Genomic DNA, 140,142 nt, shown 5'->3' with positions numbered 1-140,142 from the left:
GACTGAGAGAACGAGGTGGGAGTGAGTGATGAAGGATTACACGCAGCAGGAGGGAAGCAGTTTGGTCCCTTCATTGCTCATTCCCAATGTTTGGGTGGTATTTCAGTGGCAGGGTTTTTCTAAGGGAAGTGTGATGTTGTTTTATGGGGTGCCAGCCAGATCCCACTGAGCCACACTCACAATCCTCAGCCTTCTTAGTCACAGCTTTTTCAACAGAGCACTCATCTGTTCAGAAAGTTGCCAGTGTTTCAACACTATCATTTGCTAAGGACTGGCCTGCAATAACATTTTTTTGGCCAAAATAACTGTCTCAGTCAGAAATGTTGGGGGTTTATGGTTGGGTATTGTTGTAACAAAGGTGTGGTCAACACTAGGAGTCCAGTTAGACCAGGACAAAACCCACGAGTTGTGGTGGAAGTGTCTGAGAAGGACAAGAGCAAGCAGCCTCAGGTTGTGCCAGGGGAGGTTTAGATTGGATATTATGAAAAATTTCTCCATGGAAAGGGCTGCCCAGGGCAGTGGTGGAGTCCCCATCCCTGGAGGGATTTAAAAGATGTGTAGATGTGGCACTTGGGGACACGGGTTAGTGGTAGGTGGGTTGGTTGAACTGGGTCTTAAAGGTTTTTTCCAACCTAAATGCATCTGTGGTTCTATGAACAGCTCTTCCCATGGTTGTGAAGATGGTGAATTAACAGGGAGGTGAATGGTATTTGAATGATAACACACTACAGAGCTGTAATATGGGAAAAAACCCTGGAAAACAACATTGGAAAGGTGCTGCTGAGCCTCCAGGGGGGTTTTTCTGGGGTCTGAGTTTGAAGGATCTTTCTGATGCCCCAGAGCTTTTGTCTTTCCAAGAAGACACAGATTTTCCAAACAGCCCCCGTGATTCACCTACACTCACTCCCGAGCTCTTCATGACACACCAACGAGGCATTTAGAAAAATTCTCGTGTTCTTTCCTTCAGCTGCACAGAAACAACAGTGCAAAGAGCTGAGTTTGAAAGCAATGCATTGTTTTCCCCTCTCCTGTGATGCCCCTGCACCAGCTCAAGGCACTGTCAGCAAGGTCTGCTGGTTATTGCTTCCCCTGGAGAAGAAAATGAGTTGGAATCCTCAGAAGCAGCTTTTCCTCGGTTCTGATGTGTGATTTTGGGCTCCAGTGGTCGACATAAGCCGCTGTGAAAAAACACTTGGAACAAGATTGATCAAGTTGAAGGCTCCTGAAATTGAAGTTGTGTGATTGAAAGCCAAAGTGCCTGTTCAGGGCAGAGGGTTTCAGAGCAGCAATAATGCACAAGTGAGCAGGGAAAGGGCTCAGGGCAAAGCACGTGTCAACCTCTGCAGCACCACTTTGTTCCTTCCCCTGCTCAGAGGTTTTGGGCTGTGCTCTGCATCCCAATTTTGGCTGCAGTGGTCAGTCAGGAACGGTGTTATCTCCAGGACCATCCACACCCAAGGAGTTCATTTACATTCGTTGCTGTTTCTGGCTGCAGGAAAGGAGTGAGTTGGATTTTAGACCTGGAGATTCTTCAGGGTTGCTGGAAGAATTGGACACGAGCAACTTACCTAAACGGACACGGGGACTGACCCTGCCCAGCTTCTCCTCCGTATCCACAGTCAGATTCTGCATTGGGAAGGTCCAAAAATAACTCAGATTTCAAATATTTAATCGTCATTAATTTGTAAAAAGGGTCCCAGATTTGTAAAATTTGTCCCAAGGGTCACGGCCCCAAGGCTGCCAGAGCTCCAGGAGGGTTTGTTGGGGTGTCCTGGGCAGGGCCAGGGCTTGGACTGGGTTATCCTGGGGGGGTCCCTCCCAGCTCAGAAGATTCTGTGATTCTGTGACCAGTCACATTCTGAGCAGACCCATCCGGGCACACATTCGGAAAACTGGGAAAGGGCTTTGCCAGAACTCTCAACACGTGATGATCCCTCTGATTTGCTCCGTAGCTAAATTTTAAGCTGAAGAACTCAACAGTTTTGGGGCTGGATTGCAGTGATCAGGTCAATGGGGTGGTTGGTTGTCAGGACTGAAGTGGCCTCGTGTTCCCTCTGAGTTCGGTCACTGCTCGAGGAAGGAACCTGGAATCTCCTCAATAAAATGATGAGCAGCCACCAAACTGCCAATTTTGGGGGTGAGTTTAGGGGGAGGAGGGCAAGGCTGAGGTGGGATAGCAGAGCAAGTCATCCAGTGAATCAGCAGGAGGGAGGGGACCAGGGCCCCCCCAAAAAATTTGCTCTAAATGTAGGAGCAAAACACACCGACAGCACAAAGCCCATTGTTCCCTGAGGGCTGGAGGCAGATGGAAACCTGGTCTCTGTAGCAGGCCCTGGACCTGTGTTACACACTCAGATTAAAGTGACTCAGTGCCAGCATTTATTTTAGAAATGCTATTAAAATGCTTTTTTAAAGGCAAAATAAAGCCAAGAGACACATGATCAGCATGAAGCAGTTATTAGTAAAACTACCCCGATCCAGGATTAAAATACCTTATTAAATAAGAAGCAAATCAATCTTACTACTGAGTAAGAATTAAGTCACCAAGTGAATACCAGCTCTAAGCAATCCTGAGCTCAGCTCTAGAATGGAAAGTTTTGCTGTAAATCTGAACAACATATAAGAAAAACACGTTATTGTATTGAGAATTTCATAACTGGGATCTGTTGGTTGATTCACACTCAGTTCAAAGGGTTGTTTTGGGTCCCCCTTTGTTTTGATGAGTTATAGGATCATGGAATGGTTGGGTTGGGAGGGGCCTCAAAGCCCTCCCAGTGCCACCCCCTGCCATGGGCAGGGACACCTTCCACCAGCCCAGGTTGCTCCAAGTTTATCCAACCTGGCCTTGGACACTTCCAAGGATCCAGGAGCAGCTTCTCTGGGCAACCTGGGCCAGTCCAAGGTGAGAGAAGCAGTTCTGTGAGGAAGAACCTTTGCTTCCTGTGGGGTTTTACCCCCTCTCTCTCACCCTGCTCCCATGGGGACACTCATCCCACACCTCTCCCTTGCCAGGTTAAAAGGGAGCCACAAAAACCTTCCCTCTCCCCTCCTCGAGACTTCCCTCCCCTGGTCACTTCTGGCAGAAATAAGTTTGCAATATTAATGTGGGAGCCCCTGTTTGGGTGAACAAGGTGACCTCTGGAGCTTCGTGCCCTCGGGAGGACGGGCTGAGGAGCAGAAAGCTCAGAGAAAAGGGTAATAAGGACACGAGGGGAGCACAAACCCTTCAGCCCTCAGCGTCCTCCGCGGGCCTGGAAGTAGGGCTGGAAGCGCAGAGCACATGTGGCTGTTCTGCTGGCACTGCTCCCCACCAGCAGGAGATTTTCCAGTCTGGAGAAGGCAGATGATTGATTAGTCAGCTACTGAAGGAGCTCTTAAAACGTTGGTTGCAGGGACTTTGCTGTTCCCCAAAGGATTTGCTGCCCATGTCCCCGAGGAGCTGCGTTCCCTCGGGTCGCCCCTGACCCAAAACACACGAGGCTTCCCTGCCTCACCCTCCAATTCTGTGGGTTGCTTTGCTCTCTCTCCCTCTCCCTCGGGGCCAAAAGCATCTTTGTCCAATCAAGCTCGAATTAGGTCACTGTTAACCAGTGTCAACTTGGAGGAGCCTTGCTGAAGCTGGCAGCCTGAAAAACAAAACAAAAAAAATAAAATAAAAGAAATATTTTCCATGCCACAGAGACTATTGGTCTGTGACCCACCAAAATATCAAAAATCCAGATGCATCAGAGCAGTCCTGATGAAGTTGGCGTGGTCTTATCTGGGTCAATTGTCTTAACAAGACATTATGTCACCCGTTGGGGAAAAATACAATCTGAACCCCCTAAAAATAACTAATGGGAAAAACCTTGCCCGACAAAGCCAGTTGCACATCAGGAAAACAAAAATAAATTCAGACTCATGATATATTTAATCATCTGTATTTATTCCTCTGCTAATCTAAAACCAGGCAAATGTTCTTTTTCTTCTTGGAAACGGGGCAATTCCGGAAAACTTCATATTTTAGGTGGCTCTTCGAACAGCTTTTCTTCTAAAACTTAAATTTTGGTATTTGTTAGAAGGGAAGTCATTGGAATTAAAAAAAAAATTAATTGCATTGTATGTAATCTACTTTAGCATAGCAGCTAAATTGAGGAGAACTGTTCTCTGGGCTCCAGAAGAAGCTACTTTTTGTGTTTTGTCACAGAAAGAGAACCTGGATTTCATGCCAGGCACTCTGAAGAAGAAAAAACTGAAATGAAGGAAGCCCAAGGAAGAAGGAAAAGGCAGAGGAATCTCCAGGTATGTTGTGTTTCCATCCTGCACACGAAAATATTTTGCAGTGGTGATGTGTGAAGCCTTCAAAACACGGCTCTGCTGGGACAGGAGTCACCTGGGCCTTCTCACCACCAAACTCACATGTTCTGGGTGAAAAATCCATGGATGGGAAAAAACTGAGGCACAAGAGCTCCAAAAAACCAGCCTGAAGGTTCCTCCCGAGGGGCAGCTCCGACCTCTGGGAGCAGGGACAGGACCCAGGGCAGGGCTGGAGCTGGGACAGGGCAGGCTCAGGGGGGATCTCAGGACAAGGTTCTTCCCCCAGAGGGTGGTGGGCACTGCCCAGGCTCCCCAGGGCAGTGGGCACGGCCCCAAGGCTGCCAGAGCTCCAGGAGGGTTTGGACAACGCTCTGAGGGACAAGGGGGAGTGTTGGGGTGTCCTGGGCAGGGCAGGGCTTGGACTGGGTGATCCTGGGGAGTCCCTCCCAGCTCAGGATATTCTGTGATTCTGTGAAATAAGGTGTTGAATCCAACCACTCTTAGAGAGTTTTTGCAGCCCAGGCTGAATTTGAGAGGGAAAGGAAAAAGCAGTGCAGTGAGGGGGCTGCAAAGAGGGGCTTTAAGTCTGTGATGCTTCAAAATCCAAGGAGACCCTGTGGTCCTTCATCACAGCAGGATTCAGCAAACCCAACAAGGGTTCATTGGGTGGATACCTTTGAGCACGGAGATCATGGAATTGTGGAATGGTTTGGGTTGGAAGGGACCTCAAAGCCCATCCAGTGCCACCCCCTGCCATGGGCAGGGACACCTTCCACCAGCCCAGGGACACCTTCCACCAGCCCAGGTTGCTCCAAGCCCCGTCCAACCTGGTCTTGGACACTTCCAGGGATCCAGGGGCAGCCACAGCTTCTCTGGGCAACCTGGGCCAGGGGCTCCCCACCCTCCCAGGGAACAATTCCTTCCCAATATCTAGTCTAAACTTGCTCTCAGCTTAAGGCCATTCCCCTTGTCCTATCACTACCTGCCCTCCTGAAAAGACACAGTAAAGCATTTCAGGTGCCTTGGAGTTCTTGAGGATCTTGAAAATGGTCATTTGAAGCTTTTTTCTCTTGTTAAGTGGATTAGAGATTTGCTTGGATTAGGGCCTCAATAAATACCTACAGTGTTTGTCTTTCATCTGTGAAGTGTTTGCCTGCTTTTAAATAGACCATTCTTGTTTGCTCCACTGTTGTCATGTTGAGGTGAGACTCTGGAAACAGGAATTCTGCCCTTAATTCAATAAAAAGATTTGGAAACCTGAGGCTGAAACTCGCCTCAAATATTACTGGAAAAAATCCAGAGTAGCAGGACTTTATTTCAGCACTGGAGAAGCAGCAGGAGAGCAGCTCCTTGACAATTTTTGATGTCTGGATGACTTGTTTATTTGTCTCCTGATAGTTTGTGGTAGTGTAGTTATTATTTTTAAAGCTCAGCCCTGGCCAGAGGGCAGCAGTTCTGTTCCACACGGCGGGGAAACCCAGCGGTGCTTCCCTGGGCAGGGAGGATTCCTGATCCCTCCATCTGGAGAGCAGAGCTGTGCTGGGGAATGGGGGGGGCAAGGCCTGGCCACCTCCACCAGTCCAGCAGCCACGACATTGTCCCACAGGAGCAACAGAGGACCCCCTGAAACCTGGGGATGGCCCCGAAAAGCTGCAGCCCAGCCCTGCTCTGCCCCTCCCTCTGCTGCTGCAGCAAAAGAGGAGGGACCAGAAGGTCGAGGGAGACAATTCTGTCCCCCATGAGACCCCCCTGCAGAGCTGCTCCAGCCCTGGGGAACAGCCCAGCAAGGACATGGAGCTGCTGGAGAGAGGCCAGAGCAGGAACCAAGAGGATCCCAGGGCTGGAGCAGCTCTGCTGGGAGGAAAGGCTGGGAGAGCTGGGATTGTTCAGCCTGGAGAGGAGAAGCTTTGGGGTGACCTGATTGTGGCCTTGCAGGGCCTGAAGGGGCTCCAGGAAAGATGGAGAGAGACAATTTCCAAGGGATGGAGTGACAGGACAAGGGGGAATGGCTTCAAAGTGACAGAGAGTAGGGTTAGATGGGATATTGGGAAGGAATTCTTCCCTGGGAGGGTGGGGAGGCCCTGGCCCAGGTTGCCCAGAGAAGCTGTGGCTGCCCCTGGATCCCTGGAAGTGTCCAAGGCCAGGTTGGACGGGGCTTGGAGCAACCTGGGCTGGTGGAAGGTGTCCCTGCCCATGGCAGGGGGTTTGGAACTGAATCATATTAAAGTTCCCTTCCAACCCAAACCATTCCATGATTCCATCTCCTCCCTCTGGTTGTCCTTGGTGGAGGGTTGGGTGGGTGGGTGTGCAGACACACCCCTGTGTGCAGTGGACTCCTCAAACCTTCTCCCCTCCCTCTGTCCACGCTCTCAATGCTGTTTCACTGCTGAACAATCCCAAGGTGATAACTCGATGATGACAATTTATTGCAGCAATTTATAACTTCAGTCATGTACAATTAACAACCCCCAGGGGGGCAATGGTGAGGATTTACTGCAGCCATTTGTCACTTATGTTGGTGGCCAGAACAAAGTTTGTCGAGGCACAGAGAGAGGTCACAGACCAGGGGGTGAGATCCAGCTTTGTGGATGAGGAAGCTCCCAGCTCCACGTCCTGACTGATGGAGCTCCAACAGCTCTCCCAGGAGGTTTTATGGCACCACAGGGAGGGTTTCTCACCTCCTCCACAGCCAAGGTGGAAGGTGCTGGTGGGACTGGCAGGACCTGCTGTTGCAAGGTGGGGTGAGAGGCAGAACAAGAGGCTGGAGGGTGTGAGAGGTGCAGTTTTACAAAGGGGTTTTTGTGTCTGATCCATGGTCTGAGGCTGCTGCTCACTAGCTGTGCCCGTCCCTTCCCTCTCCTCTGCTCCATCAGCAGGTCAGGGTTGTCCACCCGCCCTCTCCAGGAGGCTGTGGGGAGTCACAAACCCAGCAGAGAGTTTTCTGGTGGTGTGAAGAGCCACACAGGCTTGTCAGGGGATGCCAAGGCAGGGTTTGGAGCAGAGAAGGAAGCCATGGAGCAACACCCCTGTCCCTTTTGGTGACAGCTGGACAGGGAGCCATCTGTGGTGACCAGAAGTGAGACAGTCCCACCCTGCCTGGGGAGAGGCAGAAGACTGTTTCCAAGGGCATTATTTATTGCCAGGCTCTTTGCAGAGCAGAGATCTGCTCCATAATGAATGACTTGGAATAAATCAATGCTGGGACAGCTTCTGGACCCGGTGATTTTCCACCCTCTGCAGCTTCTGGGTGGTTGGGAGCCCAGCAGGGACAGCAGGACGTGCTTCATCTCCACCTTGGAAAGCGCTCGAGGAGCCAACTCGCTTCTGCTTCAGTCCAGGAGTGTGACCTTTCTTCTTCAAGGTACATCTTGGCAGCATTTTAAGGACCTCCAGGCAGGTGGCTTTGCTTCAAGGAGCTGTAAAGGTCACCAGCAGGGCTGTTCAGAGGCCATTCTTCTCCCCAACACTCCTCCAGCCTTTGCCATCTGATCTCTCAGTGTCTGTGCCGATGGGTTTCACTCTGCCCGGTGAAAAGAGCCGGGAGCCTGCAGTGCTTTCTGCTCTCACAGAATGGTGTAAAAGAACTGTGTTGAGCTTGAAAAAAAGAGATTTACAAGGCTGTAAGACAGTGAGTTGGGCAGTGTAGAGAGGCAGCAGGGAGGGGAAAGGCCTGTGAGTGAAGGTGAATCTCAGATGTGGAGTGTAACCATAACTGACTCCTCACATCTCACAGGGTGATATCAATTAATAAGATTCATTGCTTGCATTTTAAGAGTCCCCTTTGCACAGACCCAATGGTGACCATCTACTCACAGGACAAAAATGCAGGTGGGAGAAATAAGAAAGGAAGAAGGATGTGAAAGGACCCTGATCAACCCAAAGATCACAATGTCCTGTCTACCTGCTCCTTGTCAGCTCATTTGTAGACATCAATTTAGCCTTGTTTTCCCACAGAAATCTCTTTTGATATGGCCTTTAGTTGTCTTTTTTCCCCCTATTTTTATCCCCCAGAGCAGGACAGCAGCAGGTATCAGACAAGTTGGTATCAGACATGCTAAGAAGGAACCAGAAGGTCCATGCCAGAGTGGGAAGTAAACAGGGAAACTGTTTTGTGATCATGAGAGAAAGATGTCAGATGACAGGCTGAACAGTTTGGGCAAATGGAGGTGTTATTCACCATGTCACTTTAATAGCTGATGATTAAATCAGAAGCAAAAAGGGCAGGCAAGAGGACTTTATTATTAAAAGGGATGAGGAGGAAAAATTGTGTGATCTCCTAGGACAGATCCCACACCCAGAGCTAAACTTGTCACAACAGAATCAGGTTGATTCATGAGCCTGTGTGCTGAATGTAATTATACCTTCTTTTAAAATAATAAAAAAAAAAGACAAAATGAAAAAAAAAAAAAAGAATGGACTTCAGGAGGAAGCAGCTCAATCCTGCCCAAATTAGGGAGGGAGAAGCCCTGAGTCGCAGGGCTCCTCGTGGCCAAACCGAGATTCCTTGGGATGGTGCAGGCAGGACATTCTAGAAAGGAAAACACAGCCAGGCCTCCCTCCAGAGGCAGCTGGCAAAAACCCACCAACCCACCACCCCCCAAAGCCACGGGAGCTCTGGCATGAGCTGCTCCACATGGGGAGCTGCTCCTGGGCTGCTCCAGCCCGGAGATCCTGATCCCACACGGGCTGGAAAAGAGGCCCCCCACATCTGCTGAGCAGCACAGGGGAGCTGGAGCCAAGAGCTGACTTAATTCCTGCGAAAACAGCCTGGTTTTTTCCACCTTGCACGTCCTACTGGGATGAGGGGAGGGGGATGTGCAGGTCCTCAGCCCCTCTGAGGGAGGGTCGTGCTCTTGGCCACCAGGAGGAGGTGGGAAGGGCTGGTGGGTCCTGCACATCTCGCAGAGCGATTTTCTTCCCTCCTCGCAAAATTCAGCCGTGGCTGAAAGGATTCCACAAAACCTTTTCCGAAGCAGGGAAACTTCAGCCCGAGCAGAGAATTGCTCAGAAATGTAGGGATGGGTGATAATGGGATTCAGAAATCCAGCCACGCAGATTGAAGTGAAACCATTGCTGCCCCAGAGGGTTGTGTGTTCTCAGGGAGAGTGGGAGGCAAATTAGGCTGCCAGTACCTCTGGCTGCTCCCCCCACCTGCAGGGTTTCTGAGCCTGATATTTCTGAGCTTTCTCTATCAAACACGAGTTCAGCCCTTCCTAAGGTGCTAAAAGCATTTATTTCCCTCCCTCTCTCATGTCCTTGATTAAGTGGTGGCTCCTGATAACGCTGATCCTGCTCTCCCAGCTCCCCTTCCCCTAAACCACCCCTGGCAGGGAGGATTCCAGTCCAGCTGGCTGAGTTACTGCCTTCCAAGCTTCTGTTTTTCCCAACTCAGTCTGGGAATGCAGTGAGGAAAAGGAGGCAGTGCTGCATGGAGGGCACTCACTGGGAAGGGACACAGACAGCCTGGGCTGCCAGGAAGGGCTGGAAAACACTCTGATCCTTCTCCATCCCACAGCTGCTGGGATGGGACAGCCTGGCTGGGCCTCACTGAGACTCTGGAGGGAGGTCAGTTAAAAATGTGCAAACTGGATTTGCCCCACAGAGTCGTGGAATCATTGGGGTTGGAAAAGCCCTCCCAGCCCATGGATCCCCCCCTGTGCCCCATCCCCACCTTGTCCCCCAGCCCAGAGCACTGAGTGCCACGGCCAGGCCTTCCTGGGACACCTCCAGGGCTGGGCACTCCAAACCTCCCTGGGCAGCCCCTGCCAAGGCCTCACCACCCTTTCCATGGAGAAATTCCTCCTGATGAAGAAACTCTTCCACACGAGTGAACTGCCCCAGGAAATGCCGACCAGCTGCGACCATTTTCTGCCCATGGAGCGCCTGGTCTGAAGGGCTGCTCTGGCCTCTTCCTCCATCATTTCTCACTGCTTTCACCTGCCACAAAGATTCCTCCTCGGCCCTTGCCTGCCTCGTTTGCCTTTGCTGGTGTCCTGGCTGCAGCCCTGGAAGCTCCACAGTCTGGGGAAAACGTGTTTCCAAGGTGAGCTTTGCTCTGGGATCAGTGTCCTGTGCCCTGTTGGCTGGTTGGGGTGGTGGCATCTCTGCCCTGAACAGCAGAACATCGCTCTGAGCGTGATAAAGAATCATGTCTTTGGCCAAATGCCAATGATTTTGCAAGGCTGGGATGGGTAATCCAGCACTAACTTGGTATTTGCAAGCCCGGGGTGGGACAGGCCTGCAGGAGAAAAGGAGGCTCTGGGGGGGCCTAATTTTTCTCCACGACTACCTCTTATCCTGTCGTGGTTTTGGAGGTGGAGTAAAGATGTTCTGGAGGTTTAGTATCAGTGGCAAGATGTTTGTGAACAGGACAGGGCTTTGATCAGAGGGGCTGGAGCAGCTCTGCTGGGAGGAAAGGCTGGGAGAGCTGGGATTGTTCAGCCTGGAGAGGAGAAGCTTTGGGGTGACCTGATTGTGGCCTTGCAGGGCCTGAAGGGGCTCCAGGAAAGATGGAGAGAGACTATTTCCAAGGGCTGGAGGGACAGGACAAGGGGAATGGCTTCAAACTGCCAGAGGGCAGGGAGAGATGGGATATTGGAAGGAATTCCTGGCTGGGAGGGTGGGGAGGCCCTGGCCCAGGTTGCCCAGAGAAGCTGTGGCTGCCCCTGGATCCCTGGAAGTGTCCAAGGCCAGGTTGGACGGGGCTTGGAGCAACCTGGGCTGGTGGAAGGTGTCCCTGCCCATGGCAGGGGTGGCACTGGATGGGCTTTAAGGTCCCTTCCAACCCAAACCATTGTGGGATTCCATGGTTTGCCGGGGGGCTGAGATGATTTTCAGCCACTTTGCCCCACAAAGGGGGCTCTGTGCCCAGCCCAGGCCGGGTGCTGGTGCTCATCCTGCCCAGCACTTCAGAGTGTTGGTGTTCATGCACCGAAAAAAACGTGTGACTGAATCCTGCCTTCTCCTCAGTATTGATCCTTAAATAGGAAAAGAACAAACCATAAACCAGGAACTCGATATCCATGGAAACATGGGAGCTCCAGCTCCCGCGACTCCCCCAACACAACAGGAATTATTGTGCTGTCATTCTTCCAACTTCAGCCTCAACGGTGGGAAGGGACCCCTTGGCTCCTCTGCCTGATTGTTACCTGTCATTTATGGTTAAATAATATTGTCAAAAGACTAGCACTGACTGAAATTTTATGTTCCCATTTCAGAGATAATACCTGCCACATACTGCTGTATTAAGTGTTATTTGAGGTTTAGGATTAGATAGATAGACAGATAAATAGATGTTTTGCCTCTTTTCTTTCTCGGTCACTTTTAAATGGAGATACAAACATTTTCTGTAGTTTTATCCTGACCCTGGTAAAGCCTGTTGGCTAACTTTTTGTGTCTCTGGTTGTCAGGTTGGTCTTTCACTCAGAGGTGAAAGAAGCTTTTTGTAAATTAGAAACTAAACCAGTGTTTCAAAGCTGAAAAGGCACAAGGATACCCCTGGCAGGACCAATTTATGCACAAAGACCCTTTTTTGCTGTTGGAACTGGTTTTAACAGAGAGCAGAATTGCTCCTGTGAGGGATGGGGTTTTTGGCTTAACTCAGACCTTCGGGGAACAAATTTGGAGAGGGACTTGGGACAAATGGCCTTAAGCTGAGGGAGGGCAGGGTTAGGTGGGATAGCAGGAAGAAATCCTTCCCAGTGAGGGTGGTGATGCCCTGGCACAGGTTATCCAGGGAATTTGTGGCTGCCCCTGGATCCCTGGAAGTGTCCAAGGCCAGGCTGGACGGGGCTTGGAGCAACCTGGGCTGGTGGAAGGTGTCCCTGCCCATGGAAGGAGGTTGGAACTCGATGGTCTCTGAGGTCCCTTCCAACCCAAACCACCTTGTGATTCCATGATTTTGGAACAAAAATGGGTTTATTCATGAGCTTTGTAATAAGTTGACGGCAGGAAAACCCACCCTGAATCCTGGGGAGAAGGAATGAGGAGGTCTGATTTCCTTAGCAGAGCCTGCAGGATATTCCTGAGTGCACCAAGTGGTCCTGCAACTGCAACACAAAAGGGCTCATAAACAAGGGAACCTTTATTGCAGAAAAGTTTCCACTGCAGTGAGTTCTGAAATGGGCCATAAAAGGGCATAAATTGGCTCTTTCATTTCAGAAAAAATAAAATGCCTTCCCACTTGATAGGATGAAGGGTAAGACCCACGGCCAGCTCTGGTTTAAGGTGTTTGCAGGATGAGGGAATGGGAGGAGAGGGAGGAGGAGGAGCCCAGCCCGGGATGCTGCCTCACCTGCCTGGACCCACCCCACCCTTTTGGGGTTTATGTTAAAAAAAAAAAGCACAAACAAAAAACACCTGAATGGTTTCAAAACCACTGGCAGAAAAGCGCTGGGTTTGCTGCAGCCTGACAAAAAAAAGAAAGAAAGCCCTTAATTTTAAGAGGTTCCAGGGCTTTCTTTTTCACCCCCTTTTTTTTTCTTTTTTTTTTTGAAATTCTTTTTAGTTTATTCGCATGAGAAAATAACTCGACATTCCAACGCCATCGCTTGGCAGAGGGGAAATCTGAGCTCTCCAGTCGGGGTTTCAATAAATCAGCCCAAGAATTGGCTCTGTCACTCCATAAACTCTTGGGCATTAGCTCTTCTGCCCTTCTGGAACTGGCTGGCTGCACTCTCAGGCACGCTGCTCATGACGCAGCGCCGGTTTCATCATGACACGCTCCAACAACAAAAAAAAAAAAAAAAAGGAGAAAAAAAAAAGGCAGCAGAATATTTATATTCTCTCAAGACAAGCAGATTTTTAATGATTTTTTTTTTTTTTCACGAAAACAGAAGGGTTGGTTTAACGTTTCCAGGATTAGCTCGCTTTTCTTCTCCCTTTCTCCCGAATTATTTGGAAAAATACAAAGGCAATTTGATCCCAGGCTGCTGTGAACATGATCTTTCTGTAACGGTGCGTGGAAAGAATGCACAACAAAGGACCCAGAACAGCTTTGTAAATATACATTGCCCCCCCTGGCAGAGAACAAACCTGTCTGATTATCTTCCTGCTACTGCTGGCGACGATACTGCCCTTTATTAAACACATGCAAACCCTTCTGAACCCAATTAAAGGCTTCTCAGGTGTGCCCAGATGAGCAAAATTTGGATGCTGAGGTGCAGCAGGAATTTCTACCTTTAAAGCTCTCAAGGCCTGAGGAAACTTGTGGGGGGACTGTGTGTTTTTTTCCAGCATCAGAGGCTCTTGGTGTATAAAAGCATTTGTTGTTTCTCTCTCAATGTTATGATGGCAAAAGCATGAATGGAATTGCAGCATTTCTAAATATTTTGCCTAATTAGTCCCTTGGGAAGGATGTGAACTCCACTTGTCCTGGCTGTGAGTGTGAAGTGTTGACTGACCCCCGGAGATGTTTGTGGCCCTCGGGAAGGCCCCGGGTCGGTGTCCCCAGACGGCTGCAAATCCCAAGGGATTGCTTTTCACGGATCCTTCCTTCCCAGCCTTTGCATCTTTGGGGGCTTTTCTTTGACTCTGAACCAGGAGTGACTCCAATTCCGAGCCCAGGTCTTCCTCCCCCTGGCTTAGAAACCAAACTGGAGGCATTTCAACAGCAAACCACCCAGGAAAGGATCATATCCCTAAAAACCAGCTGTCAGCCCCCTCAGCTGTTCCCTGGGCTGTGTCTGTCGGAGGGGCATCCTCTGACCTGTTATTCTCCACCTTATTCAACCCAAAATTTACTTTCTGTGGTTGAAAAGGCAGCTGTTTTCCCCCAGGAGAGAAGAGCTGGAGCGAGGGGCTGCACCTGCCATTCCACAGTTACTACTGGGAGGGCTGGGAATGGTGGAGCAGTGAGACATCAAAGGGGTTCATCACTGTGATGACCTTTAAGGTCCCTTCCAACCCGAGCCATTCTATGATTCTATGATATGATTCACAGGGAAGTCTCCCTGGGATTTTCCAGTTCTTGGGAAGCTCTGGATGCAAACCCTCCTCAAGGCCCTTTTGCCAAGGCCAGAGCACGGCTGTGCCTGAGCTGCTCCCTGAGCCTTTCCAGGGTAAATCTCCTTCTAACAGGTCCCACACCCAGCTGTGGGACACATCCTTTCCATGTCCTTCCCCACATCACGTCTGCAAGAGCTGAGAGCCAGCACAAGAGAGGGGCAGGGTGATGGGGGAGCTCAGGGCAACAACACCAAAGATGCCTTTGGAGGCAGATCAGCCCCGTCCAACCTGGCCTGGGACACTTCCAGGGATCCAGGGGCAGCCACAGCTTCTCTGGGCAACCTGGGCCAGGGCCTCCCCACCCTTCCAGCCAGGAATTCCTTCCCAATATCCCATCTAACCCTGCCCTCTGGCAGTTTAAAACCATTCCCCCTTGTCCTGTCACTATCTGCCCAAAACCACGGGCTGACCTGCTGTCAGCTGGGGAGTGAATCAACAATTTCCTAATAAATTCTGTTCCCACCAGGTTCACTTCTTCCTCTCACTGCTGTCCACTTCTTCCTCTCACTGCTGTCCTCCTACTCCTCTTGCTCCTGACCCCCCTCCCTTCACCCATTCTCAGTTCCAACCACCCCTTTACCTGGCTGAGGAACAGAAAGTCCCAACCTCCCACCTCCTGCTTTCTGCTTTCCCCTCCCAGGGGAGGGTCCTGCTGTGCAGCCCCGGGGGCAGAAGGTGTGACAGGACCTGCTGCTGGCTGCTGTCCCCGTTATCTGGCTGACAATGTCAGCGAGGTCACCACGCACAGGAAGCCAAATGACCTCACTGAGCTCACAGGAAGCTGCACAGAGGCTGAGGAGAAGCTGGTTTGTTTTTCTGCTCACATTTTCACTCCAGGACACGGATGGACCCTCAGGAACTGACAATTCTTTCATGGTACCCTTTTATGATTCTCTGAAAACACGTGGGGTGAGGTCTTGGCTCTACAGAGGGCACACCTGGCATCAAGGTGGCACCTGGAGCCACTTCAAACAGCAGCCAGTGACTTCCCAGGTTTGCCCTGGAGTTCCCTCGTTCACAGGATGGGTCAGGTTGGAGGGGCCCCCAGAGGGTCATCTGGTCCAGCAGGGCCATCCCAGAGCACATGGCACAGGATGGGTCTGGAATATCCCCAGGGAGGAGACTCCACCCCCTCTGGACAATCTGTTCAGGGCTGGGTCACTGCCCAGCCAAGAAGTTCTTGCTCCTGTCCAGGTGGAACTTCCTGGGCATCAGTTCCTGCCTGTTCCTCGTGGGCCCCCCCGAGCAGAGCCTGGTCCATCCTCTACCCCTTCCCTGCAGCCCCTCCAGACCTGGGGGAGGTCCCCTCTCAGTGTCTGCTCTGGAGGCTGAACAGCCCCAGCTCCCTCAGCCTGTCCTGTGCATTCCAAGCTCCTGTAATCCAGGCTGGGTGGATTAAGAATCATGTACAGTGTGAAGATGGATTGGTTACACACAAAGAAATAAATACCTTGGAAATGAGCTGGTGGAAAATTCAGAAATTGAGTGTGGGGAAGCAAAATTAGCGAGGAACTAAAACTGGGAAAAATTCTTCCTTAAGGGGGAAACAGCCAAGAAATCCTGCATTAGTGAAGCTTGTTAAATTAGCAACCTCTTGTAAGGTTATTTATCAGTTTTCCCACTTCCCTGGGCTACCTTGGATTTCATTCAGCCCTGCCATTGCTTTTCCAAGCAATTTAACATATGAATTTCTTCTTTATTTTACTGCACTCACCGTTAATTCTCTGAAAAAAAGGTCCTGTGGGCAAAGCACTTTTTAGCCACAACCATCAGGTGACTCCATCCATAAAATGCCACCGCTTTTTACGCTTGGGGTGGGAAATAATCATGAGATCTTCGAGGTTTCCCCTCTCACTTCCCAAGGTTTTGTCCATAAAAGCTGGGATATGGCCTTTCTGCACCTCCTTTTTTTTTTTGCAGCTGTTTGGTGGTGGTCAGGCAGCACGAGGGGGGGCTGTGCCATCGGGCCTCGTCCTTCCCCAAGGGAATGACAGATTTCTGCTCCTTGTGTTCCTCGGAATTCCTGAGCAGGCTCTGACTTTGGAGTGTCTTTCACGGTGGTTTGGGATCCCTCATTCCTGAATGATTGTGTTGAGACAGGATGGAAGGGATGGAGAGTGGAGAAACAACTCATCCACTTATCCCCAGCCAGGTCAACCTCCATCCCGAGGGACAGGACACAGGGAATGGCTTCAAACTGACTGTAGGTTGGATGGGATATTGGGAAGGAATTCCTGGCTGGGAGGGTGGGGAGGCCCTGGCCCAGGTTGCCCAGAGAAGCTGTGGCTGCCCCTGGATCCCTGGAAGTGTCCAAGGCCAGGTTGGACGGGGCTTGGAGCAACCTGGGCTGGTGGGAGGTGTCCCTGCCCATGGCAGGGGTGGCACTGGGTGGGCTTTGAGGTCCTTCCCAACCCAAACCATTCCATGATTCTATAACACACATGGGGGTTTATTCTGGGACCAAAGGAGTCCTCAGGGTGTCCCCTGCCCAGCAGAAGTTCAGGCTCAAGCCCCTGGTTGAAGGCCCCGCAGAATGGGGGCTGCTCTGGAAACTTCTGCCTTCCCTCTTGCTTTTCCTCCTGGAAATCACTGCAAATACCACAACCCCTCATCAGGGATGTGGCCCCTGGGGACATGGTTTAGGGGTGGTTATGGTGCTGCTGGGTGACTGGATGATCCTGAAGGTCTCCTCCAACCTTTGTGATTTTTGTCTGTGAGATAATTTGGCTGATGGTCTCTCTAGGCCCTTGGGGCTGTTTCTGTTTGATAGGCAAAAGCGACTGAAAATGTCAAATTTCAGGACATTTAAATGAGGCACAAACTGCACTTTCTCACTTGGTAACAGCCAATCTGTGCAGTTCAAAGGGGCTCCTCCAATTCCTCACGTGTGTACCTGAGTTATCAAGGACATGCCCGGAAGAAGGGAATAGGAAACACAAATAAACAACAAGGGCAGGCATTGATTCATCTTCATTTGTAAAATTAAGGGTCTAACAAGTCTTTTATAGCAGTGACTTCTGGGACCGAGTCCATCTGGGATGACTAAATTATATATAACGTTTGGGGCCTAAATTAAGAGCTGGATTGTGTCATTGGCTGCCCCCCTGAGCAAGAGAGCAGGAGCACAGATGGTGGGAATGCTCAGTGGGAAGTGCTGACCTCACCTGCAGAAGGACTGCCCAGCCAGGGACCTGCTCTGTGCCCTCTGAGACGCTGCTGGGGCAGCTCCTGTGCCCTGGGGCAGCTCTGGGCAGCTGGGAACCAGCCAAAGGGGGTTTCTTGTGTTAGAACACGTGTGTCCTCAGCAGGGCAGGGACTGTCCCCTGTGCTGGCACTGCTGAGGGACCTCCAGGGCTGTGTCCAGGTCTGGAACCTCATGGAAGGGAGACATGGAGGGGCTGGAGCGTGTGCAGGGAAGGGAAGGGAGCTGGGAAGGGGCTGGAGCAGCAGGAGGGGCTGAGGGAGCTGGGGGGGCTCAGCCTGGAGCAAAGGAGGCTCAGGGGGGACCTTCTGGCTCTGCAACCCCCTGACAGGAGGGGGGAGTCGGGGGGGGGGTCGGGCTCTGCTCCCAGGGAACAAGGGACAGGAGGAGAGGGAACGGCCTCCAGCTGTGCCAGGGGAGGCTCAGGTGGGACAGGAGGAATTTCCTGCTGGAAAGGGTGGTGAGGCCTTGGCAGGGGCTGCCCAGGGAGGTTTGGAGTGCCCAGCCCTGGAGGTGTCCCAGGAAGGCCTGGCCGTGGCACTCAGTGCTCTGGGCTGGGGGACAAGGTGGGGATGGGGCACAGGGGGATCCATGGGCTGGGAGGGCTTTTCCAGCCCCAGTGATTTTGATTTTCTGATAGAAAAGCAGATGCTGATAACCCGTGCAATCAGTGCTGGAAGGAGGAACAAGGAGCATTCCATGGCACTGGACTGACTGATCCCAACCAGCCTCCAGCCATCATGCTCTTGCTGGAGCCCCCGGTGTCTCTGCTCCCCCCTGACTGGGGCACGATGGTCCTGGACACTTCAGTGCCAACCCTTGTGGGGCAGGATGGTCCTGAACACTTCAGTGCCAACCCTTGTTTGAAATACTTCCGTGCAGGATAGGGGGGCTTTCCCTGTTTTTGCTGGTGTGATTCACTCTCAGGGTCACGGTGCAGTTGTTGGGGTGTCCTGGGCAGGGCCACCAGTTGGACTCGGACGGTCCTTGCGGATCCCTTCCAACCCAGGATGTTCTGTGATTCTCTGGTTGGCTTTCCTTTCGAAGACCGAGTGTCCTCCTGCTGGAAAAAGGCCTTCCAGTCCAAGCAGTGCAGGCAGCTGAGTGCCCTTGCACGGCAGGTCTTCTCCAAATTGGGAATGAGAACAAGGGGAAGGAATATGTGACCTTCCAGCCTTAAGCTCCGCGTGCCATGTGGCTGGTGGGAGGCATTAGCAAGACTCCACTGTTCATTGTTGTGGGTGTCTTTATGAACACTGGTGACTGAGAGCCAGCAGTAAATACAGACAAGCACCAAAAATCCACATTAACACTTATCCAACGGCAGAAAAAAAACCCCGGGAAGTGCCTGGTTTGCAGAAGTTCCGTGTGGAATCCGGGCTGTGAAGTGGAGGTATTTAGGGCCACGGTGACATAATCCATGCCATGGAGTAGCAGCGTTTGCAGGGGGCTGTGCACAAGCCAGATCTATATGTGCTCTAGCCCTGCTTAAAATAAAACTACACATACTATCACTGCCTTATTCTGGGAAGCAGCGGAACGGGGCGAGAGCTGCGGCAGCGACAGATCGGTGTAGACTCCACGTACTCGGGTTCCTCCCACTCTTGTCACGGCCATTTCTCCTCAGCAGTTGCCAGTGCTGGGGAGAGGCAGAACTGAGATTTTGGGGAATGCAGGAACAGGGTGATCAGGGTTTGCTTTGCACCCTCATGACCTTGATGGTGGGATTGCAGCCGTGCTGTGCCCGGAGGAGCAGCTCGTGGGGGTCACAGTTCCTTGGGGCAGGGGAGGAGAAGGGTGTATTTATTATCTGAGCCTTGATCCAGGCTCAGGATCATAGAATCATGGAGTAGCTTGAGCTGGAAGGACCCCTGAGGATCATCCAGTCCAAGGCCTGGCCCTGCCCAGGACACCCCAACACTCCCCCCTGTCCCTCAGAGCGTTGTCCAAACCCTCCTGGAGCTCTGGCAGCCTTGGGGCCGTGCCCACTGCCCTGGGGAGCCTGGGCAGTGCCCACCACCCTCTGGGGGAAGAACCTTGTCCTGAGATCCCCCCTGAGCCTGCCCTGTCCCAGCTCCAGCCCTTCCCTGGGTCCTGTCCCTGCTCCCAGAGGTCGGAGCTGCCCCTCGGGAGGAGCTGCAGCCCCCGCTGAGCTCTGCCCTGGGGCTCCTCTGCTCCAGCTGCACCAGCCAAGTGCCCTCAGCTGCTCCTTTTATGGCCCCTCCAGGCCCTTCCCCATCCCTGTGTCCCTCCTTGGGACACTCTCTAAGAGCTTTAGATCTATTTTATATGATGGTGCCCAGAACTCCACACAGTCCTGGGCACCAAAGCCAGTTGGAATCTCTGTGATGGTGTCACACCCCAGAGATGGCAAAGCCCCAGTGGAAAATACTTGTGATGCTCACTCAGCAAAGCTCCTGCTCCCTCCCCTCTCCCAGTCCCCCCAGTCTTTTCCACACGACTGTGCTGGACGAGCTGGTGGAGATGAAAAAACCTAAATATTTTGGGATAATGATGCTGAGTCATTAACCATGTGATGGAAACAATTCCTCCAGTTATCTCCAGCCAGCTCCACCTCCAGCCTCCCAGTAGCCGGGGGCTGCTGAAGTGCTGTCCCTCCTCCTCCAGAGCCCTTTGTGTTCCAAGTCCTTCTGTCCACAGGCAGGAATGGCCACTCTGTCCATGACTCACACCCTGGGCACTGCTTTCACTCTGATAACACTCATTCCTCAGACCCTTTCACATCTAACAGTTGGAAAAGTCTGGAATAAGTAGACTGGGGAGGGGAGAAAGATTCGCTCCCGTTTGCTTCTCTTTAAATATTTAAATTAGTGGCTGAAAACCAACCTTAACAGGGACCTCAGCAATTGTAAATCTTAAATTTTACATCTATTTCCACACCTGCACCATCCTGGATACAGGTGTGGACATCCTGCAGATGTAGTTTGCATATAAAAAAGCTGTTTGTGCAGCTCTGGAGGTGCAGGAAAAGCTTTTCTGCATGCAAACCAACATCCACATTTTGAAAATGTGTCATTAAGTGGTGGTTTATCACACATTTTTTTGCCTTCCTCCCTTCCAAATAACTGTGTACATAGGATTGAAATACTGTGTGAGCTTCTAGTTGGAACAGGATTTTCTGATTCTTCAGTAATTTATATTTACTCCCATCGAACAATGAAAATTGCTTACAGCACAAAACTTCAGCCTACTATGGATTAAAATGCATTTTGGAAATGTCCCCAGATTCCTGGCACATTAATTACGACGACTCGAATGTACAGAGCATTTGGGATCTTTAATCTTCACATTCCTGTAATAAGAAAAGTTGTATAATCCACCTCTGAAGGACAAATCCTTATGAAAATATTGCAACTATATCCTGGTAGTGGACTTTTGAAATCTCTCATCCATATTCAGCGAGGAAAAGCCTCTCATTTTCTCCTATTACCACATTTGCTTGTTTGTTGAAAAGCACTCCTGGAGCTCAGCTGCTCTTCCATGTCCATTTTCCCCCCTCCACAGCCCGTCCTCCTCCCTGGGATTGCTCGTGGCTGGGCAAAGATGGGACCAGAGCAAAGACAGAACAAGGAGCTGGAGCTTCACTGGCCCAGGTTGCCCAGAGAAGCTGTGGCTGCCCCTGGATCCCTGGAAGTGTCCAAGGCCAGGTTGGACGGGGCTTGGAGCACCCTGGGCTGGTGGAAGGTGTCCCTGCCCATGGCAGGGGGTGGCACTGGATGGGCTTTGAGATCCCTTCCAACTCAGGCCATCCTGGGATTGTATGAGGTGCCACCTGGGAGAGGGGACAGAGGTGAAGCCCAGGGGATGGACAAGTAGGTGGAAGGCAGGTTAAAATGTGGTGCTTCCTAATATTCCCTATTTGCTGAACTTAGTGTGGTCCTGGAAGGAGAAATCTTTCTCTGGCAGAGGCATTATGGGTCACTGCCATCCCTGACTTCTGAAGTGCTGAAGTTTAATGGCATTTGCACAGAATCCCACACTCACAGAATCATGGAATGGTTTGGGTTGGAAGGGACCTCAAAGCTCATCTCATTCCACCCCCTGCCATGGGCAGGGACACCTTCCACCAGCCCAGGTTGCTCCAAGCCCCGTCCAACCTGGCCTTGGACACTTCCAGGGATCCAGGGGCAGCCACAGCTTCTCTGGGAATTCTATCTCAGGGCCTCCCCACCCTCCCAGCCAGGAATTCCTTCCCAATATCCCATCTATCCCTGCCCTCTGGCAGTGGGAAGCCATTCCCTGTGTCCTGTCCCTCCATCCCTTGTCCCCAGTCCCTCTCCAGCTCTCCTGGAGCCCCTTCAGGCCCTGCAAGGGGCTCTCAGTTCTCCCTGGAGCCTTCTCTTCTCCAGGTGAACCCCCCCAGCTCTCCCAGCCTGGCTCCAGAGGGGCTCCAGCCCTGGGCTCATCTTGGTGCCTCCTCTGGGCTCTCTCCAACAGCTCCACATCTTTCCTGTGCTGAGGCCCCCAGAGCTGGACCCAGCACTGCAGGGGGGTCTCACAAGAGCAGATCAGAGGGACAGAATCACCTCCCTTGGCCTCCTGATCCCTCTCCTCTTCTGGTGCAGCCCAGGACGCCGTTGACCCTCTGGGCTGCGGGATTTTCCCGCTTCTTTTCCAGTTCACCTCTCCTAACTCGGCCTCTGCACGTCGCAGATAAAACACACACAGGAAGGAAAATTCCACTGAACATTTGTGCTTTTCACTCTCTCCTTGTTTCCAAACACCACTCTCGAAGCATGTGGTGCCAAGTTACATAATATATATATATATATTAGTCCTCCCTCTCCTGTTCCTGGGTCCTGCACAGGAGCAGATTTGGGGTCTTTAAGGGCAGCTGAAGAGGAAGAAACACGTGGATAATTCTTCCCTGTGCATCCCAGAGAGCAGAACAGCTGAGTTGGGCTGGGGACAAACACTTAGTAGGAGAAAACATAAGATTTTCTGGACAGGTGTGTTGCTCCAGGATCATCTATCAGAGGAGGGATATTTGGACGTGGCACAACACGAAAAAGTGCAGTTTGAATTCTTTCAGGGCTCAGACATCGTGTGTTACCTGTCCAAAGTGAGAAACCAAAGAGAATCTGTTTAACACCCTCCTCTGGATAATAAACAGTGGTTGTTGGTGACATGGAAAAAAAACCTCTGGGATTGAACCTGTCAGAACTCCAACGTGATCAGTTCAAAACTTTGCTGTTTGCTGTGTGATATTTGTGTTTGTAATTTTATCTCTAGATAGAGCTAAACCTGTTTCTCTCCTTGCCAAAGGAAACGATAGATATAAATCATCTACCAAAAAAAAGCGAGGCACAGGGCCATTGTTTGTGTGATATGGAACAATTTCGTTCTTGGTAATTATTTATTTTGGTCCAACTACAAAGAGGTAAGAGCCTTATTTATTTTTTTTTTTTTTTAGAAAGACAGGAAAGAAAGCAAACTTAAAGCATTCCATTTTCCTTGGCATTTTCACACTGATAATGGGCTTGTTCAGTGTTTGAGATTTAATGGGAAGAGGAAGTGAAAAGAGGCAAATTCTGCCTTACCCCCCCTCTGCTAAGGGACATTTGCTGCTTCCTATGTATTTCTAAGTGCAATTTTTACTGTTATTTCCAGTGTGACTGTCAAAACCCATCCTCGATTCTTCACAGGGCAGGAAATGAAATTCTGCTGCTGGGTTTTCCCCCTGTTCCCTCCTTTGTTGTGGTGTTGTGTTTTCATCCCCTGGTCCTGCAGCCCCAGCTCACCCACAGTGTCCTGCTCACACCTTGCAGCAGGTTTCACGTGGCTACAGCCCAGCTGGAGCCACCAAACCCCAGGACTGCAGTGATGCTGCTGTTGCAGTCCCATATTTTGTGCCGATGCTGCCACCAAGAACGTGGTGGCACCTTGGCTGTGCTGCTCCTTCTTCACCACAGGCTTGTTCCTCCATCTCCTCTTGCCAAGGCCAGAATTTGTTTGATCCAGCTGAAAATGAAATAAACCCAGAACTCCTTCATGAACATAGAATTATGGAATACCCTGAGCTGGGAGGACCCCCAGGATCACCAAGTCCAAGTCCTGCTCTGTTCAGGACACCCCAACACTCCCCCCTGTCCCTCAGAGCGTTGTCCAAACCCTCCTGGAGCTCTGGCAGCCTTGGGGCCGTGCCCACTGCCCTGGGGAGCCTGGGCAGTGCCCACCACCCTCTGGGGGAAGAACCTTGTCCTGAGATCCACCCTGAGCCTGCCCTGTCCCAGCTCCAGCCCTTCCCTGGGTCCTGTCCCTGCTCCCAGAGGTCGGAGCTGCCCCTCGGGAGGAGCTGCAGCCCCCCCTGAGCTCTGCCCTGGGGCTCCTCTGCTCCAGCTGCACCAGCCAAGTGCCCTCAGCTGCTCCTCCAGACCCTTCCCCATCCCTGTGTCCCTCCTCTGGACACTCTCCAACAGCTTTCCACGTTTCCCATGTACACATGTGAACTCCCACACACCTTTGGAGTGACTGCAGAGGTCCCACCATAGGCTGCAGCCACAGGTCATCGATCTGTAAATCGTGTGGGCTTTGTCTTGTTCCCTCTTCCCACGGCGCCTGGCACACACAAAGCACCAGACAAACAACAGCATTGCCATGGAAATGCTCCCAGCCGGTGCAGAGATCGCTGGAATTCGCCGAGGGAGCCGCTGACGGATCCTTGTGCTGGAACCCAGGTAAGAGACAACGTGGCACTGGGAGCAGGGGGATGGTGGGGTGGGGGGGTGTGGGTGCAGGGCCAGCAAAGCCACCCCTGGGTGTGAAACGTGCCCGGTGTGAGCGGTGACAACGTGGTGACACCGAGGGGACACCGCTCCTCCATCTGTGCCAGTCCCACGTGCCCCGGGAGCGCTGCCCGGGCTGCCAGGAGTTGTGGCAGCTGGCACTGCTGCCCACAGAGGTGAGAGCAGGCAGGATGTGCTCTCACCGGGCCAATTTTGCACCGGAGGAGGATGTTGGCCACCGAGCACGGGTGGCTGGTGGTGCCAGTGGCACCGTGCCAACGTTGTCAGCTGCCAGCACCGGAGGGGAAGCGGCTGTGGAAAGTGTAATGATGGGCACTGCTGCCCTAGGAACGTGAGGGAGGTGTTGGGCACCTTCTATCTCATCATCTCTCCGTGAGAACTCGGGAACGTGGCACGCTGGGGAAGCGTCAGCTGCGAGGAGGGAATGCTGAGAATCACTGATTGTCTCGGAGCCCCCGCACGGCTCGGAGCTGGGAGGGAACTCGGCAGCTCCCACTGCTCCAAACCCAGGCAGGGAGCTGCTGCTGCTGCTGCTGCTGTGCCCCGAGTTCTTCTGCTGAGAATAGCACAGGTTGTTCTGCCTCGCAGACTTGTAACATCTTATTACCCAACACAGACAGTTCCACATCCCAGGGAGCAATGACACAGTTCACTGTTTCACTTTTTGTATCTAATTTCACCAAGGGAAATGGGGATTGCTAGAATATTGTAATTTTTTTTTTGGTGTATCAGCATTCATAACTTCTCTGCAAGGGGCTCTTTGACTTCCCCCTTCCCCGTGACCGTCCCGTGTTTGCTGCAGATTGTTTTCCACACACGTTTTCTGTAGGGGTTGTTCTGTGATTTAACCTAATCCCGGCTCCTGGAGATAAATTCTCACGTTTTTTTCTGACACAATATTCAGTTCTGAAAGCAAAGGTCTGTTCTGATTCCCCCTCATTTTTGGGGTCATTGTTCACTTAAAGATTTGGACTCGATGATCCTTGTGGGTCCCTTCCAGCTCGAGAACATTCCACGATTCTGTGACTATAATTGCAAATCTTGGTAAACGTGGCAGGTAGATTATCCTCCACTAAAAGAAGAGGTTTGAAGTGTTTCCCAGACACTTGTAGCTGCTGAAGCAAGTCTGAAAAATCTTTGTTCTGTTAGGATTCACTGTTGAGGATCATTGTGGCACCTCACAAAGACAGCCAGGGAATCACAGAACATCCTAAGTTGGAGGGGACCCAAAAGGACCATCCAGTCCAAGCCCAGGACACCCCAACAATCCCCCCCCATCCCTGAGAGTGTTGAGGGAGGGTCCCCTTTCAATCCCACTTGCTGGGTTACAACACGTGTGTGGACACACAGGACACACACGGACACGCCTGGCAGAGCCGGGCTTTGCTGCCAGGTCCGAGCCTGTCCTGACTTGTCGTGCTCAGTAACTCGGGCTCAACATCCTCCTGCTCCTCCCAGGCTCGCTGGGCTGTCAGATTGTGTGTTAAATTACAGAACAGACCCAGCAGGGCTGGAAGTGGGAAGGGAATCCCACTGATGTTCTTGAAAGCGAAGGGAGAGATTTTTGGATACAGGTCGGTAACAGTAGGAGATGCTGCTGCAAACTGCTTTCATCTGCTGGAGTTGGAGAATCATGGAAAGTTTGGGTTGGAAGGGACCTTAAAGCCCATCCAGTGCCACCCCTGCCATGGGCAGGGACACCTTCCACCAGCCCAGGGTGCTCCAAGCCCCGTCCAACCTGGCCTGGGACACTTCCAGGGATCCAGGGGCAGCCACAGCTTCTCTGGGCAACTCCATTTTTGGGCCCAGAAATCCCCTCATGGTAGAGATGACCTTCAGCTGAGTGTCCTCATCAAGGTTATCATGGAATCACAGAATATCCTGAGTTGGGAGGGACCCACAAGGACCATCCAGTCCAACCCCTGGCCCTGCACAGGACACCCCAACAATCCCACAAATAACCAGAAATTTCAGAAAAACTGTTGCTAATAAATTCTTAAAAACCTCCATAATCCCCAGGTGATCTGATTTCCCAGGTGGATGATTTCAGTAACATCCAACACCTGGGAGCTCCTGATCTTTGTAAAGGAGAACAACTTTGCACAAGTGTTAATTACAGAAATTAGCAACTGCAATAATCATCTGCACAAACTGAACTTGAAGCTTCTGGCTGTAGCAGGATTATGTTTTATAACATCTCCTGCAGGTTGGACATGCAGGAATAACTGTATTATCTGAAAGATTTCACAGACTCACACAATATTCTCAGTTGGAAGAGACCCACAAGGATCAATTTGAAATTATTCACATTGCACTAAACAGACTTCCTAGTATAATTTTTCTAGGACTAAATTCCTTTGTATTTCTTAATCTAATATTTCTGTATATTCCTCTGACTCCAGTGGGCTCTTTGCACTGAAGTTAATGTTGGGAAAAACATGGGCTCCTCTTTGTCATGGACAATTTTAAACTGTTGCTCTGCAATAAAGAAACCAAGACTAAGAGCAGGGTGTTTTTTCCTCCCCCATGATGATATTTCTGTGTCTGGCAGCACGAGAGGGAAACAAAGAAGGTGCTTGACAAACACTCTTTATGTCATGCCAAGAGAGAATTCTTTAATCCTGTGGAATGAATGATGGAGGATATGCAACACTTCCCAAAGTGGGAGTTCAGCATGTCAGAGCTGGCTTAAGTGCCAGGCTGGCACCTGGGGAGGGGGAGATTTGCCTCCTCACCTGCTAAACATCCTTGGAATAAACTATTTCTCCCAAATATTCCTCTCTCCCCTCAACAAATCCTCTTTTCCCCGAGCCCTACAAGGCAAAGTGTGAGTTAAGATTGAGCCTTAACTGTGGAAGGGTCTGGAAAACATGTCCTGTGAGGAGCAGCTGAGGGAGCTGGGGGGGTTTATCTGGAGAAGAGGAGGCTCAGGGGGGACCTCATTGCTCTCCCCAACTCCCTGACAGGAGGGGGCAGGGAGGGGGGTCGGGCTCTGCTGCCATGTCCTGAGGGAAAGGAGGAGAGGAAATGGCCTCAAACTGCACCAGGGCAGGTTCAGATTGGAGATTAGGGAAAAAAATCCTTGTCAGAGTGGTCAGGCCTTGGAATAAGTGTCCCAGGGAGGTGGTGGAGTCCCTGTGCCTGGGAGTGTCCCAGAGGTGTCTGGATGTGGCCCTTGGGGACGTGGATTAGGGGTGACTGTGGTGGTGCTGGGGATGGTGGCACTGGATGATCCTGGAGGTCTCTTCAGACCTTGATGATTCTGGGATCTCTTGTTTATGGAGTATTTCTGATATCTCCACAAACACCTACAGAGGCTGAGGTTTTTTTTTATGGGGATTTATTGGACAAAAAGCCCTGTGCATGTCCTGGATGACACAAGTGCAGCTCAGCTGAGGCCCGTGGAACCACTGGATGTGCTCTGCAAGGTGGTAGAGATGGTCTGCAAATGTCAATCCAAACCATTCCTGATCCACCAGAAATGTAAAGTAAATCCAAACCATTCCTGATCCACCAGAAGCCCTGATCACCCACCCTTGGCAGCATCAGCCTCTCTGTGCCTGAGGAAAAGGGGGACCTGCAGGTGAGCAGTGAGTGGTTCCATGGATCAAAGGCACAGTTCCAGTCAGACTCTGATACCTGAAAATTCTGAAGGAATGTCTGAAATCTGCCTTTTCTGCCCAGACACGCTTTTTGAATGGGAAAAAAAAAAAAAGAAAAAAAAAAAGAAAAAAAAAAAAGAAGGATATCCAGGGAAACCTGGTGCAGGAATTGTTGTTTCCATAGGAAAGGAAAGGCAGAGCTTGGCTGAACAGTCTTCACTTTCATCAACCCGAGTTTGGGAAGAGCCACCTGAAGGCATGATCAGGGAAGCAGGAGACTGGTGGGATCCACAGGAACAAGGGGAAAATGTATTGGCTTGTTTATTTTTTTGCTTTTCTCGTGTGTTTACAAGATGAGGAGCACACCTACACATCAGCACTGTAAATAACAAATGGCTTTTCACACGTGATTTAATAGGGTGGTGGGATTAAACCTCAGCACTCCCCTAAATTAACCTGAGTTAGGGATTCCTGTGAGAAAATGTAGGTTTAAATGAGATTGAACAATTGGATCAGGTTAGATTTCCTTGTTTGTGAGGTTGTGTTTCCACAACACAATTTATTAGCAGCGAATTCCCACATGGAGAGGAGGACAAACAGCTGGGAAAGTCTGGGAGAGGCTCCGTGCATGGGGGAGGTGCCATTTTAATGGCCCAGATTTACATCCTCACTGTGCCAGCCCCGGGAAGATGGCTCAGCACAATCACTGAACCCACTGCAAAGAGCTGATGTGGCAAATCAGACAATTTCACAGAATCCCAGGATCCCTGGGGTTGGAAAAGCCCTCCCAGCCCATGGATCCCCCCTGTGCCCCATCCCCACCTTGTCCCCCAGCCCAGAGCACTGAGTGTCACATCCAGGCCTTCCTGGGACACCTCCAGGGCTGGGCACTCCAAACCTCCCTGGGCAGCCCCTGCCAAGGCCTCACCACCCTTTCCAGCAGGAAATTCCTCCTCCTGTCCAACCTGACCCTCCCTGGCACAGCTGAGGCCGTTCCCTCTCCTCCTGTCCCTTGTTCCCTGGCAGCAGAGCCCGACCCCCCCCGGCTCCCCCCTCCTGTCAGGGGGTTGCAGAGCCAGAAGGTCCCCCCTGAGCCTCCTTTGCTCCAGGCTGAGCCCCCCCAGCTCCCTCAGCCCCTCCTGCTGCTCCAGCCCCTTCCCAGCTCCGTTCCCTTCCCTGCACACGCTCCAGCCCCTCCAGGTCTCTCTTCCATGAGGTTCCAGACCCGGGCACAGCCCTGGAGGTCCCTCAGCAGTGCCAGCACAGGGGACAATCCCTGCCCTGGGCTGTGCCCACACTATCCCTGATCCAAAGGAACACCCACACTCTGCAGGCACCACCAGCAGCACATGGAGGTGTCCCAGCAGCTCTCAGGAAGGGAACCCAAGTATTGACCCCACTCCCAGTGTGACACCAGGGCAGGAGCTGGAGAGCACTGGAGTCACCCCCGGGTTTCACTCCTGCTCCTGTCACACATTCCATGCAGCTCCACGCACATCATCCCCCCTCTTTGTACCTCTGCTGCTTCCCACCCCCTTTTCTTTCTTCCTGCCCCTCCAAACAGCCCCCAGGACAAGGAGCAGAACTGCTGCCTCCCAAGTGTTTGCAGAGCAATGCAACAAAAACAGCCTTTCAGGTTCATGACAAAACCTTTCAGCCCTCTCAGAAAGGAGCAATGCAGGTCCTTGGTCGTCTCCCAGGTGATGGGATTTCAGGCTCCTTTTGCCAGAAATGCACATGATGTAGCTAGACTTTACTTTCATTTAATTTTATTATATTTTATTTTACTTTGTTTTGTTTTATTTCATTTCATTTTATTTAATTTCATTTATTTTGCATAAGTTACCAACAAAAGCTTAATATCTGGGTTTTTTACCTGTGTCAGGAAATCACTGAAGCAGAAATTCAGCCGTTCTGGCACAGCCTGTATTTATTTACAACTGCAGAATTAACAGAGAGACCCCAAGAAACGATCCAGGGGTCAGAAATCTTGCAAAGTTCACACATTAGACCTGATTATTTTTTCCTGGTTTGAGGTTACACACTGGAAAAACTTCCCTGGGAGCTGAGAGATGCCTCACCCAACAATGACACCCTCAGGATGCCACAATTCCCAACTTCAGATGCTTCTTAAGCCTTTCAAATATGTGTTTGCAATTTATAAGGTGCATTTTCCTCATGAGCTGTTGGCCTTGGGTCTGGTCCCCCCTTCCCAAACACACTCCCTAATAAATTTATGCCTTTTTCAGCTGCATTTAACACCCTCAGTGCTAAAGACCCAATGACCTCAAGTAGCACCAAGGCTTCCCTGGCCTCATAGGCAGGAATTTTTTCCTTAAATATAGCAGAAATTGTAATTTTAGATATTATTTAACCTCCTTTCTCCCTCCTAAGCATCAGAGTTTCCTGCTGCCTTCCCCCTGTTCCATATTTCAAGGCTCTTCTCATGTTTCTTCTCAGTGCTCTTTTCTCCAGATTAAATAAAACACCAAAAAACTAATTCTTCGAGATTTCCCTCCGGGGTAAATTTTTTTTTAAAGCCTTTTAGCCCCTTTTGCTGCTCTCAGGACTTTTCCCCAGCTGCCCTCGTGAGGCAGCTGCAGAACCACCACCAGGTTTCTGGAGCTCAGTGGCCAAAGTGAAACGGCCCCTTTTTTTTTAGTTTCAGACCCACCAGGGCTGAGCAGCACTGGAGAAATTATCCCACGTGTCTCATCCACTTCAGGACAATATTTTGCTTTTCCACACCAGGATGGCACTGCTGATTCTTAATTTAAGCTCTTCCAAAATCCCCAAGGCACTTTTGTGCAGCTCTTTTGCCTCGCCGGCTCCTTCCCCTCGGGGGTTTATTCTCATCTAATTTTTTACTGCAATCCTCTTTGTTTTTGGTTTTTTTTTCAGAAAAATCCTATTTTTTTCAGACCATTTCTTCAACTGATCAAGATGCTAATCCTGCCAAGGTGCTGGTAGAACTCTCCCCACCAATTTAGCAGCCACCCTCCCAAACACAACCAAAGCAGTGCAGGTACCAGCCCCAGGGAGGGCACCTGCACAAGTTCTTGCCATAATTCTTCCACATCAACAACGAACCAACACCAATCCCTCTTCTGGAATATTTTTTTCAGACAGCTGAGTCCACCTCACAACAGTTTCATTTCAGTTCACTCTACAAGGAATCAGGAGAGACTCTGTTGAAAGCCTCCTCCAAGTCAAGATATGCAGTATCCACTGTCCATAAGATCTGCTGCTTGTCAGAGAAGGAAATGAGCTTTGGCTCGGCATGATCTGTTCCTGGCAAATCTTTCTCGGCCTCTACTTATCATTTCATTATTTCCCATAGACAAAAGAAAACTTTGTTTCATTATTTGCCCCGATACATTCCCAGGAATTGGAGTTGGGCTGTGTTTTTCCCTGTTTATGTTCCCCAAGCTGCTTTTCTCCTCCATTTCAAAGATGCTGCAGTCACCTGTCCCGGGCCTTCCACTGCTCAGGTGCTGTGGGAAGGGATCCCCTGTGGTTCTAGGACGGCTTCAGCCAGTTCCCCACGTGCTCTTGGTTGGTTTCTGGCAGGTCTGGCATTATTTTCTGATTGGAAATGCCACGTTTTCTGATTGGAAAATAACCCACTCGACTCTGGGCCTTCTGTTCTTCAGACATTCACTGTTAGTCAAAGGACCATTGTTAATTGTTCTTGCTGAGGAGTGAGGGGGAAAAGACATCAATCATTTGGCCTTTCCTGTGCCACCTCTCACCAGTTGCCATCCTTGCTGAAGAGGAGATGGTTTTTTTGCCATTGTTTTGCTCTAACAGGCAAAAGTGCTTTCCTGGTACTTTCTCTTTCCTTTGCTAATTATATTATATTATTTCTCTCCCTTGTCCTTTCTGATTTCATTCTCACAGGCTTCTGTTTTATTCTTGCCCTCGTTTGCTGCAGTGTGAGGTCACGTTGGAGGGTTAATGAGGGTTAACTGAGATTTAAACAACTTGTTCCTGTAAACTGAGGCACAGAAGCCAATGTTGTGCCCGTGGTGACTCTGCAGCTTCTTTCTGGGGTCTTCCTCTATCTGCTCCTGCACTTGGAGCTGTTTCCTCATCAGGGAATCATGGAATGGTTTGGGTTGGAAGGGACCTTAAAGCCCATCCAGTCCCATCCCTGCCATGGGCAAGGACACCTTCCACCAGCCCAGGTTGCTCCAAGCCCCGTCCAACCTGGCCTTGGACACTTCCAGGGATCCAGGGGCAGCCACAGCTTCTCTGGGCAACCTGGGCCAGGGCCTCCCCACCCTCCCTGGGAAAAATTCCTTCCTGATATCTGATCTAATCTCACTCTGTATCTATGTAATCTCATCTTGTCTCCCTCACAAGCTAAGAACTGAACCCTGTCAGAACCTCTGACTGCTCCACTGTCATTCCCACTCCCATCCAGCCACAGTTCACAGAATCCCAGGATCACTGGGGCTGGAAAAGCCCTCCCAGCCCATGGATCCCCCCTGTGCCCCATCCCCACCTTGTCCCCCAGCCCAGAGCACTGAGTGCCACGGCCAGGCCTTCCTGGGACACCTCCAGGGCTGGGCACTCCAAACCTCCCTGGGCAGCCCCTGCCAAGGCCTCACCACCCTTTCCAGCAGGAAATTCCTCCTCCTGTCCAAGCTGAGCCTCCCCTGGCACAGCTGGAGGCCGTTCCCTCTCCTCCTGTCCCTTGTTCCCTGGCAGCAGAGCTCAACCTGCCCTGGCTCCACTCTCAGAGTCAGAGAGTTGCAGAGGCTCCTGGTCCTACCTGGCAGACCCAGGTTTAGGTTTTTGGTGGACAAGACACTTTGTGGAGGATCAGGATGAGCAGCAGAAAGATGCCTCTTCCTCCCCTTTCCACAGCAAAGAATCACCAGCCATAAACACATTTTGTTGCCTCTTGGGTGTGATGTTTTTGGGATGGGCTTGGCTTGGAATCACCTGTGGTTTAAGGATGTGTAGATTCCAGTTGTTTGGTTTGAGACAATTCAAAGTTCCAGTGAATATTCTGAGAAGTTCTTACGTTCTTCATTCAGAGCATTTCACTTGTTTAGCACCAGCTGAATTCAGTTCCATCTGGGGTCATTCAACACTTCTGCAAATGAGACCACAAAATGTCAATTCTGATCCTCAGAAACAGGAGCATGAAATTCGTGGCCACCTGCAAGAAATGTGGTTTAACTGCCTTGTGCAGCATCACACAAGAACTATGTGTGCAAGGAGGGACTGGATCCAGTCCTGGGGCAAATCCCAGCTGGTTTAACCAAGAGCTCATCCTTTCTCACATGATCCCGGGAAAATCCACTGCTCATCTTCTGTCTCATGAAACAAATGTGGAAAAAAACTTCTGTAGACAGAAGCCTCCTCCACTATGTCATCCTGACACAGCTCCAGAGCTGCTCCACCCTGCAAAATAAATGTGGCAGAGATCCCATGGAAAGAGAAGTAGGCAATTATCTACTTTGCATGTGCCTATGCAAATGAGAGGAAGGAGAAATAACACTCCTCATTATGGAGCATTGATTTTGCAACCTACTCCTCATTTGAAGCAGATTTTACATTTTACATTGCAATTCTCCAGCTTTTGAAAAAGTGAACTGTAAAAAGAATCCAAAACTCCTTCCGCAGCATCCTATTGTTGCAGATGGACATGGAGCTGCTGGAGAGAGGCCAGAGCAGGCACCAGGAGGATCCCAGGGCTGGAGCAGCTCTGCTGGGAGGAAAGGCTGGGAGAGCTGGGATTGTTCAGCCTGGAGAGGAGAAGCTTTGGGGTGACCTAAAGGCAGTGCCTGAAGAGAGCCTACAAACCAGATCATGGAATAATGGAATGGTTTGGGTTGGAAGGGACTTTAAAGCCCATCCAGTGCCACCCCCTGCCATGGGCAGGGACACCTTCCACCAGCCCAGGTTGCTCCAAGGCCCATCCAACCTGGCCTTGGACACTTCCAGGGATCCAGGGGCAGCCACAGCTTCTCTGGGCAACCTGGGCCAGGGCCTCCCCACCCTCCCAGCCAGGAATTCCTTCCTCAGATCTAACCCAAACCTACATTTTTTTCCAGTGGGAAGCCATTCCCCCTTGTCCTGTCACTCCCTCCTTTGGAAATAGTCTCTCTCCATCTTTCTTGTGGGTCCCTTCAGGCCCTGCAAGGCCACAATCAGGTCACCCCAAAGCTTCTCTTCTCCAGCTGAACAATCCCAGCTCTCCCAGCCTTTCCTCCCAGCAGAGCTGCTCCAGCCTTCTGACCATCTTTGTGGCCTCCAGTGATACACAAACACATGATTTTTCCTGTTCTTTTTTAGCACAACCCATTCACCTTCCCACGACCCATCTTCCCCTGTCCTAATCTTCAAGTCTGCCCTTCCTCTATCCCAGCCTTTGTCCATCCATTCTTACCTCTCCCTTTCCCCTCACCCTCTCTTTTACATCCTCTCATGAAATCCCAGCCCCAGCTTAAAGCATCACATCACAACCTCCTCCACATTCCTTCTCTCTTGTCCCTGCTCTGGTCTCCAGGGAGAACAGGCCTGTACCTGTATCTATCCCCCCGTCTAGAGGCCACAAACCAACCTCACCTGGCAGGGTAATTTCCCTTTTCATAAGCAATCCCTGTTTTCTGGTGCCTCTAAAAATCCCTCCTGATCTGAAGTTCAAGATAAGAAACATCCTGGTCCTAAAACTGTGATAAATTTTGATTTTATTTTGATGTTGAGCAACATAGTGTAGGTAGAAAGTAAAGTTTTTAGTAAGAGGAGAGAACTGGCTTTTCTGTGGCCCACACAGGACCTGCTGCAAAAGGAGCCCGAAGGAGTTGTGGTTAGAGAGGCTGTTATTGGGCATTTTGAGGGTTTAAAAGTGTCTTTCTTCCCTCCTTTTCCCCCTTTACCCTGCTGTGCTGGGCCAGCTTCTTTGTCAGGAGTCTCTGAGATATTGCATCACATGTTTTTATAGAATCCCAGGATCCCTGAGGTTGGAAAAGCCCTCCCAGCCCATGGATCCCCCTGTGCCCGATGCCCACCTTGTCCCCCAGCCCAGAGCACTGAGTGCCACGGCCAGGCCTTCCTGGGACACCTCCAGGGCTGGGCACTCCAAACCTCCCTGGGCAGCCCCTGCCAGTGCCTGACCACCCTTTCCAGCAGGAAATTCCTCCTCCTGTCCAACCTGAGCCTCCCCTGGCACAGCTGGAGGCCGTTCCCTCTCCTCCTGTCCCTTGTTCCCTGGCAGCAGAGCCCGACCCCCCTCAGCTCCAACCATAAAACATTTCCAGCAGCTTTATCAAAGAATAGATTCTGTATTTCCATATGCAAATTGGATGCATGAGGACATATTTTAATCTCATGCTTTATTAGAAAGGGTGACATTATCCATCCACACTCTCTGTGCTGCTCTCTGGCACAGGGATGGACGGGAAAGACACTGAGATGCAGAGAGGACTCTTTTCCCAAATTCCAGCGTGAAAAAGTCATGGCATGAGCCTTGCAAGTCAAAAGTGTACACTTGTTACTTAATAAAGGAAATAAATCTGTATTAGGGGAGTTTACATCTCCCTACTGAGCATTCAGGGCATGGCCACTACATGTTGTTCAGACCTTCCTCTCTAACCCTTGACATTTAAATATTAAATGAGGGTTTCCTACAGTCTTTGGATGCTTGTGGTTAGGGGGTGGTTTTTTTGAGGGAAAAGAAACTTGTGAGATTCCAGGGAGCTTATACCTGCTGAGGGTCCTCAAGGGCTGTGTCCATTAATATATGTATTAATGTATAAATAAACCTACTAAACCAGGAACAAGTGTTTGTACCTGAGTGAGCAAATCCCATCATAGCTATAAGGGAGACTCAGGCTCAGCCTTATGTTTTTGGGGTCTTGAGACACGGTGTTGAAGTAAAGCTGTGGGTGGGATTCCCAAAAAGTGGGGGTTTGTTGGCAGATGTGTATTTATGGGGCTTGCACGTGGAATGGGGTCAGAAGTGAGTCTGAACAGGGAATATAAATGTACATCCAACTGAGAATCAAATACTGGCTTTTGAAAGCAGCACTGGAGATTTCAATAAATAGACTGAGGGATTTGCATAAAGTTCTGTGCGAGAGAGGACTTCAGGAACAGGGATTGGATGTGTTTCCTTTTCTTGTGGCAGAGGAGTGTTTTAAGGAGGTAGAACACTGGTAGAAGTGGAAGTTGGAGCTCTCCCCACTCCTTTCTGCCCCTGGCCCAGGACACAGCTCCAAATGTGACACAGAGAACAGCGTGGCTCAGGTGTGGCAAGGTGCACCTGTAAGGTGGGAATGGCTGGGATACCTGGGCATTCCCACCTCCACTGGGAACCCCCACCTGCATTTCCTCACCAGGAGCTCTCCAGGCCCCTGTTCAGAACGAGGAAGAAGCTCAGGCCAGACACTGGATTTAAAAAAAGGAAGCAAAATAACCCAGGGAAGCAAAATAACCCAGGGAGGGTTCGTGCCGTGGTGAGCACCAAGAGGCAGTAAATTATCCCTGTCAGCTGCCTGGCAATTAGTGCCTGAACACGGGGAGGGGGGGGGGAAGTTTGGGAATACGTGGAAACGCTTCCGCACAGGTAATTTATCTTGTAGCAGAACCCAAAGCAGCTCCCAGGACTCCCACAGGCCTTGTCGTGCCTGTAAGGCACAGGATGTGTTGGGAACTACTGCAAACTCACAGCTGCTCGAGGGGAGGAAGGCCCACAGCGGTGCCAGGGCTGGCTGTGCTGCCAGTCACCATGGAAAGGGCTGGGAGAAGTTTTCCGCTTGCAAAACCTGCCCTGGGGATTTGTTTCGGGGACTGTGGTACCACTCCCGGGCAGGCAGAGCGAAAACAAGCGACCCTGGGTATGGGAAGGGCACGGGTGGGGTTCCCAGGTGAGGTGTGAGGCCTCCCTGGATGGGCTGGGATTTCACAGGGAGTTCATTAAAGTTTTTTAATGTTGAGTTCTGCTGCCTTCTCTGCTTCCCCTTGGCCACAGCGTGGTGGCTCTGCTCTCTCATCCCTCTTTTCTGAGGACTTCCAAGCAATGAGGGCTTCAACACCTTGGGCAGAAACTTGTCTCTCCTGGGCACACGGTAGCTCTGCGAGGGCAGGGAATACCTCTGGAGGGACAAATCTCTGCTGCAGGTGAGAGAAAAAGTGTCGAAACAAGCCTGATGCACCCTCAGAGCCCCCAAACCCCTCCTTTGGTGGGGGCACCTTCCAGCACAGCCCCAGCTGGACGCTGGTTGTGATGGTTTCAGTCTAGGCCTTCCTGGAAACCAGCTTGTAACCAGGAAGGAACTAGGAAGGTGACCAAGGAAGTATTCCATGCTATTCCTTTACGTAACCCAGGGTATAAATAAGGCATTGATAGGAGAGTTCGCCCTCTTTCCTCTCCGGCGAGGTTCGAGAACGGTGGGTCCCTGTTTCGGTTGGGCTTATCTGGAGCCGAGGCCTACAGTGACTGCCGTTATCTGCCACGCGTGAGGGGAGAGCCAAGGACCGTGTCTGGCCATCCTGCCTGTTCGAAGGGAAGTGGTGAGATTCTTGCTAGTTTGCCTTCGACTGGCTGTTTGACTTGTTCGGTCCTTGCCCCTTTTTGTCCTTCTCCTTTTTTTCCTCCCCCCCCCCCCCCCCCCTTCCCCCCCTGGTGTGTGGTATTCCCCTTTCGTGTATCTGTCTTATATATAAATATACATATATATATATATACATATTTTTTGCTATAGCTTTGGCTGCTTGGTTTTTCTTCTTTTCCCTCTCTGGGAGGCGGGTCCTTGTTGTCAAGTTTCGGGGGACTTGGCAGGAAGCCAGCTCGAAACTTGTACAACATTTTTTGGTGTCAGAAGTGGGATATTTTGGTTAAGTTTGGCTTGTTTTGATAAACATTTTCCAGGAAGACAGCTAAGCTCGGTGTTGTTTTGCAAGCCAATCTATTGTTTTGGGAACAGGTCTGGGAACACTGCCAGAGTCTGGGAAAACAGCCAAGGAAACTTTGTTTATATAAAACAAAAGTTTGTTTTGGGATCAAGAAGAAATCATAACAAAAAGCAATGGCTATTTCATTAATTTGTCTTATAATTCTAGCCGTCTTTACACCTGTGTTAGGCTACTCTATAGGGAGACGTCCAGACCTTGAGGATGGATGGAACGAATTGCTTCCATCCTTTAATTTTGACATCGAAGGTTTGGTAAAGGAGATCCCCATGGTTAAAATCGGCTCTAATTACTATATAAATCTTATTGCAACAGTACTGTCATTGATAAAGGTACTGGAAGTGCTCCTTAAACTTGGAAGAATGGGGTTCCGCTGCTCTCCCTCTTGTAGGAAAGATCACACCTCAAAGGGATTCGCTGGAACTTTGGAAAGGGCTGCAGACAGGCCAGTCCCCGGGTGGCATGGAGCTTGGGGAGATTTCGGTAGATTAGTAGGACGTGTGTCACCCCCCATTAATTGGGAGTTCACACCAGAACAAATGTTTGATTCTGGTGAGATGGCCCACTGTTTGGCAGAAGGGTGTTTTTCCTACAAAGATCCGAATATGCAATTCTCCGCTTTGTGCTGGGGCCTGGCTAATGCTTATCGAGCTGCCATAGACCACCTTCAGAGGGCTAAGGTCGACACAGAGACCCAAACCACGCCACTTGAAACCAGTGATGTCCCTATTAGGTCCACAGAAGTTGGGGTCCAAACACAACTTGAAGTCAATGACATTTCTACTAAGTCCACTAGAACCGGGACTCAAGCTAAGAACCGGAAGATCATCATTGCCCCTATAAAGAAGAAGAAGACGTGGGTAAGGGAGATCGAGGAACTTACGGACCCATCTCCGCAACCAGAACGCACAGAAGAAAGAGAAGAAGAAGAAGAAGGAACAGAGGATGTAGTGAACGAAGGAGCGGCAGCAATGGGAGAAGGAGCAACAGCAAGTGATGAAGGCGCGACTGCGAGAGAGGAAGAAGTGGTTGTGACTGAGGAAGGAGCGATTGGAAGAGAAGAAGCAGCTACCAGAGAGGAAGAAACGGCTACACGGGAAGGAGCACGTCCAAAAGAACTAGGGGCACGCCCAAAGGAATACAGAACAGCACCAAGAGAAAAGAAAGCAACAGCACAAATGGCCGGTGGTATATTGTCGCTTGATGATTTATATCCTGACTACAAATTCAGTGTTACAAAGGACGCAAAGAAGGAGCCAAAGCATCCCCCTCAATTGGAGGGGGAATTATCTCTACCCCTCCAGACCCAACCTTCTCTTGGAGGTGTGGATGATTGGAAGAAGCCCTTATCTTGGCACCCGAGAGACTACTCGCTACCTCCACCGGCTGGGTATCGTGAACGACGTAGAAGTCCATCTCCACGGCGTGAACGACGTAGAAGTCCATCTCCACGGCGTGAACGACGTAGAAGTCCATCTCCACGGCGTGAACGACGTAGAAGTTCATCTCCGCGGCGTGAACGACGTAGGAGTCCGTCCCCACGGTATGAACGGCGTAGAAGTCCATCTCCACGCCATGAACAACATAGAAGCTTATCCCCATGGCATGCCCAGTCTCCATCTCCACGTGAGAGATACAGGGAGGAGGCAGGAGCGGTTCCACGTAAGAGCGGAAGAGTAAAGAGGGAGGTAGAAAAGATTCTACGTGGGAGAGATGGACAAGAAATAATGCGAGAAAGCGAAATTATACAATCACTGACCACAAGAGAGCTTAGAGATTTACGGAGAGATTATATGCGCTTGCCTGGTGAACAAATCCTCGCCTGGCTGGTGCGATGCTGGGACAAGGGAGCTGATAGTCACATAATTGAAGGTGATGAAGCACGACAACTGGGATCCATTGCCCGAGACCCTAAGATAGAACAAGAAATGGGAAGGGAGAAAACGGCATCCAGTCTTTGGCTCCGAATTCTTCATGCTGTGAGGGCGAAATACCCGTTTAAGGAGTCCCTCAAGAGTTCTTCGAGAAGGTGGAGGACTGCGGAAGAAGGCATCCAATACCTGCGGGAATTGGCCATGCAGGAAATTGTCTACTCTGATCCAGAATATTATGACATCCAAGTTCCCGAGAATGTTCCTTGCACACAACCAATGTGGAAGAAGGTAATTCAAGGTGCCCCTAAACCATATAGGTATTGCTTGATAACCGCATATCATCCAAAGATGGATGAACCAAGTGTGGACACCATGTGTGCTTGGATGAGGAGCATAGAGGAAAATCTGGAAGACCCCTTCGACCCTCTATACCGACACCCCTATGATAGGGAAAGAATGGAGAGAGATTATGAATATTCCAGATATGAGGACGACCTTAGAGAAAGAGAGGACAGAAGGTATAGAGATTACCAGGAAAGGCCAATGGGAAGATCATGGCGGGACCGACAAAGACGACCTCGGCCTAGACCTCGATCCTGGTCTCGATCTCGCTCACGGTCCCTGTCATTCACAAGTCAAAGGAAAGAGAACTCTAAGCGTTGGCCACGTAACCAACTATGGGCATACCTTCGTAGTAAAGGAGAAAACATGAAGAAGTGGGATGGTGAACCCACTTTTAAGCTTGAAGCTAGAGTGAGGGAGCTGAAGCGAAAGAAGACTAACAAGAAAGTTGTCTATGTAGTAGACGGAGATTTCTTAGAAAAGAAACTGCGATCGCCGAAACACGAGAAGATGGAGGTCCGCTTCGACAATGGTAAAAAGTCTAAGAAGTCAAAGTCAAACTCTGACGACGAATGCTCTGATCAAGACCAGTAGAGGGGCCCTGCCTTCTGCCAGGAGAAGGAGAGGGACCAAGAAGATAACCGAGTTTACTGGGCTGTGTGGGTTCGATGGCCTGGCACATCGGATCCTCAGAGATACCAGGCCTTGATAGATACTGGAGCCCAGTGTACTGTAATGCCTTCGGAGTATAAGAGTACCGAGACTGTTACTATTTCTGGAGTGACCGGAGGGTCTCAAGAATTGTCAGTGGTAGAGGCAGACATGAGCTTGACGGGAGACCAATGGGAAAAGCGTCCCATTGTGACGGGGCCAGAAGCCCCTAGCATCCTTGGTATGGACTACTTAAGGAGAGGATACTTCAAGGACCCGAAAGGGTACCGGTGGGCTTTTGGTATAGCCTCGGTGATTGAAGAGGAGTCCAAGCAATTGTCTGCCCTTCCTGGCCTCTCAGAAGACCCTTCCATTGTAGGATTACTGCAAGTTAAAGATCAAGAAGTGCCAATAGCCACAACAACTGTGCACAGACGGCAGTATCGGACAAACCGAGATGCTGTGATCCCTATCCACAAAATGATCCGGAAGTTGGAGAGCCAAGGGGTGGTCAGCAGAACCCATTCACCCTTCAACAGCCCCATCTGGCCTGTGCGTAAATCCGATGGAGAGTGGAGACTGACTGTGGACTATCGTGGCTTAAATGAAGTTACGCCACCGTTGAGTGCTGCCGTGCCAGATATGTTGGAGCTCCAATACGAGTTGGAGTCCAAGACAGCAAAGTGGTACGCCACCATCGACATAGCCAACGCGTTTTTCTCCATTCCCTTAGCGGCAGAGTGCAGGCCACAGTTTGCTTTCACCTGGAGGGGCATTCAATACACCTGGAATCGACTGCCCCAGGGGTGGAAACACAGTCCAACCATCTGCCATGGACTGATCCAGGCCACACTAGAGAAGGGTAAGGCTCCCGAACACATCCAGTACATCGATGACATCATTGTATGGGGGGATACAGCAGAAGAAGTTTTCAAAAAAGGACAGACGATCATCCAGATTCTCCTCGAGGCCGGTTTCGCTATCAAGAAGAGCAAAGTCAAGGGACCTGCCCGAGAGATCCAATTCCTAGGGGTGAAATGGCAAGATGGACGACGCCAGATACCAACAGACATAATCAACAAGATTGTAGCAATGGCTCCCCCCACAAACAAGAAAGAAACCCAAGCTTTTCTGGGAGCAATAGGTTTCTGGAGGATGCATATCCCAGAATACAGTCAGATTGTGAGCCCTCTTTACTTTGTGACCCGTAAAAAGAACAACTTCCAGTGGGGTCCTGAGCAACAACAAGCTTTCAGGCAGATCAAGCAAGAAATTGCACATGCCGTGGCTCTTGGACCAGTTAGAACGGGACCAGATGTAAAGAATGTACTCTACTCTGCAGCTGGAGATAAAGGTCCCTCCTGGAGCCTCTGGCAAAAGGTGCCTGGCGAGACAAGAGGGCGACCACTGGGTTTCTGGAGCCGGAGCTACAGAGGTTCTGAGGCTAATTACACCCCTGTGGAAAAGGAAATCTTAGCGGCGTATGAAGGTATACGAGCAGCTACAGAGGTAATTGGTACTGAAGCACAGCTCTTCCTGGCACCCCGATTACCAGTCTTGAGCTGGATGTTCAAAGGGAAGGTACCCCCTACGCATCATGCCACTGATGCCACATGGAGCAAGTGGATAGCCTTGATTACGCAGCGTGTACGATTGGGAAGCTCAAATCGCCCTGGAATTCTGGAGGTTATCACAAATTGGCCTGAAGGTGGGAACTTCAGTCTGGCAGAAGAAGAAGAAGAGCCAGTCAGCCGAGCTGAAGAAGCTCCGCCATTTGATCAGCTGCCAGATGAAGAAAGGTGTTATGCCCTTTTCACTGATGGTTCTTGCCGTATTGTAGGAAGGAACCGGAAGTGGAAAGCAGCCGTTTGGAGTCCCACCCGACGAGTGGCAGAAGCTACTGAGGGTCAAGGCGGGTCGAGTCAATTTGCAGAGCTCAAAGCCGTCCAATTGGCCCTGGACATCGCCGAACGAGAAGGATGGCCGAGACTCTACCTCTACACAGACTCGTGGATGATAGCCAATGCTCTATGGGGATGGTTAGACCGATGGAAGAAGATGAACTGGAGGCGTGGAGGAAAACCCATCTGGGCTGCTGACTTGTGGCAGGACATCGCTGCCAGAGCGAAGAGTCTGAATGTGAGAGTCCACCATGTAGATGCCCATGTGTCCAAGAAGCAAGCTAATGAAGAACATAATAACAACAGAGAAGCGGACCGAGCTGCACAGATAGGGGTGTCACAAGTAGACCTAGACTGGCAGCAGAAGGGAGAGCTGTTTCTGGCTCGATGGGCCCATGATGCTTCCGGTCATCAAGGCCGAGATGCCACTCACAGATGGGCACGAGACCGAGGGGTGGATTTAACCATGGATATCATTTCTGAAGTTATCCATGATTGCGAGACCTGTGCCGCTATTAAGCAGGCGAAAAGACTGAAGCCCCTGTGGTATGGTGGACGTTGGGAGAAGTATAAGTATGGAGAGGCCTGGCAGATTGATTACATCACATTGCCACAGACCCACCAAGGTAAACGCTATGTGCTTACCATGGTGGAAGCAACCACCGGATGGTTAGAAACATATTCGGTACCGCATGCAACAGCCCGAAACACCATCCTAGGCCTTGAGAAGCAGGTCCTGTGGAGACATGGCACTCCAGAGCGAATTGAGTCAGACAACGGGACTCATTTCAAAAACAGTCTAGTGGCCACTTGGGCACAGGAGCATGGTATTGAATGGGTATATCACATTCCATATCATGCACCTGCTGCAGGAAAAGTAGAAAGGTGTAATGGACTGTTGAAGACGACTCTAAAGGCACTAGGTGGGGGAACTTACAAAAATTGGGACAAGAATTTAGCCAAGGCCACCTGGCTAGTCAACACCCGAGGCTCTGTCAACCGAGCTGGTCCTGCCCAAGCAGAGTCCCTCCACACTGTAGATGGAGACAAAGTTCCAGCGATCCATCTAAAAGGTATGTTAGGTAAGGCCGTTTGGATCACTCCTCCCTCAGGCCAAGACAAACCCATTCGTGGGATTGTCTTTGCTCAAGGGCCTGGATATACTTGGTGGGTTATGAGGAAGGATGGAGAGGTCCAATGTGTGCCTCAAGGAAACCTAAGCCTGGGAAAAAACTAATTCTGTGCCTTGAGTTGTATTTTACAGGAGACCAGACACCAGACGGAAAAGAAAAAAAGAGAGACCCAAACAAAGCTGATACGAGAATCTAAGGATGGCCGATGATGACACAGCCCAAACCAATGAGCCAGCCCTAAACCGGAACTGTGATTATGACGAAAGGGCCAAGAACACAAATCGAGTTGCTGGTGGTGCTGATCTTCAATGACAGACGACAACCTTCGAGAAAAAATAAACATGGACTATATATATATATGTGTATATGTACGGGATAGAGACAAACACAATATACAGGTGTTACGTAAAGAAATAGTATGGAATAAGGGGTGGAGAATGTGATGGTTTCAGTCTAGGCCTTCCTGGAAACCAGCTTGTAACCAGGAAGGAACTAGGAAGGTGACCAAGGAAGTATTCCATGCTATTCCTTTACGTAACCCAGGGTATAAATAAGGCATTGATAGGAGAGTTCGCCCTCTTTCCTCTCCGGCGAGGTTCGAGAACGGTGGGTCCCTGTTTCGGTTGGGCTTATCTGGAGCCGAGGCCTACAGTGACTGCCGTTATCTGCCACGCGTGAGGGGAGAGCCAAGGACCGTGTCTGGCCATCCTGCCTGTTCGAAGGGAAGTGGTGAGATTCTTGCTAGTTTGCCTTCGACTGGCTGTTTGACTTGTTCGGTCCTTGCCCCTTTTTGTCCTTCTCCTTTTTTTCCTCCCCCCCCCCCCCCCCCCTTCCCCCCCTGGTGTGTGGTATTCCCCTTTCGTGTATCTGTCTTATATATAAATATACATATATATATATATACATATTTTTTGCTATAGCTTTGGCTGCTTGGTTTTTCTTCTTTTCCCTCTCTGGGAGGCGGGTCCTTGTTGTCAAGTTTCGGGGGACTTGGCAGGAAGCCAGCTCGAAACTTGTACACTGGTGTCGGACGTGCTGCTGACAGAGGGGATCTGTCACTGACCTTGGGGTCTGAGGACAATGCCAAGGGTGTGTGCCCAGCTGGGAAGGGTTTGTCCAGAACCTCCCTGGTCGGGAGGACCCGGCACCAAGGCCAACCTCGGGTCCGGCACCCACCGGAGCGCCGGGCGGTGGTGGGCACTGCCCAGGCTCCCCAGGGCGGTGGGCACGGCCCCGAGGCTGCCAGAGCTCCAGGAGGGTTTGGACAGGGGAAGACTTTGGGGTGTCCCGTGCAGGACCAGGAGCCGGACCCGACGATCCCCGCGGGTCCTTCCCAACTCGGGATCCTCTGTGATCCCACAGGCTCAGGCACCTCCGCCCAACGGACGCGACCGGGTGCGCGCTGAGGCGCCCCGGGGACGGGGGAAGGTTCTGGAAGACCCCAGGTCAGAGCGGGCTGGGCGCATCCCTGCGCGGCGGGAGGTGTCCGTGTCCGTGCCCGGGGGATGGCGCGGGGTGACCGGCACGGCCCCCCGACCCCGGCCCGCTCCGCCCGCCCCGGGGACTCCGCGGCGGGTCCGGGGTTGCCGCCCCCGGCCCGGCCCCTCGCAGCCCCTCACGGGCCGGCCCGGCCGCCCCCCCCGCGCCACGGCGGGCTCGGGGCTGCGCGAGGGGGGAGCGCGGGGGGCGGGCGGGCGCCGTGGAAATTTCCACTCCCTGCAGCGGCGGCGGCGGGCGCGGGGGGCGGGCGCTGGCCCCGGGCCCCGCGGGGGGAGGGCGGCGGGGTCCGGCCCGGGGGGTCCGGTGCCCGCGGCCGCCGCCCCCCCCTCCCCGGGACGCGGGGCAGCCCCCGGGCCCCCCCGGGGCCGGTCGGGCGGAGGCGGCGCTTGGCGCGGGTTGGGCCGAGCCTGCGCAGCGCCGGCGCCCTTTAAGCCGCGCCTGCCCGCCCGGGTGTCTGTGCAGGGACCGACCGCGCGGGAAGGAGCCCGGGAACGCGCCTTCCTCCTCCTCCTCTTCCCTCCTCCCTCTCCTCCTCCTCCTCCTCCTCCTCCTCCTGCTGTCCGGCAGCGCCGCAGCCCCCTCCTCCCCGCCCTGTGCCCCCCGCGCCTCCCGCCGCCAGCGGCTCTAAGATGCCCCGCTATGAACTGGCTTTGATCCTGAAAGCCATGCAGAGGGTGAGTGAGGGAGAGGAGACGGGAGGCAGGGAGGGAGGCAGGTGGGCCCTGGCAGACCCCCCGATGTCCCCCGATGTCCCCCGGTGTCCCCGCGTGGCCCGGCCGGCCGTGCCCGCCCTCCCCCGGCGCTGTCGCAGCGCTCCGCGGGCTCCCCGTGTGTCCCTCCGTGCCCTCTTCCCCCCTTCCTCATTTTCCCTTCCCTCCCCGCGCCCTTGCAGAGTTTGCCGAGTTGCTTCCCGAGAGCCGCAGTCCCCTTCCCCCCCCTTCCCCTCTGCTCCGCAGGTAAGGAGATCCCCGGCTCGGCGGCGTGGATGCGTTTCTCCTTCCTCGCCCCCCCGCCCGGTGCAGGTGAACTCGGCCCTTCCCGCGCCCCTCCACATCCACCGCCCGCCCTCTCCCAGCGCTTCTCCATCACCTGCCGCGGGCACCTCGCGGGGCCGCAGCACCCCCGGCCCCGGGTCCCTTTTCCTCCGGGGGGCCGTGGGTTGATCCCTGCGGCTCCCGGTGCCGGGGAAGCAGCAGCCGGGGATGGGTTTTTCCTGCTGCCGTTGCCGGCACCAGTTGAGCGGGGCCGATACGGCGCCGTATCGCCCGTGCCAGGGGCTCCTCGGTGTCGCCACGGACCGTTGGCGCTGGTTTTTGGCCGAGCGGTGATAAAGCCGCGCTGGGAGCTCGGTTCAGATGCTCTCGCTGTTCTACAAGAGCTGAGTCAATGTGTGGTAGTGGTGGTGGGGGGGACACACTCGTGTGCATGTGTGTAAAAATAATAATAATAATAATAAAATAGGGACAGCTCCGCGGAGATGGAGGGTTTATTTGGGAAATCAGAGGTGATACTGGCCCTTCTCTAGTACCTTCTATAGCCTTTGTTTATCTGCTACTTTCCAGCTTAATGTGCAGTGCTGGTGTTGGAATGTAGCGCTTGTGTTAGGCTGGAACCCTCTGATCCAGCCCAGCGTGGAGACATAGTCTTGGATTTAACCTTCACTTGTAACACACACGTAGATTTGCCGTGGAGCAGCGGGAGCTAAACATCATCCCTGCGTTTCTCTGGGAGTTCTGGGAGCACGTCTGGATGTGCCGCATGCACTAGTACATTTCCATTCATTTTACATGGACCAGCCACATGTCAGCGTTGGCTTGGCTTTTTTTTTTTTTTCTCTTTTTCATTTTTTTTTTTTTTTTTTACCCCGTGGTTTAACTGCAGAAGCCGTAGTAGAAACATCTCACCTGAGTCCTCTAGTGGAGAAACCCAGCAGCAATTTAAAACGCGGGTGACATTGCTGCACCACCTCAGAGCAGCCTTCACTCCGGGGGGAAAAAAAAACGCTGCTTTTTGGCTCGGTTGTCAACGTGTAATTTTCTTTTCCGTGTGTTTTTTCTTTTTCCCCCTCCCCATCGCTGGATGAGCCAGAGATGCTTTTAGAGCCGTGCCGTTCGTGTGGGAGATGCTTTAAGCCGTGCAGGCACTCGAAAATGCAGGGCAGGAAAGCGTAGCAAATCTGACATAATACCGAGGCAGGAATAAACTGACTTCTCTGAAAGGATGCCACGGAGTGCTCTCTGCTGGAAAGGACCTTTGGTTTCCAGGATCTGGGCACGGGGATGCAGGATGAGCTTTTAGCCCTAAGATGCTTCTAATGGGCACGGATGCACTCGGGATTTAACATCTGCAACCTTTGCCTCTTTGAAGTTTGACTCTCCAGCATGTTCTTTCCAGATAGATGCACCTTCAGGTGTTGTTTGTTTTTTTTTTTTAGCTCTGTGATATGTTAAACCCCTGAAGTTTGGGTTCAGGTGTGCTGTTTTTAACCTCCCCTTGGTATAACTAGTGGAGTCTGTCTCTAGGTGCTGCTATTTTTGTGCTGTTGACAGCACACCAGATCTGGGTGATTTTTTTTTTTTGTGTGTGTGTGTTCCAGTACTTTGCTGCTCCTGCCTTTCTTGTGGCACGAGAACACTCGGAAAAATATTTCTCTAGTGGTTTTATGCCACATGGTGCTGCTGAATCCTGGCAGGGGGGTTGCTCTGAGGAGCCCTGCCATCCTGACTGTAATACTAACTTAAATTAGTCAAAATAGGGGGCTGACAAAGCAGTCTGAAGTAGTGGGTTGACTACAGAGTTCCTTCCTGTAGAAGTTGGGGGGGTCACACACAATCCTGAATAATACATTGCTTTTTCCCCCCTTCCTGGTGGAGCCCCTGGGCAGGTGTTCCCTGTCCTGCCCTGGCAGAGGGGCTGCATGTCCTGGTGCCACTTTAGTCTGAGCAAGTGCTGACTCTCCTCCTGGTGTCTGTGATGTCCTTCCTCACCTGTGACAGCTCCCCTGCCTCCCAAAAAAACCAGCAAACCTTTGCCACTTGGCTTTCTTGGCTTGCCCTTAACTTCTCTGAGCTCCCCGAGTGCAAACCTCAGCCTTCTAGTCCTTCCTGCCTCTTTCCCGTGGCAAATTTGGTGCTTCTCTGGGGTTTTCCCCACCCACAGCTGGTTTTTTTTAATAGTTACCTCGGTATTCTCATAGATCTGGGCAGAATAAACCCCTCCAGTTCCTTTTTTGTTGCTTTAAACCCTGGTGCTGACCAGCACAACCCCTGATGTTCCTGTGTCTCCTCATGTCTTGACTCCTCAAAGCCTCTTTTACTTTCCTTTCATGCCTTAAAAACACAACCCTTTGGGGCTGGGGGGGGACAAGAGGGGAAAATTTCAGTTTGCAGCCCTGTCACTGGTTGTCTGCATGTACTTTCCACAAACACTCCTGACTTTATGCTGAACTCAGAGCTGAGCAGCCCTTCTCTGTCCTCATTTGTGAGGTAACAGATCGCAGTAGAAGCAACATATTTGTAAATATTAGAGTCTTTCATCGTCAGCCAGTGACTCTTAGGAAAACAATAATAAAAAACCCTAAAAGCAGCCTGAAAATAAATAAATAAAGCTGGTACTCCCGTGGTATGGCTGGATTTGAAGAGGAAGGGGCTGGGTTTGTGTGTGTGTGAGGATCTGGAGGAGATGCTTTGGGGAAAAGGAGGGTTTGAGGTCAATGAAGCGACAGGAACTCGGGGTGGAAATGGTGAATTTTAGCCACGTGTGTTGTTTTCTCCACTTGAATGTGCAAATAACAAACAATAAGGTGAGCTTGGGGAGCTCGAGGGCAGGTTTGTCTCCTGTTTCCTACTGTTCTCAGTCATGGAATCCCAGAATATGCTGAGCTGGAAGGGAGCCCCAGGGATCACTGAGTCCTTCCAGGGATCATCAAGTCCCTGTGGGTCGTGTCTGCAGACAGCACTTTACCTGCCCCCAGGAGCCTGAGGCAGAGCAGTGGTGGGGAAGACAGCTGTTCATTGCCTGAACTTTCCTGTTCAGCCCTAAAGATTAGTTTCCAGTTATTCCTAATTTTCTCCCAGCAGTTGTCTTTGGCAGAGCAGGACCTGGAGCAGGGCAGGGCAGTGACCCACTGGTGAGGGAGCAGGAGCTGTGGCTTGCTGGAGACAGCAGAGTTCTTCAGGGAGGCTTCCCCTTCCTGCTGGAACTCCCTGGAGAGGCCAGGAAAGGAAGTGAGGGGGGAAAAGGGAAGGAAGGAAGAGCTGGAAGTGGCTCCCCTGTTGCTCTGGTGCTCTTTTGCTGAGTGACCTCAGGGTGGCAATGCCAGACCCTCCCTGGGAATTGGGCACCCTGGGACCCCAGGACAGGCACAGCATGGGGGGGGTTCCCATCTCTACCAAGCTGGGAATCCCAGAATCCCAGTTTAGGTTGGAAAAGCTCTCCAAGATGATCAAGTGCAACCTTTGATGACCACCTTGTCTACCAGACCAGAGCACAGGGACACCCATCTTCAGATCAGCTTTGGAACTGGAACTGAGCTGAATAAACAGTTTTGCAAATAATTCCTATTTCAGAGCATTTCACTATAAAGGAGGAAGCTCATCAATATTTTATTAGCACTGTTATATCTGTGTACTATATCACTTCACCTGTAGCAAAGGATAAAAGCACAATATAGTACATAGTCTAAAACCTAATTAAATTACCTTGTTTCAGCAAATACCTGGACTAGGAGACACATCCACCCACCTCTGCAATCCCAGATTGGTTTGGGTTGGAAGGGACCTTAAAGCCCATCTTGTTCCACCCCCTGCCATGGAACCACTAGCCCAGGTTGCTCCAAACCCAGTCCAGCTTGGCCTTGGATGCCTCCAAATAACCTCAATTAATAACAATCCTGCCCTGAATGTGGGCTCTCATTTTCACAGGCCTGTCCACACAACAGAACTCGCCTTCAGCGTGTTTGTTGCCTTTGGAGTGGGTTGCCATGTCTCAGAAATTCCCTACCTGGAGATTGGCAGCTATTTCAGGAAAGCCAAAGGAACTGGGCAGTGGTGTTGCTTGACATCTTGACTATTAAACTTAATTGCTGTGTGGGCAGCAGCAGCAGTTGGGCTTTTGATGTCTTAGTTGCCAGGAGGGAGGGGGGAGAAGGAAGCAGGAAGATACTGGTTTTATTTTCTTTCCTTTCTGGTGAACCCACCTGTTGTTAGGGTGGAATTTTGCCCATCCCCCCTTCCCCGCTGAGCAGGTTAAAATTACCCAAAAGTTTCCCTCTAATTCCACTGACATTTTTAGAAGGCTCTTCGCTGACAGGGAAGGATCCAGTGGTGCTGGAGAGAAGACCAAAGACTCAGGACTAAAAGACAAGCTTGGAAAACAACAAGATGTGGTGCTGACGCTCCTGGAGGAGGCAGCTTTCTGTTGTCTGCCTTCAGCATTCCATAGGAATCACTGGATTTTGGGGTGGGGTGATGCAGGCAGCCTTTGGGAACGATCCCCTCCTGCCCCATGTTTGCCATTTGCAGTCTCAAAAAAGGACCATGGTCAAGCCTGGGGTTTTTGCCAGGTGTGGGAGGATTATTCTAAGCCTGGTTTAAGTTTAAACCTGGTTTAAGTTTGTGGCAGAGACTTGCTATGGAGGTGAGTTTGGAAGGTTGGCCGGGGTGAGTTTATGGCCAGGATAAGGGGCTCAGGAGCCTCCTGGTTTGCAGCCTGCAGTGTGAGGGTGTAAAACAGCATTTCTTGTTCCCCACCCTGAGTGCTGAGGCAGGATTTGGGGCAGGCCCGTGCTGGATCTGGCAGGATTCCATGGGAATATTTAGTCCCTTTCCAGGGGGTAGGACTGGTGGGATTTAGGATACAACCTCTCTTTGCCCCTGTTCCCTCAGCAATGTGCTTTTCCTCTCGGGTGTGTTTCCCTCCTGGTGTGGTCACTGTGTCTGTGTGTTCTGTGCATTTGTTGTGTGTGTGAACAGGGAGATGCTCAGAAACTTCAGACTGTCTGTCCTTTAACTCTTGAAAAAGCAGAGTTGTGCTAAAATACCATTGCTGCTCTCCCCTGTTGTAAAACCTCTCAGAAGTGACTGACTCCTTTAAAAAAAAAATTACCTACTACATCACTAAGAATAAGCTGTTAATTCAGCTTATGTGTGTGTGTGTTTTTTCTAATCTTTCAAACCTATTGTGTAATGATGGAAGTTCTTGCTCTCTTTACACATCCTGATTTCCCCAGTTCCCTTGTTCCAGAGCTGTAACACTGGCAATTTCCACCCCAAAATTGCTTTGTTGGCACTTGATTATTGATTATCCTGCTTTTTTAATCCCTGCCCAGAGAAGCTGTGGCTGCCCCTGGATCCCTGGAAGTGTCCCAGGCCAGGTTGGAGCAGCCTGGGCTGGTGGAAGGTGTCCCTGCCCATGGCAGGGGGGGAAATGGGATGATCTTTAAGGTCCCTTCCATCCCAAAATATTCTCCAGTGTCCATCCTGTGGATGAGCTGAAAAGAAGGTGAAAGGGAGGGGAAATAAAAGCAAGGGGAGAGATGCCAAGTGTAATTAATTATGTAGATACAGACCAGGAAAGATGGGAAGTAAATGTGTGCAAGGTGCAGGTGAAGGACTTGCACTGTGGGAGCTCCAGTGCAAATACTGGGGCTAGAAATGAGATCCTGAAGAAAAACTCACCTTGGGGAGGAGAAGGGCAGGAAAGGAGTAGATGGTGTAAAGGAAGGGGCAGCAACTGCACAGGAACTGTTGTTCTGCTGGTTTTTTAATCCTGGTTTGTCCATTTCCAAGCCAGTCCTTGTGTCCAGTGATGCAAATATCTAAGGAATGATAGTTAAAAATCAAGGTACACGTGGAGGGGAATGTGTGCAGTGGAGTTGATGTGTCTGAGACCTTTAGAAAAATAAATCAGGGTTTGGTGGCTTTTAATACAGATAATTACAAAGCCTGATGTAGAATAGCACCAATTGTTTTATAGCCAACATAACTTCATGTAACCCTTGTTTTGCTGCCTTAAGATCTCCAAGAAGGATCAGAAGTGTTGCAAGAGGAAGCTTGGAGGGCCTCAAACCCCAATCCTGGGAGTATGAATTCCTCCTGAACTTCTGTCTCACCTTCCAATAAAACTTGTGATGCTTGATAGTCTTGGAAAGGTTGTGGGCAGCCATAAATGTGGGGGGAACTTGGGGAAATCCTAAATAAGCTTGGTCAGCCTGGTTTTATTTTTTCATTCCTCTAGGAAGAATTCTTTCCTAGGATTTTACCCAGTGGCAATGGCACCACTTCTTTCTCATTCCCCAGGTCAATTCTGAAGGCAAAATTCTCTTCAAATGGGGTAAAATCCCATTTTTTTTTTGCTAGGATTGTGGCAGTTACTGCTGAATTGTGATAACCAGCAGCTGAGTCCCAGCTTTGAGCTGCAGTCTGACTGAAATCACAGCTCTGAGCTGAAATGAAGGGGCACCTTCAGTAGTGGCAGAGATTTTCCAGCACTTCCTGATATGTGCTTTTAATAAGGTGACTATTAGAGGTTTGTCTCTACATCCAGACAACCAAAGTGGTCCCAAATCCACTACAAAAATCGAACACTTGTACATTTGGTCTTGTTTTCCTCACTCTCTTGCTGTTGCTCTCGTGCCCAGGTAATTCAGCAGATGAATTCCTGCCTGTGGCAGTGACAGTGTTTGTGTCCATGAGCTCCAGGAGGAGGAATTGGAGTCTTTGGGCTCAGTGTCCCTCTGCCCCTCCCAGCTGAGTGTGCCCTGACCTGCTGACCTGGCAGGGAAAACCCTGCAGGACGCTGCCTGAGCCCAGAATCTTCTGGGTTTTTGCCATCCCCTGGAAGAGAAACCCCTTCCCACTTCCTTTAAAATGACTTGCTTGCCCTTTTGTGCCCTTAATTCCTGTTGGCCACGTGCCTGCTGGGTTCCCTCTGCCCTCTTTTGCTCTCAGTTCCTGGGTGGAAGGACCAGCTTAAGCTGCTGATTAGTCTTAAGACCTGAGTAAGATCCTACCTTGTGTCTAGGTGGGCATGGAGAAGACAGTCCTTCTTTCTGGTACCTCTGCATTTTAACAAATAAAAAGGCACTTTCTACCTCCTTTCTTCTGTCTCCAGCTTACCCCCCTTCTCCTTCTGGTGTTTGGAGTTTTGGGAGGAGCAGTGGAAGCAAAGGAGTCTGTCAGTCCTGTCAGAGTGCTGGGGGCTGACTCAAGGCCAAGGAAACCATCCCAGTGGGAATGCCCCAGGCAGTGGCCTGGAGTGGCTTTGGGGCACTGCTGGTGTTGTAGGGCTTGGAAAACAACCCCTCTCCCTCCTGTTTTGCAGTTCAGCAGAACTGTGGCTTCTCGTGTTTGGGGAGTGTTGAAGCATCTTTCTCCTGCCTGTTCTCCCCTCCTTGATTTGGGACACTAAATAGGTGTCTGAGCTTGGGATAGGTGGCAAAATGGTTAAAAAACCCCCAAAGTGACAATTAAATTGATGTCCTGCTCTGCCAGTGTCAGTGCCAGGGCCCTTCAGCCTCCGTTGGCCTCACATCACTCCAGCTGCTCCTTCTGCCATCGGCCCCTGTCCGGGCCATCCCTGACTGGCAGATGCAGGGCAGTTCCCTGCTTCCTTTGCTCTGGGGTTCCTCACTTCTCTCCTGTCTCCCTCAGCAGTTCTTTAGAAAAGAATGGAGAAGAATTGATGGTGGGAAAAGCTGCTTTTTTGGGGGGCTGCACTGAGGTGGAGCCCAGAACTGGAGCGATGGCTGAACCCCCCCAGGCAAAACCAAGTTCCTGAGGTGTTTGTAACAACTCCTTTGGCTTGAACCTTGCCCCTCAGGTTGGACTGGGCTGGCAGGGGGGGTTTAGGACTGGGGTGACAGTGGGGGTGTAGGACTGGGCTGGCAGTGGGGGTTTAGGACTGGGCTGGCAGTGGGGGTTTAGGACTGGGATAGCAGTGGGGGTGTAGGACTGGGCTGGCAGTGGGGGTTTAGGACTGGGCAGGCAGTGGGGGTTTAGGACTGGGCTGGCAGTGGGGGTGTAGGACTGGGCTGGCAGTGGGGGTTTAGGACTGGGGTGACAGTGGGGGTTTAGGACTGGGGTGACAGTGGGGGTTTAGGACTGGGCTGGCAGTGGGGCTTTAGGACTGGGCTGGCAGTGGGGGTGTAGGACTGGGCTGGCAGTGGGGGTGTAGGACTGAGATGGCAGTGGGGGGTTAGGACTGGGATGGCAGTGGGGGGTTAGGACTGGGATGGCAGTGGGGGTTTCTGCAGTTGTCCTCCAAGGCCCCAGCAGTGCTGGGGGGTGAGGATGCAGAGCAGTGTCACGGGCAGGTTCATCAGCTCCAGGTGACTTGTGAACGTGCTCCTCTCCTCCCTCACCCTGTTGAGCTGCTGGAACTGCCCCTCCAGACCTTCCCTGGGGTTATTAATTAGATGTGAGAGCTCAACCTCTGCCTCTGAGCTCTCTTGCTTCCCACAACGTCCCCTGTGTGTCCCAGGTGGGATTCCTGCCCCAGCTCCTGCTTTCCAAGGGAAAGTCCTCAAACTGCTGCCCTGGATGTTGAGGGGGTTGTTTTGCAGCTGCCAAGGATGGTCCCTGCTCTCTCAAGGGCATGGACTACATAAGTTGTTGTGGATCACTTACTCCACCAAGAGCTTTTGTGCTCCTTTTTTATTTTTTTTTTTTCTGTTCTAGAGCTTTTTCCTCTTTTTTTTTTTTTGTATTTTTCCTCAGATTTATTTTTTTTCAGAGAGCCCTGTGGACAGGTAGGAATTCCCTCCTGCGCCCGTGGCAGTGTGAGGAGTCCAGGCAACACACTCCAGGGGTTGGATGTTGTACAGACCCCACTCAAGGCATGAGACTTCTATTATTTATTTGTTTTTTTTTCTGGGAGAGAGAGTTAATATTTTCCCTGCAGGTATTGAACCTGATAATCTGGACATGTTTCTTCCAAGCAAGAGAGTTGTTCAGTAGGAGAAATGCTCCAGGTAGGAGTTGAAATGCTCCAGGTAGGAGTTGAAATGCTCCAGGTAGGAGTTGAAATGCTCCAGGTAGGAGCTGAAATGCTCCAGGTAGGGGTTGAAATGCTCCAGGTAGGGGTTGAAATGCTCCAGGTAGGGGTTGAAATGCTCCAGGTAGGGGTTGAAATGCTCCAGGTAGGGGTTGAAATGCTCCAGGTAGGAGTTGAAATGCTCCAGGTAGGAGTTGAAATGCTCCAGGTAGGGGTTGAAATGCTCCAGGTAGGGGTTGAAATGCTCCAGGTAGGAGTTGAAATGCTCCTCGTTGAAGAAGGTGGAGAGGGAAAATGTTGTTTCCAGGAGAACTATTTTGAAGTCTGTGAACACAGTTAAATATTGAATTTGCTCAATATTGGTGCTGCTGTGTGATACCTGGGCTTCTGCATCCTCCAATTAACCCTGAAAACACTGGGATTGATGAAGGAAAAAAGGGAAGAACTGAGACACTTCCCATCTAACGAGAAGACAACTGAGCTGAGAACAAATAGTTGCTTTAGGGCTGGAGCAGTTTGATCCTGGCATGTTTCAAACCCCTGTTTTATTAGAAAAGCACTGTGGAGAAAGTTTTCTTTTGAAACAATCCTACAAATTTCTCCTCAAAATCCCACCCTGGGTCTGCTTCACATTATCTGATGCCTCTCCAGGGAATTGCTTGGGAGTTGTTTTTTGGTGGGGTTTTTTTTGCCTTAAAGAAGAGGAGAAACATGTGAATTGTTTCCCCAGAGCTGCAGCCTCTATCTCCAGACGAGAGGGAAGCACATTGTTTTGTGCCTTTGATATGATCCAGCCAGAAAACAGCCTTAGGGGGGAAAAAAAAAACTTCCCAGTCCTTGGCAGCAGAGCTGTCTTTCTGTCTCTCTCTCTTTTTATTTTTTTTATTTTCCCTGTCAGTGCCACAATGTTCAGTGTTCTAATAACTCCAGATTAAACTCACATGGGGCATCTCCAAAGTCCTTTGTAAGACTGGAGGTCAAAACTTGCTGAAAGTTCAGAGGGACGAGTCTCATTTTCCTAATGAACACCAAAAAAAAAAAAAAAAAATCAAAAAAAAAAGTTCCAGGGTTATTTTGGAATTAGGTCTAAGAAACTGGTACAAGAAGCTACTTCAGGGCTGTAATTTCGTGGCAGTGCAGCCAATTTGTAGCGGCTGCTGAAAAACTTTCCACCTTTCTGAGCTGAACTCTGCGAAATTCGGGTCACCAGGGTGATGGGGGGGTCTCTGTGGTCTCCATCGGTGGCCTGGCTGTTCCTGCCCGTGGAAAAGGCTCATGGAAGTTCACAGGTTGTTTCTTTTGGTTAGACCTGAGCCCTTTGAAGTGTCTTTAATTGAGGGATGTCACAATTTGTTGGAGGGCAGCAGCATCTTAATTCCGACACACACTTGGAGTCTCAGAATTCCAGGATGGTTTGGGTTGGGAAGGGCCTTGAAGATCATCCCATCCCACCCCCTGCCATGGGCAGGGACACCTTCCACCAGCCCAGGTTGCTCCAAGCCCTGTCCAACCTGGCCTTGGACACTCCAGGGATGGGGCAGCACATCTTGTACCAAGTAAAACAAGTTTTAGCAATTACATTTGTGATTTCTTCAATATCCCTGTGCAAGGTGCTTTTGGAAGGTCAGTGCTGAACCCACAGGGAAGGTGGTGGGAGGTGAACTCAACTTCCAGTTGAACATTTCTCAGTAATGGAGCAGGACAACAGAAGAGGGAAAACACCAGTTATTACTATTTCTTTATCTTGCTGTTCTTCCCGTTTTCTCTGTAGTAGTTTTTATGGTGTCTGAGTAAAATCTCTTCTTCCCCTTTCCTTAAATATTTATAGTTTTGGTCTAAACATAAGGTAGTTGAGAATTTAGCTGAATATAGTAGAAGACACAACACTATTCAAGTGCTTAAAGCCAAGAATAGGCCATCAGGCTCGTGTCTGGCTGCGTCATCTGACGTGGAGTGTTTATAATTTTGGGTTGGATTAAGCTAATAGAGCATTTAACTACTACTGGATTTGCAGGGGGGATAACTGGGAATTCTTCTATGGAAGAATTTAAAATACATCTGTGGCTTGAGGCTTATGAGAAATGATAAATTGAGCTCACTGCTGTGACCAGTCCTTGTTGTGCCACGTCTCCATGTTCTCTCATTATTGGCTGTAACTCCAGGAATATCCCTATTCCTGTGGGTTTGTGGTGGGGACCCTTATTATATTTTTATTATCTATATTTTCATTATATATTCTTATGTATTTTTATTAAATATGTTATGATCTGGTTTAGTATATATTTTATTATATTAAAATATTATTACAATATATCAAAATTATTATATTACAATATATCAAACATTTTATCTATTTTAGTATATATTTTATTATGTATTTTTAATATATTGTTATTGATTTTATTATATATAATACATTTTCATTGAATATTTTATTAAATATTTTTTGAAGTATATATTTTGAAAGCATATATTTTGTTATTATATATAGTTTTTGGTTCTGGACTCCTCTTGAAAACCAGCCAGATCATACAAAGAACACGATTGTGAATCTCTCCTTGAGGCTGAAATTGTGGTTTTTTGGAATCTACTTTTAAAATACATGAGAAATGCCCATTTTTCCATCAGCACCATCTATGCCTTCAACACAAAGGGGCAAAGGGTGTGTTTCCAACCTTAACTCTCTTGGAATTTGCAGTGGTTTTATTTACTCTTTAAACACAAGGAATATGTTACGGGGATGCTAAACAAGAAACCAGCCAAATATTAGAATCTGTTATCTGGCTGTTTGTATTAATCATTAATTAATAGGGACATTCAGCCCAGTGCCAGAGCAATCCTGCCAGTGGAGTGGAAGGGGGAACACCTGGAGACTTGTGCCACTGGTGGATCTTGTGGTCAGGAATAATATCCAGGGATTTGGAGGTTTTTTGTGTGTACATTATAATTACCAGTGGGTGGGAAAGAGGACTGGACTCAGACCCTGGTCCTTGTTCTCTGGAATAATCTTGGCTCCTCGAGGTTTGTTGTTCTGGTCTTTAGGCTAAGCCTGATCTTTGCTTTGGTCTCCCTTTCTGTTCCTCTGCCTGGTGTAGGAAATGGAAGGATCCCACGTCCAGCACTTCCCAAACCCATCCAAAAGGTTTGGGTTGGGAAATGAGGCCCTGGCCCAGGTTGCCCAGGGAAACCGTGGCTGCCCCTGGACCCCTGGAAGTGTCCAAGGCCAAGTTGGAGCAACCCAGTCTAGTGGAAGGTGTTGGGTTGGAACTGGATGGGCTTTAAGATCCCTTCCAACCCAAACTATTCCATGATTCTGTGATACCTCCCAAGGGATAAACGGGAGAGGGGAGCATCCCATGTCCAGGACAGAGGTCGGAGCCTTCGGTGTCCTTCGGTGCCTCTTCCTGTCCCAACTCTTCCAGCTCTGCCAGCAAGTCTTTATTATTAGTTCTAAAACAAGGAATTTTGTTCCCTGATGTTCTTTGGGATAATGTCAGGTGGGATTTGGGTCTCAGGGAGAGAGGATCAGGGGATGCCTTGTCTCCATACCTTCTCCCTGGGATGGTGGTGAACCTTTCCGTGGCTGGATGCAAATGGATGCTGGGAGCATCCAACTGCTACCAAAATCCATCCAGTGTTCCCTCCTGTGCCTGGGGTGCTCCCAAAAAATCCAAAGTCACAGTTCCAACAGAACTACCCGAAGTGGGATGTCAGGCAGAGTTTTGCTTCTGCCACTTGCTTGAACAGGACTTTCTCTTCCCTTGGATCCCGTGGGATATGTAGGAAGAAGTTTCCAAGTGGAATGTAACTCTGTGATTATGTGTACCCCAAAACTCACCTCAAACCTGTGGAGTAACCTCGATTCTCCAGCTGATTTTAAATTTCTGTTGTTTTTTGACAGTTTTGTGACTTCACTTTGATTTTTTTTTTATTTTTTTTTTTTTTTTAGCTCTAGCAGCCACTGCATCCATGTGGTGCCAGGATCTTGTCAGGATTTGTGGGATGCAGTGCTAGAGCCATACAGGGAATGACTGGCTCCGTAGAGGTTGTTATTTGTTGGGTTTATGTTCATTTCCTTTTCCTAAGATTGCTCGAAAGAGGAAGACTTGAAAGTGGCTTGACAATTAGACTTGTGAGACACTGAAGTAGCACGAAATAAAATGTATTTGTGTTCCTTGCCTCGCTCTGGGGAATCTGGGCCCTTCAATGCTCCCGAATCGCTGCGTCTCCGAAGGTACTCGTAACCCCCGAAGCTGCCCTGCGAAAGGCTTTGCTGCTTGGTTCTGCCAGTATTGAATGATGTCTGTTATGGAATTGCATAAATACAGCAGGAATTATAAAGGGGGAAAAATCTGTGGTGTTCGGTCATTGTTTTACTACACTTCAAATTTTTTCTCATTACTTCATGAAATTCCTCTCTAATTCAATCTTTGTCTTTTGTCTTTGCTGCCTTGCAGGGTTGGTACAGTAGGCCTCACTAAACTTAGCTGCAACTAAGAATTTCTCCTACATCAACTGAGTTAAGGCTGATGCTCTTGTGGAATGTGGATTAAAAGTGCGTGCTAAGTTCCAAATTCCCAGTTGAGAAGCGGAGAAAGTAAATGTACCACTGCCACCAGCATCAGGACAGCAAACCAAGGGACAAAGAATTTGAGCCGCGGTGTTGCTCTTTGTTAACTGGCTCACGTGGTGCTTAAGAGACGTTGGCTGGGGGGCGAGAAGTGGACGCCAGCCGGTTACAAACATGAGGGCCGCCCTGGAGACGGCAGACATTGCCATTGTGGCCCTGTACTTCGTGCTGGTCATGTGCATAGGTTTCTTTGCCATGTGGAAGTACAATCGGAGCACCGTGAGCGGCTACTTTTTGGCAGGGCGTTCTATGACCTGGGTAGCGATCGGTGCCTCTTTGTTTGTGAGCAATATTGGAAGTGAACATTTCATTGGGCTCGCAGGATCCGGAGCGGCGAGCGGATTTGCCGTGGGCGCGTGGGAGTTCAACGCCTTAATGCTTTTGCAGCTTTTGGGATGGGTCTTCGTCCCCGTCTACATCCGGTCGGGAGTGTACACCATGCCCGAATACTTGTCCAAGCGTTTCGGAGGGCATAGGATTCAAATCTATTTTGCAGCGTTGTCTCTAATTCTTTATATCTTCACCAAACTCTCGGTTGACTTGTATTCGGGGGCGCTTTTTATCCAAGAGTCGCTAGGTTGGAACCTCTATCTGTCGGTTATCCTGCTTATCGGAATGACGGCGCTCTTGACTGTGACCGGAGGGCTGGTGGCCGTCATCTACACAGACACCCTTCAGGCCCTGCTTATGATTATCGGTGCCCTCACGCTCATGATCATAAGCATCACGGAGGTCGGTGGGTTTGAAGAAGTTAAGAGGAGGTACATGCTGGCGGCGCCGAACATCACGTCCATCCTGTTAACCTACAACATTTCCAACACCAACTCCTGCAACGTCGACCCCAAGCCCGACGCTCTTAAAATGTTGCGCGAGCCGACGGACGAAGACATTCCCTGGCCCGGATTCCTGCTGGGACAGACCCCGGCTTCCGTCTGGTACTGGTGTGCCGACCAAGTCATAGTCCAGAGAGTCTTAGCCGCGAAAAACATCGCTCATGCCAAAGGCTCCACCCTGATGGCGGGTTTCCTAAAGCTGCTGCCCATGTTCATCATCGTCGTCCCGGGCATGATCTCCCGCATCCTGTTCGCGGATGACATCGCCTGCATCAATCCTGAGCACTGCTTCCAGGTCTGCGGGAGCAGGGCCGGCTGCTCCAACATCGCCTACCCGCGGCTGGTGATGAAGCTGGTGCCGGTGGGGCTGCGGGGCCTCATGATGGCCGTGATGATCGCCGCGCTCATGAGCGACCTGGACTCCATCTTCAACAGCGCCAGCACCATCTTCACGCTCGATGTCTACAAACTCATCCGGAAAAGCGCGACGTCCCGGGAGCTCATGATCGTTGGGAGGGTCTTCGTGGCGTTCATGGTGGTGATCAGCATCGCCTGGGTGCCCATCATCGTGGAGATGCAAGGCGGGCAGATGTACCTGTACATCCAGGAGGTCGCGGACTACCTGACCCCGCCGGTGGCCGCCCTGTTCCTCATGGGGATCTTTTGGAAGCGCTGCAACGAGCAGGGGGCCTTCTACGGCGGCATGGCCGGGTTCGTGCTCGGTGCCGTCCGGTTGATACTGGCGTTTATTTACCGCGCTCCGGAGTGCGACCAGCCGGACACGAGGCCGGGCTTCATCAAAAACATCCATTACATGTACGTGGCCACGGCTCTGTTCTGGATCACCGGGATCGTGACCTTCGTGGTCAGTCTCCTGACCCCTCCGCCCACGAAGGAGCAGGTCCGGACCACCACCTTCTGGGCCGTGAAGAACAGGAGCGTCAAGGAGACGGCGGCCAAGGGGGAGCTCTACAAGGCGCAGGAGAAGAGCATCCTCAAGTGCAACGAGAACGCCAACCACATCATTCCCAACGGCAAATCCGAGGAGAACCTGAAAAGCCTCAAGCCGGAGGACATCAACCTCCTGGTGACCTGCAGAGACGACAGCAACCCGGTGATCTCGGTGAGCCACTCCGAAGTCGAGACGCCGGTGGATTGTTACTCCAACGGCCAGGCGGCTCTGATGGGCGAGAAGAAGCACGAGGAGGAGACTGAGGACCCAGAGAGACATTTGAAATTCATAGATTGGTTCTGTGGCTTTAAAAGTAAAACCATGACCAAGAGAGCTGTTCGGGAGGTCGAGGAAGAGACTGTTTGTTTACAAATGCTGGAAGAGACTCCAAAAGTTAAACTATTACTAAATACTGGACTGGTCTGTGTGTGTTCGCTTGGAATATTCATGTTTGTCTACTTCTCTTTGTGAGTGAATAGTGAACTTTTAAGGGTATGGCTGAACATACAGAAGTTGATACAGGTCTCTGGAGATTGGTTTTCTTTTTCCTGGTTTTTTTTTTTTTGATTTTTTTTTGAATTTCAGACAACATAACCACAACCCAGGCATTGTTTACGCTATAATTGTAAGATCAACTCAGCTTTAGCCTATTTCCAGACCATTTGAGATGTGTTGTCCTTTCTCTGCTCAAAGCAGAACCTGTCCTGTGGTGGCTTTTTTTCTTTTTTCCCTTTTGTGGTTTTTTTTTCTTTTTGTTTTGTTTGGGTTTTTTTCCTTGTTCCATTTGCAGTACTAACCTTTTGTTTTTACGTGTATAAATATACCAAAGGCAGGCAGGTGGCTGTGTTTGAAGTCAGGCAGTTCCAGCTCAGTCAGCATTAAGATAACGAGTAATCATTTACCAGTGTGGAAAATCTAAATGATCAAAGCTGTGTCAAAAGGTTTTTAAATGTAGAGCTGCGATGCACATCCTGTAAAATAACTATTCCCTTGGCCAACTTAGCACTTCTTAATTTTGCTCACTGCTTTCAGTTGTTTTTATTTTACTTTTTTTAATTCAATTTCTCTTATAGCAACAGCAGGGAGTTATTTTGTCTCATTTTATAGCACTTAAAACATGATAGTTGTTAGTAGCTTTCTGGTTTTATTTTTTCTTTGTAAGAGAAGTTTTGACTTTTGATTTTTTTTTTTTTTAATCCACTGTAAATTCCAGTACTGAAAAATCGCTGTATTTGAAGGGGAAAAAAAAAAAAAAAAGAGGGGAAAAAAAGAAACAACGAACCAAAATGAAAAAAAAAAGCCTGGACATGACAAACTGTCACTGGAGCAGAAGGAAAAAGAAATAATCTTTATTTGGGTTTTGTATTCAGCAGGGTGGGAAGGGATCTCTGGAGATCATCCAGTCCATCCCCCTGCCGAGGCAGGTGACACGGGAACGTGTCCAGGTGGGTTTGGAATGTCTCCAGAGGGAGAAGCTCCGCTCCCTCCCTGGGCAACTGTTCCTGTGCTCTGCCACCCTCCAGGGAAAGATGTTTTTCCTCATGTTGAGGTGAAACTGGTGTTTTAGTTTATGGCCATAAGGCCCAGAAGATAATTTCAGCCTCTTTAGTCTCTGCACCTTCAGGACACAGCCTTAGGCTCTTTATAGGGAAAAAAATCTGTTTGTACGTTCTGCCGCTTGGGAAGAAGAGAAATGTGAGGCTTTGTGTGTTGCCAGTTTGTTTTCCACGCTGGGAAAGGCCTGTTTTCCTGTGCTGGGGATGTCTGGAAGGAGTCTGTGCCCAGCCCTGCTGCTGCTGCAGGTGGAGTCTGCGAGGGGAGAAAAAAGGAAGGGGGAGTGGGGGGGAGAGGTGAAAGTGCTCCTTATTTTCCAGAGTCCTCTTGCCTCATGTCTTCTCCCATTTCCCCTTTCACCCTGTCAAGCCTCCTTTTTTTATTTTTTTGTGAGGAATCCCAGAATGATTGAGGTTGGAAAAGACCTCGGAGCTTGAGTCCAACCCGTGACCCAGCCCGACCAGAGCACCGAGTGCCACATCCAGCCTTTCCTTCAACACCTCCAGGGATGGTGATTCCACCTCCCTGGCCAGCCCAGTCCAATGTCTAGTGGCCTTTTCTGGGAAGAAATTCCTCCTAATTCTTCCAGCCTAGAGCTCCCTCCTCCAAACAGCTCCCCAGGGATTCCATGTCAGGAGATAAGGAACGTGTGCCACCATGATCTGTGTCAGGAATCCAGGTCTGTCCTCGTGATTCTTCCAGAAGAGTTCATTTCTCCCAGACAATTAGTAGGTCTCCAGCTGCTGAGGATCTTTCCTGTTGAAGGATAAATCCTGAGGCAGGGATGAGCAATTCCCAGGTGTGCAGCACGTGGAGCTCAGCAGACCTAAAGGCGGCAAGAGCTCAGCCCACATCCCTGGTTTTGGGTGCAGAGCTGACAGTGTGTGGCTGCCCTTCCAGTATTAACCCCCCTCCCAACTCCAGGACAGGGTGGTCATATCCAGGCTTTCCATGGAAATAATTCCTCCAGTTGTCTTTGCTCCTGAGCTCGTTCAGGGCTTGGGAGAGAACAAACTGGCTGGGCCAGAAATGGTCTGAGGGACCATCTGAGTGTTCAGCAAAATCAGTTCCAGGGTCCAGCGACATTTCCTTGGCACGGAAAGGAGAACCAATTCCTGAGAAATCCGTTTGTAGAGATGAAACTGGGGTCAATCCTGCCTTTGAGTGCTGGAGGAGGTTTCCCTTCCAGCCCAGTGGTGCCGTAACCCGTCCACATTTAGCAGATCACGGATCTGTTTGCAGGTGAAATGGTTCCACTTCCATTTTTGTGGGTGGTTTTTTTTCCTGTTAGTTTTGGTGGTGTTTTTGTATCGATCGAATCTCATTCATTCCGGAACTTACACAGAGGCTGAGATGCCCCACTTTCCTCCACTTGCTTTCATTGTTGCTGCTGGGAAGTCGACACTGCTCTGGGGTGGAGGAGTTGGAATGTTGTTGCAACCTGCGTAGAAAGAGTCATCACACCCGCTCGTGGTGTCGGTACCGATGTGACAGGACACATCTTCTCGCCGTTTTATGGGGCTGGTTTCGTTCAGGAAATGGTTTCAAATCCTTTTTAATGGCCAAAATTAAAAAGGGTGCGTGAATTAATGGCATCTCAAATCACTTCAGTAGTGGGCTGAGCTGGGAAGGATGAGGAGATGTACAAAGCACCTGGATTTTTTTTTTTTGTCCAGAGGGTAGAACGTCGGGCAACGTTCGGTCTCGTAGCGGGGATGGAAAAAACAACAACTCGTGGAGGGTAAAGATCATCTCAGTCCAACAACCTCTTCTTGAAAAGGCTGGGATCTGGCTAAAAAAATGCCTCCTTTGGCACAGGGAAACAGCCTCGTGTGCCAGGCACTGTCCCTTAGGAACTTGGCGCGTGTTTTTAGGAGCGGCCGGTGCTTGGCTTTTCCAGGCCGCTCCTCTTTGCTCTCAGTATTAACAAATGCTTTGCCACAACCTGTTAAGCCAGGTTTGCTCAGGGACCCTTTGGCTTGGCTGCCATCGCCTCACCTGTGCTTGCTTTTTTTTTCCCAGGGTGCCTTAAAAAGGTTGGGAAGTTGAAGGCGCGGCTTTTCCGGCCACCCGAGGAGGGGCTTTACTTCCAGTGGCTTTTCCCTGCTCGTTTGAGCTCCTCTTTGCCTTCCCTGAATAATTTAAAGAGGACACCCCAAGGGGTTGTTAATTCCCAGGTGTCCCCTTCACTGTAACCACAATCCACGGAGGAATCACCCTTGGAGGGTGGAAGGGAGTCAAGTCCCTCCCAAATGTGGAGCCTGAGATGCTCCATCTCCCAGTTCCAATATTCCCACTTCCCAAACCAACGAGTTGCCACATTAATCACAGTGATGATTGGCAGGCAGCCTATTTATTACTTAATAAATTAATACTCTGCATCCCCCCCCCCCTCTTTGGACCTGTTATTGTGAAGAAGCTTTTAAGCAAATTATTTCTCCGGGATTTTTTTTCACATTTAAAAATGTGGTTTTATTTCTATTTTCGTGGCATAGAGGTCATAGAACTTGCTGGTGTTCTTTGCTGCAGATAACCACTTACTAAAAGGCCTTTGTTATAAAAAAATAGATATATTTCTAAGGCTTCAAGCAAGCTGCCTTTTGGTACCTCACCCTGTGTTATGGACCTTGGGAGAAGTTGCTTGAGGATTTTTTTATAGCGTAAACATGCCTTTGCTAGTCATGGAAGGTGTTGAGGGATTTTGGTTGAAACACCGATTTTTTTGGGGGGCTGGTAAAATTCCAAAGCGTTTCTCAGAATGGACAATCAGTTCCATAAATTTTGTGGCCTCCTCCTCCTCCTCCTTGGTGGGACTGGTTGGTGGTGCAGGAGGAGATCCAGGAGGGCACTTGCTTTTATCGTGGTTTATTTATTGCCTTGAGCTGAGAATGACAGGCTGGAAAAACTGATTTTTGGAATGACAGCTTTTTTTTTTTTGTTGTTGTTTCTCTTGGTATTTCCCTTAACTTATTTTTTTTTTCTGTTATTTGATTTTTCTCCCAGAAATGGTCGAAGCCTTTTATTTAAAAAAAATAAATAAAAATTAAAAAAAAAAAAAAAAAAAGGGCTTCTTGAGAGCTTAATAGCAAATTTTGGGAGACTGCTCTTATTTAAGTTTTTTTTAAATGGCTGATTTGATACTTTTCTCTGCCAAAGTTTAGGGGTGGGGTTGTTTTTTTTTTTGTTGCTGTTGTGTTTTTTTTGTTGATTTTTCCTGGTAGCTTTTCCTCGAAGGAAACGGTGGGAGATTGTAAGAAATAAAAAAAAAAATGGCCTTCAGTATATATTGTATTGTGTATTTTTACTTCTCTTCTGTGTTCCCTGATCCCAGAAGGGCCAACATGAGACTTCTGATGCGAGTCACGAGCCCTGTGACCCAGGAGGGGAATGAAGCCATTTCCTGGGGTTGCAGTGGACAGGGCGGAGCCATCCGAGGGTCTTAGAAGATGCTTTCGACTTTAAAACAGCTTTATTTTTTTTATATATCTATTTTTTTAAATCCTAAGATAGAGGAGGTGTTGGGAGATGCTCCCTTTCAGAGAACAGGATACATGGAAGAAGCTGGAGTCGGGAAGCTCCAGCTTTTTTTTGAGGAAATCTTTGGATTTAGCATGTACAGCAAAGCAAAAGTACTCATCTGTTCATTTGGTATATTCTGTATGTTCTGTGCCCTTAAATGTAATTGTTTTGAAAAGAAAACTAACCTTGTCATGTGATGTTAAAAGAAGCAGATTTCTGTGCAATGTTTTAATTTTTTTTAAAAAAAAAGAAAATGTTTGTATATAATTCAATGGTTTAATGTGCTTTAATTGGCCTGAGGTAAAGAGTAGTCCTAGAATGTAAACATATATAATTAGGATTTCTGATTTCACTGTGAGATCTCTGAACTCTTGGTTGTTTTTCGGGTTGGGTTTTTTTTTCTTGGGGTGTTTTTTGGGTTTTTTTTTTTTGGGCAAAGTGGTTTGTTTTGGTTCCGAAACCCTTTGATTTCTGTTCCTGGTGTTGGTTTAAAGGCTTCACTTCTGTTCTGATCTCGAACTCCCGGTCTGGTGACATCTGGTGACACACTTGGCATTCTCAGTTTTCCACTGTGTAAAAGTCAGACACACTCGGGGCAAAACCGCTGCTGGGGCGACAAATTCTCTGTGTCTCTGAGTCCACGCTTTTAAAAATGAGGTGGTTATAAAAATAGTTGCTGTGCAAAAATGTTAGTAGTCTTCTTCAAGAAGAAAGCGAAATTTTCTAATCTCACTCGAGCAGTCTCTTCATTCATCTTCTTCTTTTCCAAGCACAGTGTCAAAGTGATGCTGCTTTACCTTGTATCTCTGATAGAATGTTTGGTTGTTTTTTTTTTTAGGGATCTGTGAAGTAGTTTTGTTGCTGTTGGATTTTTATATAAAATACCAGTTAATGAACTGCCTTTTTTTTTTTTTCTCTCTCTCTGGGTTTTTTTGTTATTTGGGTTTTGTTTTTTTTTTTTTTAAACTCTTCGACTAAAAATACATTTCAGACCAAAACCAAATGATATCATATAGCATTTGAAACCTGCCTTTTTTCCTTGGCCCTTGTTTTATTTGAAATAAGCCAAATGGGCATGTAGATAAGATCACTATAATGGAGCCAGGTCTCTTTTGGTAAAGTGTTATTTAAAGGTCTGTTAAGATCTTATAAGAGAAATATACTGAAAAACAAAAAAATTACTGTAGTAGGAATATAGATTTAGAAGTGTTAATGAGATTAATACAGCTTAATTATATTGTAAGTTGCTACTGTCCTTAATGACAAGCTTTTTGTCATAGAAACGATGTATGATAAATTAATTTTGGTCTAGTGTATAGAATTCTCATATTGCTATCAATCTTTGAAGTAAATCTGATGCAAAATTCTCCTAGTTAGCATTGCTGGCCCTGTGTATACTGTTCTTTGTATCCTGTATGCATATTATTTTGCCTCCTGCATTAGTCTTCAAACTAAAAACTCTTATTAGAGAGTATTTGGATACTTCAGACTGTGTTTCTTGCAGTTTACATTCCTTTACCATGGCATTTTTTGTCCTGTCCAAAAGTATTGTATGGAAATGTTTCAAACTTCTGTACAAAGTTTCAATAAAAATAGAGACAAAAAGAAAAAAAAAAACACACCCACAACCGAACGACCAACAAACCAACAGAACAGAGATTTGTGGAGCTGGTTCGGAGTGTTCTTCCATCCCTGGGGGTGAAGAGACTTCCTGGCTTTCCCCTGAGATTCCAGGGCCTCTGGAAGCAAAGGGAGGGCAAAACCAAAGGGGATTCTTGAGAACTGTGAGAAGAACTTAAGGATCCGAAATACAGAAATCTTTGGGCCAACTCGTGTGGGAAGGTGGGATCGGGATGGGCTGGGATGAAATCCATGGCCTGGAGCTCGGGGTGCTGGCAGGGCACGAAATGTGGGAGAACCCACCTCCAGGAGAGGCCCTTGGTTGGATATTGTGCAAAATTATGATTATTTGGGGCGTTTTCTTCCTTGAACTCCCCAGTTCAGCTGCTCTTCAACCAGTTCTTGAGTGGGACAGGCCCCTTCTTCCGTGCCTGTGGAGTGTCCTTGAGTATTTCCAGTTTGTCCTCCTGGGATTGCCCTTCTGTGTCTGCCTTGTTGGGATCTACCAATCAGTCCCTGGGCCCAAGTTTTCCAAGGAAACTGGGCCAGCCCTGGGACTGATCCCGTTTTCCCCCTGGTAGGAAGCAGCTGGAGCCTGTGGTGGGCAGTGCTTGGATCGTGGCCTTTGGGGAGGGAAAACCTTCAGCCAGGTTTTGTTTGCCCAAAGCAGAAGCTCAGCAGGGTTCTGTAAGAGGAGAGCAAACAGGAACCTTCCACTTCCTGATCCCTCTCATCCCTGTCCCCCAGAAGGACACATTTAAACTTGGAAAACGTGGGAATTGTGACTTCTTCCTTTGTCCAGGGATGGTCCAGCAAGGAGAGGTGGTGCTAAATCACCTGTGGACTGGGAATTAAGGTGCTCTTTTGGAGATGGGATGTTGGCCAAGACCGTGAGAAGGATCTACACCCAAGATTTCCACCTGCTGAGAAAGTGCATTAATCAGATTATTCTTGGGTTCTCTTCTTTTGCTGATGTGCTCCAAAAGAAAAAGGGAAGCTTTGCTGATGTTGCTTTCAGGGAGTGGATAAAAAACGTTTTTGGAGAGGAAGCTTTGGATTTGGGATGAAAAATAAGGCACTTTCCTACCTGCAAACTTGGCTTGGATTTGTGATTTCCAGGAGGGAGCGGGACTCCGGTGTTTTCATTAGTTAGCTGTTAATTAATGGGCTGTTTAATTAGTTTATTAGGTGTTTGCTCAGCAGATTTTCATTTCAGTGATTTGAAAAGAGGTTCAAGAAGCCTCTTTGTCACCAGCTGGTTCTGTTTGTGTTGGCAGAGACCCCTTCAGTCCCCAAAATCCTGATGTTTGAGGCTTTGATGTTCCTTTGGGGGGGAGTTCTGGCCCAGGTGAGTTGTGGGCAGGTCCAGTCACTGCTGCAGCAACACTTCTTTGGGGGGTTCACTGGGAAAACCCCCCTGGGGATGGTGGGAATGATCCCCTCTGAGGTGAATTCCCCCTCCTGGGCCGTGGCTTTCCCAGTTTGCCCTGTGGATGTTTTCTGGTGCTGGGACAGGGAACAAACCAGGTTTCATCTCTGGACTTGCTTTCTTCACATGTCATCAGGTTGGACTTGGTTTGATTTTTTGGATGTTTGGGGGCTTTATTTTTGAGGTGTTGGTGGGTTTTTGAGGTGTTTGTGACAGGAGAAGGCAATAATTTGACTTCATGGTCGTGGTGTTTATAACCCTTGCATTTGTCAGCAGCTATTTTTAATACTTATCCGAACCCTGAAACTACTTTATAAGTTAGTTCTGTGTATCCCAGTGTGTTTATTGCAGCATGTGGCAGAATTTGGGCAAGAAATTGCCAAGGTTCCCTCTTCTTTTTGCACATCAGTTGGTGCAAACAGTGTGACTTGCACCTTAAATGCTCTTCTGGTTCAGAGACAAGGAGAGTTCATGACCTGCAAAACTGAGAGGATTTTAAAATGATGGTTATGGTCCTTGGGACAGGCTTTGGAAAGGTTTTATTAACCATGTTCAACTTTTTCTTAGTCCTGACTGTTCTTCTGTAGCGTTAAGGATGGTCAGGATGGGTGTGACGAGCTGGGAAGGGGCTGGAGCAGCAGGAGGGGCTGAGGGAGCTGGGGGGGCTCAGCCTGGAGAAAAGGAGGCTCAGGGGGGACCTTCTGGCTCTGCAACCCCCTGACAGGAGGGGGGAGCCGGGGGGGGTCGGGCTCTGCTGCCAGGGAACAAGGGACAGGAGGAGAGGGAACGGCCTCCAGCTGTGCCAGGGGAGGCTCAGGTGGGACAGGAGGAGGAATTTCCTGCTGGAAAGGGTGGTGAGGCCTTGGCAGGGGCTGCCCAGGGAGGTTTGGAGTGCCCAGCCCTGGAGGTGTCCCAGGAAGGCCTGGATGTGACACTCAGTGCTCTGGGCTGGGGGACAAGGTGGGGATGGGGCACAGGGGGATCCATGGGCTGGGAGGGCTCTTAGGCAGTTGCAGGTGTTTCTCCCAAGGCTGGACCATTTCTGGCCTTCCAAGGCTGGAGCCTCCAGCCCAGAGAACGCAGAACTGGAGCTGTGTTTGTCCCCTGGAGCTGTGTCTGTCCCCTGGAGCTGTGTTTGTTTGTCCCCTGGAGCTGTGTTTGTCCCCTGGAGCTGTGTTTGTCTGTCCCCTGGAGCTGTGTGTGTCTGTCCCCTGGAGCTGTGCCCCAGCCCCGCCGTGTTTCCCTGCCGCCAGTCGGGCACTGCAGGTTCCCCCCAACCAGGGAGCTGGGAAAGTGGGGTTGGAAAACACTGCTTGTGCCCTGGGCTGGCTTTGGCTGGGCTGGAGTTGATTCCTGTCCGAGTAGTTCCTCTGGGAATGTGTCCTGGGTTTGGGCTGAGCACCAGGTTGATGATTCTGGGGTGTGTTTGTTGCTGAGCAGCTCTTGCATGGCACCGAGGCCTCGTGTGCCCCTCACACCTCCCACCCCAGGGGAGCACAGGGGGCTGGGAGGGGCACGGATGGCACAGGGGATCCCAAGGGACATCCCAGACCGTGTGCTGGGGGAGGAGGAGGGAAGGGGGGATGTTTGCAGGGGTGATGTTTGTCTTCCCGAGTCGCTGTTCCCCGTGACAGGGCCCTGCTCCGCCGGGATGCCCCTGGGAAGTGGGGAAGGAATTCCTTGGTTTCCTTTGGAATTCCTTGGGGAAGGAATTCCTTGGTTTCCTTTGCATGGCTTTTGCTTCACCCACTAAAGTGTCAATATTTCAACCCATTCCTTCTCTCATTCTCCTCGTGGGATTTTCTCCCCCAGCCCCACTGGGGGAGGGAGGGAGTGGCCTTGGGATGTTCCCAAAGCAACTGTACTGGGAGAACCTCTGCCAGCTGGGAGCTGCCTGCACACATGTTCTGGGTTGGATTTTGGGAAAAGGTTCTTCCCCCAGAGCTCCAGGAGGGTTTGGACAACTCTCTCAGGGATTGGGGGGGATTGTTGGGGTGTCCTGGGCAGGGCTGGGAGTTGGACTGGATGATCCTTGGGGGTCCTTCCAACTCAGGACATTCCATGATTCTATTCCCTGTGGGAAGTCACCAGAAGTTCAGGGTGTCTAAAAACTGGCAGGTTGTTGCTCTGGGGAGAGGAATGGATGCCCTGAATTGGCAAATTGCAACCGTGTGTCCCCTCCCAGTGTCCTCAGGGAGAGGTTTTCCAGGGAGGGGGTGTCCGTGTGTGCATTTCAAAGGCCAGGGAGAAAAGAGGGTTGGAAAATAACTCCCTCCACATCTTTTTGTTTGGGGTCGGGGGGGTCTTTTCCACTCTTAATTATTTAAGCTTAATGAATATATAAATTAAACTCGAGGAAGTCTGTTCACATCTGAAGTCATGAGAGGGACACAACTTGTAGTTTCTGATAAACTTGGTCTTAGCAAGTTTCTGATAAGCAGGATTTGGAGATCAGGAATCCATATTATATTTTATATTATATTTTATATGTATGTAATAGATATTTGGAGACCACTGAAGCCCATAGTATAATTTATTTTGGTTGGAAGAAGAGTTTTAAGTTTCCAACTGGAGCTTTAAGGAAGGGGTTTAATGGATTCTGAGTTGATTCTGCCCAGAGAAGCTGTGGCTGCCCCTGGATCCCTGGAAGTGTCCAAGACCAGGTTGGACAGGGCTTGGAGCAACCTGGGCTGGTGGAAGGTGTCCCTGCCCATGGCAGGGGGTGGAATGAGATGATCTTTAAAGTCCCTCCCAACTCAAACCATTCTGTGATTCCATGAATTTGTGGCCAATTATACTTGAATTATTTCTAGCAATAAACCCTTGAAACTGCCCTGAATCTTGGTGGATTGGGTTGCTGTTAATCTCAGACTTAAAAGACCCCTTCTTAGAAACTATCAAGACTCTCAGCTCTCTAAAATGAGTTAAATCCAGCAAAGTTCAGTGCTGAGGCTGATGTGTTAATTTAACTGGGACTTGGTATTTCGAGGGGACTTGGATTTTTGGCTCAGTTTCTTCTGTATTTTTCCTTTGATCTTAAATGTTGAGTTAAAAATAAAAAAGAGACATCGTAGAATTCAGATTCTTTGAGGGGGGGAAAAAGGTGGATTTGGGGACAGGAGAGACACTGGCATGGCTTTGACTTGAAAAGCTGCTGCTTCCTCTGCATCCAGGTCCCCAGGTGTCCTGTTCCCCTCGGGTGAAGTTGCTGGTTCCTGGGCTTCCACCCCATCAAAATGCTCATTAAAGACCTGGTTTGGGCATGGGCTGTTATTTTTAATTCAGACTGAGTCAGTTTTGATCACTTCCCCCCAAACCTGTTTTTGGTGGCTTTGCCTGCCTGCTGTGATTTTTCTCACTATTCCCAAATGAGTTTCTGGAACAGTCTCCTGCCTTTGTGTCCAGTCAGTGTTGGATGGAAATGGTGGCATGGGCAGGAGATGGGGGGGTTTCCCAGTTGTTCCTTATCCTGCCTTGGGCAAAATGGTGCTGTTGGAGTTACAGAACCCTCCCTGTCCCTGCCCCATGTCCAGCTTTCCCTGAATTGATCCAGCTCTGGGAACCCCAACACAAGAAAGGTGGATCCATTGAGTCCAGAGGAGGCCATGGAGATGATCCAAGGGCTGGAGACAAGCTGGGAGAGCTGGGAATGTCCAGTCTGGAGAAGAAAAAAGGATCCAGGGAGACCTCAGAGCCCTTTCCAGGGACTAAAGGGGCTCCAGGAGAGCTGGAGAGGGACTGGGGACAAGGGATGGAGGGACAGGACACAGGGAATGGCTTCCCACTGCCAGAGGGCAGGGTTGGATGGGATATTGGGAAGGAATTCTTCCTGTGAGGGTGAAGAGGGGCTTGGGATGGAATTCCCAGAGGAGCTGTGGTTGCCCCTGGATCCCTGGAAGTGTCCAAGGCCAGGTTGGACGGGGCTTGGAGCAACCTGGGCTGGTGGAAGGTGTCCCTGTCCATGGCAGGGGTGGCACTGGATGATCCTTAAAATCCCTTCCAACCCAAAGCATCCTGTGCCTCTGCTTCAGGCCCTGCTGTTGGGCCAGGACTGTCCTGCACTCCAGCTCCTGGTGTCCTTCAAAACAGGGCTTGATCCTGCCAGTTCTGCATTTTAGGATATGAAGTTTTGTGTACATATTGGGAAGGAATTCTTGACTGGGATGGAATTCCCAGAGAAGCTGTGGCTGCCCCTGGATCCCTGGGAGTGTCCCAGGCCAGGCTGGACGGGGCTTGGAGCAACCTGGGCTGGTGGAAGATGTCCCTGCCCATGGCAGGGGTGGCATTGGATGATCCTTAAAATCCCTTCCAACCCAAACCATTCCATGATCCCTCCCCAGCCCTGCCCAGCTCTGCAATCCCAGGCAGGAGTTGGGAGCCCTCCTGTTTTTGGGGCTCAGTTTCCTGGTGGATCCCAGCCCCTTTTTCCCGGGGTGCAGCTCAGCTCCCACATCTCCTTTGCTCCATCCCCACCTTTATCTGTGTGTGGATCTCTCCTCTCCCTCCTGCAGTGGTTGGACCCTCCCTAGAGCTGCTCTTCTGCCTTGTTTATGCTTTCACAGTAATTGCAGCTTTGCAATTTTGGATTACTCAGCTCAGGCTCCTTCCCCAGGCAGATAAAACCCCAGCCCTGCCATTGGCTGAGTTACATACCTGGCTGTGCTCTTTAATATTAGCACTAATTTCTTTGCTGACCATTCTTTATCATATAATCTTATTTTTCCATGTCTCCTTGGGTACCAAAACAGGGTGTGACAATTAAGAGGCTCATTCCACCTTCCCCTCGTTTCTCATGGCAAAGCCTTTTCTGGTGCCAGTGATTTTCTTGGCTCCTTCACCAATCCATGTTTGGATTTTTAATCATTTTCACTGATCAGTTTCTAATGTTTTATGAAGTAGGAAATGACAGCAAGGAGTTGGTTTTTCCCCCTTAGTTTTGCTGCTTTTGAATTGCACTTTCTTCTCAATGTAGATTTTGCATTCTTTTATTTCCCCCTCAGTAAATAATCTCAGGACAAGCTTTGTAACTGCTGAACAACCAAAAAAAAAAAAAAAAAGAAGACATAATTTTCTCTTACTGTTACTGCCTTGAAGGGATGATTGAGCTAATTAGGATGGGCTTATTTCTGTTCCTAATTTGAGATGTACCTGCTGACTTTAAATGCTTCCTGTTGAACTGAGCGAGTGGCCAGAAGAACTTGAGCCCTAAAATTAAGTATTTGGTGTCCACTTCCCTTTCTTTCTCTCCAGACTTCTCGGGGGAGCTCTGGTGCCTTGAGAAAGCTGCTTTCTTGGCCAGATCTGTTTTTTCCATCCCTTGCACTTGCTGTGCTCTCCCTCTGAGGTGGAAGTTGAGTCCTCTCCCGTGGCTCTGGTTCTTTCCCCTCAGTGCTGGGGGGGTGGCTCCTTGGGTTTTAGGAGGCATCAGCACCCCAACAGCTTCATTTCCAGCCCTTGCCCCGTTTCTGGTTTGTCCCCAAGCTGTTCTTTGCACCTTCATGGTTGATGAGCTCGTGCCTGAAGACACTTTGCCATCAGAGCATTCCTGTTTTTGTTTTTTTTTTCCCCTGTTCCCTGTCTTTAAGATGTTTCCTGGTTGCCTCATGAGTTCTGTGTGACCTCCAGGATCATCCAGTCCCACCCCAGCACCACCAGGATCACCCCCAATCCATGTCCCCAAGGGCCACATCCAGACACCTCTGGGACACTCCCAGACACAGGGACTCCACCACCTCCCTGGGACACTTATTCCAAGGCCTGACCACTCCTGCAGGGAAAAATTGTTTCTGATCTCTGATCTGAACCTGCCCTGGGGCAATTTGAGGTTATTTTCTCTCCTCCTTTCCCTTGGATGTGGCAGAAGAGCCCGACCCCCTCTGGCTCCCCCCTCCTGTCAGGGTGTTGCAGAGCCAGAAGGTCCCCCCTGAGCCTCCTTTTCTCCAGGCTGAGCCCCCCCAGCTCCCTCAGCCCCTCCTGCTGCTCCAGCCCCTTCCCAGCTCCGTTCCCTTCCCTGCACACGCTCCAGCCCCTCCAGGTCTCTCTCCCATGAGGGCCCAGAACTGCCCTCAGGATTGGAAATGGGGCCAGCCAGGGGTTTGGAAGGAGTGTCAGGGCCTGTGGTTGGGGTGACACCTGGGCAGGTGTGACCTGGTGGGAATGGTGGAGTGACTGTGTTTCTTCTGGGCAGCTGGAAGTTTGGATATGTGGGAGCAGAGGGGGGGGGAATTTTGATCTGTAGAAACAGTCCTTGGGTTACTTCTTCCAGGTCTGTAGGGGCTGCAGGGAGGGGGCAGAGGATGGACCAGGCTCTGCTGGGGGGGCCCAGCAATGGCACAGGAGGAACAGGCAGGAACTGATGCCCAGGAAGTTCCACCTGGGCAGGAGGAAGAACTTCTTTGCTGGGCAGTGCCCCAGCCCTGAACAGATTGTCCAGAGGGGATGGAGTCTCCTCCCTGGGGATATTCCAGACCCATCCTGTGCCATGTGCTCTGGGATGGCCCTGCTGGAGCAGATGACCCTCTGGGGGCCCCTCCAGCCTGACCCATCCTGGGATTCTGTACCTTTTGGAGAACTCCTGGCTGACTGAAGTGAACCCACTCCCCTGACAGAGTTCACCAAGTTCACCGAGGGTGAAACCAGTTGAGAGGGCTCTGGTTTGACTCTGGAGGCAGAGCTGGAATTACCAACCAGGGCTTTGGTGCTCTTGGGAGCTCTTCCTGCTCTCCAGCACGAACATCCTGCCACCAGCTTCCAGTTTCTCCCCTTCTCTCTCCCCCAGCTTTGCCTCCCCACATCTGTGCTGCTGGAATTAGTGCTGGCTCTTCAGGAAAAAATGTTGTGGCTCGTGGGTTGGGAGCCAGGCAAGGCCATTTCCTACGTCCTCAGCTGGTCTGGCTCTGAGGCAAACCAAGGAACCTGTGTCTGTGGGTATTTGGGTTAGGAGAGGCCTATTTATAGTTGGGTTGCTGGCTTTAGGCAAGCTCTGATAAACCAGGGCATTTTTTGGAGAGGGGGAATGAGAGGGATTACAGCGACGAGCTTTCAAACCCGACAATTAGTTCGTGTTTTCGAAGTGGGGAAGGTTGCAAAAATGTGTAATATTTTACAGTCCCAGATGGAAAAATCTGTGGCTTTCTTTTTCTTGTTCTTTTTGTTTGCTTTTGTGTTTTTTAAATACATGGGGTTTGAATCTTAGGCTTCGTTGTGCTTGGAAACTGCACAGCACGTTGGACTTGGAGCCACTCAGGGAATGTGCTGATCTGAGGGGATGGGAAAAGGAGACAAAAAGCTCGTGTGTCATTTGGGCTTTGAGGGATGTAGAGGAGTGAGGTTACCCAGTAATATTTAATTTAGATCTGCAGGGTGGTTAAGGAGGGTTTGTTGGGGGGGACCTCATGGATCTCTCCAGCTCCCTGACAGGAGGTTGTGAGGGGGGGTCAGGCTCTTCTGCCACATCCCAAGGGAAAGGATGAGAGGAAATAACCTTAAATTGCACCAGGGCAGGTCCAAATTAGATATTAGAAAAAATACTTTCAGTGGAAGAGTGGTCAGGCCTTGGAATAAGTGTCCCAGGGAGGTGGTGGAGTCCCTGTGTCTGGGAGTGTCCCAGATGTGTCTGGATGTGGCCCTTGGGGCCATGGATTAGGGTGGTGGTGGGGTGGGACTGAATGATCCTGAAGGTCTCTCCCAGCCTTCATGATTCTGTGGTTTACACTCAGACTTAGGAACCCAACTTTGAGTCATCTTATGCACGGGGTGACTGAAGACTCACACGAGTTTTCTCCTGACTGAGAAGAGATGGTGATGTTGGGCTGATCTAATAAAACCTGAATACAGCTGCAAATCAGCTCCTTCATTCCTTTTCCATTCCCAGCTGGTGCCACCTCGCAGGCCAGGTAGACCTGGGGTTGTGTCCTGCTGTGAAATGCTGCCAGGAGAGCTGGATCAGGCTTTGCTTGGACACCCGTTTGTCTTCCGTTCTCTGCAGGAGACCCGTTCCTGAGGTCCTGGAGCAGGTCCAGAGGAGAGCAATGAGGCTGGGGAAGGGACTGGAGCACAAGTGCTGTGAGGAGAGGCTGAGGGAGCTGGGGGGGCTCAGCCTGGAGAAGAGGAGGCTCAGGGGAGACCTCCTCACTCTCTGCAACTCCCTGACAGGAGGGGGGAGCCAGGGGGGGGTTGGTCTCTTTTCCCAGGCAACCATCAGCAAGACAAGAGGGCTGGGTCTGCAGCTGTGCCAGGGGAGGGTTAGGTTGGAGATTAGAAAGAATTTCTTTGCAGAGAGGGTGCTCAGCCATTGGAATGGGCTGCCCAGGGAGGGGGTGGATTCTCCATCCCTGGAGGTGTTTAAGGACAGACTGGATGTGGCATCAGTGCCATGGGCTGGGAACCACGGCGGGGTTGGATCAAGGGTTGGACTTGATGATCTCAGAGGTCCCTTCCAACCCAGGAATTCTATGATTCTATGATTCTTAAAATAATTCTTGTTGCTGAGAGTGTGTCAGCCTTGCAGTTGTTTTCCAAACATTCTCCCTTGTGCTTTGTGCACGTTCTCCTGGATATTGTTGGGTGTCAGTGATTCAGTGCTCAGCAGAGCCCCCCCTGCCACCCAGTGAGCCAGGGAACGCTGCAGCTGTTTTCTCCTCCGTGTTTTTTGGCTGCCTGTCCCTCAAACTTGTTTTTCTGAGGAGTGAAATCTCTGCATGTTGGACTAATTGCTGCGTGCTGGCTTCTGGGGTCTTCCAAAGGTGTGGATGTTGGCTGGGAGAAAGGAGGGGGATGTAGGGATTTAGCCAAGGGGCCATATGAACATGAATCAGCTGTGCCATGTTGGCCAAGGGTGTCCTGGGGGGCATCAGGCCCAGCAGTGAGGGAGGGGATTGTCCTGCTCTGCCCTGCACTGGGGCAGCCTCACCTCGAGTTCTGGGGGTGTTTTGGGTGCCAGAATATAAAAAGGATCTAAAGCTGGTGGAGAGCACCCAAAGGAGGGACACAGGGATGGTGAAGGGCCTGGAGGGGCCCTTGAGGAGCAGCTGAGGGCACTTGGCTGGTGCAGCTGGAGCAGAGGAGCCCCAGGGCAGAGCTCAGCGGGGGCTGCAGCTCCTCCTGAGGGGCAGCTCTGACCTCTGGGAGCAGGGACAGGACCCAGGGAAGGGCTGGAGCTGGGACAGGGCAGGCTCAGGGGGGATCTCAGGACAAGGTTCTTCCCCCAGAGGGTGGTGGGCACTGCCCAGGCTCCCCAGGGCAGTGGGCACGGCCCCAAGGCTGCCAGAGCTCCAGGAGGGTTTGGACAACGCTCTGAGGGACAGGGGGGAGTGTTGGGGTGTCCTGGGCAGGGCCAGGGCTTGGACTGGGTGATCCTGGGGGGTCCCTTCCAGCTCAGGATATTCCATGATTCTCTAAGTGTGCAGCTGCAGTGACAGTGTCAAATGCCCATGGTGCTGTTTGTTCTCTCTGGATCACAGCACAGATCCATGTTTTCCGCACTCTGTTCCCTTTAAATATTCTGGTGAACAATCCTAATGAGCAACAATGGTCCAGGAACCCCAAAACTATTTTCCTTCCACCCTTCTTTCCAAAGCTCACCCAGAGTGACACCAGGTTAGTTCCATCCATTAACTGTTTTCTGCTTCCTACTCTGCTGGGGCCTGATGTTGACATTTCTGGAAACTCTCCTGTGGCCATAATTCACAAAGGAATTATCCCTAAAAATTCTCTTCCTTAGGAGGAGGTGCTGCTGCTCCCACTTTGCCCTCTCGGGTTGCAGACCCATCTCTCCTGGTGCTGAGCTGTGCAAGTGCTCCTGTCCCTCCTCTCACATCAGAAGAATAACCAGATTTATGGACATTTCCCATTTTTTTCCCTTTCTCTTCAAGCCTGAAACAGCAGCTGTGCTGAAACGCACCGTGGAGGCTCTCATGGAGAGAGGAGCTGTGGTGAGGAAGCTGGAAAACCTGGGGGAAAGGGCTCTTCCCTACAAGATCTCCAAGCACTCGGAGCGCCACAGGAGAGGATGGTGAGTGGGAGGTGTTTCCTTCAAACCCTTCAGCTGCTGCTCCTTTAAAATCCACAGAAACGACTCAGATTTGGTCTTTCTTGTGCTTTTTGGGAGTACACCTGGAACCTGTGTGATCCCAGCAAGGTGCTGTGTGGCTGTTGGTGGCCCTGTGTGTTCTGCTTGGAGTATTTTGTGTCATTTATTCCGTGTGGTGTCAGTTTTTTGTTAGTTTTCAGTCGCTGTGTTGCCGTAGCCCCGATCCCAGGGCTGCAGAATTCCTTTCTCCAACACAAACAATATTACTTTGCTGTGTCATTTTTCACACAGCTATTTTCCAAACTACTCAGGCTGTTGACTGATAAAATTTGAACTTAATCTGCTGTTGCTGATTGGCAGGAAAGGTTCTTTTTCTCTCCTCTTTATTAATAACCACGTGTGCCCTGGGAGAGACCCAGGTGTGCTTCCGATCCGGGTTTGATTTGTGATGCCCTTGGAATCGTGGAATTCTGGAATGGTTTGGGTTGGAAGGGATCTTAAAGCTCATCCAGCACAATCATCTGCTTTGTCTGTAGGCTCAGACTAAAGTTGGAATCACAGAATGGTTTGGGTTGGAAGGGATTTTAAGGATCATCCAGTGCCACCCCCTGCCATGGGCAGGGACACCTTCCACCAGCCCAGGTTGCTCCAAGGCCTGTCCAACCTGGCCTTGGACACTTCCAGGGATCCAGGGGCAACCACAGCTCCTCTGGGAATTCCATCCCAGCCCCTCACCACCCTCACAGCCAAGAATTCTTTCCCAATATCCCACCCTGCCCTCTGGCAGTTTGAAACCATTCCCTGTGTCCTGCCCCTCCATCCCTTGTCCCCAGTCCCTCTCCAGCTCTCCTGGAGCCCCTTTAGGCCCTGGAAAGGGCTCTGAGGTGTCCCTGGAGCCTTCTCTTCTCCAGGTGAACCCCCCCAGCTCTCCCAGCCCCACCTCAGGACGTTCCAGGTGTGGTTTATGGGAAGCCCAACAAATGTGAATTATCGTGAGGAAGGTGCCCTGGGTGCTCGGGCTGCTTTTGCTCCTGGAGGGAAGTGGTGCTGCCTCTCCCAAGGACTGAGGAGTGTTGCTAAGCAACTGCTGTGCCTGTGGTAATCAAAAGAACAATTAGCAACAGGCTCCTCCTCGTCCCTGTCGTGGGCTGCGGGTGAGGAGCAGCTCGGCCAACCTGTGCTGGGTTCCAAAATATCGGATCTACAGAAAGACATTGGAGTGGTCTCTGCAGGAGGCCATGGGGAACAGAAGCTGGGAAAACCCCTTTTCCCTGACCTCTTCTCTGGGGATTCTCCCTGCCTTCTTCAGCAGGATGGAAAGAAACTCCTTACACGATGTTATCTCAGGCCCTGCCCAGAGAATCCACAGCCTGGTCCCCTCAGACCTCTACCTAAAACCCATCGTGTTCCCCCCTTGCATGTGCACACTCTGTAACCCTTTGCACATGGACATCCAATACCAAACCCCCCAAGATAAAATAGGGTTTTTCCCATGAGGTAATTCCTAAGACCCCAAAAATGCCTTAACCTGGGTTTTCCCCTTTACCTCATCCTTGTGAAACCCCTCAATTTTAATACCATGAATACATAAACCCCCTGTTAAACATGTAAACCCTGAACCCTTTAAAAATGAACTTGTGAGTCCAAATAAACTGTTCCAGTTTCTCTTCTCCCTGAGATTGTGAGAGCTTTATTGATCTCCACCACGGGCCTGTTCCTTCAGCCTGGAGGAGAGAAGGCTCCAGGAGCCCTCGGAGCCCTTTCCAGGAGCCTCTAAAAAGGAGGGAGAGGGACTTTTTTTACAAGGGCTTGGAGCAACAGGACAAGGGGGAATGGATTTCAAGTGCCAGAGGGCAGGGTTAGATGGGATATTGGGAAGGAATTCTTGGCTGGGATGGAATTCCCAGAGAAGCTGTGGCTGCCCCCAGATCCCTGGAAGTGCCCAAGGCCTGGTTGGAGCAACCTGGGCTGGTGGAAGGTGTCCCTGCCCATGGCAGGGGGTGGCACTGGATGATCCTTAAAATCCCTTCCAACCCAAAGCATCCCATGCCTCTGCTTCAGGCCCTGGTGTTGGGCCAGGACTGTCCTGCAGTCCAGCTCCTGGTGTCCTTCAAAACAGGGCTTGATCCTGCCAGTTCTGCATTTTAGGATGTGAAGTCTTGTTGTGTACACATGGGAGATGGTAAAAATTCTTGTTCCAAGACAGAATTACTAATTTCCTCATCCTTCTGTTGGAGTAGAAGCAATTTATAAACATTCAAGTCTTTTCCAAAGGGCTTCCTCGGAGCGAGGAGCTGGTGTGGCTCTCCTTGGACAAACAGGGAGCTGAGCCAGGGGGGTGAAGTTCCACTAATTTTGGGGGCTGAAGCTGAGACTTTGGATGACAGTTTCTGGCTTGGGTGGCATCAGGTTTTGGGTTCTTCCACAGGGAAACCAGGCCAGGAGAAGAAGATAAGGAGTGTTGGGAGGATATGGGGCAGGGATGAACAGGAGCCATTTCTCCAGGGGATCTTTGGGACATGGAAAGTAGCTCAGCTCGTTCCCTGCAGCAGATGAACTCCTTAATAAACACTGTGTGAGGGGATCATGGAATCTTGGAATGGGTTGGGTTGGGAGGGACCTTAAAACTCATCCAGTTCCACCAGCCCAGGTTGCTCCAAGCCCCCTCCAACCTCTGCTCCTCCTCCACCTCCCAGCTCCAGTGTCCCTAAATATTTATCACCCCTTGGCATCCTCTTTATTTCAATAGTCCCCAGATATCCCCCAAATTTCCTGTGCTCTCGAAAGGGAGAAGTGATTGAGAGAGGGGGCTGCAGGGAATAGTTATTTGGAGAACTCCAAATAACTTTAATTTGGAGAACTCCAGTTCCAGACACACAAAATCCTCCGAGGGGAAGCAGGAGCAGTGTCAGGACCTGGGAATGGACACTGGAGTGGGGAGAGTCCAGCTCAGTGTGCAGGTGAGGTGGATTCCTGGAACACCCTCCAGGGTTTTATGTGGTCTGGGGAGGAAGATACTCAGGATATTCAACATTAAACATCAATAGGAAGTGAAAAATCACTTCCTTGACCCACTTTATAAAATCAGTCAGTTCTACTTCACAGATCTGTAAAAAATTATATATTTTTTTTTAAACAGGACAAAGTTATAAAGGAAATAAACAACTCTTCAAGATAAAAATAGCTGAATATCCACCTGTACTTACTAAGAATTCCTGAAGTCTTTTCTCCTTCACAGCCCATTTCTACTCCTGCTGATGTTCCATTTTTTGGGAATTGCTGTTGAGGAGTCCAAGGGGTCCATCAGTGTCACCTTTTCCTCAATCTGGGCTTTTTCTGAATTAACTTCAAGGGTTTCTATGAGAATTCAAATTACACCACGTGTCTTGGGGAGGGGAGGGTGTTAAATCTTCCCAAGCTTTTTCATTTTTTGTGCACTTGGTTTTTAAAATACTTTGAAGTTGATTATTATTATTATTATTAATATAATATATTATTTAGTTTTGTAACTCTTAGCAGAGCTTTAACTAGTTTATTTTCCACCAGGATGGAGATAGTTGGAGACTTGGGATGTACCTTGAACCTGTTATTTCCCTGGACCTCCTGGCTGGTGAATTATATGAAAATCAATGGAATTACATGGAAATTAATGGAATTAAACTGAGCAACCTGCTCTAGGGGGAGGTTCCCTTCCAATGGCAGGGGGGGTTGGATCTGGATGAGCTTTTTAAGGTCCTTCCAACCCAAACCATTCCAGGATTTGAAGTGAGGCAAAGCTTCCTGCTGGACTTAGCCAGGTTTGGGGGTTGGTTTTGGTGATCAGTAGAGAGTTAAACTGGAAAATACATATTCTGAAGTCCAAGGGAGGGGAGTTGTCTCCTAAATAAAGTGCTTTTTTTCCTCCTCTGAGCCCTGTGGTGCCTCAGCATCATCTCTCTCAGATCCAGGGCATTACAGGCACGTTCCAAATTTAAGGATATCCAAGAGAGACTTGACAGAGAAGGAGAATTTTCCTGCCAATTGCTGTGTAAAGCTGAGATTTTTCCAAGGCTGCCCTGGGGGATTGTGGCCCAAAGCTGTCACTGGAAGGAGCACTTTTACTCTCTTGAAAACACCTCAGATCATACAAACAATTGACTTTTTTTTTTCTCCTCAGGAAATTCCCCTCCCTGAGCAGGTGCTGCATGTTAAAAGAAGTTGATTTTTTTTACTAATAAATTTAAGCACAGATGTTAAAATAAATGTAGGTCTTTTAAATGCATCTCTTTGGGCAGAAAACACCCTCTTTTTTTTTTTTTTTTATTTTGGAGACCTCATATTGGCAGCTTTTGCATTTAGGTAATGATGAAAATAACCTTTCAGGAATTGTGTAAATGTGGCTCAAGCATCAAACTTTGAAATCACTGGTTTACTGATATTTAAACTGAAGCTGAATTAGCTGCTAATTCGTGTTTAAGGTGTTCATTGCCACAGCAGGACATTAATATTTTGTTTTTAAGGTGTGATTGGAGTAGGAAAATGATAACAAATACTCTTCACCTCGTAGATGAATCAAATGTGAGTGGGACACCCGGGTTCCAGGGTGGGTTGGGTATGGAAATTTAATTTCTTTGCCCATCTCCCTGTCCCTGAAACACCTTTGCAGGAATGTAAGCAAGGATTACAAATCCCTCTCTCCTAATGGGCAGTAGATTTGTGCCAAGTATTTGTTTTACTCGCCACTACTTGTTATTAACGACTCGCAGTTAAATTGCTTTTAACACCGCGGCTTCGGATTGAAAACATTGCATTATTGTACCGGGAGCTGCTTCTTTCTGGCACAAACAAAGGTGGGCCCATTTAAATAAGGTGTGGAGTCGTTCAAGGAATGTTAAATAGGATTTCCCCCCCCCTCCTTTGGGAAGGTCGGGGCTCAAAGCTTTGGCAGAGCAGGAATCTGGGATGGGGGCTTGGAGGAGAAGGAAGGGGCTGGGTTGGAATATTTGGGGGGTTTTGAATCTGAGAGTTGTTGATTTTTTTTGATAGTGATTTTTTTTATCCCCCCTGTGATGTGGTTCTCCTTCCTGTTTTTGTTTGGGAAAAGGTGATTTCCACCAGCCTGGTGGGGTTTGTGGGTTGCTGGAGCACCGTGGCCTTTCCCTTCTCCTTTGTTCTGGGGGGGTGTGATTCCCCCTAGAAATCTCCCTGGAGAACAGGAACGGTTTTACACCTTTCTCCCCACATTTTTATCATTTCATTTACTTCATTCTATTAAGTTATTTACCTGTTTACTTATATGGAAGTGTTCCAGGCCAGGTTGGACAGAGCTTGGAGCAACCTGGGCTGGTGGAAGGTGTCCCTGCCCATGGCAGGGGTGGCACTGGATGGGCTTTAAGATCCTTCCAACCCAAACCATTCCATGATTCCTTGATTTACAATTTACCCAGCTAAACTCTGCATAATTCTGATTGTTCACAACAATTTCCATGTTCTGTTTGCCAGTTTTTCACTGCCTTGCTGTTCCTTTTTTTCCCCCCTTTCAAACCCGAGTTTGAAAAGGTGGCAGTTTGCTTTTGTTGTTTGCTTGCTTTGTTAATCTTTGTGTTCTGCTGTTCACTCCCAGTTATCTCATCGGCCCACTTGTTCTCCCAAACAACCAGACTCGGGTCTTACTTTTGTCCTTGCTGAATTTGTGGTTTTGGGAGCGTTATCTTTACATGTGCCCCGGGGGGGGAAATTTTCTGCAGGAGGTGACAGGAGAATTCCAGGGGCTGCTGAGGAACAAGAGCCCAGGAGGCAGAAAATCCAGGTTGCTGTTTCAGGTGTGCTCTGGACTTGTGTGATGGAACCAGGGCAGGTTCAGATGAGAGATTAGAAACAGTTTTTCCCTGCAGGAGTGGTCAGGCCTTGGAGTAAGTGTCCCAGGGAGGTGGTGGAGTCCCTGTGTCTGGGAGTGTCCCAGAGGTGTCTGGATGTGGCCCTTGGGGACGTGGATTGGGGGTGATCCTGGTGGTGCTGGGGTGACTGGATGATCCTGAAGGTCACTTCCAACCTTGATCCTGTGATTCCATGGGAATGGCAGGGCAAGGAGGTCCTTTCCCAAGGATGAGTAACTCAGCCTGGCTTCCAGGCCCCCCAACACCATCAGCACCAGCCTCCCCTCTGCCACAGTGGCTGTCCTGGCCTTCCCAAAAATGCCTCCCAGCTCCCCAGGGTGGTTGAGGCTCTGCAATGGTTTTGCCATCCCATGGGAACACCTTGTGTTTTGCCTTTATTCCGTGCTGTGGGACTTCATGGCTTTGCCAGAGTTCCTGCTCATGTATCTCATTTCTTGAGGCCTCATCCAGAAGGAACAGATTGTTATTGAGAGGAATACTGCAGTAATTAGGCATGGAATCATGGAATGGCTTGGGTTGGGAGGGATCCTGAAGATCATTTAGCTCCAACCCCCTGCCATGGGCAGGGTCACCTTCCACTATCCCAGGTTGTTCCAACCTGGCCTCCAGCACTTCCAGAGAGGGGGAGTCCACAAATCTCTGGGCACCACTAAGGCATTTGACTATTTTGGAAACGTATCCATGTAAATTATGTTACATGTTCAAACTTCTCCTCTTTCCATAAGGTCTCTGAGCTTAGGAACTGCCCTTGCACAATTTACCTTTAAACAAGCAGCTCGGGGCAGAACGAAACGTTCCACGTGGACAGGAGATGCTGGAGTGCCCTCTGATAATCATCCACCTGGATACAATTTTATTGACTTTATTCCTGAGCCTGAAATAATAGTTCCCTGTCAGGATTGTTCTCTGGAGTGTTGACAAGTTTTAACAAAACCCTCCTCCCCACCCCCTTGGTGAAAACAAACCACTGCGGGGTTTAAAGGACTTTATCCTACAGATCCCAACGTGTTTAGCTTTGCTCAAGTAAAACCTCTCGATGATTTTCATGGTTATTGGAGACCAAAGAGGAGCAAAGAAAAACAGATTAAAGGGGTGCAACTTTTCCTTTCTTAATAGCACCAAATGGAATTTATAGTTAATGCACAGCCCGTTTCTGCTCAGATTTCAGAACATCTTGAGTTGTTTTAGCAAAAAGGGGGTTCTGGGTCTGTGTTGCACTTGGATGAGAACAAACCCAGCTGGAATCTTTGTGGATTATGCACACTGGGAGTGTTTTCTGCTCAATTGATTGTCTCCTTCCACTAGATGGGGCTTTCTCCATTGATGAGTTGAACCATTACTTTTCCTTCAAATTCTTTCCTCCACATGCTGGTACTTTTAAGAGTGGATGTGCCTCAAGTAGCAGAGCTCTAAAATATTTGGTTGTTTTTTTTTTTTTTCCCCTCCACCTTATCTGTGGAAGTGCAGTTTGGAATTCTGGTGCTCTTCAGAGGCACTGAGCAAAGTCTGTGGTGTGGAGGCCCCCGTGTCATTCTGTGATCACTAAATCCTTGTGCCAGCACCTTGGCAAAGTGTGATGGCCACTCCAACAGCGGTGGGGTGGGAATCAGTCAACATTTTGGGGGTGTGAAGCTGTTTTACAGGAGGCTGAGAAGTGGCAGAAGCACAATGAAAACTCGCTGTGGAACTTCATTCCCCCTGTTCAGCACCATCTTCCAAACTCCAAATGCTGCCCTGGAGCATCACTTTGTTTTCAAAGGCTCCAAATAGGTCAGGGAAGTTTTTTTCTCTTTTGCAGTCTAACAGTATTTTTTTTTTTTTAATTTTAACTTTCTTTTTCTTAATTCTTCTTCATTTAGTTTTTTTTTAGCTCCGTGCCACGGGCTGAGGGCAGAGGGGCTGGAAAGTGGCTCAGTGGGAAAGGCCCTGGGGCTGCTGGTGAGAGCAGCTGGACAAGAGCCTGGGTGTGCCCAGGGGGGCAAGAGGCCAATGGAACCTGGTTTGGATCAGGGATAGTGTGGGCACAGCCCAGGGCAGGGACTGTCCCCAGTGCTGGCACTGCTGAGGGACCTCCAGGGCTGTGCCCAGGTCTGGAACCTCATGGAAGGGAGACCTGGAGGGGCTGGAGCGTGTGCAGGGAAGGGAACGGAGCTGGGAAGGGGCTGGAGCAGCAGGAGGGGCTGAGGGAGCTGGGGGGGCTCAGCCTGGAGCAAAGGAGGCTCAGGGGGGACCTTCTGGCTCTGCAACCCCCTGACAGGAGGGGGGAGCCGGGGGGGGTCGGGCTCTGCTGCCAGGGAACAAGGGACAGGAGGAGAGGGAACGGCCTCCAGCTGTGCCAGGGGAGGCTCAGGTTGGACAGGAGGGGGAATTTCCTGCTGGAAAGGGTGGTGAGGCCTTGGCAGGGGCTGCCCAGGGAGGTTTGGAGTGCCCAGCCCTGGAGGTGTCCCAGGAAGGCCTGGCCGTGGCACTCAGTGCTCTGGGCTGGGGGACAAGGTGGGGATGGGGCCCAGGGGGGACTGGGTGACCTTGGAGCTCTTTTCCACCCCAGTGATCCTATGGGAATATCTTGCCATTATTTAATTAGCTTAATAATTCTCTGTCTCACATTTGGCAAATGATATTTCTGCAGGCTGGGGATGGTAAAATGTGGTTTTTTCCCCTCAAGTAGCTGCTCACTGTGGATTTATTGGCATCATTGCTGTGGCACAATCTGGTCACTCAGGCCCAGCTTTTGAGCTTGATCTGGAGCTTCCCAACTGCTGTCCTGGCCATTTTGAAGGAAAATTAGATTTTTGGGAGTTTCAAACCACCACATCCATCCACATATTTTTCTAAAAAGTTAAAAGTAAGATGTTTCCTAGTCCTTCCAGCCACCAAATGATAATCCTGAGCATGGACTTGCCTCTGTGCCCTGCTGAGGAGGAGGAGGAGCTGCCACAAGAGTTGAGCAGAAAGGCAAAGCACCTCCTTTCAGTGGTGCTAAGATAAAATGAGCCTTTGGGACGCTAAAACAACTTCATTTATATAGGATGAACTTAATGAGAACAAATATTGAGCTGTTCCAGCCCCGGGGGGTGGTTTGCTCCAGGTGATTTGCTCCACGTGTTTCACCTCCGCGTGTTCCTCAGAACACCTTCTTTACTCCACATCTTCCCCCTCCTCGAGGGAACGAGACATTTTTTGGGACCACAGGGCCTCTCCCAAGCCCACCACATCTGCCCTTTCCCCCTCAGCTCCCCGGGCTGACGGAGTTGGATTCCAGGAGGATTCCAAAGCGAATTTTGATGCGGGTTCTTTGAAGTTCTACACTGTCCATCTGAAAGCAACATATTTCAGTGTCCTTAGGACTCAAGGTTCATTCAAGCAGTTTCTGGCTTGAATATATAAAAATGATAAATGAAACCTGCCTTTTCTTCCCCCTTTTTTTTAAATTTCGATTCTATGCAAAGGCACGTCCTCCTTACTTTGAGGCCATATTATATTTGGTTATATTATATTTTGATTTTTTTTTTCACTTAATGCATTGTTTTAATACATTCCACCCTGCTCTCCTGCATTTAAATCATCCTTCTGTTTGCAGCCAAGCAGGAGGACAAAAATAACTGTGGTCTCATAGTGAATCAGTGGAATTTTCCTGCATTTCTCCCCTGGTGACTCCTAGAGAGTGTAAATGCTTTTGCATTTCTCTCTGCAAGAATGAGGTGGTTTCCCTCCTGCATTCCTGTATTTTTCCCTGTCTTTAGGTCTCCCTGGGATTTGGTTTTGTTTACTACACAAGCAGTTGTGTATTGGGTCATCATCAGCCTGAAATTAAGGTTTGAGGGTGGGGTAAAAAAAACCCCCCGGCCTCGGGAGGGTCCATTTAAATGTTGATATCTGGGGGGGGAGAGGGTTTCAGATCTCCCCGGGGATTGCATTGTCCATTGTGTTTCCTTATTATTTTTGCAGCCCTTCGTTTCTTCTCCTCCTTTAATGCAGAAACACTAATTTTTTTCCTTCCCTCTGTTTTTGGGGTGGGTTTTTTTTATTTTTTTGGCCGAGGACTGCGATCGTTGCTCTCTAACGGCTCTGCTGTTTTTTTCAAGCTGCAGTTTTGTCTCCTCAGATAAAATACCTTTTTTTTTTTCTGCCGAGGAGTCAGAAAGATCTGCTGGAACAGCTCATCCTCCTCCCTTCCCCCCCCCCCTCCTCCTTGGGTTATCAACAGTGCGTCAGTGGAAATTTCCACCCCTCGCTAATGGCAGAGAAAGCACAAAGTTGCAAAGCAGCCTTTGGAAGGGGGGGGGGGTGGGTGGGATGAAAAACACACAACTCTTGCTGTTTTAGGAGCTCACAATGAAAAGCAGCAGCCGAGGGGGGCGAGAAATCGGGGTCGGTTTTGGGGCCGAAATGATGCGGCGAAGAGCGGGAACGGGAACGGCGTCGGTGCTCTGGGAAGGGAACGGGGCAGGAGCTTCTCCCCCCATCCTCCTTTCTTGGGAGAGGGATCTGGAGGCTGCTTCCCAAGGTGTCATCTGCTAAATTTACCATTTGGAGCTTTTAATGGCTTTCCCAGAAAACCCGAGCTGCCCTTTGGGAGGGCTGTGCGTCCTTCCGACGTGTCCGTGCTGGGATTCCCGACCGATCGTCCAGGCTGGTTCTCCCAAAAACTCTTAACCAGGTGGCATCCCTCCATCCTGGAGACTAGGAGGCAGCAGGTAGTTCAGGTCTCCAAATGTACAATCCTGGAGACCAGGAGGCAGCAGATAGTTCAGGTCTCCAAATATGCAAGGCCGGATTTTGTTCCCTGTGGAAGCGCGGGAGGATCTGCAAGGAGGACTGAGCCCACCAGAATTCCTCCAAATCCTTAAGGCCAGTTATCCCTGGAGCTTGGTGGCCCTGGAATGCAGGGCTGGCAGGACCTGGCACTGGCCCCTTGGCTCTGGTCACAGCCAGATGGGCAACTCTTCTGGAGGAGTCGTTGCCTCAGTGTGAGCTGCAGGGAGGGGTTTTTTTGCCATCTTACCCCTCACATCCAAGAATTCCAGACCTTCTGGAAAGCTCAGTTGTGGCTGCTCACATGTAAGACCCTCGGGATCAGGGGGCCTGGCTGAGGAAAAGCATCCCCACTGTGTTTTCTGAGGTGGATCCACCCCGGGGCAGTAACCCAGCACACGGTGCCTGAGTCACTTCCGACCCTCTGGGTGGGATATTTTGGATGGAACACGTTAAGAGGGATGAAAATTAACTCAGTTCAGTGAGAAGGACACGAGGGTGTCGAGTTCATGACCCCACCTCCTGGATTTCCTGCTCAGGCTCCCAGTTCAGCTTCTGGTCTTGGGGACTTACCCTCCCAGATGACCTTTGTGAAGGTGGATTGTGATGATCCTGTTACAGGTGACTTGGTTCAAATCCATAACTCTTGCAGAACAATCTCCTCTCTGTCAGGTCCACTTGTGAAATCAAGCTGGGATGTTTGATCTTGCTTGATTAATAAAACTTCATTTCAAGGACAGCACTTTCAGGCCAGGGGATGCTTCCTGGAGAGGTGTCCTTGGAGAATCCTGGAGTCCTCCAAAGGTTTGGGCTGGAAGGGACCTTAAAGATCATCCAGTTCCAACCCTGGACACCTTCCACTAGCCCAGGTTGCTCCAGGCCCTGTCCAACCTGGCCTTGGACACTTCCAGGGATCAAGGGGCAGCCACAGCTTCTCTGGGCAACCTGTGCCAGGGCCTCCCCACCCTCCCAGCCAGGAATTCCTTCCCAATATCCCATCTATTCCTGCCCTCTGTCACTTTGAAGCCATTCCCCCTTGTCCTGTCCCTCCATCCCTTGGAAATAGTCTCTCTCCATCTTTCCTGGAGCCCCTTCAGGCCCTGCAAGGCCACAATCAGTTCCCCCCAAAGCTTCTCCTCTCCAGGCTCAACAATCCCAGCTCTCCCAGCCTTTCCTCCCAGCAGAGCTGCTCCAGCCCTCGGACCATCTTGGTGGCCCTGGCCATCCCTCCTCCCTTGAAATGCTGTGAACGAACCAGCAGAGCTGGGGAATGGCTTCACACTGACAGAGAGTAAGTTTAGATTGGATCTTAAGAATTAATTCTTCCCTGGGAGAGTGGGGAGGCCCTGGCCCAGGTTGCCCAGAGAAGCTGTGGCTGCCCCTGGATCCCTGGAAGTGTCCAAGGCCAGGTTGGACGGGGCTTGGAGCAACCTGGGCTGGTGGAAGGTGTCCCTGCCCATGGCAGGGGGTGGGACTGGATGGGCTTTGAGGTTCTTCCTACCCAAACCATGGTGGGATTCTGTGATGTTTTGCTCTCTGCAGGATGATTCCTGCCCTGGGTCACTCATCCCTGGCAGGAGCAGTAGATATGATGTTGCTCCTGAAGGAGCTGCAGTTCTTCAGCAAAGGAATTTATTGTGGAAATACAGTGAAAGAACCACACGAGGAGCAGCTGAGGGCACTTGGCTGGTGCAGCTGGAGCAGAGGAGCCCCAGGGCAGAGCTCAGCAGGGGCTGCAGCTCCTCCCCAGGGGCAGCTCCGACCTCTGGGAGCAGGGACAGGACCCAGGGAAGGGCTGGAGCTGGGACAGGGCAGGCTCAGGGGGGATCTCAGGACAAGGTTCTTCCCCCAGAGGGTGGTGGGCACTGCCCAGGCTCCCCAGGGCAGTGGGCACGGCCCCAAGGCTGCCAGAGCTCCAGGAGGGTTTGGACAACGCTCTGAGGGACAGGGGGGAGTGTTGGGGTGTCCTGGGCAGGGCCAGGGCTTGGACTGGGTGATCCCTGTGGGTCCTTGGAGCTCAGGCTATTCCATGAATCCATGATGAACAAAGAAGTGTTCAACTGAACTTTTCATCTCTGGAATTGAGACAACACTGAGCTTTCACAGACTCAGCTGGGTTGGAAGGGACCTCTGAGATCATCAAGTTCATTTCCGACAACTCCGGTACCACAATATATAAAAAAAAAAATAAATTAGAAAACCTAATTTAAGAAATCCCCTCGAACAGTCTCTGGAATTCGAGCCGTTGCAGTGCCAGGTGTGTTTTTACCGCTGTCATTATTTGGTGTTTCTCTCCTTGCAGGTATTTTTTGGTAGACTTGGAGGCCCCCCCTTCCATTGTCTCGGCCATGACGGAGCATCTGGGACGGGACATCGATGTCATCAGGCAGGGCTTTGTCAAGCACCCCCTGGCAAAGCCAGAGGAGTGCCCTGGAATGATCCCAGTCAGCTATGAAGACAAACTCAGTGGCAGGAAGAAGTGAAGCTCCCAGATGTTTGGAACCTCTTTTAAAAAAAGTGGGTTATTCCCGCTTTGGAAAACGATTTCGGTAACTCAGGTCCCAAATAATCCCTTCTGCCCGTGTGCTGTGTGTGGTAGAGTCACTCTCTGGAGTTATTGTAGCAATTGAGGGGTTCTTTTTGTTGCAAATAATTTAAATAGCCCTTAATCTCCCTGCTTATCTGGATCTTTGACAGCTCTGAAAATTGATTTGCTTTTCTCTTGGAGCGTTAAGTTGATAATGAAGATTTATCCATCAGCAGGATGCTAAAAATAGCATTCTTTTCCAGAGATTATTCAGAATATGTGTATTTACACAAGAGATTAAGAAGCCTACGGTGTAAATATAGCAGGGGAGGATGTGATTTGTTGAGGGCTTTTTTTTTCTTTTGGCTTGTTTTTTGGGAGGGGAATAAAGGCGTGATTAAAAATAAAACTTGACTCATTTTTTTTTTTAAAAGCAGAAAAGGTACAAGATAAAAAAATAACTTCCAGTGCCAAAAGACACGTCAGAGTCCCTTAAGGCAATAACTTTGTTCGTAGTACAGGTAAGAAAAATTCTTCTCTCTAGAAACTTCCAGGGGGCAACTTGGAGACTAATCCTGATTTAGATGACCAGGAGAATGAAAAATGCTTTATTTTACCTTCAGCTGGACATTTCAGACTGAGAAAAACATCAGGACTAAAGTCTTAAGGTATAATTTTTGCCCCCTTTTTTTTTTTCTATTGTGAGAACAGGAGAAAAATACTTAATATATATATTTTTGTCTTTTTCTTTCCCCTCTTGTGAAAACAGGAGGAAAATCAGCCCTGGTGAAAAATGACATTCATGGAGTTCAACCTCCTGTTCCTGACTAAATTCCAGTAGTTGGATCATTTCTGGAGGGGGTGTTGTGTGTTCTCCTTTTTTCCTTTGGATGCAGAACTTTGAGGGGGAAAAGAAATCAGTGTTTTTTCTGAATATCTTCTGGGGAAAAAAAAAAAAGATCTTTTTTTCCCCTCCATCTTTCTTTAGGAGCCACGTGTGGTTTTGTGGAGTTTGGTTGCTTGGAACTTTTTTTTTTAATGGTGTTTTTTTCCGTGTTTAAATCTGCTTTTCTTTTAAGTGCAGGCTGTCCCATTTTGTCTCTTCTTTCTTGGAAAAACTGTGGGAAGAAGAGAGGGAATGCACTGCACATTTCCTGAAGCTGCATCTGTAGTATTGTCCTTTTTTATTTTTGTAGTTACTACCAGTTTCCACCACGTGCAGAGCTTTTCTTATCAATGATTTTTGGATATGGGAAGGAGGAGCCAGAGGTTTGGGAGTCTGTGCTACAGGTTTGGCTCCCTGAGCTGCCCCTTTCTGATGAAAATTGGGATTTGTGGTGGAGAAAGTGCAAACTGCACGTGAGGAAATATAGAATGTTTTAAAAAATGTCTTAAAGGTTTCCCCAAAGCTGGTCTGAAATGGGACATGAACTGAAAGTCTGTGGTTTTAAAGTCACTTTGCCTCTGGGAGGAATTTGGATTTTCCTGGATTTCTTCTGGGTAGAAAGGAGAATATTGAAGCTTTCAGCTCCCTCAGCTGAAGGGCAGCAGGAGCTGGATGTGTGTAAATGTTGGATGTTTTATTGAGTTTTCTTTAGCATAGTATTAAATTTTGCATTTAGTTTGTCCCAATTTCAATGATCCCAGAATCCCAGAGGTTGGAAAAGAGCTCCAAGGTCACCCAGTCCCCCCTGTGCCCCATCCCCACCTTGTCCCCCAGCCCAGAGCACTGAGTGCCACGGCCAGGCCTTCCTGGGACACCTCCAGGGCTGGGCACTCCAAACCTCCCTGGGCAGCCCCTGCCAAGGCCTCACCACCCTTTCCAGCAGGAAATTCCTCCTCCTGTCCCACCTGAGCCTCCCCTGGCACAGCTGGAGGCCGTTCCCTCTCCTCCTGTCCCTTGTTCCCTGGCAGCAGAGCCCGACCCCCCTCGGCTCCCCCCTCCTGTCAGGGGGTTGCAGAGCCAGAAGGTCCCCCCTGAGCCTCTTTAAATTAAACCTTTCCACACCTGGTCACCCTCTTGCTTCTCCTGGAATTCTGTGCCACAGCCTCAGGCCTCAGAGGGCTGGGAATCTTCCATGATTTCCCACCTAAATCCACCTGTGGCCAATATAATTCCATTTCTCCCAATATCAACATCATCCTTTGATGAAGTCCTGTTCTTTTCCTGTGTGTTGTTCCCTCTCCAGGTGCTCCAGGAGAGCTCTAATATCCCTTTTCACAGGCAAATCCTTTCATGGGTGAAGATATTCTTCCTCCTGTCCAACCTGAGCCTCCCCTGGCACAGCCTGAGGCCGTTCCCTCTCCTTCTGTCCCTTGTTCCCTGGAGCAGAGCCCGACCCCCCTGACTCCAACCTCCTTCCAGGGAATTTTAGGGATCCAGAAGGTCCCCCCTGAGCCTCCTTTTCTCCAGGCTGAGCCCCCCCATCTCCCTCAGCCCCTCCTGCTGCTCCAGCCCCTTCCCAGCTCCCTTCCCTTCCCTGCACACGCTCCAGCCCCTCCGTGTCCTTTTTTCAGTCCCCATCCCTGCAGTCAGCAGGAAAACCCCGGATTCCCCTCAGAGCCGAGCCCGGGAGCTGCTCAGTAAATCCATGGATGTCAGCTGTGAATCAGGACCTTTGCTCAGTCAGACTCTCAGGCCCCTCTTCCCTGAGGGCCCCATTCCTTCTCTCCGTGGATGGATTGCTGGCACTGCTGGATGGCAGGAGCAGAAGGTTTGGACTCCTGATTCCAGCTCATCCCGGGAGCGGATCAGCTGGAGCACATCCCCTGGAGCCGCAGCAGATCCTGGTTCCTGCAGTCCTGAGTGTGCAGAAGGGAGTGACTGAGTCCTCTGTGCTCTGGGGCACAGACACCCACCGGTGCCGCCCGTGGCCACAAGCAGGGCCGTGGTTGCCCCGGCACCGGGGGGGCTTTCTCAGCAGGAGAGTTTATTTATAAAAGGCCCGTGAAAAGCTGCTCTTTCCTGCCTAATTGATAGTTTCTAATAGGAACAGTTTTTATTTTGTGTCGGTTTAATCGTGGGTGGGGCGGGGGAGTCTCGGGTTATAATTTGTTTAGCCCAGAGTTGGATATTTTGGGAGGTTGATGCCTAACGGGGTAAATGCAGGGATGGGGGTGAGTGGATCAGATTGGAGCAGTTCTGGGCCTCAGCAAACAGTTGTGCTGTGGAAGAAAATGAGTGTTTGTGCCCTGAATGATCATAAATCCTCCCTGCAGAGGAAGGGAAACCTTAAACATCTTTCCCTCTTTAACCATCGATACTCAGTTTATCCCACTGGGCTCTGAGAGACTCTTGATCTCCAGGAGTAAAAATTCAGGACACTGTGGTGTTGCTGGAGAGCCAGAGGAGTCTGTGCAGCCAAACCATGGCCTAAAATGTCACACTCCATGGCATTCCCAAAGGCCTAAAACATTTGAACACCAGTACTTGAAGTTTTGTTTGCCAAAGAATCCGATAGTGAAGCTCTTCAGCCCTCCCTTGGATTATGTGTATGAAATAAGCAGTTTTCTGCTCCCAGATCCTCTGGTTTCCTTGTTTGTGGATTGTGGGGATACACAGAGTTGGGTAAGTATTAAAATAACAACTGGCAGCTCTCCTGGCTCGGGAATGTTTTCTCAGCAAACAACTGAACACGATGGTTTCACGGTGGAGATCTTGGGTATGTCCTCAGTTACTCCTTTTTCCTCATCTCCTCCTCCTTCCATGGCTGGACTTTGCCCTCTGGAGGGTTCTCCAGCAGGCTGAGGGCACTGCACCATCAAAGAACTCCATGGCCACTGCCCTGATCCCGGGAAGTTGGTGTGTTCAGGGATTTGCTCCCGTGGACCGACAGTGCCTCCAAGTCCCCTTTGTTGTAGCGTGAGCTGAAAGAATTTCAGGATCTTCTGGCACTAAATGTTTTGCAGGCACTCTGAAAATCACCTCAAATCCTCCTGGTTGAGCTGGGTACCAGCAGCACTCCGGGATGTGCTGCTTTGGGAATCATCCAGGGAGTGATTCCAATGGCAAAAGTCAACGTGAGTCACGGGCTCCTCCTGCTAAACCTGGGCTTTGATCCTGAAACACATCCCCTGTCACTCAGGGACATCAGCTGCTCTTCAGGAAGTTGCTTCACTCTGTCAGGAAGGAAGACTTTGAAATTCAAACCAGTCCTGTTGGAGTCAGGAATTTCTTTTGAGACTGAGCACGTTTTTTGTGCTCGGAGAGGCTCCAAGGATCTGTCCAGCACTGCCAGGATCTCCAGCAGAAATGTTAATCACAGAATCCCAGGATGGGTTGGAGGGGATTTTAAGGATCATCCAGTCCCACCCCCTGCCATGGGCAGGGACACCTTCCACCAGCCCAGGTTGCTCCAAGCCCCGTCCAACCTGGCCTTGGACACTTCCAGGGATCCAGGGGCAACCACGATCTCTCTGGGTCACCACCCTCCCAGGGAAGAATTTCTTCCTAATATCTCAATCTAACTCTCCTCTGGCAGTTTGAAGCCATTCCCACTTGTCCTGTTACTCCAGGCTCTTGTAAAAGGGTCCCTCTACACTTTTCTTTTGGGATCCCCTCAGGCTGCAATTATAAGACAACCCCCCCCAGATGTTTCCAACTCCTGGAATGTAAGAACAGGCTTAACAATCATCAGCATTGCTTAAAACATGAGGGTCTTTTTATTGGCCTTTTTGAGTTTAGGATTTGCTTTTCTCAGCCTTGGTTGCTGGCAGGATTTTCATGTAACATCCCACTGAAGAGCTCTTGGAAAAACACAAGCTCCAGCAAACGAGATGCTTGATAAATTCTCTGGGAGCAGCCTGAAAGAGAACAAGGGATTGAAAAGAGAGGCATCGTGTCCTTTCCTAGAATTTGGAGGTTTGGGCAGAATAGAAGTGAGAATTGACGTGGAGCCAAAACTTATATTTTCCCAACTGCTTCATTCATGGAGGAAGATTAAAAAGCTGTTACTCTCCATGACCTGTGGAACGTGTTGCTTTCTTGGTGCTGCTTCAACAGACATTTAAAAGCTTTGAAAGCCCTCTGGCTGCAGCTCAGGGACCACCTCAGGCTACTGCTGCTCCTCTTCGTGGAGGGGTGGGAGAGGCACCACTTCACACTGGTGAAGAGGGGGAGTGAGGCACTGACAGGTCCCAGCCCTGAAGTATTCCAGGTTCCTCCCAAAAGCGGTTTTTACTGGGAGGTAACACACTCTGTGAAACCTGGGAGGGTTTTGATCCCTCTTGGGTTCGTGTTGTGCTGAGGCTGCCAGGTCAGTCTGGTTTGCAGAGTGCTGACTGGCACGTGGGAAATGTGGCTGGTGAAAATCCTGAGCGGGGGTTTTGTGGGATGGGGAGATTCCACTGGATCAGTGAAAGGCCCCTGGCTGAGTTTTGGAGGAGCAGAGAAGTTGTGGATGCCCAGAGAAGCTGTGGCTGCCCCTGGATCCCTGGAAGTGTCCAAGGCCAGGTTGGACGGGGCTTGGAGCAACCTGGGCTGGTGGAAGGTGTCCAGGGTTGGAACTGGATGATCTTTAAGGTCCCTTCCATGATTCTATTCTTTTCCCTTCATTTTCTCTCCTCTTAAACTGCCTTCATCTCAGCCCACGAGTTTTCCCTTTTTCCTGCTTCTCCTCATCCCCCTGGGAGGGAGGGAGGGAGTGAACGTGTGTCTGTGTCATCTTTAGCTCCACATTAAACCACAAAGGTCATTTTTGGTGCCCAGTGTGGGGCTGGAAGAGCTGAGATCCCAGAATCCCAGAATTATTAGGGTTGGAAGGCACCTCTGGAGATCACCCAGTCCAGCCCCCAAGGAGCAGGTGACACAGGAACACATCCAGGTGGGGCTGGAATGTCTCCAGACAGGGAGACTCCACAGCCTCCCTGGGCAGCTGTTCCAGGCTCTGCCACCTCCGTGGAAGGAAGTTCTTCCTCGTGTTGAGGAGGAACTTCTTGTGCCTTTAGTTTCTTGTCCTGTCTCTGGGCACCACTGAAAAGATCCCACCAGGCTGAGTGCAGGGTGTTAAAACAGGGCTGGTGGAAGCATTTGGTAGAAAAGTTTCGTAGTTGGTCGCAATGTTGATTTATTTGGAGCAACCTGTGTCGTGGAAGGTGGCCCTGCCCCTGGCAGAGGGCTGGAACTGGGTGGGCTTTGAGGTCCCCTCCAACCTAAACCATTCTGGGAGGGTTTTATCACTCTGCAGAGCTGTGAAGGGTTTGAAGCTCTCAGAGTTGGTTTCTAAAGCTCCTCCCTGGCTGTGGTTGTCCCCCACTGTGCTGTTTGTCACCTCTGAAGGCTGGGCCAAGGGCATCACCTCACCCTGCTTTGTGAGAGGATAAAAGTGCTGGTCTGGTGTTTGTGCTCAGCATCACCATCATCTCCATGGGCTGGAAACCAGCACCTGGAACACGGAATCAGGGAGTGGTTTGGGTTGGGAGGGACCTCAAAGATCATCTCATTCCACCCCCTGCCATGGGCAGCGACACCTTCCACCAGCCCAGGTTGCTCCAAAGGCCTGTCCAGCCTGGCCTTGGACACTTCCAGGGATCCAGGGGCAGCCACAGCTGCTCTGGGAATTCCATCCCAGCCCCTCCCCACCCTCCCAGCCAAGTCTGTCTCCAGCCTTCCCTTTGGGCACTGGTTTCTCTGAGGGCTCTCTGTGCTCTGGGTGAATCACTGCCCAGAGGAGCAGCATTTCTCCAGGAGAAGCTTCTCCTCAGCCTCTGCTGACTGTGAATAATCCCTGGGAGATGAGGGGGGCTGAGGGCTGTGGGGAGGCTCGTGAATCCCAGTCACAGTCCCTCCTGCACGTGACATTCCTCTGGAGCCCTGGGAGCTCTAAAAACGGCTGTGGGCTGAACCCCCCGTTAACTGGGAGGAGCCCGAGCCCCCTCCCAGGGTTATTATGATTCCAATTCCCTTCCCTGAATGCTGGCTCTTGAGAAAGGACAATAGTGGTGTCCCTCATGTGAGAACCCACAGAAATGTTATGGCTGCTTTGCAGGGGAAATGTGGCCAAGCCACCGAAGCCGCCCGGGGTCCCGCGGGGGGAGGGTTTGGCCAAAAGTATTTGCAGAGGGATTTTTGTGAGGTCGAAACCCAGAAGCCCTGGAAGAGGTTCCTCAAGGTGCCTCGTTCTTGCAAACACAGGCACGTGGTTTGTTTTCATGGAATCACAGGATTGTGAAGGTTGGGAAAAGCCCCTCAGGGATCGTTGAGTTCCAACCTTGTCCCCACCTTGTCCCCCAGCCCAGAGCACTGAGTGCCACATCCAGGCCTTCCTGGGACACCTCCAGGGCTGGGCACTCCAAACCTCCCTGGGCAGCCCCTGCCAAGGCCTCACCACCCTTTCCAGCAGGAAATTCCTCCTCCTGTCCCACCTGAGCCTCCCCTGGCACAGCTGGAGGCCGTTCCCTCTCCTCCTGTCCCTTGTTCCCTGGCAGCAGAGCCCGACCCCCCCCGGCTCCCCCCTCCTGTCAGGGGGTTGCAGAGCCAGAAGGTCCCCCCTGAGCCTCTTCAAATTAAACCTTTCCACACCTGGTCACCCTCCTGCTCCTCCTGGAATTCTGTGCCACAGCCTCAGGCCTCAGAGGGCTGGGAATCTTCCATGATTTCCAACCTAAATCCACCTGTGGCCAATATAATTCCATTTCTCCCAATATCAACATCACCCTTTGATAAAATCCTGCTCTTTTCCTGTGTGTTGTTCCCTCTCCAGGTGCTCCAGGAGAGCTCTAATATCCCTTTTCACAGGCAAATCCTTTCAGGGGTGAAGATGAAGAAATTCCTCCTCCTGTCCAAGCTGAGCCTCCCCTGGCACAGCCTGAGGCCGTTCCCTCTCCTCCTGTCCCTTGTTCCCTGGCAGCAGAGCCCGACCCCCCTGGGTCCCCCCTCCTGTCAGGGGGTTGAGGTTTTATTCCCATTGATTTCTCCTTGGATCTGGGGTAGAACATGTACTTATTTTGTTATTACTTATTATATTTTGTACTTACCATATTTTACGTTTATTTTATATTTATATTTGGGATCTTCCCAAATCTTCGTTTGCAAAGCCTGATGATACATAAATGATATTTATATTTATTATACTAATATCTAATCTAAATCTTTTGTATTTATCCTTATTTATGATGTCATTATTTCCCAGCCCTGTTGATTTCAGCCCAGCTCAACAACCTGCTGGTGCCACCCCGGCCCGAAAATCAGAGCTCTCCTGAAAGACTTCCAACAAACATTCCTTGGAAAATAATAAAGAAGCAACTCTTGGCAGAGACCAAACTCTCCAGGTGGGCCAATTAACTGTAATGAGTTTTCTCCTCTTTGCTGTGTGTGTGTCAGTTATTTGGAAATACCTGGTGGGCTCTGGTTGGGCTCTGACTCGAGTTTAGGGCAAGGCTGGGCTGCTCTGGGCAGGCTCAGGGAAAGATTAAAACTTTGTCTGACTTCAGATAAACACTTTTGTTCGTGCCATCTTTCAAAGTTCTGTCCCTTTTTTTGGAGCTGGGGGAGAATTTCAGTGGAAATGCCTGAATTTTGTCCCTTGTCCAGTTCATTTTGGGTTTCCTGCAGTACTTTTTTTTTTCTTTTATTTGTTTTTTTAATTTGAGCCTCTCTGTCAGGAAACAAACCCTTTCAGCCAGGATATGTCAAGGCTCTTTTTATTACAGGAAACTGCAGTTTTGGAGGTACTTGTGTTCAATTTACTTTCAAGCTGTATCAGGTGTCTTTCTATAATTAGATTAATTTTCACATATTCTCCTACACTTCCCTCCTCTCTTTCCTCAGTGCATTCCTGAACCCATTCCTTCTCTTTGGAGTTCTCCTGATGGAGTGTTTCTGTCCTTGTTGTTGTTGGTCCTGCCTCGTTTCCCACTTTTAGCTTCGAGAAATCCATGGATTTATTTTCTGAAATTTCCATTGTCATAAAAAAAACCAAAAGGGAAGATGGAATCTCTGGATCTCCACCCTCCCAGTGATATGATAAAATCAATTTATCTTTTTTAATATCCAATATTGTTCAAACAGTGCTTTTCAGATGCAGGGAAACTCATCTATATTTATATGTGTCCTGTGTATTTGTAGCTGTTATTTAGCTTCCTGGTTGCAGCTTTTATTTATATTTATATATTACCAGCAAATAAATCTCTTCCTCTCCAGAGTCTTTCCCTGGAGGATCAGTGGGAGGCAAAAAAAATCTCATTTAAGAAGAGAAAGAGGGAGAGAATCTGGGGAAATAAGACACCAAATCTGGAGTAAGGAAAGAGGGATGGCCAGACTTGATATTTTTTCACTAAAAAAAAAAGAGAGAGAGACTTGAAGGAAAGGAAAATAATGAAATACTTTGAGGAAACACTTGACTGAAAAAAAACAAAGACAAGTGGCCTAATCAGGAAGAGGGAAATTCAAGAGAGAAGTTGTTGCACAAAGTGCATTTCCCTACAAATAAAGAGCCACAATTTGGTTCTCTTTTAAATTTTGGGTGAATTTGGTTCGTTTTAAATCCCTTGGGTGTTTTATCCCAGTGTGTTCCAGGTCACCTGGAGGTTCCTGGGGAAAGCTGAGAGATAAGATGTGACTGGTAATTAGCAGGGACAGAGGAGTGTTTAAAAAACACAGAGAATTGGTTATAATGTAGTTTTTATCACTTCCTTCTCTCGGAGGAAGACGATTTCCCAGCCAGTTTTTTTTGTTGTTGTTGCTTTTCTCACAGAAGGGGCCACATGAGTTGCAAAGGAAAGTGCTTTGATCAGTCAGATGGGGCCAGATTTGGGATCAAATGAAATGGATTTCTGCCCTTTTCCTCCTGCTGCCCGTTTTGTGTTGGAAAATCACCCGATTTTCCATAATTCTAACGTCCTCTTTGGATTTAAAATCATTTTTATTCTGTTTTCTTTTGTATTTTTCGTTGTTTTAAACTGTTTCTGGGTGCTGTGTGTGCTGTGAGCGTTGCTGTAGGTAGGGGGTGACACACAGTCCAAACATTCTGTCACTTGAGTTTAATTTTTTTATTTTATTCTAAATTTAATGTAGAGCAGCCTCTGCTCAGTGCTGACTTAAAGATTTCATCTCCCTTTCTTTTTCTGTGTCAGAGCAGCAAAGTATCCTGAGAGGAAAAGAACAAAAAAAAAGATGTTTTGATCCCTACTAGGCAGCAACTGCCCTTAATGGTTTTAAAAATAGCATTTTTGGGGTTGAATAGAAGGATATTTAAATTATGGTATGTCATGTTATGACATGTCATTATTAGTCAGTGAATAATTATATTGATTAGCCATGAAATAGCAGGAAAATAGGAAGAGAACTTCCATAAAATAAGGGTATATTTTAAAATGAAGATTCAAAGTCCTAAAACTGACTCTGAAACCAGGTTTAATTTAAGCAATTTAACAGCTCTTGAAGCAGCCCAGAGAAGCTGTGGCTGCCCCTGGAAGTGTCCAAGGCCAGGTTGGACGGGGCTTGGAGCCACCTGGGCTGGTGGAAGGTGTCCCTGCCCATGGCAGGGGTGGCACTGGGTGGGCTTTGAGGTCCCTCCCAACCCATTCCAGGATTGTAACTTTAGTCTGAGCCTACGGAGGAGCAGCTGGTTCTGCTGGAAAGGCCCCTCCATTCCCTGACCTCTCCTTTTCACTGGAATCTCCTGGGACTGATGCCAGTGCAGTTCCAGCTGTGCCCAGGGCATCTTCTGAACCCCAACCTGGCTGGGAAAATCTCTGTGTGCACAGGAATTATGGAATTGTGGAATCCCAGGATGGTTTGGGTTGGGAGGGACCTTAAAGCCCATCCAGTGCCACCCCTGCCATGGGCAGGGACACCTCCCACCAGCCCAGGTTGCTCCAACCTGGCCTTGGACACTTCCAGGGATCCAGGGGCAGCCACAGCTTCTCTGGGAATTCTATCCCAGCCCCTCCCCACCCTCCCAGCCAGGAATTCCTTCCCAATATCCCATCTCTCCCTGCCCTCTGGCAGTTTGAAGCCATTCCCTGTGTCCTGTCCCTCCCTGCCTTGTCCCCAGTCCCTCTCCAGCTCTCCTGGAGCCCCTTTAGGCCCTGGAAGGAATCAATTCCCAGATTTTTGAGCACTGTTTGGCTCCTCAATGTCTTGGTGCAGGAAGGCCTGGGAGGGACCTGGATCCTGCTGTGGGTAAAGGCAGGAGCCAAAGCAGCCTTGGACAGATCCTGTTGGATTAAAGTCTCCATATAAGCCCAGCCTGAGGAACTTTAAGCTCTGTTTACTCGTGTGCCTGAGTCTGTTTGTCCTGCTGGTCCAGCACAGGACAAACACACACAGCCCCACGTGAGAGGGATGGACACAGAGAAACACAGCCCCAAACAAACAATTCCAACGTTTGTGTCCTTTTGGGGCCAAAAAATGTGAGCCTGGAGAAGGGGAAAAATGGGATTGCCACGGGGTGGCCGATGTCTGTCTGCTTTGAGCTGTTTGTCCATCCCTCTCCCGGGGAATTCCAACTGCTCCCTGCTTTGGGCAGCGGTGGGACTGGAGGGAGGGTGAGGGCAAGTCCCAGCCTGCTGTATCCATGGGAAATGAGCCCCACAGAATGTCCAAGGAGAGATTTCAATGGGAAAAATCCTCTCAGTTTACTCTCCTGGATCCTCTGGGCTTAACTTTCACCAGAGCAGGCCTGGAAAGGCTGAATCATACGGTGGGAACTCAAAACATTTGCTCTTCCATCCCACTGAATGGGTTTTAATGCACTTCCAGTTGATGGAATCAGATAACTGAGTACCCTCTTTGGAGCTGCCCTCCAGTTTTGGGTTCAGTCAGTCCACCCTAGAGTTAAATTCTGTCAGATATTTCCCCTCCAACCCCTCCAGGCTTCCCCCAGCTCCTCCTCACCCCTCACTGCATAAAGAAGCAGTTTTGTCACTGATTTGGTGCCAAAATTGCCCGTGTGGGTCCTGCTCGACCTGCTCCAGTCACTGGGACTTTACTGGGGCACAAAACCCCACTGTATGAAGGGTTTTAATTAAACTCAGCTTGTCTGGGCTGAGCTGGCAGATGGAGGAGGCCAAGAGGAGGTCAGCAGTGACTCCTGTGGTGCCAGCTTTGCCAGGAGGTGACCAGGGGCTTTTCCCAGCTGTGCCTGCACCTCTGCTCACGTGGGAAGCTGGAATGACAATCCCTGAGCCTTGCTCTGCAGGGAATTTCTTCCACAGCCAAAATATCTTAATTTTTTTGCAATCCAACCCCGGGTCAGGGTGCCCCTGAAGGGGTTCAGGGAGCCCTTTAGCTGAGCTGAGCAACAATGAGAGGCGATTTTTCCCCTGCCTCGTTTATGAGCGTTAAATCCTGCTTGGCATCACTGAGCTGCTGCCCATCCCTCTGGAAAACCTTCCTGCCTGAGTGACCCCAATAACTGGGCACCATTTGGAAGTGCTGCTGCCTCCCTGCCTCCTTCCCTGTCCAGGCCATCAGTGCCTGTGTTGGAAGGCAGCAGAGGGAAGGGTCTCGTTGCCACCTTGGGCCAGGAGGAAAATCCACTCTTGCTTTTCATTTCTTCCTGGTTTTTAGATCCTTTTTGCCACGAGGAATTCCCTGGTGTCAAGGACTTGGGGTCATCTTGTCTCGTTAAACTGCAGGGGCTCCATCACATCCACCCCACACATGTCAGGAATTCTGCAAGGCCTTTGCTGGGAGTCTCTGGAGTGTCTGCAGCAGTTCTCCAGTGCCCCTCCCAGGGTGTCCTGGGAAAGAGTTAACACAGGATTTTAGAATCATGGAGTGGTTTGGGTTGGGAAGGACCTCAAAGTCCATCCATCCCCTTGCCATGGGCAGGGACACCTTCCACCAGCCCAGGGTGCTCCAACCTGGCCTTGGACACTTCCAGGGATCCAGGGGCAGCCACAGCTTCTCTGGGCAAACTTTTCCAGGGCCTCCCCACCCTCCCAGGGAAGGATTTTTGTAGGACAGAAGCCACATTTGGGTGATCTCCTGGGCCCATCTTGTTCTCTTTCTAAACTGTTTTAGCCCACGAGGCCTAGTGGGGTTTAACCAGGCTGAGCTTTATGAAAAGCAGGGCTCAGAGCTGAGCTGTCCTCCCAGCCACGGAAACAGGGAATGATTTTCATGAATTGACTTATTTCTGGGAGAACCTGACTTGCTTTCACCCAGCCTCACAAATTTAATATGATTTGAAGAGATTTCCTTCCAAACCACACTCTTGACCTGCCCCGAAGCCCTGACGGAGCCAAACCCTGAAAGGACCTCGAGTTGATTTGTTTTAATACTTGGGGCCACTTTTTTTTTTTTGAGCTCAATTTTGGCTCTTCTGATTTCCCCTCTTGTTTTTTTTTTTGCTCACAGTCATTTATCATTTCATTATGCCCAGTTTCCCAGACATGTTAGGGCAACCTAAACAACCTCTTGAAGTGTCCCATTGAGCCATATGTTATTTCCTCAGGGCCTTTTATTAATGAACTTCCGCTGGTGATGACTCTGTGTGGCCCCAGGTGTCTTGTTTCCTGTCCCTCATTTCACTGATTCAATGACTCTGCAGCCTCCTCCTCTGCCCCCGTGGAACAATTAGACATTTCTGAATGCCTTTGTCAGAGCTGATTATTTAGGACTCTACAAGATGCTTGTTCCACAAGGGTTATTTCTCCTCTATTGTTCCTTTAGGTCCTTGTTCTCCTTTGCTTGGAAGCAGGACAGAACAAGCAATTACTGGCAGCTGCTTTGTGGCCAGAGAGAGGGGAAGGAGCAGCTTTCTGAGCTCTTCCAGGAGCTGGTGCACTTTACCTGGAGGGAGAACCTCCCTCAGGTTCATGTGTGGTCTCACACTGTAGGAAAGGCACTTTAGTAGCTGGGAAAAAATCACCTCAGAGCCATAAAATCCCAGAGTTATGGAATGGTTTGGGGTGGGAAGGACCTTAAAGCTCATCTTTAAGTTCCAATCCCATGGGCAGGGACACCTTCTGCTAGACCAGGGTGCTCAATGTCCCATCCAACCCTGGAAGTCAAATGGTCAGAAGTGGCTGGAGAACTTCACCAGGGGCCTTTTATTTCGGGATGAGGTCACAGAAGACATTTCGGCAGCACAGACCCTTCCCAGCTCCCTTTTCCAGAGGCACATCTTCATTTTGAGGTGGATTTGCACCTTCCAGCCTGGCACTTGCACACAGTGAGGTGGCTGATGTTGTGGGAGCGGTTCCCTGAGTTCTCCTCTCTGCTGGGAAGCTGCAGGAGGTGTCAGGGGAAGAGCTGGAAGAGTCTTGTGGTTCTGCCATCGTCCTGCTCCCCCTTTTCAACCTCAAACCCAGGGGTGTGTCGGATGTCTAAAAGCAGCAGATGATTTGACTCCCAAATTCAGCCATTTTTGACATCAAACCAGCATTGCCTGATTTTTCCAAACACAAGGAAGGTGTGGAGCTCTTGGGGTGAGTCCAGAGGAGGCCACGGAGATGCTCCAAGGGCTGGAGCCCCTCTGCTCTGGAGCCAGCCTGGGAGAGCTGGGGGGGTTCTCCTGGAGAAAAGAAGGATCCAGGGAGAGCTGAGAGCCCCTTCCAGGGCCTAAAGGGGCTCCAGGAGAGCTGGAGAGGGACTGGGGACAAGGGATGGAGGGACAGGACACAGGGAATGGCTTCAAACTGCCAGGGAAGGAATTCCTGGCTGGGAGGGTGGGGAGGGGCTGGGATAGAATTCCCAGAGAATTCTGGATCCCTGGAAGTGCCTAAGGCCAGGTTGGACAGGGCTTGGAGCAACCTGGGCTGGTGGAAGGTGCCCATGGCAGGGGGTTGGATGATCCTTTAAGGTCTCTCCAGCCTGACCTTCCAACCCAAACCATTCCATGATTCTGTAGTTTTAGGCCTGCCCATACAGTGGCTTAAGTCAAGCCTTGCTTGTGTGCATGGGGGCATTGGGAGCATGTCTGGGCTGGTTTTCATGGGTGCAGGGCACCAAAACCCCCGCTCAGAACGTTCTGGGCCTGGCTTGGCTCAGGGAATTTGTGGGGCCGTGAAAACCCCCCTCGGCTGGGATCAAATGTGCTCCAGCAATTCCTGCTCCTGCTGAGGTGGCCTGAGGTGTCTTTCAGAAGGGGTCCATTTCCTCATGTTTTCAGTGCTTTCCCACCTCTGCCTGTCTTCCCTGATCCCAGGGGGGAGGATTTTTGGAGCTCTGTGGCAGAGGTGACTCCGGCTGCTGTGGGATCCTTTGGGATTCTCTGTGTGTGCAGGGCCAGGGGGGTGTTTTGGTTCCTACTCTTCCTCCTTGGCCCTCTGCAGGTTGCCAGTGTGGTATCCAATTCCTGGGAATGCTGTCTGAGGTAATCCATCCCAATTTTCTCAAATATGCTCAGCTTCCAATTAAGGCTCAGCAGGCAGAGGTGGAGCACAGATAAGCTGGGACTTGTTTACTCCTTAACCAGATGGTTTTTCCAAAGGGAAATGGTGCTGGAAGCTCCTCCTCAGACCTGAGGGATCCAGAAACATCCATCTTGGCTGAATTTTCCATGTTGTTCATTAGGAAAACTGTGACAAGCTCAGGTTTCCCTTAGAGCTGCGCCTTAACTAAGGCAAAATTGAATTAGTCTGTTCCTTGCTCCTTTAAGGCTTGACAAGCAGCTATCCCAGCACTTGGATTAGGCCTTGATCAGGCTGGATTTTTTTCCCTTTTTATTCTCATTTGTGAGGAATCTCAGGCCTCACATCCCCTCTCACAGTTGGGTTTTTCCCCCTAAATTAATGAGGTATCACTCGAGGTTGAAATCTAAACCACTGCTCCCCTCCCTTACCCCCGAGGAGGGGGGAGTACTTGAATTAAGCTCGACTCAAAAAACCTCATTGCCTTGGCTATTAAGTGACATTCCAGATGGGACCACACCAGGAGCTCTGTGCTCTGTTCTGGGCATCTCAACACCAGAACAGGCCTCTCCTCCCTCCAGTTCCTCTTGCAGTGTGGGCTGGGCGGTGCTGGAGGGCAACGTTTGACCTAAAAATGAAGGAATTATTTTCAGATGTCCCCCAAGAGTGGCACTTCCAGCCGTGGCGAAGTAGTGGCATCTCAAAACAATTGATTAGAAGAAGTGGTGGCATCTTTCCCAGAAATTCTACTCCCTGGCATGAAAACTGGGGGATGTTTCCTTGCTGCAGCAGAGTGAATGTGGGAACTGCGAGGGGACAGCGGGCAAGTGGAGTTTGGAATGCTTTCAACTCCCTGGACGTCGGAAATGAGCTGGGAACTGACTGTCTCTGCCTCAGACAGGGCGTGGAGATGAATGGAGAAGGAAGGACAACAAACATGCCGAGGTTTCCTTAATTTTATTTGGAAATCTTTTTTCCCGAACTCAGGATGTCCAACCATCCAGGTGATCCCCAACCATCCAGGTGATCCCCAACCATCCAGGTGATCCCCAGCCATCCAGGTGATCTCCAGCCATCCAGGTGATCCCCAACCATCCAGGTTATCCCCAACCATCCAGGTGATCCCCAACCATCCAGGTGATCCCCAACTATCCAGGTGATCTCCAACCATCCAGGTGATCCCCAACCATCCAGGTGATCTCCAGCCATCCAGGTGATCATCTCCACATCAGGTGTGGGCTGATGGAAAGGGCTGGAAGGGTTTTAGGTCTGGGGCTGCTGTTTGTCCGTGTGGCCTGGCCCCAAAGTCCCCAGGGATACGAGACAGGTGAAGGGCTGAGGGCGCTGAAACGGGGCCTCCTGTGCACCAGCACTTTGGGGGTGGAAATCAGGAATTCTGCTGCCTCACCAGGGGTGTCCCCTGAGGCAGGGAAGCTGTGACACAAAGCCTGGCTGCATTTCTGGTGGCAGGGGAATAATCCCAGGATGTGCTGGGCTGGAAGGGACCCACGGGGATCGTGGAGTCCAACCCTCAGCCCTGCACAGGAGCCACCCCGGGAGCCTCAGAGGGGTGCAAAGGAGTTCCCATGGAGGCTGTGAGCTCTGTGGTGGCTGCAGGCAGACAAACCCCCAGCTCCTGTGCCCTCTGCCCCCACAGAGAGCGGGGCTGAGCTCGTGCCATGGCGGCTGGGGCAGAGTTTTTGGCGGGGCCGAGGCGCGATGTGGAATCTCATTTTGAGGTTTGCTCCGCCAAACGTTCCAATTCCCTTCTTGGGACTCGTTGAGGAAACAGAAGCTCGACCTCCAGGGAAGTGCAGGGGCTGAACCACCTTCCCTCATTGCCTTATTCCTGCTCTCTTCCCCTTCCCTCATTGCCTTATTCCTGCTCTCCTCCCTCCTCCTCCCTCCTCTCTCGGCGGGCGCCAGTTCAAAAACACACACTGAGCAGGGAAAGTGGAGCTGTCAGTGCATGGAAACGGGGAGCCCAGGGTAGGGAAACGTGGCAGAGCTGAGCTGCAGGGGAGCCAGGCAGGGAATTAGCCTCGTGCTGTTAAGAAATAGATGTGTTTTCCGACCAAAATAAAACCGTAAATCTCCCGGCGGCGCGACAGGAACGGGCTCTGGGGTGGGGATGGAGTCCTTCAGTCGGTTCTTGGTGTCTGTGGCCTTCCCTGGCATCACAAGGACCCAACCAGGTGGTGAAAAGCAGGTGTGGAGAGGAGGGGCTTTTGGCTTCACCAAGTGCTGGAGGTTTGCAGGGGTGGGGAGTGACCTTTCTGGGGAGCTTTGGTGGGAACCTCCCCCCCTGAGCTTTGTGTTTGCCTGGATTCTGAGCGGTGGGGAGGGAGGAGTGTGGGGAGCTGCCTTCAGGGAGCAAGGCTCACGTTCCTGCTCTGCCTGGGGGGGGTCTCCACCTCAGGGATGACAAATCTCTGGGGGGCTGCACACAGAGGGTGTTGCTGGGGTTGTTTTGAGGTCTGTGTGTGCAAATGGCCAAGTGTTGGGTCCTGCGTTTGCTCCAGCAACCCCCTGGAATGCTCCAGGCTGGAGGAAGAGGGGCTGGAAAAGCTGGAGAAGGCCCTGGGGGTGCTGGTGACAGGGGGTGAACACAAGCCTGGGTGTGCCTGGGGGGCAGGAGGTCAAAGGAGGTCAAAGGCTGGATCAGGGATAGTGTGGGCACAGGGATTGTCCCCCTGTGCTGGCACTACTGAGGGACCTCCAGGGCTGTGTCCAGGTCTGGAACCTCATGGAAGAGAGACCTGGAGGGGCTGGAGCGTGTGCAGGGAAGGGAACGGAGCTGGGAAGGGGCTGGAGCAGCAGGAGGGGCTGAGGGAGCTGGGGGGGCTCAGCCTGGAGCAAAGGAGGCTCAGGGGGGACCTTCTGGTTCTGCAACCCCCTGACAGGAGGGGGGAGCCGGGGGGGGTCGGGCTCTGCTGCCAGGGAACAAGGGACAGGAGGAGAGGGAACGGCCTCAGGCTGTGCCAGGGGAGGCTCAGGTTGGGTAGGAGGAGGAATTTCCTGCTGGAAAGGGTGGTCAGGCCTTGGCAGGGGCTGCCCAGGGAGGTTTGGAGTGCCCAGCCCTGGAGGTGTCCCAGGAAGGCCTGGCCGTGGCACTCAGTGCTCTGGGCTGGGGGACAAGGTGGGGATGGGGCACAGGGGGGATCCATGGGCTGGGAGGGCTTTTCCAGCCTCAGGGATTGTGGGATTCTGTGAAATTTTGCACTTCAGTGTCCCTTGGCTTCTCCTCCTTCTGTGTGGCCAGAGAATGAACTGGCCTTGTCTGGCAGCAGAGCTCAGCTCAGCCCTGTCCCTCTGCTCTGATTCACCCTCTGCCCTCAGCCCACACAGTTTGATGTCAGTTTGATATCAGTTTGATATCAGTTTGATACCGCTGCTGTCTCCAATCAGCTGGATAACAGTTCCCAGCCCCAGCCTTGGCTCTGGCTTTTGGGTTGCACTGATTCAAAAATTTCATTTTAAAGCCCTTTTCACATGCCCTCAACAGCCCAGGAGGGCACTAAGTTTACAAGAAAGATGATCCCATAAGATTTGGCATTTCCCTGACCTCTCATCCCACTGCTGATGGGATTTGCAGTTCCCTGAGCTCCAGAAACATTTTACATCGGATTTTCACGCTTGACCTAAAACTCATCTCAAGGCCTGAATCCTGCCCTGGGCTCAGGCTCTGCCAGGCTCAGGCAGTGGCAATTTGGAAGTAGGTTACTCAGAGACAACCACAGCCCCAGCCCAGTGCTGGGTTTCTGGAGCTGCCTCTTTCTCTGAAGGTTGAGAAAAACCAAGGCCGTGCTTGGCCAGGACGGGGCTGTTCCTCTCTGTCCTGATCTCCACCAGCACAGCTGCTGAATGGCCACAAAATCATCCTGGTTTTTTAACAAAAAGATGGCTGTGCTCTTTGTCAGGATGACTTTCTGTTGCAGAGAATTCCCCAGGCTGGTTTTGGACCTCTCTGAGAAGTGTTTCCTTTCACCAGCGAATATTTGGAGCTGTAATCCCATCAAGTGTGTGCTCGTGGCCCTTGTCTGCTAGCAGGGTATTAATGTGGGTATTATTATCTTCTGATCAGCAGCAAAGCCCAAATCTGCTGAGGAGTGAATTATTTTCCCCAGCTGAGTGGAGTTTTTCAATCTTTCTGTAATCCTGCTTTTAAATCTCCTCCGCCGGAATGACTTCTGTACTTATCGTTTGTGTCTAGAAAATTGAAATCTAGAAAATGGCAGGTTTTTTTCTCAGGGAGAGTAATAAGTCAGGAAAATGCCATTAGTTTGCAGCCTAAATTGTGGCTGTCTCATCCCAGACACCGATGCAAAGTCATGCTGCAGTGGTCAAACAAAATATCGTGATGGGAGGCCTTGATTAAATCACTCCTGATGTTCAAACTTGCTTTTAAATCTACTTCTGGCCAGTCTGGAACAATATGACAGCATGGAAGCTCTATGGATCAAGAAGACCCTTTGCACTTCCAAAAGGTGCTTGAGAGCAAATCCCAATTTTTGCTGAAATTAGCCCCCAAATTGAAGTGCAGTTCAGGCATCATCCCAGTGGCAGCTGAGTGGCCCCATCACCAGACACTGAGCAGGTTCTGAAGCCAAAGGATTGTCCTGGTTTTCTGTTCCCTCAGAGAGCTTGTTCTTCTCCCTCTGTGCCCCGGATTTGTTGGCTGAGATGGCACAAAATAACCAGGGAAAGCTGTGCTGGCACCCAGGGCAGCTGTGCCCGAGGATTCTCTGCTGACTGTGAGCAAACCCTGGGGGGTTCAGTGATGGGGGAAATGTCAGGTGAGTAGAATCAGAGAATAGGATCCCAGACTGGTTTGGGTTGGAAGGGATTCTGAGGATCATCCAGTGCCACCCCCTGCCATGGGCAGGGACACCTTCCACCAGCCCAGGGTGCTCCAAGCCCCATCCAACCTGGCCTTGGACACTTCCAGGGATCCAGGGGCAGCCACAGCTTCTCTGGGGAACCTGGGCCAGGGCCTCCCCACCCTCCCAGCCAGGAATTCCTTCCCAATATCCCATCTAACCCTGCCCTCTGTCACTTTGAAGCCATTCCCCCTTGTCCTGTCACTTCATCCTTTAGAAATAGTCTCTCTCCATCTTTCCTGGAGCCCCTTCAGGCCCTGCAAGGCCACAATCAGGTCACCCCAAAGCTTCTCCTCTCCAGGCTGAACAATCCCAGCTCTCCCAGCCTTTCCTCCCAGCAGAGCTGCTCCAGCCCTGGCATCCTCTTGGTTCCTGCTCTGGCCTCTCTCCAGCAGCTCCATGTCCTTGCTGGGCTGTTCCCCAGGGCTGGAGCAGCTCTGCAGGGGGGTCTCATGGGGGGCAGAGGGGCACAATCCCCCCCTGCCCTGCTGCCCACACTGGGGGATCAGCCCAGGGCACGGGGTTGGGTCATTTCCAACCTCTCCTCCAAGTCCTTCTCCCAGGGCTGCTCCATCTGCTCATCCCCAGCCTGGATTGACCCCGGGCTTTTCCCAATCCAGGTGCAGCACCGGCACTTGGTCTTTCCCAAAGCAAAGAGTCTCACTTGGGGCACCCAGAGAGCTGCCCCCGATGTGCTCCACAAAGCAATCCCTGCCTCTCTCAGCTCCCCCCCTCGGAGCAGACACTTTCATTGCTCCAGTTTCCTAACGAGGGGATCATTGTCTGCCCTGCCCTCCGGGAAATGTTGGGAAAAGAAACGGCTGGATGTTGTGCAAGCCCAGAGAAGCAGATTTTCAAAGGTGTTTATTCCGCTGTGCAGGGCAAGAGACCAAACACTCCCAGCAGAGCTGGTCCTAATTATTTAAAACTCGATTTTTCGACGTCTGTCTGCATTCCTGGGCTCCTGAAGGAACTCTGGAGTCTTGGGAAAGCCAACAGCATGAATGACAGAGAAAAAGAAATCAGTGAGGAAGTGAATCAGGATGTGTTTAAGGATATAAGGTGAGGGAAGTTCACTGGGAGAGATAAGGGCTTTCTTCGGAGGGAATTTCAATTGTGTGCAGTAAATAATGTTTGCCCAGGCTGGGTGGTTGTGAGAAAACAAATTTCTGAATAGGGGTTTGTCGAGGGATTGTGGCCCCTTCCACGTGTGACTGAGCCATGGGAGTGAGAGGAAAACATCACGGGGTTGTGTCATGAGCAGCTCTGATCTGAAGATACAGATGTGAGAGAGGGAAGTGGGGGTTCTGCAGCCACAGGTGCAGGTTGGAGTGAGGCCCTTTGGTGTGGAAATTCCTTGGCTGCTTGGGAAAAAAGAAGAGGGAAGTGTTCCTGTGTCCAAAGGTGGGCTGGGAGCAGCTCAGCTCTGCTCCACACTCTGCAGCTCCTGCCAGGAGGGGGGAGCCAGGGGAGGACTGACTTCTGCTCCAGGGAACAAGGGACAGGAGGAGAGGGAACGGCCTCCAGCTGTGCCAGGGGAGGCTCAGGTGGGACAGGAGGAGGAATTTCCTGCTGGAAAGGGTGGTGAGGCCTTGGCAGGGGCTGCCCAGGGAGGTTTGGAGTGCCCAGCCCTGGAGGTGTCCCAGGAAGGCCTGGCCGTGGCACTCAGTGCTCTGGGCTGGGGGACAAGGTGGGGATGGGGCACAGGGGGATCCATGGGCTGGGAGGGCTTTTCCAACCTCAGGGATCCCGGGATTCCATGAACTGTTCACTGGTGGAATTGGAGAAGTCTCTGCTGAGGATGTGTGGTTCCTCTATGATATGAAATTAAATTCAGTTGGATTCTCATAGCAAAAGGTAAAACCATAACCCAGACAGGCAAAATTTCAGGCTTCTCCTCAGTTTTAACGTGTGGGAGATGTTAAACTTTCCAGAAGAAAGTTCAGTAGAGCTTTTGCTTTCTGAGGTGAGATAATTTATCAACTCCCAACCTCTTTCTAGGGAACAGCACAGTGAAGGCTGAACCTTTCAAAGCAACCAGCAGCCAGGACCCCACCTGAGCTCGGGGCTTGTCACCCAAACTTCCCCCCGAAATGGTTCAGCTCTGCAGTGACAGGTCCCCCAGAGCCACGTTGTGCTGTGTCACTCCTTGGCAGCTCCCACTCGCCCCACTTGGACTGGGTTCTAATGTTGTTTCATTTTATAACTTTCCCCTTTGCAAAACCCCAAGGGTTTGAGCTGCACTGGAGAATTTGGCCTTCCCAGCTCGTGGCACCGAGTGGTGCTGGCTGCCTCCCAGGCTGTGTGTGTGAGCAGCTCTCTTTTAGTCCTGCTTGGAATTTGGTAAATTTATAAGATCTCCCCACACCCTTTCTCTGCAGGAGCCACTTAGTTTCTTTGTGAGCTTTGCTGTTAAACTGTGCATAATTTGGGGTTTTCATTGTCCTCCCCCTGCTTTTGAAGCCTCTTTGTGATTTTTCAAAAGACGTTAATTTTCCTTTTGTTGTTTTCTGTTGACCACTTAATCCTCTCCCATTCCAATTGTTATTCTTATTGGGCCCCTCCAACTTTGCTGTTGTTTGAAATGTCTGTCATCTCAAACTCGCCTTTGTTCCTCCAACAATGATTTTGGGAGCCTCCCTGCTGAGCCACATTCCAAATGTGTGTGTGGCTGTGGATGGGGGGATTTTTGGCCCTCCTTGCTCTCTGACTCCTCTCCATCCTCCATCTGGGCTATCAGCAAATGCAAGAAGCTCCGAGGAAACACGACCAGTTTTCCTTGGACACTGGAAACTTAAACTCCACCAGTTTAAGTTTTTTTATCAGCTCTAACTCAGCCCTTGGGGGCTGGTGGTGCCTCTGGTGGAAAATGGATTTCTTTTTAAGCCTCCCAGCAGCTCCACAAACATTTCAGAGCTACCTAACCTTGCCACAAAGTGGAAGCAATCCAAAAAAACCGTGTGAATCATTCCTTCCAAAATAGTTGAGGAGAGGATGAAGCACCTGAAGGTCTCCCTGGAGGTGCACGTGGATCAGAGGGGGAGTCCAGATATTTATCAGGCACTAAATGTTTTCGCTTCAGGTCCAAGAATTTCACCTCAGAAGACCTTGGGCCTTCAAAAATCATCTTCAAAGAGGGGGTGGGCATCACAGTCGTGGGGACATCTGAGGAACTCAGGCTGGGAGTGCCCAGATTTTAGAGCTGTTTGGTTCCCAAGGGATGTAAACAGTGGTAAAAGAGCAGCATTAGGTGTCTTGAGCCTCATGTGGAGATCCCTAACTCAGCTTTGGTTGGGGACCAGCTCCATGGCCTGGAGAAGGGCAACAAAGTGGAGGAAAATGGGACATTTCCTCCTTTCTTGCCTGCAGATGGAGGAGTAAAAGTGCCAAACAGGGGGAGAGGATTTAGGACTGGGAGTTCTGGCACCTCGTTGCTGCCCTCTGGAAAGAGCCAGGTTTCTGGGGATGGGTGGGGTTTTAAGGCACTTTCTAATCCTTGGCTGGTTTGGGTGGGATTCATTTCTGTGGGTGTTAAAGCAGCAGAACCCCGAGGTCCTGAAGGTGGACTCACCCCACCACCAGAGCTGATTTAGCAGCTCAACACTTGGCATTTGCACCCAGACTTTGTCCATTCCTGGGTGGAAATGGCTCAGGAACACCGAGGTGCTTGGAAAAAATGTGCTCCTTTGGGAGAATTTGCCCCTTGCTGGACTCCAGGTGAGTGGCCATGGTGGAACTGGGACAGCCTGGTCTCCTCACCAGTGACTGTGTCACACAAACTGGTTTGGTTTGAAGTATTTGTGTCACTTAAACTCGTCGAGGAGAGGGCAAAAAACGTGAGGAAGTGGCCTTTGGGTGTCACAAAAGCTTGATCAGGGCTCAATGTTCTCACTGACACAGTAAAGGCTCAACCCTGAAAGCTTTTTTTCGAGGTCCTGCAGCCCAAAGTCACCCAGGTTGGCCATTCCCACCCAAAATGGTCCTGAGAAAACAAGTTTGGGATTGACTCCGAGGCTTTGGAGTCTTTGCCCAAACCATTTTGGAAAAGAAAGATCCCAGAGAAGAGAAGCTTTGGGGTGACCTGATTGTGGCCTTGCGGGACCTGGGGGAGCTCCAAGAAAGATGGAGAGAGACTATTTCCAAGGGCTGGAATGGCAGGACAAGGGGGAATGGCCTCAAACTGCCAGAGGGCAGGGATAGATGGGATACTGGGAAGGAATTCCTGGGCCCTGGCCCAGGTTGCCCAGAGAAGCTGTGGCTGCTTCCCACCTGACAGAGAAAGGTCTTCTCCTCCTCTGAAGTGGTGCCCATTTCCTGAAGAGCCACTTGGACAATTGTCTGTGTTGATTTCCAGGTGAGGAATAACTATTTTCCCTACCAGAAACTTCTTTAACTTGGTGGTGTCTCTTGAGCTGGTGACAAACTCTGCTTTCCTGAAGCCCATCCAGCTGTTTTTCAGGGATCCTGGAGGTGTTTTGCCCTCCACACGTGGTTGGGCATCGGTTCAGTGCTGCAGCTCAGCAGTTGGCCTGTGTCAGATCTGCTCTTTACTTCAGTAAATTCATTATCTGCCAGTGCTGCAGCAACACAAAGACTCCCTCTGGACAATTAGGACCACAAGGGAGGCTTTGGGAAGCTGATTGTTCCCTCCTGGGAAGAGATGAAAGACCAGAGTGGTAAAGAGAAGAGATCTTTCATTATAGATCTTAAGATTAAACCCGAGGGGCTGCTCAGGCTGGAAATCTGCCTTATGTTTTGTAGCAATAAGTGGATTTCAAATGCTTGGCTCCTGGTCATGTTTGTAGGTAATGGTCCTCTACTTGAGCTCGCTCTGCTTTCCTGGAGGTGGATTAGGACATAATTAGGTCTGGGGAAGGGTGTAACAAAAACCAGGATTCCATCCCAGCGGATTAATTGCCGGGTCTGGTTTTGAGCCGGGCAGAATCCCTGCAAACACTGAATTTGCTCCCTCTTCCCCCTATTTACATGAGAGCCCTTGGCATTTACTGCCAGCAAACGTCAAAGGGATCATTTTCTTGTGCAAATAAAAGCAGGGGGGAGCTGCTCTCCTGGGTGTTGACACTTCTGTGGCACCTGGTGGGAACTAGTTGGAGTGAACTGCACTTAACCCCCTGCTACACCACCAGAGGTGCATAAAGGAGCCTTTCTGGAAATGAAACCCAGGTCATTTATCTTCTGCTGTGTCTGTAAAAGAGAGTTTTTCTTAAATGGCAAAGGCACCATCAGTCCCTGTCTGATGGGGCATCACTAAATAGCCACTTGTGTGCTGGGTTCGTGTGGAGGCAGAAATTCGGGAGGAATCTGGGCCAGAGGTTTGGCCTGTGGCTCCATGGGCAATTCCAGCTCCTGGGATGCCAATCCTGGCACTTCCCGAGGCTGTCCCATGGGAAGGCAGCTCTGCTGGAAGGGGGCAGGGAGAAGGTTCTGCTAAAGACAAACGTGGGAATGTGAGAAAAGCTGAAAATCCCAGTGATGCTGGGAAAGGTTTTTATGTGTGAGAGGAATTCAAAGCTGGACGAGTCTCCATCTATCCCACACAACCTTTCCCTGTGCTCAGCCTCAGCCCATCCTTTTGGGATTGCTGCAGCTCCTGGAGAGGCTGAAGAGGGGATGGAACAGAGACAGAAGAGGCTTTGACTCCCCAAAAGCTGCTCCTCCTCTCTTCTGGTGGTTGCTGGAATTAGGGATGATTTTTAAGTTTGAGCTGCTCATGTTAACGAAGTGCTTTTGGAGCTGTTTTAATTTCATTTTGGGTCGTTTCAGTTATTTTAAATGAGAGGGAAATGGTTACTTTCAACAACATGAGCCCAGTTTAATGCTCCAGCCCAGTTAACCAGCCCAGTTTAATGCTCCAGCCCAGTTAACCAGCCCAGTTTAATCCTCCAGCCCAGTTAACCAGCCCAGTTTAATCCTCCAGCCCAGTTAACCAACCCAGTTTAATCCTCCAGCCCAGTTAACCAGCCCAGTTTAATCCTCCAGCCCAGTTTGATCCTCCAGCCCAGTTAACCAGCCCAGTTTAATCCTCCAGCCCAGTTAACCAGCCCAGTTTAATCCTCCAGCCCAGTTAACCAACCTAGTTTAATCCTCCAGCCCAGTTAACCAGCCCAGTTTAATGCTCCAGCCCAGTTAACCAGCCCAGTTTAATGCTCCAGCCCAGTTAACCAGCCCAGTTTAATCCTCCAGCCCAGTTAACCAGCCCAGTTTAATCCTCCAGCCCAGTTAGCCAGCCCAGTTTAACCCCCTGTGCCTCGGCTGTCCCTGCTGGGAGGAAGGAGCAGAACCAGCCACCTTGGTTTGTGCTGTTTGACACTTCTTGGCTTTCCCAGAGGAGCAGCATCCCAATGATTTCCACTGTGGTTGTGTCTCCAGGAGCAGATTTGAGGAAATCTCCCCTGGTTGAATGGGCAGGGACAGGAACAGTGGGAGAACCAGTGTTGGCAGAGCAGTGGAGCTTGAAACCATCCAACTGGATAATCCTCTGGGATTATTCTTTGTGCCTCTCTCAGTAAAAACGAGGGCAAAGCAACCCAAGCCAACCCTGATGTGGTTTTACTTCCCTCTGCTGCTTTGCTGGGTCCCTTTCACACCAAACACAGAACCAGGGACACTCAAACCTCACTGGGATCTCAAGGTTCCTTCTCACCTCATGCAAACAGAATTTGCTGCTGAATTTTGGGAGAGAATCAGGCTTTCATCCTGGCTGAGCAGCCATTTATAAAGACAATCCCCAATTCTATTGATTATTTCCCCTCTGGCATAGCCTTGCTTGATGCTGAAAGCACAGCCAGTTGTTAACCTACTTTTTCAGGGTGATGTGTCCTCCAGCATGGAAAGACCCAGGGGGTGTTTGGTTTTTTTTTTTCTCTTTGCAGTCAGAGAGGTTTTTTATTTTTCAGCTCTGAAACAGGGGGCTGAGGGAGGGATGAGATGTGAGATAAGAAAGAGCTGAAGGCAGCAGGTCACTCACTCAAGATGCCAAATCCCAGCTTTTCTGTTCATCTGCTGTTTCTGGCTTAATGACATTTTCAATACTTTAATATTTCAATACTTTAAATATTCAGAAACGGCTCCATTTGCAGTTACACCTGAAAACAGCTCTAGAAACTCCTTGGGAGGCAGGGAGAACTTTTCATCCCTGGATGTTTTACTTCCAGTTAGCCTGGGGAATTTTTGTTAAATGGCAAAGAGACCTGACTAATAGGGAATCACCAAATATTGGGAAGGAATTCCTCCCTGTGAGGGTGGGGAGCCCCTGGCACAGGTTGGGCAGAGAATCTGTGGCTGCCCCATCCCAAGAGGCTGGAATCAAATGGGGAAAAAACCATCTTGAAAGGGATTTTAGGGCAAATTACAAAATGCAAAAGGCTTCCAGAATGCAGAATATTGTTATAAATTTATCTTGTAAGGCAGAAACCGAGAAGAAAATCTGGCACATGGGGCTTTGACCCCAGAAATTACATTTCCAGGAGGCAGGTAATGATTAGACCTGTGCTTGGGCTGGTTCTTTTTTCATCTGCCTGGCTTTTCTAATTGATAATTTTAATTTTAATACTCTGTTGAAGGTGGATCAGAGCAACAGGATCAGCAAAGAGCTGCTCAGGAAGAAGGAACAGCACGGATGGAGCCCTTGGAAGGTGGGTATTTAGGTAGGTGTAGTGTCCAGGGACAGTGAGGAGGAGGATGAACCTTCTGGTGGAAGGTGATGAGGTGGAATGAGATGATCTTTAAGGCCCATTTCTGCCCAAACCATTCCATGATTCCAGACTGCAAGGCTGGAGCGAGGCAGAGACAACCCCCAGGAGGGATCCAGAAGGAACAGGAGACCTCTCAGGTTGGCACAAGCAGTGCCCAGGGTCCAAAGGGGCAAACCCAAAGGTGCCTCTCAGACCCCAAAGTTCCCAAAGCTCCCCCAAAGGTGCCTCTGCCCCTTCAGGTCAGCACAGGCCAAAGCCAGGGATACACTCACTCAGACTTCACCTAAATTTCTATCTCTGCATGAACTCCTCAGCACAAAAGAGGGAATTTCATGGGATCCCAGGATGGTTTGGGCTGGGAGGGACCTCAAAGCCCATCCAGTGCCACCCCTGCCATGGGCAGGGACACCTTCCACCAGCCCAGGTTGCTCCAAGTTTATCCAGCCCGGCCTTGGACACTTCCAGGGATCCAGGGGCAGCCACAGCTTCTCTGGGAATTCTATCCCAGCCCCTCCCCACCCTCCCAGCCAGGAATTCCTTCCCACTATCCCATCTATCCCTGCCCCCTGACAGTGGGAAGCCATTCCCTGTGTCCTGTCCCTCCATCCCTTGTCCCTAATCCCTCTCCAGCTCTCCTGGAGCCCCTTTAGGCCCTGGAAGGGGCTCTGAGGTGTCCCTGGAGCCTTCCCTTCTCCAGGAGAACAGAATAAAAATAATCTAATAAAATAAAATGCACGTTTTCCAGAAGGCTCCTCGTGCTCTGGAGCAGCAGGAGGGGCTGAGGGAGCTGGGGGGGCTCAGCCTGGAGAAAAGGAGGCTCAGGGGGGACCTTCTGGCTCTGCAACCCCCTGACAGGAGGGGGGAGCCGGGGGGGGTCGGGCTCTGCTGCCAGGGAACAAGGGACAGGAGGAGAGGGAACGGCCTCCAGCTGTGCCAGGGGAGGCTCAGGTTGGCCAGGAGGAGGAATTTCCTGCTGGAAAGGGTGGTGAGGCCTTGGCAGGGGCTGCCCAGGGAGGTTTGGAGTGCCCAGCCCTGGAGGTGTCCCAGGAAGGCCTGGATGTGGCACTCAGTGCTCTGGGCTGGGGGACAAGGTGGGGATGGGGCACAGGGGATCCATGGGCTGGGAGGGCTTTTCCAACCTCAGGGATTTTGGGATTCAACCATTCAGATTAATCTATTTCGAGAAAGTTGAGCCACCAAGTGCTTCCATCAATCTTGAATTGTCCTTTTCTCAGGTCACAGAGAACATTCAGCACCTTCCACAAGGAACTGGCCCCCAAAGCAGCATTTTAACCCCCAGAATGGGCAATTTCCAAGCACAGCAAAGGTGAGTTTGTGCCTGTGTTTTGATTGTCTATGTGACACCTACAACATCCTGCAGTGTGTCATCACCATGCTCAGAGTTTGCTCATTTTTAGACACTTCTTTCTCCCCTGTCCAGCCTAGATATTTATAATATTTATATCACACCACTGCTTGAGTAGAAACCTCCTTAGAATGTCTTTTTGGTGGAATTTTAAAGTTGAAATGGCTTTTTAAACAAAGAAAAAAGAAAAGGAAATTTCCTTGGTAAAAACAACAGGCTTTAATTACTTTTTCATGCCCTCCATCAGGAAAAATGAGAGCTAAAAAAAATCTCCCCCGTGTCTGGCGAGCTAAACTGAGAGAGTTTGTCATAAAATTAGTTGTCATGTGGCTGAATTTTTGGGGTTAGACTTTTTTTTACTGGAGGAAACCGGAAAATAATTTTTAATTTTGCGGTGGGAGTTTGAAAAATGCAGCAGCAGCCCGTAAATAAATTAAAAATCCCTGTGCTTCAGGAGGGTGTTTTTAACATAAAAACAACCCTTCCAAGTGGAGGTGATCACTGGGCTTAGTTCTGCTGCAACAGATTAGTTCATCCTGGAACTAATTTTAGGCTGGCTCTTAGGCTGGCTCTGGAATCCAGAGAGAAAAACCTGCTGCACAGCAAGATTTTGGACACCTAAATCAGGCTTTTGCTCTCCATTTCCTCTTGGAGGAACCTCTCTGTGGCCCTGAACCATCTGGTGTGGCCAGGGCTGCAGCTTTCAGCTTGGGAGGCTGAAATATTGCTTTCACTCCCTGGAAAAAATGGGATTAGATAATAAAGACTTCAGACATTGAGCCATAATAATTATTAAGACATTTTCTGGGACAGGTGGGATTTGCTGCAGGGATTTGTTAACACAGGTAGGTTGGGGCAGATTGTTCTGGGAGTGTTTTTTCTGGGTGTGACAGAAAGAGGGGGGAAGGTTTTGTGACTAACACAATGAGGCTTCCAAAAATATCCCCTCCCAGGGCTGTGTGTCCTGCCTGGTGTCTTTCCCTGTCCATCCTCTGGAATTCTCCATCATTCCTGGCATTTTTGTGTCTCTCAAGGCCTCCTTCTCCCCCAGCATCACCATTCCTCCCTGAAACTCTTCTCTTTTTGTCTCAGGGCCTCGTTCTTCTCTGGAGAATCTCTCCTGGGATATTGGGAAGGAATTCCTGGCTGGGAGGGTGGGGAGGGGCTGGGAGAGAATTCCCAGAGAAGCTGTGGCTGCCCCTGGATCCCTGGAAGTGTCCAAGGCCAGGTTGGAGCAACCTTGGACAGTGGAAGGTGGCCCTGCCCATGGCAGGGGGTTGGAACTAAATGATCTTTAGGGTCCCTTCCAACCCAAACCATTCCATGATCCAAACTTTGTCCCACAGTGTCCCCAATTCCCCCACGTGTGTTGTCTTTTCTAAGGAGGGAATTGTGTTAATCTGGCACAATTTATTCCTGGCAAGTCCAGTGGAAATGCTCATTATCATCCTTTAGGTCCTTGAAAAATGGTGGGTTTATTTCATAAGAATCTCTGGGTTTCAGGGATCCCTGTTTTGCTGACTGGGGCTGTAATTCCCATAATTTTTAGAGGGAACTGTTCCCTATTTCCCAGCCATTCCAGGGGATCACTCAGGGCTCTCAGATTTCTGTTGCTGCCTCCTTATCACATGAGGAAGGATTTTCTCAGCCCCTGATGGTTTGAACCTCCTTTATTTGTCAGAAATATGTTGAACCTGTGTTTCCCACCCCTTGCCTTTCCCTTGTTAACACCAAGTCAGGCTTAACTCTTTTCCTTTGACCACAGAAAGAAATGTTATCATGGATTTGACGTCTCTGTGGGTTTTTCTCCACACCAGTTTTACCCATCTAATTTATTTCTTCTTGCCTTTCTATCCCCTGTCACTTGGCTTTCATTTTTACTCCTCTGTTGCTTCATCTATCCCCCTTCACTCCTCCTCAGTTACCTGCTTTTGCCCTCAGGATTTGCTGATATATTTGTTGATATTCTGGTCCCTGAGCTCAGTGTTGAGACCTTTCCTTTGAATCTTATGCTTTCCACTGCACATTTAATAGACTTTCCTTTCCTTCCTCACAGTTCTCCCCAGTTATCTTCCTGGAAAACTCTCCCAAATTCTTCCTTAGCTGGGGGATTCTGTTCTCCTGAGATCTGTTGCCAATCCCTTGGAACTGGACAAAAGTTCCACCACCTTTTTCCACCTCCGTTGGATGCTGCAGCCACTTGTCCCCCTGAGGAAGTCAAACAGCTGAGTTTGTGCCTCTTCCATTCATCCCCACGTCTTGACTGGGACAATTTTAAACACAAGGTTTATTTCAGTGACAACACTTACCCTCCTTCCTGGAATTCCTGGTTTTTGGGGAGGAAACATCTCCAGCTTATTCACAGACAGGCACATCTCCTCTCTGCAAGTTCCACCTCGGAGCTGAATGGAAATTAAAAAAAAAATTAAAGCAAAAAAGGAGAAGAAACTCAGAGATGGATTTATCCCCAATTAGGCACATCTTGGATGTGTGAACATGGCTGAAATTTTCAATCTGTTGGGGCTTGACCTTGGCAGGACTGAATCATGGAATAACCTGAGCTGGAAGGGACCCCCAAGGATCACCCAGTCCAACCCGGGCCCTGCCCAGGACACCCCAACAATCCCTGAGAGTGTTGTCCAAACCCTCCTGGAGCTCTGGCAGCCTTGGGGCTGTGCCCACTGCCCTGGGGAGCCTGGGCAGTGCCCACCACCCTCTGGGGGAAGAACCTTGTCCTGAGATCCACCCTGAGCCTGCCCTGTCCCAGCTCCAGCCCTTCCCTGGGTCCTGTCCCTGTCACAGAGAGCAAAGATCAGCTCAGTGGAGCCTGTTTGGCCCTTGGGGACTCAGTTCCTGGAGTGATGTCCATCCTGTCCTTGCCTGGCCATGGACACCTTTCCTGCAGTGTCCTGGGCTCCCCCTGTGTGCTCCCACCTCCTAAACTCCGGGAATGTTTCTACAACCAACGGCAGTTTCAGTGCATGTTCAAATTCTCTTTTTATCCGTATTTGCTGACACCCAGAAGGCTCCTTTCTTGGAGCAGGGAGCATCTCATGAACAATTCTGCTTCGGGCTGCAAAACATCAAAGTCAATCTCTTTTCTCCTCCTCTCCCAGAAAAGCACGATGTGGGAAATGGACTCCCTTGAAACAGAGTTGCCTTCGGGGCAGTTTGTGCTCATTACAACACGCTGGAACAAAATAAATATTATTTGATTGTAAAATACATTTCATTTTCCTGGATCCATTTAAAAATGGGGCAAAATAACGCTCGGCTCCAGATGTTCTCAGAAGCACAAACCCCTCCAGGTTGCTCACTTTCAACCTGGTTTAGATCACCTTGTTCTGGAGTCAAGGCTTCAAATTCAGGCACTGTCCTTTGGTGTCACTGGACTGGGAGTTGGAATATTCTTTGACCTGATGGAGAGAGGCCAGAGCAGGCACCAAGAGGATCCCAGGGTTGGAGCAGCTCTGCTGGGAGGAAAGGCTGGGAGAGCTGGGATTGTTCAGCCTGGAGAGGAGAAGCTTTGGGGTGACCTGACTGTGGCCTTTCAGGACCTGAAGGGGCTCCAGGAAAGATGGAGAGAGACTATTTCCAAGGGCTGGAGTGACAGGACAAGGGGGAATGGCTTCAAAGTGACAGAGAGTAGGATTAGATGGGATATTGGGAAGGAATTCTTTACTGTCAGGGTGGTGCAACCTTGATTTGTATCTGAGTGTGTCTTGGCAATGTTCGACTCAGAGTGGGCCCAAGCATGTCATGATGGTTGGTTGAGATTTTTTGGGATGCTGCAGCACCCCAGCAGCATATTTTCATTTATTTTGATTCTTAAATGTGATTATTGGAAAGAAAATCCACGTAAAAATATCCCAGAAACATCTGGAAAGAGCCCCATCCCCAGTGACAATGGCTTTTACTGCTGCCCGGCTCAGAACTTCCAGGAGGATTTTCCAGAGGGCCACATTTACTTGGAATTCTCCCTGGGGTTTGCCATGCCAGCTGTGACTGTTGGTCACCTCCTGCCAGTGCTGCCACCACCTTGGTGGGGTTCAGGGGACAGTGCAGTGACAGAACCTCCCTGGTGCTTCTCCTGAGGGTCTCCTGGAGGATCAGCACTCGCAGCAGATGGTGGAATTTTGCCATGGCCTTCAGGAGGAGCATTTTTTGGGCCTAAATTGCACCTTTTATATATAGCACCCAGTGCTGTTTGGCCTGGCAGGCGTCCAGAGTGTGGCTCCAGTGGCTCCTCCCGCCGTGTCACAGGACGGGGCTCTCCATGTGAACATCTCCCAGATGTTCTCCCCTGGCCAAATTTAGCCCCGTGGATGGGATGTGGCATCCCGGCACGTAGACAGGGCTTTCCTGGAGGCCATGGAGAGGCTCCTGTCAGCCTGGAAGGAGGAGGATCCCTGCAACCCTTGGGTTTGTGCTGTGGGAACTGCTCCTCCCCGGGGTGACCCCCGGAGGGGCCGTGGCAGCCGGGCAGGAGCACAGCGGCGGAATTTGGCAGAGGCCCGGAAAACGTGTCCCAGTTTCCTTGACAGATGTCCACTGGGATGGGAAAGAGCTTTCCCCTGCCCATGAGGGGACCTCAGCGAGCTCCTCCATGGACTCACAGAATCCCGGGATATCTGGAGCTGGAAGTGACCCCCAAGGATCACGGAGTCCAACTCCTGGCCCTGCACAGGCCCAGCCCCAAGAGTCACCCCCTGTGTCCCAGAGGATCATCCAAACCCTCCTGGAGCTCTGGCAGCCTTGGGGCCGTGCCCACTGCCCTGGGGAGCCTGGGCAGTGCCCACCACCCTCTGGGGGAAGAACCTTGTCCTGAGATCCCCCCTGAGCCTGCCCTGTCCCAGCTCCAGCCCTTCCCTGGCTCCTGTCCCTGTCCCAGAGAGCAAAGATCAGCTCAGTGGAGCCTGTTTGGCCCTTGGGGACTCAGTTCCTGGAGTGATGTCCATCCTGTCCTTGCCTGGCCATGGACACCTTTCCTGCAGTGTCCTGGGCTCCCCCTGTGTGCTCCCACCTCCTAAACTCCGGGAATGTTTCTACAACCAACAGCAGTTTCAGTGCATGTTCAAATTCTCTTTTTATCCGTATTTGCTGACACCCAGAAGACTCCTTTCTTTGAGCAGGGAGCATCTCATGAACAATTCTGAAGAACCTTTTTCTCAGAAACCCTGACATCCTTCTCCAGCCCTGAAGCCAGGGAGTTTCTCCAGGAGTTTCTCCAGGAGTTTCTCCAGAAGTTTCTGCAGGGGATCAGCCAACACATCCATATCTTCGTGGTCTGCTGTTATATTTTGGAGCTGTGGATCCCTGAGATCTCATCTGGAGATCCCATCACAGCAGCCTCCCCGGGTTGCTGCTTTGAAGCTGCACCTGGTGGTTCTGAGTCACCCAGGTGGGCAGGGAAAGAGCTGGGAAAGAGCTGGAATGTGCATCTCCTTGGCATAACACAGGTGGTGGCAATGAGGCAGCAGGAAAGGCCTTTAAGTGAATGAGGGGCCCAAGGGTGGGCTCTGACTCCTGCCTGGGGTTTGGGCTTTGCTTTTCCATCTCAGTGGGGCATGGAAGTGTCCTTTCCCACTTTGCCTGGTAAAACCTGCAAGGACTTGAAGCCTTTTCCAGCTTGATCCAGCCCAGAAACCAAGTGTATCCTGGGCTGTGCCCAAAGCAGGGTGGGCAGCAGCTGAGGGAGGGGATTCTGCCCCCCTGCTCTGCTCTGAGACCCCACCTGGAGTTCTGTGTCCAGCTCTGGGGCCCCCCAAGATAAGAAGGACATGGAATGTTGGAGCAAGTCCAGAGAAGGCCATGAAGTTGATAAGAGGATGGAGCACCTTCCCAGGTGGGACAGGCTGGGAAAACTGGGGCTGTTCAGCCTGGAGAAGAGAAGGTTGGGTGGAGACCTCACAGCACCTTCTGGGGTCTGAAGGGACCTGCAAGGAAACCAGAGAGGGATTTAATCAGGAACTGCAGGGACAGGACGAGGAGGAATGGGTTCAAACTGAAAGAGGAGAGGTTCAGGTGAGATATTGGGAAGGAATTCCTGGCTGGGAGGGTGGGGAGGGGCTGGGATAGAATTCCCAGAGAAGCTGTGGCTGCCCCTGGATCCCTGGAAGTGTCCAAGGCCAGGTTGGATGGGGCTTGGAGCAACCTGGGCTGGTGGAAGGTGTCCCTGCCCATGGCAAGGGGTGGCACTGGGTGGGCTTTAAGGTCCTTTCCAACCCAAAGCAGTCTGGGATTCCCTGATTCCATGATTCCATGACCCTTTGGGTGCAGCCCAACCCAGCAGCAGATGGGACACTCGGGGACAGCCTGAGGGGCTGTTCCCATAGGTGAGGCCATGACAGTGAGTGCCACCACGGCCATGCTGAAGGTTTTCCAAGCTCATTCCATGCCTGTCTCCTCCATCACAACAGGAATATCATCTCCCACTCCCTCCAGTGACCTGCTCATCCAGCAGTGTGGAACACCAGGGCTGGGAGTTGCTTCTGCATCACAAGATCCTTCTGCCCCAGGAGAGTGAAGATTCTGCTCAAAACACCTCTTTTTCCCAACAATACCCATGGGAATTTCTGCAGGCTGGCTGAAAATTGCAGGATTGCAGAGATACTGCCCTGCCCTGTTGCTTCTTCTCTCCCTGAAATCCTCAGTGACTTCAGCAGTTCAGGGCTGGCCCAGAAACTCCAGCATCTCTGGGATCCTTCAGGATGGAAGGCTCTCCACGTGGGTGAGTTATCATTATTTGTTCTTCTCCTCTCCCTGATCCACTCTGGAAGACAGATGTGCATTCTTTCCCCCCCCTTCCTCCCTGCCTCTGGAACTGATGAAACGTGAAAATCACTCCTTAGATTAAAAAAAAAAACAACAAACAACAAACCAACAACAACAGGCCCCCAAAGTCAACACAATACATTGGGAGCTGTTTGGTTTCTAATCTCTGAAAAGGAGCCAGGTCAAACAGACACAGCTCCACTGATAAATTGTTATTCTTAGAGATTTCAGCCTTCCATGGAAAAGTACTGAGCTGGCTCTGTGATCTCCTCTTACACTGTCATCAACATCCAGCAGTGGAAAATTGGAGAAAACCAGCTGCAAGGGAGAGTGTTAAGGGCATTATTTTTAGCTGCTTCATTTCTTTTCTGCCTCCACACGCTTCCCTGTGGAAAACAAGGCTGTCTGTCCCAGGGACTTGCTGGCAGCTGCTGTGTCAGGCACCACAAAGCTGCTCCTTGGGAAGGAGATGCTGAATAAAAGCAGAGAAATCCGAGTGGTGGCACAGCGGGAGAGGTGAGGGAATGTGGGGAAGCTTTGGGAAGAGTGTGGGTTCTCCCTTCACCAGAGGGTTGAGTTGGAGGGGTGGAGCTGCAGTTGAATCTCCCTCTCCCTCTGCTGAGGTGGTTCCTTTCTTATTTCCACTCCCTGCTGGGACATCTAAGAGTCTCAAATACTCTTAAATACTCAAATAGCTCACAAACACTGATGTGCTCTTACAACAGGGCTGCTGAAGAGAGGAATTCCCACCCTGGAACTTCTGAGGGCTGAGGTAGCAACTAAATCCAGGAGGGTTCTGGTGCAGGTGTGGATGGATCCACTGCCAGCCTGTCCCTCACCTCCTGAGGGTGACTTCCAGTCAGACTGGGAGCACTGGGCTGGAAAGGCTCAGTCTGCCCACTTTGGCCCTGTGAGGTCTCACCTGAGTGGAGGAATCATCAAATCATGGAATGGTTTGGGATGGAAGGGACCTTAAGGATCATCCAACCCCCTGCCATGGGCAGGGACACCTTCCACTAGCCCAGGTTGCTCCAACCTGGCCTTGGACACTTCCAGGGATCCAGGGGCAGCCACAGCTTCTCTGGCCAACCTGGGCCAGGGCCTCCCCACCCTCCCAGCCAGGAATTCCTTTCCCATATCCCATCTAACCCTGCCCCCTGACAGTAGGAAGCCATTCCCTGTGTCCTGTCCCTCCATCCCTTGTCCCCAGTCCCTCTCCAGCTCTCCTGGAGCCCCTTCAGGCCCTGGAAGGGGCTCTGAGGTCTCCCTGGATCCTTTTTTCTTCTCCAGGCTGTGCCAGGGCCTCCCCACCCTCCCAGGGAGGAATTTCTGCCCCAAGAAAGCTCTCTGTGTGCCAGCCTGCTTTTCCTCCTCGTTTTTGGGGCACTTCAGCTCCTTCTAAACCTCTGGCCTTGGCAGCACCTCTGGATCCTCACCTCTGTGAGCATCCTGGCAGCCGGGGGGGTGAAACCTGGGCCTGCTCCAACCCCTCCTGCTACCCCAGGAGAGGGTTTGGAGGCCAAACCAGGGAAGAACCCAAATGGTGCCAGAGCAGGAGGATGCCTGGGCCTGAAAAATTAATGATCCTCTCGTGCCATGCACGAGTTTGTGCAGGAACAGGGCCAGCACAGGTGGGTCTCCTGCATCTCCTGCACCTTTTTAACTTGGTTTGGCAAATCTGGAACCTGAAGTCCTCGGTGACTTCAGCAGTTGAGGGCTGGCCCAGAAACTCCAGCACTTCTGGGATCCTTCAGGATGAAAGGCTCTCCATGTGGGTGCTGTTTTTAGGGAAGACTTGGGGTTTGATCGATGTTTTTAGGGAAGACTTGGGGTTTGATCGATGTTTTTAGGGAAGACGGGGTTTGATCGATGTTTTTAGGGAAGACTTGGGGTTTGATCAGTGTTTTTAGGGAAGACTTGGGGTTTGATCGATGTTTTTAGGGAAGACTTGGGGTTTGATCGATGTTTTTAGGGAAGACTTGCCTAAAAGTTCAGTCCTTTCCAAGGATAAAGTCGTTGGTGTTGGTTTGTCCACCCTCCATTAACAATTTGGGAGGTTTTGCTGAGCAGGTTTAGGGGTTTCCATGCCTGGGATTTCCCACTGGGATGCCCTGGTGTCAGGGGCTGTTTTTCCAAGATAAATTGCCTCTATTTGTCCTGCTTGGCACCTCCTGGCATTTGACAGATGCCTGGAAAGGAGAGAGACTTAAAAAAACACTGACCATGAGTTCAGGAACTGGGCAGGAGTTCAGAGGTGACTCTTGGGAATGCTGTGTTGGACACAGAGGCTGAGAGCAGAGAGTTTGGGGGGCTCTCAGTGCTCCAGAAAGCGAGCTGGAGGAATTCCTCTGGGTTGCTGAGGGCAGGAGAAGTGGCTGGAAAGGAAAAGGGAGCAGGGAGGTGGGAGCAGGTGGGACCCACAAGGTCCTCTCCAAGTGTTTGTTTCCTTCCTGTTTCCCTCTTGGATGGATTTCCCTTCACTCTTGTTCACTTCCCAAGGTGAACATGGGTCTGGATTGGGAGTCTTTGTGGGTACATGAGGACTGTTCATCCCTCAGGGACTTATTCTCAACCCCAGTGGTTCTGACCAAATAAACCCCATGGACATCACTTTGAGTTAGAAGAGGACAAAACTCCCATTAAAAATCACTGGGGCAAAAATGTAACAATCATCCCATTTATTTCTCCTCTGTGTCCGTGTCCTGTTATCCCAGATAAGAGTGTTTTGGCTAACTGGGAAGGTAATGCAGCTCTCCCTCAGAAGAGAGCTCAAAACCTCCAAGGCAGAGCAAATCGGTTGACTTCGAGAATTTGAGCAGATTGGGTTTGTTTTTGATCTTTTTGGCCAATGAGATGAAGCCTGAACCTTGTTTTTCCCCTTCTATCTCCACGATAAACCCTGGAAGCTGCTCCTGCTGACAGGATACCTGGAAACTGTCTCGTTGTTGAAGTGCTTCAGAGCCTCCTTTGCTTTATTTGTGGCTCCGAGAGTGGAACGTGGGCAGCTGAGAAAGATCAGGGAGGTCTGGATGCCTCAAGGTTATTCCAATTTGTTTGCTTCCCTGGTTTTTACACCCCTGGGGACTGAGAGCATTTCCCTTCCCTATTTTGATTTTTCTGTTCCTTCCTCCCATCTCAGGAGCCTCTACCCCTGTGTCCTGAGGGCACATCCTGCCAGGAGCCTGCTTGTTGTGCTTGGCTCATTATTTACAGGCCTGGTGTCTCCTTAATGTGGCTAAATCCTGATTTTTTTCCCTTCCATCTAATGCAAATTGACCCCCCAGTCTTATTTAGTCTCACACACTCTGCTGCACAGTCCCAGAGCTGTTTGAGCCCATCAGACTCCCCAAAATTCAGAGCTTTGCCCCATTCAGCACCCCCTAAGTGCAGGTGCACTGGCTGGGTGTGGAGATGCTGAACTGCTCAATAACATGATTTGTAAAACTAATTTTGTTTCTAATTCTGGGTTTGTTGCACATAAACTCTCAGATGAAGCCTCTGCTCACCAGAAATATGATTTAACTGGGTTAGGGGGCATTAAAGAGGTGAAAAGCAACGGGCTGTGCCTTCACAGGAGCTGCACCTGAAACAATCCTTGCCCAGGAAATACAACCAGAGCTGCTTTTGCAGGAGTTTTTGTCCCATTTCTCGAGGTAAACTGGGAATAATGGGAAATAAGAGCCCTTTTTTTGTTGGGAATTGCCTGTGCAGACCCTCCCTCTTGGCTCAGCACAGGCTGGAGAACATCTCAGGCACATCACTGAAGGTGGAGGAGGCACTGGGGCATCTTTCAAACCAAAGGAGGAGGTGTTATTGTGTTATTATTTGTGTTGTTGTGTTATTATTTGGGTTATTTCAAAAAAATATGGGGAATTCACTGCTCCTGGCACTGCCTGTGCTTGGCCTTCAGAGCCCACACGCTCCAGGCAGGGAATATCAGGGAGTTCCAGGCTGTGGAGAGAGTGCTCAGGAGGGTTGAAAACCAGTGAACAATGAGGGGTAACCAGTGAACAGTGTGATTTAACCAGTGAATAATGAGATTTAACCAGTGAATAATGAGATTTAACCAGTGAATACTGGAGTTTAACCAGTGAATAACGAGGTTTAACCAGTGAATAACGAGGTTTAACCAGTGAATAACGAGGTTTAACCAGTGAACAGTGAGGTTTAACTAGTGAACAATGTGGTTTAACCAGTGAATAACAAGGTTTAACCAGTAAATAATGAGATTTAACCAGTGAACAACGAGGTTTAACCAGTGAATAACAAGGTTTAACTAGTGAAAAGTGAGATTTAACTAGTGAAAATGAGGTTTAACCAGTGAATTATGGGGTTTAACCAGTGAATAACAAGGCTTAACCAATGAATAATGAGATTTAACCCGTGAATAGTGAGATTTAACCAGTGAATTATGGGGTTTAACCGTGAGGTTTAACCAGTTAATAACAAGGCTTAACCAGTGAATAATGAGGTTTAACCAGTGAATAATGAGGTTTAACCAGTGAATAATGAGATTTAACCAGTGAATAATGGGGTTTAACCAGTGAACAATGACGTTTAACCAGTGAATAACAAGGTTTAACTAGTGAAAAGTGAGATTTAACTAGTGAAAAATGAGGTTTAACCAGTGAATAATGAGATTTAGCCAGTGAATTATGGGGTTTAACCAGTGAACAATGAGGTTTAACCAGTGAACGACAAGGTTTAACCAGAGAATAACGAGGTTTAACCAATGAATAATGAGTTTTAACTGGTGTACAACGATGTTTAACCAGTGAATAACAAGGTTTAACCAGGGAATAACGAGGTTTCCAAACTGGCCACGTGTGCACAGACCTCCACACGTGTGCCCAGAGTCCCTCACCTCTGCCCTTTGCAGAGTTGCCACCTGAAGGGAAATCCCTGGCTATTCCTCTTCCTTCCTTCCTCACATTCTTTGGAAAATGCTGTTCCAGTGATTGGGAAAGGGCTGATAATGAGTGGCTTAATTTGATAGTTCAAGTGTCATGGTCTAACTTTTCCTTCATGGAAGCTAAACAGGAATGTCTCCATGGAGCAAACTGGTGCTTGGCATCCCCCCATGGAGGTAACTTTTTAAAAAATATTATAAATTAATTAATAATATAAATAAATATAATAATCTAATATATAATATATATAATAAAATATAAATTCATAACTGAGTAGCCTCTGATATGACACCGAACTTCTGATTTTTGCTGAGAGCTCACAATGCCTTGGGGGGATGATTGGGTTTGGCTTTTTTAGAAATATGGCCCACAGTGTAAAAATGAAGGGAAAAAGAGGGTTTTATATGTGAGAATAAATGTGTATGTAATACACATTAATGTATAAACTTCAAAGTGACGTGGCTCTCACAGTTGTAAAGTAGATTTACCCCATATTTATAGTGACAATATTGCACGTGGCTTCCAGCTTTTAGTGGTGGTAGGAGGCAAATTAAAACCACCAGAAAATAATTTCCAAGCATTCCCCATCTCTGGAAGTGTCCAAGGCCAGGTTGGAGCAACCTGGGCTGGTGGAAGGTGTCCCTGCCCATGGCAGGGGGTGGCACTGGATGGGCTTTGAGGTCCCTCCCAACCCAAGCCATTCTATGATTTTGGGGCACATGTTGATGGTGTGTTGCTAAATTTAACTTGCTCAGGGCCCACAGGTGGAGTCTGACAGGGATGGAGGAGTTGTGTCAGTGCAGGAATGACAAAGCTGAGCAGGAGCTGAAGAGGGAAAAATTCCCTCCGGGCAATGCTGAGGGAGAAGGTTTGGAGCAGAGAGATCAAGGCCAGCCACTCACTCCCTGCATGGGCTTGTGTTTGGTGATCAACTCCAAACCTTCCAGGCCTTTTCTCCCCCTCAAGGAGGAGCTGAAAGTCCCTCTCCTCCTCCTCCTCCTCCTCCTCCTCCTCCTCCTCCTCAGGCTTTCCAAGGGCTGCAGGGCTGCTCAGCTCAGCCAGACCCAGAGGTTGTGGACTCCCCATCCCTGGAAGTGTCCAAGGCCGGGCTGGACCTGGAGCAACCTGGGCTAGTGGAAGGTGTCCCTGGATGAGCTTTGAGGTCCCTTCCACCCCAAACCATTCCATGATATCTCCTCCTGGCACTGCTGGTGTTGGTGTAGCTGCACCAGGATCCCTCTCCCAGAGGAGAGATGCCCTTGGAGAGGGAGATCTCCACCCAGGCACTTCCTTTGGCACGGGGTCTCTCCTGCCCCTTTGGCTGCCCAGTGTCCACCAGGATCCTGGACAACTGGATTAAGGCCAAAGCTGTCCCTGCTCCTTGCAGGGAGGGTTGGAACAGATGATCCTTAAAGGTCAACCCAAACCATCCTGAGGTTCCTCCGAGGAGCTGGCAGTGCCAACCACGGGGGTGGGGGTGTGCAGGGGCATTTTCTGGGCTCCTCTTTGGGCAGGGCTGTGAACATGGACCTGTGTTTGACCACGTGAAGCTGCTGCATCAAACAGGTGCTGGGGTGCCAAGGACAAAGCCAGGTCATCCCTTCCCTTCCGTGCAGGACCCACGGAGAACATCCCGGGGGGGGTCAAGCCTGTGCTGGGTTATGATGAGCACCAGTTGATTTGCCTTGTTAATAAGAAGCTGGGATGATGGAGATCTGACAGTTTTAGGTATTTCCAGAAATAAAAACCACGTGGGAGCAGGGAGGACCCTGTGAAGAGAGGCAAACTCAGGCTGGGAGCAGGATAAATGTGACCCCAGGGCTTTAGTTTCCAGACCATTTTCTCCTGGCACAAAGCAGGGAGTGAAACATCTTTCCCTGCTCCAGTGCTTCCTTCAATTCCCACACCACCCTCTCTGGGATGCATTAGGACAGTTGTTTTCCAGGTGAGGGAACTGCACTGGGAACTGGTCCAGGTTCTGAGAAAGGAAAGTTGTGTTTTAACCCAGCTCAGATCCCGGTTTCATTCCTCACGGCATCTTGGACACGGGGGATAACAGGAGGAAGGAGCAGCTTGGGCTGAGGGCAAGACCCCTTTTTGGGGTCCCCTTTGGCTGGCAGTGATGGTGAGACCATGGCCTAATCCCATCCCAGCTCCAGCACTTGTCTTGACACCAAAATAAAACATTCTCCCTCAACCAGGCAGACCAATTCCATGAAAATCCCTGTTTCCGTGGTAACTGCTGACAACCCTCACCCTGCAGGTGTCATTCCCATGGGATTCACGAGCAGAAAAACAGCATCTGGAAGATTCCCCCTCATCCCATGGGCAAGGCCTGGAATGGAGGGGTCACTTCTTCCTGTGGTGAGGAGAGGAAACCACTGGGGTTTGGGACATCTGACACGATCCCGGGTGGAATGCTGGAGGATTTGCCATCTCCTGCCAGGCAGATCCCAGCAGCCCGTGTTTTTCTGGCAGCCTGAAGTGTGACTTCTGATAGGGATAAATGGAAATCATAGAATCATGGAATATCCTGAGCTGGAAGGGGCCCCCAGACATCATCCATTCCAACTCCTGGCCCTGCACAGAACACCCCAAAAATCCCACCAGAGAGTTGTCCAAATATTCACCTAATTTGGCTTTTGCTTTCTTTTTTTTCACTTTTTTAGGAGCAGAGGTGAATATTCCTTGCAAAACAAATGTAGCTCTTCAAACAAAACCCCCCAAATACTGTCTTTTGTTAACTAAAAAGTGCTGAAAAACACTTCTGTGCTCAGCAACAATGAGCTAAAAAGATTTGAAGAGGTTGGGAAACGAACAATTTCAACGCTTTCTCATCCTTTTAGATGAAGCCAATCGTAACAAAAAAAAAAAGAAATGGTAATGAATGGTAAGTTATTCATGACTTTTTTCTGAAGAAGGAATAACAATGTGCCTTCTGTGAATATTAAGTAAAAGTAACCTTGGGGGGATGGGTTGGGCCTGGTGAGTCACACACAGGTTTGGAATTCTTGATGTTCCACAACTGGCAGCCCTTCCAAGCTCTCCATGTGTCCCTGAGTCCCTCCCAGGCAGGTGGAATGAGTTCCTGCAGATCCATCCATGGTTTGGGTCCTGTGGCAGCACAGGGAGGAGTTTGGAGCTGAAGGAGCTCTGTGCTGAGTGCAGCCTGTCTTGCAAAACATTGCCTGGCCTTCCTTACCCAGGGGCTGAATCCATGGAAACATTCCCAGGTGTCCTGTTGGGAAGGCTCCTCCGTTGCTTCAGGATGGGGGTTCACTGGTTGGTTCTCAGAGCTGAGCTTGATGAAGGTGATTAAATTGGTTAATGAGCCCCACAACCTCTCGGCCCCTTCAATCTGGGAACAAAAAGTGGGACAGGTTGGGATGGGAAGAGCTGCAAAGCTCCAAAGAAGGAGGATTAAAGGGGCCGTGTGTCACCCACCCCGGCTGTGGGGTGGGATGTGGGTTCCAGTCCCTCAGTGGCCCCATTTTCTGGGCCAGGGGGGCCCCTGGAGTGGGATGGTGCCCATGGCCTGGGCAGCACTTCATTGTTCTGCTTCCTTCTCAGCATCCCGAGGGGGCCTCGGGCCTGACTGGCTGCAAAGCATTGAGATCCTGATTCCCTCCTCTCCAGCTGATTCCCTCCTCTCCAGCTGATTCCCTCCTCTCCAGCTGATTCCCTCAGCTCCACCTCGCCTTCCTTTGTGCCACTGGGGAGCCCTGGAGACCAAATCCACCCTTGGGAGCCCTGGAGACCAAATCCACCCTTCTGGAGCCAGAGGAGAAGCCCCTGTGCTGGTGAAGGCTTCCCCTGAAGGCTCTCCAGAGGCAGGTTGGTGGGAATGACAATGGTGGGAGCTCCATCCCTGTGTTTTCCAAATGGGCAAACACTTCTAGGTTTTGATAATTGTCTCCTGCCCGGAGAAATTGTGGATGCTCCTTCCTTGGAAGTGTCCAAGGCCAGGTTGGGTGTGGCCCTGAGCAACCTGGGCTGGTGGAAGGTGTCCCTGCCCATGGCAAGGGGTTGGAACTGGGTGATCTTTAAGATCCCTCCCAACCCAAACCATCCCATGGCTATCTAATTCCAGGATTCCAGGACTGCTGTGAGGAGAATCCACAGGACAGCTGGAGCAGAGGGACAGAGCAGGCTGTGCTGGGGTTTGGCTGATGCTCAGAGATTCCCAATTCCAACTGGCTGTTAAACCCTCCAGCACAGACACTCCTGCTGCTGCAAGCCCGGGGGCTGGGCACAAATTCCAGGGGGAGGTGGAGAGGGAAAGCAGAAGGAGTTGTCACCCTCCTGTGCTGTGTGTGAGGGTGGCACTCAGTGACCTCAGAGGTCTCTCCCAACCCAAATGGCTCCATGACCAGATGTCTAAGTGGGGTGGGATTAGTTAATCCTGGTTTGCTAAGCCTATAGTCAGGATTTAGCACGAGGTGATATAGGGAATAATGTGTAATTACTGTTCCAGATGGACTGTGATAAGAGCAGTAATTAAGGAGGGATGAGTAGCTTTGTGTATCAGCAGAGAATTAAGGGTGTTAAACAGAGGTTTGAAGATCAGGAGATGCAGAGAGGAGATAGGTCCAACTGTCAGAAGAAATTCCCTGCTAGTAAGGTGCCAATAAACATATTTTTAACCTTATTTAGTAGGAAAAGATCATATGACCAGATAGAATTACAGATGTAGGCTAAGATATTTTATAGCAGTGATTAAAATTAATTAAAATAATTCCCATCTGTTCCTGCAAAGACTGATCTTGACAAATGTGGGAAGGCCAGGGCTGACCCCCAGTGCTGGGGACATTCCAGCTGTGCTGATCCCTGGCTATCCTGGCTCCCTCAACAGAATCCCAGGATCCCAAGGGTTGGAAAAGCCCTCCAGGATCCTCCAGTCCCACCATTCCCCAGCACCACCAGGATCACCCCTAATCCATCCAATCCATCCCCAAGGGCCACATCCAGACACCTGGGGGACATTTCCAGGGAAGTTGCTGAAGAAACAGGATCTCTCCCACAGGATTTAGGGACTGAAGGCAGGAGCAGCCAAGGAAAACTCCCATCCCTGCCCCTGCTCGGGCCCATCCCAGGGAAGAGCAGCCTTTGGAAGGAGCCCAAGCTCCAGGAGCAGAGGGCATGGCTGGAATTTGGGCCCAGGCTGATCTCCCCGGGAGCCTCTGCTGGTTCCAGGCAGCAGGAATTCCAAGCTGTGCCTTTCCTGGCTCAGGAAAGGGCTCCCTGTGCAAGGAAGGGCTTACCCAGCACGGGACTTTAAGCTTGGGCCTAAAGCCAAACCCACGGTGAGGGGCTTTACTGGGGCACTGAGGGAGGGGAAAGAACAGCAGGAAAAGCTCCAGGAACCTTGGAGGACGTTGCCTTCATTTCAAAAGGGTGTTTTTGGCCTAAAACAAACCTTCAAACCTCAGGGATCTGCCCTGAGAATGAACAGATGCCCCAGGCCTGGACAACCCGGGGTGCTCGGGGAGTTTTGGGACTTCCAAAATATGGACAAAAAGATGATTCCATGAAGTGTCTGCCCAGAGAGGTTGAGGACTCACCATCCCTGGAAGTGTCCAAGGCCAGGTTGGAGCAACCTGGGATAGTGGGAGGTGTCCCTGCCCATGGCAGGGGGTGGCACAGGATGAGCTTTAAGGTCCCTCCCAACCCAAACCAGTCTGACCAGGTCATATAAAATAAATTAGATGCAACCTCATAATTCTGATCACTTCTTTCTCTCTGTTGGTTTGTGTCTGTCTGGAACAGGACTTGGACTGTCAGTTCTCTGAATCCCAGAATTACCAGGGTTGGAAGAGACCTTCAGGATCATCCAGTGCCCTCATCCAACACCACCAGGATCACCCCCAATCCATGTCCCCAAGGGCCACATCCAGACACCTCTGGGACACTCCCAGACACAGGGACTCCACCACCTCCCTGGGACACTTATTCCAAGGCCTGACCCTCTTTGAGAGTAAAAAATTTTCCCAAATCTCTCATCTGAACCTCTCTCTTCCCATCCCCTTTCCTCCTCAACCGGGTTGATGGGCAAACAAGAGTGGGGTCCTTGAGGGAAGGCCACCCCCCAACGTGCCTTGGGAGACAACCTGGGAGAGGCCTGTGGGCAGCATTCCCTGACTTCTGGCAAGGGTAGAGTCTGAAGGCTCAAACACATGGATATTCTGCTTAAAATAGACCAGCAGGGAGTTTATGACAACCCTGCAGTCCCTGGGGAGACTCTCTGATGAGGCAAATGTTTCAATGCAAATAAAACCAGGC

The 140,142-nt window shown here is 50.3% G+C and overlaps 2 protein-coding genes and 4 long non-coding RNA genes across 7 annotated transcripts; 5 read left to right on the top strand and 1 right to left on the bottom strand.

The window, feature by feature from the left end:
* The first annotated feature begins 9,920 nt into the window (after positions 1-9,920).
* LOC135410438 (uncharacterized) lies at positions 9,921-11,587 on the top strand. Its single transcript, XR_010428686.1, has 2 exons — positions 9,921-10,339; positions 11,266-11,587. It is a non-coding gene; the product is annotated as an uncharacterized LOC135410438 (long non-coding RNA).
* A 12,213-nt stretch (positions 11,588-23,800) lies between these two features.
* SLC5A3 (solute carrier family 5 member 3) lies at positions 23,801-68,302 on the top strand. 2 transcript variants are annotated; one of them, XM_064647144.1, is made up of 2 exons: positions 23,801-24,201; positions 59,651-68,302. In XM_064647144.1, exon 2 carries the CDS (start codon positions 59,938-59,940, stop codon positions 62,077-62,079), a length of 2,142 nt encoding a protein of 713 aa, XP_064503214.1. In that variant the 5' UTR covers positions 23,801-24,201; positions 59,651-59,937; the 3' UTR covers positions 62,080-68,302. The 2 variants fall into 2 exon arrangements, with proteins under 2 accessions (XP_064503214.1, XP_064503213.1); XM_064647143.1 differs by lacking the exon at positions 23,801-24,201 and adding an exon at positions 45,741-45,874.
* LOC135410437 (uncharacterized) lies at positions 34,560-45,484 on the bottom strand. The gene is made up of 2 exons (XR_010428685.1): positions 44,714-45,484; positions 34,560-37,097 (listed from the first exon to the last, which is right to left on the bottom strand). It is a non-coding gene; the product is annotated as an uncharacterized LOC135410437 (long non-coding RNA).
* Positions 45,759-93,327, top strand: MRPS6 (mitochondrial ribosomal protein S6). Its single transcript, XM_064647145.1, has 3 exons — positions 45,759-45,874; positions 79,603-79,742; positions 92,694-93,327. Exons 1-3 carry the CDS (start codon positions 45,830-45,832, stop codon positions 92,872-92,874), a joined length of 366 nt encoding a protein of 121 aa, XP_064503215.1. The 5' UTR covers positions 45,759-45,829; the 3' UTR covers positions 92,875-93,327.
* A 25,915-nt stretch (positions 93,328-119,242) lies between these two features.
* On the top strand, positions 119,243-125,402 carry LOC135410433 (uncharacterized). The gene is made up of 3 exons (XR_010428684.1): positions 119,243-120,753; positions 122,049-122,140; positions 125,296-125,402. It is a non-coding gene; the product is annotated as an uncharacterized LOC135410433 (long non-coding RNA).
* Positions 125,403-126,767: 1,365 nt separating this feature from the next.
* LOC135410432 (uncharacterized) lies at positions 126,768-139,621 on the top strand. Its single transcript, XR_010428683.1, has 5 exons — positions 126,768-128,909; positions 136,127-136,227; positions 136,533-136,753; positions 137,434-137,697; positions 137,954-139,621. It is a non-coding gene; the product is annotated as an uncharacterized LOC135410432 (long non-coding RNA).
* The last annotated feature ends 521 nt before the right edge of the window (positions 139,622-140,142 follow it).

The sequence above is a fragment of the Pseudopipra pipra genome, chromosome 2 (genome assembly GCF_036250125.1).
Source record: "Pseudopipra pipra isolate bDixPip1 chromosome 2, bDixPip1.hap1, whole genome shotgun sequence".
NCBI classification, from domain to species: Eukaryota; Metazoa; Chordata; class Aves; order Passeriformes; family Pipridae; genus Pseudopipra; species Pseudopipra pipra.
This window is presented reverse-complemented; position numbering and strand designations above follow the sequence as displayed.

Bases quoted from the DNA above. Each gene is read 5' to 3' on its own strand.
- MRPS6 (XM_064647145.1), top strand. From the start codon at position 45,830: ATGCCCCGCTATGAACTGGCTTTGATCCTGAAAGCCATGCAGAGG. The intron at 45,875-79,602 runs GTGAGTGAGGGA...TTTCTCTTCAAG, and splicing joins TCCTGAAAGCCATGCAGAGG to CCTGAAACAGCAGCTGTGCT. The intron at 79,743-92,693 runs GTGAGTGGGAGG...CTCTCCTTGCAG, and splicing joins GAGCGCCACAGGAGAGGATG to GTATTTTTTGGTAGACTTGG.
- SLC5A3 (XM_064647144.1), top strand. From the start codon at position 59,938: ATGAGGGCCGCCCTGGAGACGGCAGACATTGCCATTGTGGCCCTGTAC.